Source organism: Anser anser (assembly GCF_964211835.1).
Source record: "Anser anser genome assembly, chromosome: 3".
NCBI lineage: Eukaryota > Metazoa > Chordata > Aves > Anseriformes > Anatidae > Anser > Anser anser.
This window is the reverse complement of record NC_139722.1, coordinates 88,871,969-88,992,691: the sequence shown is the minus strand read 5'-3', so window position 1 is coordinate 88,992,691 and position 120,723 is coordinate 88,871,969. Positions and strand designations below refer to the sequence as shown.

Sequence of the window (120,723 nt, the reverse complement as noted above, 5' to 3'; positions counted from 1 at the left end):
AGTGACAGCAGCCAGGGCCGGTGTGGGGACAGTGGCAGAGGGATCCTCATGGGCACAAAGTGCTTCAGGAGTGCCTGTGATGTACTGCATCCTGAGCAGGCAAAGATAACTGGTTGAAAGGTCTCTCGGCCTGCTGATCCCATTTCCCTCCAGTAGCTCTAAATCCATCACTTAAAAATTCAGTGTTCCTCTGCTGGAGAGCTGGGTGGCCCACAGGATGAATGGAGTCCTTCACCCCTGGGGCAGCAGGGAGACTCGAGCAAATAGGGCCAGAAAGGTGCTGCCATGTTAGCACGTAGCTGGGTTATAATTTACATGTACATGCCATATGCTGACTCCTATTAGCATCTCATCTTGGAAGGCGCCCAGTCTCCTTTCACTCCTGAAGGAAACAGCCTCATTAGAAAGCACTCTAAGGCCTACGTGGCCATATTTGCCTGCAAAACAGGGGCAGCTATGCAAAGACCAAAGACAACCTTGAACATTAGGTTCGTTCCCCTCTGATGGAGTTAGAAGGATGGCACTTCACATGGTGGGCAGTCTCAAGCTGGCCGGTTTCCCTGAGGGGATGCAGCAAACAAACTCATTCCTGCTGCAATTTCGGTGACCTCAGGTGGCGTGCAATAGGGGTGGTTTGGGTTTGCGTATTTAAAATAACACCTATGAGAGATTGCCCAAAGGTCCAGTAAAGATCAATTAGCTGGTAGAAGAGAAACCTTTAACTGCATGGCTAGTCAACATAAGATGGAACCTTGGGGCACTGAAAATGTGATTGAGTCCATGCCAAGTATGGCATGGCCTTGCTGTTGTCACTAGCATCATTCTCAGTGACTGTGACAAATACTGTCCCCTCCTGAACTCCTTTAGGTAAGGTGCAACCATTTCGGTAGCCCCAAAGAATCTGCAGAGGCAGGTGAGGCCTCCAATGGTCAAACCAGTGCCCCAAACTACACCGGAGGGCTTTGCCTTTGGGTGGAGTTGTCCCAAAGCAGCTTGCCCACACCTAATCCTCCACACTCCCAGGACTCTGGAAGGCCACAGCCTCGTCCTTTTCCACTGTGCTGCCATCACCTCCACTTAACGAGTGTCATAAAGCCCAGCGCAGAGCCCCAGATGGAAGTCCAGGGGGAGGAGGGGTGCTGAGTCTGTATATTCTTCCAAATCTCCCCCTACACACTCCTCCATGCAGAAATATCCCTGCTCCTATCAGCGGTTTTGGAGCTGACGTCCTTTGTGACGTGGGTGAGGTCCTGCAGGGGCCACCAGCAATGATCTCTCCCCACCAGGCTCCTGGATCTGGCCTGCCCCAGCTGGGGAGACCCCTGCATACCAGCATTCGGCCCGGTGCTGGTAGGATGCTGCCAGGTCCCGATGGCTCGCTGAAGGTCAAGGCCGGTGGCACAGGGGAGCAGCATTGATGTAGACCCACCCAGAGAGCTGCCCGTTGAAATGCTGCTGCATTTTCCCTCCTTTGGGCTGCTAAAGGCTGGTTTGATGAAAGTCTTTGCATGCCCTCTTGACCAGCATTTCCAAGAGCTGAAACCAGGTCTTCAAGTGCTGAAACCTCTGGAGCTTAATCCCACACTGCCTGACTGGCACCTCTGTCCTATTGTCACGAGGAGGACATACAGGAGTGATGGACTTTTTGCAGTTATTGATCCAGACAATGAGCAAGACTCTCACGGAACCACCTCAAAGGCACCCTCACTGTCCTGCCAGCATATATCTACTGTGGAAAGGTGTTTCCAGAGACCCCCTTCTCATTCCCTGTCCCAATTTGACTACATGGGAACCTTTAAAATGGAAAAAAAATGTGAGCAGGTACTGCAAGGGAGAAAGGGGCCAGGATGACAGAAGTTCAGCCAGTGAATGTCTTAAAGCAAGGTGCTGAAGTCTCTAATACTTTGGTGCATAGAGTCAGAGCTCTCTGACTAGGTGACAAGCTAAATTCCCTCTGCCCGCCCCAGCATCCCCCTTTCATTTGTCCCCAGAGCTCTTTCCTGTCTTGCATTAGTGCCTGACAGAGGGGACAAGCAGGGGATAGGACATGAGAGACAGCTTGGCTTATCTCTCCCAGGGGGAATTTCTCACCTCAGCTCTGTTCTGCTCAGCTGCCCAGGAGTCAGCCCTGTCGCCAGAGACAGTGTCTGGCCTGCTGTGTTGACAAAGTCACAAGAGATGTGGAGTGCACATGGAGATCAAGGCAGGGCTGACACAGGCTTTAAGCCCATTCCCACTGCTCCGCTCATCAGAGAAGGGAGGCAGGGTGGGGGTGGGAAGGGAGAAGAATTGTCTTCTGCACAGAAGAGCCTTGGCTCTTCAGTTCCCCCAGCTCTCACACTTCCCAGTGGCAAGCAGAGGCAGCACAGGGTTGACAGACGGGGGCATCACTCTGTGACCATCGCAGAGAGGACAGAAAAAAATCTTCCTCATAGCCAAGCAGCACTGTCAAACTCTGCTACAAGTTCCTGTATTAAAACACCAACTTGTGGCTGTGCTTTGCTCCCAGACTCAACAGCAAAGCAGACTCTTCTGGACAGGCATCCACCTCCACTGCTTTCTATCAGACAGCTCTTCATCTGAATGATTTCTCCTCATTCAGATGCTTATCTGCCAAGTTTGGCATCAGCCCTCAGATCTGAGCACTCTGCCCACAATCCTGCTGCACCCCCTTGTTTGCAAAGGATCTTGATGATGTGCACTGCAACTGCCTGAAAGAGAAAGGCAAGTTAGCATTTGCCTGGTCGTTTTCACACACACACCACTCAACGGATTGCAAGCGCTCATCCGTGCCTCCGTTCAGCACCAGATTTGCTTTGCCAGGAGGGGGTTGCCCATTTCAGGAGGGTGGGACCAGCACTATTACCGGCACCTCCAGCAGCCAGAGCACACTGCCCTGCTCCCCCTGCCGCCTCCCTGCGCCCTCCTGGACAGCCAGGGCACGGTGTCCTCCTCCCGCTGCTCCCACCGCCTGCCCCCTCCGTTCCCCAAATCTGCCCTTGCAGCTCACTTTGGCTAGGTGGGAAACAGGTGTAATTTCCCCTGCTCAGTACACCTCCTTCTTGCAGAGCTCTGGAGCACTTTGTGCACTGCTCTCCGGGTGTTGGGGCCTGATAGAGTTTGGGGGGCCTGGTGGTCCCCCAGAGCTGAGGACACATCCCCAGCCCTAAATGCCTGCACTGAGAGCAAGGCAGAATCAGGCCCGGGGTAGCTGCCCTTACAAAGCTCTTTCACTGGGCTCTGCAGAGGGGTGTTTTGGCAACACTGTTCAAGCTGCTTCAGCAGATGGGATGAGTTAGCAATCGTAGTTCAATGCTGGAGTAACAGTGGCTACACTTCCTAGTATAGAAATGTTGCTTAAAAAAACCATACCCCTACATGTCTCAATTCCACTGTGAGCCTGCCAGTAATAGAGGCCAGCTTAGCCTGAAATAGATGGGTTTTTAATGGTGCCCAGCTCCCACCGAGGACAATAGCAAACCCCATCCCCTGAAGAGCAGCAGCAGAAGTGCTGAAGAGCCAGCCGGCCGTGCTGCCAGCAGCCCATGCGCGCAGCGGTGCGGCTGCAGGACGCCTCGCCAGAAGGAAAGGGCTGGCAGGTCTTCCCCTTCGCTGACTCTCCGTCTCCACCTTTGTGTTGCAAAAACAAAGAGGTTTGGGTGTGATCCCGCCCCGCGCCCAGCGGCGGCTTCAGTGGTTGCGTGCACAACGTGCCCGCTCCTGGTGCTGCTCATGGAGGAGGAGGGTGCCTGTGCCCTGGGCATGCTCCTCAGGCCCCCAGGTGCCATGCTTCTCCCTCTCCAAAATACATACGCCCACACCGCCACCCTCTTGCCGGCAGTGGGGCGGTTGCTGGAGACTTTTCCATGCTGCAAGCCAGGCTGGGTGAGGAGGACTGAGCTTTTCCCAAGGTGCCCGCCCGCCTCCTGCTGTGAAATCACGGAGCGGATGGATGCAGATGAGCACGTAGGGTAGAGGGAGGGACGGTGTGTGCTGTCCCAGCCTGACTGAAAGAGCTTATAGTTTACAGCCAAACCTGGCTTGACCTCCTCCGGGATCACCCCAGGGAGCTGGGCTCTTCTTCTCCAGCTTTGCCTTTCTCATTTTATATTTCTGACCTTTACAGCAATATCCAAGAAAACCCCTCAGGCTAGAAATCAGGGGGCTGCAGTTTCCCTTGGTGGTCAGTGGAAGCCAAGAACAAGGAGAGACACGTACTAATTCACACCGCCGCATAAAGCAGCGCAGACAGGGCCCAGGATCCCACCACCAAAAACTAGGGGGAGGCTCAGCTCACATCTGCACAGTGCAGAGCATTAGGCGTTAGAAGGACAAATGGAGAAGAGGAGAAGAAGTGGTCTGACACAGCTACACACTCACATGTCCCCAGCTAAAAGCCACTAGCAGAGTAAACTGTGAAGACCCCAGGCCAGGAGGAACAGAGTTACAGTAGTGTCTCCATTCAAATTGGCTCCTGGGCTGAGAAGAGGAGCCTGTGGTAAGCAAGCTGGCAAAGCCTGCCAGAGCCAAGCTACACAGCAACGTTAGCTGTGAGAAGCAAAGCCTCTGGGCTATTCTGTCTAGGATTTTTTTAATTTTTTTTTATAAGTCTTACTCTGCTTTTTCCAAACTCCAGACTCTGGCAAGCGTTCTGGGCAGCCTGGTAACTGTGTGTTAAGTTTGGCCCGAAAGCATATAATCCTAATGAGAATAGAAAGACCTGCCTCTCTCTGGGAGCTCCTGCTCGGCTTCAAAGGATCCAGGACTTACCAAGCGGTTTTGAAACCCATCCATGACTTCTGGCCCACTTTCTGGTTGCTGCTGAGGAGGGACAGCTGCATGCACGCCTAGGAGGGGGCACGGGGCCGGGAGGGGAAGGCAGAGGAAGATGAAGGGGTGAAATTCATCGGTGACCAAGGGATAGGGCAGAGGAAGCAGAGCTGGGTGTCAAGGGAGGTGTCTGGATAGGAGGGGCTAGAAAAGCCAGTGTTAGGCTGCACGGGTGTCCCCTGCACGCCCAGGTTGGGGCTTGCATCTCTTCATCTGCCCACCTGGCATGAGACCCCTGGACCTTGTAATACTGAACACCTGCCCCAGAGGAAAGGGTTTTCTAAGGCTGGAGAGGCTCCAAGAGAGGAGGTGCTCTCTTCCCAGCCACTGTCCACCTTACATTGGTTTTGCTGCATGTCTCAGAGGGGAGCAAATACGTGCTTGTCTAGGCAGGGAGACTGCTCTGTGTGTAAACAAGTAGGGGATGAAAATGTCCACAGCCACTACCAACACAACACGGGAGCTCATGAAACTTTTGGAGGATTGCCTTCCACCACCACCCTCTTGGAGAAGAGAAATACCGTGTCCTTTAGCAGAGATATTTGAGGCTAAGGAGCACAGAGAGGCCACGGATGATGAAGAAATAACACTGCCATGCAGGTATTAGTGCTAGCTCAGGATATCACATGAACTGAGGCAAAGGGGAAACCAGAGAGTCGGGAATGCAAGTCTGATTAGCTACTGGAGAAAAACCAGCAGAGTACCTCTGTGTAACCCTCGTCTCCTGTCAGATCTAATATTGCCCGAGTCAGGGCTGCACATGGGTGTGCTGCTGCTGGAGCACCATGCGGCCAAAAGCCTGGTGCTGCGCCAAGCAGCATGGGTACCACATTGCTAATACAGAGCAGGGCTATCGCCCCCACAGGCACGACTCGCAGTTCAATGCCTGATCTTTCATGGTTTTATACACATCTGGCCATCCTGCTGCTGGAGTGCCCTATGTGCAAAGCCAACTGCAACGCGTTTCGCAGGCGGTGCGGAGATGCTCACCTGCATGCCAGCTGCTTCCTGCTGCTCTGCCCCCTTGCTTCAACACCCCCTCCTCTTGAACACCAGGCCTTTCTGACACAAGTCAGCAGCAGTCACAGCTGTTCCTTAACGGCTTGCTCCACAGGAGCTGCTTGCCCAGAAATACGGAGGCAATGGATTGCCCTCCCTGCTGTCCGTGAGTCCCAGGCTGCACTCAGCTCCCCACGGAGGACCCAGCCTCACTGCCTGCCCCCACCTCCTGGCAGCGGTGAGGTGGGTGGCAGCACCTCATCCCACACAAGCTCAGGGCTAGCAAGGCCAGGGTGTACCATCAGGCTATATACCCTGGCCCATAATGTGCCAGCCCTCTTAGCATCCCCAAGAATGCTCACACACAGCACTCGTGCTCTTAACTTGGTCCCAAGCAGAGCCTCCGATGCCAACGTGCTCTCAAGCCCGGCACTCATAGACAATGAAAATGGTCTCATTAAAAAAGCTGTAGACAGAGTGAATCACAGCCTCCTGCAGGACTAGTCTCTGGGCCCTTCCCAAGCAGATGAGGTTGGCGAAAAGCAACAAGCCCGGTGCCCACAGCTGCCTGCTAACTCTGTACGGCACCGGGAGGAAACACCCTGCTCGCCGCTCCAGGGACCAGGCTCACCCTGGGACAGGCAAAGCACTCTGCAAACGCCGAGGGATGCAGGCAAAGTTAATGCTGTAGCAGTGAGAGAAAACAGATCTCCACTGAGGAAGCCGCCCTGATGCTTTCCCCAGGATGCTTTGGTGATTGTGTCTTGCTTGAGAATGGTCTGCTCCATCCTAGAGAATGTAAGCACTAGCACCTATTGGACTCGTCTCTCCCAGCCCTGGTTTCAATTGCTTGTAACTTGCCACTTTCACCACTTGGGCTGACATTTTCCAGACCAGGCATCTGCCTTAGGCTGTTAAAAGAAAAAGAAAAAGAAAAAAAGAAAAACCCACACACATCTAGGGGTTTTGACTGTTTTTAGAATTGAAGGGGGGGGAAAAGAAGTTATTTTGTCCATGCTCGAAAAGCAGTGCTTACAACTGGGTTAACTGAGAGTTTCCAGTTTAAAGCAAGAGTTTGAAATTAAGCAAGGGAAGTGCCTAGCTGCCAAGAATATGTCTCTGCTGTCCCCAAGAAAAATATCCCTGAATTTTGATCCAGTTATGAGCTCGATGCTCACATAGAACAGATTTGGCAGAGTTGGCTGCTCCATGCTGCAAAGTTTCTGCCCGAAGTGAGTGCTCTGTTTGTCCACACGTAGCTCCCAAAGTGCAGAACCAGTCCTGCACTGCAACATCTGCATCTCTCCATGTCAGCGTGTCTGCGTTTGGGGCTGTTGATGGAAATTTTACCTTCTCTGCAAAATAAGCAGAGAAGTAAGCATTTGCCTTGTAAAATCTTGCTGAATCACCCCAATCCCAGTTGCCAAACATCAGCTGGAAACACTTGCCAGGCTTACCCTAACTTCATTAACTTCAAACATCTTTTGACTGCTGCCACAACCAAGACTGTGTCCCACAAACATCTCTGGTTTCCTACGTAGAGAAGCTGAATTCATATCCACCAATCCTGAGATCCATTCCAGTCAGAAAAAAAAATATATATATAAATATAATGTGATGGTATAAATATACTACCTGATCACCTTATGCATCCTAGGTGCACAGAAAACCTTAACTCCATCATTTTCTCATTCAGGAGCTTAGACAATATTTTTAACCTCTATTGCTATGTCGGCTCCTATAGCCCCTCCATCTCTCCAGTTTCTAAGCTGGCCCCTTTTATCTCGCCTCTGAGACTTGGGCCTCCAATTTTTTACCTTTCACTCAGGAGCAAAATGGGGGTGTTTTGAAGACTCTCATCTCAGGTGTTATTTTTTGGATAGATGTGGGAGAGCAGGGAGCACGGTCCAGAATTGGAATAGCCACATAAGAAAAATGATAACTCTGGGCTGTTGTCTTCCAGACATGCTGCACCCTCTGATTTTAGCCAAAACATTTGTGTTGAAGTCGTCTTTGTTCTGCTAAATATTTATTCACAGCAATACCTATCCACACTGATAGAGATGGATACAGCAAAGAGAGACACGGGAAGAAAATCATCATCCAGAGTGATGGGTGTTCCTGTTGTGAGAGACAGAGTGCGAAGTCTTTTCCTCTCCCACCTTCTTTATTAGCATGGCAGGGTTTGTAGGAAGCGCAGTGGAGTTTTCTAATTAGACCAAAGGATGTATCTGAGAAAAGACAGACAAGCTGTCAGGAACCTGAGCTAACTTCAGGTCTGAAAGAGACACATCAAACCTCAAGCTAAGCACAGACTGCAAACAAGCTGAACTTCAGTGTGTCAATCAGCTAGCTGTTCTGAAGGAAAGGGGGTTGTTAGTGCAGACACAGCAGCAGGAAACGCTAGCAGGGGAGAGGGGTAAGTGCTGTTAGCTTGCATGTAACAAGGAGAGGCAGAACTTCTTGCCAGGGGAACAGCAGGGGATTAGCGGAAAAGTGGGAAGCTGGGGAAAATTGTAAAGCACTATACAACCAGTATTGGTGCTGCATCCTTGGTTTTTAGCATGCATTAAAGTCACAGATTGTAATTCCTTACTCATCTTTTGAAGGTGTTTCCTGGGTTTGCCTTAAGGATCAGGAGCAGATCTATGACAGAGTGGCTGTTTTTGCTGGGAGCAGTGTTCTCCTGCCTGTATCAGCCTGTTTCTGTCAGGTACTGATGCCCCATGCTAGTGCATTAATGGCATGGTGGCAGTTTGGTCCCCCCACCAGCTTCCTTGAGGACACAGGGCATGCTGGAGGACATGTCACGTTCTGCACGCCACTGAGGTGGCTTAGGGACATCTTAGCAGTTTTATCCCCTGTTGCTCAAACAGTCTGACTGCAGGGTGACAATGCCTTGTTGTGCCATGCAAAATCCCCAGCTTGGACTGCTTCTTCATAGCCTGAGTTAATTCTAACACCACCCAAAGCTTCATCCCTGTCTTTCAACGACTTCTCTGCCTATGTCTTCCTCAGAGACCTGGCACAGGACTGGGAGCTCCCTGCGACACCAGCCTTGAGCTGTGCAGGCTGCCCACCCTCTCTGCAGGGGTTACAAATGCTTATCCTGATGCAGGCAGGACCATGCTCACCCCCAGCCTTCCCTCAGTGCTGGCGTCTGCCATCACAGCGACCACGTTTTGTTTCACTGGATGCTGTAAGCCTGGATGACTGTGTAGGAGGCATGGGGCAATTTCTGAGGATGAAAGAGGTGGGACCAGAAAAGCCTGCCCTCCAGCCTGGGGACAGGGTCTGGATAATACTCTTTGCTGAGTCCCCGCCACAGAATTTATTGCAGAGTAATTTCTTCCTGCTGCATCTTGCCCAGTTTCAGACATCTTTCTTTCTGACTCTCTCATCCCTTTCTCTCTGTTTCAATCTCTGCAGCTTGTTCTATGAAGCTATTCATCAGATAATTCCCACAGATGGCTCCCAGACATCAGTTCGCTCACGAACAGCTCTGTGTAAATCTGCCTGAAATACAAGCAGTGGACGTGCAGGTGCCACGGAATCCTTCTGTCCCTGCCGTCAGGGGGATCCTTTGAATGGTGCAGATGTGCTCAGCTGAAAACTGCAGAATGGTTTGCTGAGGCCACTTTCTCATGTCTGATGTTCATGTCCCTTTGGAGCACAGGGAACACTCAAGGCAGAAGCATCAGGTCCAAAAGCAGATTGCTAAATGAATACCTGAGGATCAGCTTACCCAGAGATGCAAATACAGGGTGGTAGTTTTGACAGTAAGGCTTTTGCAGAATTTCCGTGCCCTTCCTAACTTAAAGCAGCGAAGCAGTGGCTCTGTCTATACCTACTGTTTGGTGCATCCTTTTTCATGCTTTCCTCCATGAGCCCAAACCAAGCAGCTTTGCTTGGGCCTGTCCCCACCACCACAGCCGAGTTCGGCTCCAGCTGAGATCACGTTGGAAGGTATTTCTCAAGATGACGGGCCTGCTTTCCTCCAAAGAGGGACTTAAAACAAAACAACCACAGCCACTCAATTAGAGTTTGGGGCTTAGAAGGCCCTTTATCTCATGAAAAAGAGATTAAAGCCCTCTGATAATTTATAAAGCGCTTAAAAGTTTAAAGGGGAATAGGGCTTTTATCTGAACTATCAGATAACATGAGGCACGCAAAGGCCACGCACAAGGCAGCCCCAGGGTGCAGTGGCTTCGTTGCAGAGAGCTTTTGCTTCCAACCATGGGTCTGATCCCAGTGCCTGAAATTAATAGCCAGACTCCCAGGCTCTCAGGGACCAGTAGCCAGGCCAGTCTGACACGTCCCTGCGGCTCAGACGTGCAGTCACGTAACTCTCGCTTAGAAAGTCCTTGGGTGTCCTCACTTAGTGGTGGCTGACAGCTCCCGCGGTGAGATGGACCGGGTGTCCCGGGTGCCTCTGAGTGGCCATCCCAGGGCTGAGGGCTTCTACCACTACACTGGTGGCCAGTGTTTACTTAATGAAGGTGTGTGGTGTGCTCAGCATACCCTCAGCAGTGTACAGTTGGCCCAAGCGCTCTCAGAAGCTTGCCCAACCTGTTTTCATTTGAGTTGGTATTTCACACAGCCAGTTATTATTTGGGTGGTTGAGGCCATCATTCATTACTCTCCTGGTATACTTGTGCTGTCTTCCCAGCTCTCCCTCTGCTCATTATCCACTTTGGCCACTGCTGACAATGGTGTCCCGGCAGGCTGAGACCACCATCGAACAATGGAGGGAGGAACGTCTGTGGGACACAAAGCGTGCCCTGGAGCTGGCCCTGGATGCTGGAACGCGCTCCCGCAGGAGATGGGGACTCCCAGGCTTGCGGCAAAATGCCAGGCTCAGCTATTCCTCAGCACTGCCCACACATAAAGGAAATGAGATGCCCTTTGAACAACAGGGCTAACAAAGCCCAGGACTCCTCGAGAAGAGGGGGTGCCTGTCATCCCCAGACGTCTTCTCCTCACCCACTGCATTAACCCTCATCCCTCTACGTGTTAGAGACAGTAGTGGTGTGCATAATCTAGAGTTAAATACCTGCTGGCGGGCAGGCCATGTTCACACGTGGTGATGGTGTCGTCAGCTAATGGCTAGCAGAAGGTGCAACAGCTGGGTTCTCCCTCTCTTTCCTTCAGAAATCACCAGTTTGTGTCATTTTATCTACTCTGACAGCCACAAACTTAGTATTTCTGAAACTTCTACTGTTCTTTCAGATGTGGTTGAAACTGGCTGACATATCACTGCTACTTGAAGAGGGAAGGATGGACAGCCAAACAGGCATTGTTTCCTTTGGAAAATGGGCCTTAAAAATCCCCTATAAATATACCAGACTCTCTTCCTTTGTGCTGACCCCCAGTTAAAGCGTGTACTTCACCGAGCAGATGAAGTCCCAACCTCGGTCATCCTAGCATGCAGACAGAGCCATGTGGCCGGACTCATCCTCACTTGACCACACTCCTCACGAGTGAATGAATCAAACACTCCACCTTGCATCTGCTTTGCTGGCAGCCTGTGAGAGGATCAAAATGTTCCCAAACAAATGCATTATGCATATTGTTTGCCAAATACTTGCTTGTTTTGAAGGTCCTTTTTGCAGACTTTCAAGGCCAAGTTGAAAATGAAACTTACCTCAGGAGATTTTGGTGGATCACTCGGGGAGATGGGGCTTTGTCAAGTAGATAAAGCTCTGGTCTGAGAGTCAGCAGGCACGAGTCCCCTTCCCAGATCTCTCCAGGACCTTCTGCACGATCTCAAAGAAAAATTCTCTTCTGTATTTTCTCTCTCAGGGTTTGCCCATCCACTCCATGAGTAAATCAGCCACCGTGCCTGTGTGGTGTTGAGCGTGGGAGCCACTATGAGAAGGAGGTGTTCAAAACAATTCGGGAGTTGTGCTTTTTGTGCTGTGGTTTGTCCTTTGGTTTAGGACACTACCAGAACTGGCCAAGAATACTTTAGCGTGACAAAGTTTTCATTCGCATGGCCAGCATGCTAACATCCTCATTCTTACCTTGCATGTCTGTCAAGTGTAAGCAAAGTATCTATTAATTGTGTCTGACTGAATTTCAGCCAGTCTTTTAAAAGGTCATTGATATAAGTTTAGACAATAGGCTAAGAACAGGCTGAATCCCCGTGGAAAACATGCACAAGGCATTCTCCTGTGTCACTGACTTAATGAGGAAGAGTTGAATACACTCCTGTTTAGAAAGGCCCAAATGCTTTGAAGGTTTCTGCTTGAATGGAAATTGGAATTCACTTTGGCTCTGCTCTCACCCTCTGTGTGCTCACCTCCCTGCACTGCCCCAGCCAAGGACATTTGCTGCAGGGAACATCTGCGAAAATAGGAAGGGATGCCGCTAGCTTATGTGGGAAATCCTGTTTCCAGTGGGTACCTCCTTCCAAGCATGAGGCTCATCCTCCAAGACCAAGGGGTGATGTATGTGACTCAACATCCAAGACCATAAACAACATCCAAGACCATAAATGAGGTGATCAGCATGATCCAAGAAAATGAAGTAACTCTGATTTTGAAGTATTGGGAATTTCCAAGAAATTAACTGCTGAGAGTTCGTCAGGAGACAAGAGATGAATATGTTACTTGAGATGGTGAATAATCAATCATAAACTCACGGACTGCTCAGAAACACGACCAGCGTTGAAATACCCCAGATACATGACTGGAAGGCATGGTTGCAGGCATGACTCCTCAGGTCCACATGGTAACCAGAAACTCTGCCAAGATCTCACCAAGCTGGCCCTAGCTGCCAACTCCTAGGCCCCTTCGCTTAGTCAAGTCCTGTGTGCAATACATACTTCCTGCCCTCTTCCTTGCCAAAGTCCCACTCATCTGGAGCTCACCCCCCAGCAGCAGATGGAAACTATCCACAGCAAGAAGCAATGGGAAAAACCAGCTCCGGTTGGCTCCTCACCCCTCAGCACACTCCGAAATTGGTTAGCTGTGCTGGCTCCCCATCGCACGGAGTGCTGCCATCCCTCCCTTTCTATTTTAACTGCCTCGCATAAGGAGTGGAAAATTCTGCGAGGGAATTAAGTTGCAGGGAACGCTGGTAGGCACTGAGCTGTGAATAGCCTCCCACTGCCTGAGCCACAAAAAACGCGTTGCTGAGAGAAGGGCAGACCACTGCCATGATGGGACATGGGCATGGATACCCTGCTGTGCTTGCTCTGTGCCTCAGATGCCATAAAAAAACCAGCAGTCTGTGTATTACATTTATTATGTACCTTTACAAGAGCCCCTAGCAGTTCCAGACACAAAGTTCAACCAGGCACCATTGACTCCCTGGTAGAATATCTCACGGAGCAGTGTGCTAAAATTTTGTAAGCGCTGTTGTGTCCCCAGCACGTGAACATGAACAAACACCGCATGCCTGAGCACCCTAGTAGGGAGGCCGTGCATATTGCAACCGCAACAATCAGAGCTTCGTATCTCCAGCAGCGATAACAGACAGACAGTTTCTGTTATGCAAACAGCACCAGGTAGGGCAAAGCAACCCACAGCACGGCATCACTGACGCTCCAGGAATGGCATGACACCGCTGTGGCCAAAGTGCACCGCCTGCTGCACATCCCAGCATGGTGGCACTCGCACGGGGAGCTACAGCCACAGGGAAACATCCTCCTGCGGCAACATGGGGATGTTTCAAGGGATACCGTGAAGCCCTAATCCTGCTGGAGAAGGCTGGCAGCTGGGTAGACGTGGAGCAGCTCAGGCAAGACCCAGCACCACCCAGGGTGCCTGTTGCTTATATGAAACAGCTAATAAAGCTGGTTATCATCCAGGCAGTTCCTGCATTAGGTGTCAGTGACCATGTGGAGGACTCCCAAAAGCAAAAAAAAATACATGCTGTCCAAAATGAGAATGTAAAGTATGAACTCAGCAACTGGTTTTCTTGGTTCTTGAACACACACATCTAACAACAAACGCAGAGCAAACCTATAACCAAGAGGCACTTAAGCACGTGTGGATTAAAGTTAAACGTGTGTTTGAGTGCTGTCCTAAATCATACCCATTGCAAAATCAAGGCCTGTGCCTGTGGAGACTGTTGGGTAAAGGTGTCTTCTGGTACAAAACGCCACCTACGGCATTTCACTGATGTCTCCACACATCACGGCAGGACGTACTGAACCAATGTGCAGAGACAGCGAATTACCCCTGTAGGTGCAGAGGCTTCAAGCATTCTTGGTCACATTCATCACCAGAAAATACAAGCTTATACAACTGCATTGTGTTCCCAGATTTTAGTGAAAGTCCCTGGAAGGCACATGAAAGAGGAGGAGAGAGACACATGAAGACACATCCTTCCATTCCTCAGGGTGAGAATATACCACAGGGTATTTATTTGCAACCAAAAGCATGAGAGGTGGGTAGGCCTTGGTGAAAACTCATCTGAGGAAATTGTTAGCATACATTACAAGAACCAGGGGCATCAAAAGAAAGTGGCAAGCAAAGCAAGCAGTAGGAGGTGTCCGTTTACACAACAGGAGTTAAATGGTGGAAGTCCTTGCCGCAGGATGCTGTGGGTGCTAGAAGTTTACACCTTTTCAAAATACAGCAAGACGAATGTATGGAAAAATAAAAAAAAATAAAATAAAAAACTCAACAAAGATGGTAGGTCTGCCTCAGAAAGTCCCCAAAGCACAAATTGTTGGAGACTGGCATGCGTTTGGGAGACATATCACTATACATTTGCCTTCCAATTAGACTGTGTGCTGTGCATGCGCTATCAGCCATCATTGGAGACAGGATGCTGGGCTCCACGAAAACCCTTGGTCTGACACAGCACAGCTGTTCCTCCCTTATGCACATGCATGTTTTGCTTGGTGGGGGCAGAGAGGAGCAGTGGACTCGCAGCCAGAGGGAACACCCAAGCCTTGGAACAGGCTCCATCCCATGTCTGGTTTTGCATGATTGGGGTAGATATTTTGCTCAAAATGAGATTGGACAGAGACTTGAATCTGGGCACAAACTACCAGCATGCGCTCCTCGTATTCCAGCTGTGAAAACTGTAAGTTTCAATCTGAAAATCACATTTCACACACAAAAACTGGAAATTGGACACAACCCTCTTTCTGCCAGCATAGTTGAAATATCGTGGCTTTGTCCCAAAACAGACTGAGAGCTAATTAGGGAGCTTTGAAAGTCATTCCCAAACAAAACTGCTTTCCTCTGGTTATCTACTATGGCAGCCTGACTCCAGAAATACACGAATTTGTCAAAAAAAAAAAAAAAAAAGACAAGGATGTGTGTCAGCAATTTATAAACACTTCTGAAAAAGAACGGCACAGTCTATTTTACACAAAAAAAAAAAAAAAAAAAAAAAAAAAAGTAGGAGTATGGCTCTGACCACACACTGAAGCTCTGAAACACTACAATAGGAAATGCCAAAGGCCAACAGGACTTAAAGTGCTGGGGGGAAGCTGGTCTTGGGCTCCCCTCCCTGGGCTGGCAGCAGCAGAAGATATCACTGCTTAAAAGGTGCACCATAAAGAGAGTAAAGCACCAGTCTAACACAGTAATAGCAATCCCAGGCACCCAAGAGCACAAAACAGGACTCAAAAACTTCATGATCTTGGTTTAAAAATGAGAAATTAATATCCAACATGTTATGCTGAAGTTTTCATGTCTATCACGGAGTCTTCAAGTCCTCAGACTCCACGGTCCCAAGCTTTTCTTGATGACACTTGGGGCTGGAAACATGTTTAAAGAAAGACAACACATGTGAAAAATAAGCTGTGATTGGCACCAGATTTAGTTTTTGCCATGGCCATTTTGAAATCCTTGCTATTATGTGCAAAGCAGCTCCTCTCTCGGTAAGAATTTGGCCTCAATATTTATCCTGAAAAAGACTTTCAAAAATAGCAAGATCACAGAAGAATAGGGCCAAGGATCTATCTAGGACTATCAATGCTAGAGTAAAAGAAAATAAAATCTAAAAAAAAAAAAAATAGAAGAGAAACTTGCTATATAGCTGTTTAAAAGTAAATAATTAAATAAAAATCAGTAGTAACATGAAACAATGGGACTACATTTTCTGAATTAATTGGTGAGTAAATCCTCTCCAGTCAATTGGCTTATGAGCCGAATAGCCTGCAGCGTTAGGGAAAAAAAATGCTAGATGGTTTTGCAACACAGAAGAAGAAAAGAAAGAAAACTTGAAAGTAGCTGCTGTTCTTTGTGGATGGTTCCTGACATTGGAAGTCGTTACTGACTGATTAATTTACTAACTCATTAGGGGTTATTTACATTGTTTATGAGCATGTGACTAATTACACAATGAAGATACCAAAACATAATCACCTAATAACAGCGTGTGACCGTGGCAGAGATGAACTGGGTGACCAGGGCGATCCTGTCTAAGTGCAGCCAGCAAGCCCCAGCCCGCCCTGATGACGGGGCGCTCGGAGCGCTCCTTCGCCCTCTCCCCCCAGCTCCAAGTCCACAAAGAGGCACAAAAACTTCCAGGGACCCTTGCTCCGAAGGGGCCACGTCTGGAGGGAAGCCAGGAGGGCTGCACACACGTCCTTACAGGGAGACACGGCCGAGAGGCGCGGTGCAAAGCCTCAGTGCCAGTGCCACCGACTGGGAGGGAGTAATCGGGGCGAGTGGTATTTGGGAGCGGTTCTCACCCTGTCCAGAGGCAAATTCCAACCCAGGAGAATTTGCTCCTGATGAAAGGTGTCTGACAGGCAGCCTCAAGGACTGAAGGCTTCAAGATCTAAAGAAATGGCAACGTTGTTGGTGCAAATGGAGCAATCCCCTTTGTCCACGCTGGCCTCGCAGGGAGACTTATCTCCAAACACCCAGTGAGTGTCTTCTGCAGCAGTGGGTTTTCCTCTTGTAGAAACTCCTTCTCCTGCACCAATGCTGCATTTGCTGCAATGCACCACCACAGGGGCTTTGCATGTCCAGGGTTGCCATAAATATCTCCCAGAAATATGCTGTCACCAGTGAAGCTTCTCACAGGGGAAACAGCTTTTACATCCAGGCTACACTACTTTACTTACTGGGTAAATTATAGCTACGTTAACAAATAAATTAACTTCTTACAGTATCACGTCTCCCATTTCGGATAGGCTGCCACTAACCACTTTGCCGTTTATAAACAAAAAGGGTGACATTGACCTGACTTAACCAACACTGATGTCTCAGGGTAAAGGCTGTCCCCAAGAGGTTTCCCTGGTAGAAAAAAAAAAAATAATAATAATAAATTGAGGCTTTGAGGAACATCAACAGCTCACGGCGGTGTGAACTCTCCCAGCTCGGCCTGGCTGATCCCCCTGTGCACAGGAGGGTACCCTGGGCACCCAGCCCCAGGGTCTGGCTGGGGGTCTTGAGACATGTAACAAGGACACCACGGGAGTGCAAGGCTGGATTTTTAGCCAGTGACAGCCAAAAAATCCAGAGACCTCAGGGAGCTGTTTGATAACCTCAAGGGCAGCGACATCTTGGATGAGGTTCCTATAAAAGAAAGCGTTTTATGCACAATGACAAAACCAGCCAGGATTATGGCAATGTTTATGAATATTCGATGTCTCCAAGATGCCATCCTGTCTAATGCTATTGCAGCATCTGCACTTATCAGAAAGCTGCCTGGTGCTCCCCGCTGTGCCCTGCAGATCAGTGGCATCCTGCCATGGTGCCAGCACTGGGGTCCAAAGCTGAGACCCCTGATAGAGCAGGGAGAGCTGCCCAGCCCCCTATCAGATCTCCTGGCAAGGAAGGCTGGTTATGTCCCTGGGTAAATTCATTGGTTTTGCACTGCAGGCCCCAAGTGGAGCTTCCTGGGAGAGAACGGGGACTTTGCTGAACAGCACAGCGAGGCACAGCCCTGCTCTGAGGGACTGCAACCAAAGCAGGCAGGGCGACAAAATGCAGAGAGGACAAGCCGGGGGGTACCTAAGGCACAATGTCAGACCCCAGCTGTGGCTACCTGAAGACACCTGCAAGCAGCCCGGTTTGTTGCCAGACTAACACTCATTCCCAGCAGTGCTTTCTCTATTTTCCTTTCTCAAATGCCACCCTGATGGGGCAGAAGGGGAAAAAGGACACAGATTAAGTCCAGCACCAGTTTCTGTAGGCAAGCTGGTGGCAGCACCACTGTGAACTGCAGCTCCCTGTGCTGCATTTGGTCCAACCACCCCACCGTTAGCCATGAGCTGCCACGTGCCAACTCCTGCCAGCTCCATCACAAGCTTCTGCCTCCAAGGCTACCAGGGGCTTGCACCCTGAATCCTTGTGAACAGCCACAGCCCCTGCTCTTTTGCCATACATGCAAACTAAAGCTGCAGCAGGAACTGCTCCGCTTCTGAAAGAACCACGGAGAAACCCCAGCCCAGCTGTGAACCCACAAGGGAGAGGCAAAGGACCCAGATCTCAGTCACCCTCTCCTCTTTTCTCCCCTCCTGCCCTAAACAGGATGGTCAAGAGGGAACATGCTGATTTATTAAAGCAGCTCTTGTGCAGAAAAGAGGCCTGGGGTACAGGACTGCTGAGCTCAGCTGAAATCGGGCATCTCCCCCGAGCAGCGGGGCAGGGAAATTTGTGTCAGCTGAGGAGTGTCCCGGCTGCAGGACATCCAGCTGGTTCCCTTCCCAACAGGGTCCGAGACAGCGCGAGCCTTCCCGCCTGCCTCCCCCAAAAACCGACCGTCACATTTGTCACGGACTACGTTGGCCTAAATAGCTAGGTGTCACGTCGCCAACAGCCCGTACGGGAAGATCTTACATAACCCGGATAAATGGGACAAGGTCACCACCGAGCCCAACCTCCTCTTGCAGAAGACCCAGCACCCGTGGGTCCTGCCGGCCCCGCTGACCCAGCCCGCGGCCGGGAGCCCCGGCTGCTGCTCTGGTGGCAGGCGGATCGCAGTGCACAGCTGATACCTACAGGAAGAAATTCCTGGCAGGATTTGCCGGGCTGGAATTTGCCAGCGTCAGTCGGTAACCAGCGGTGCTGGATCAGGTGAGAGGGTTTAGTGAAACCGCAGGTGTGGCCCTTTGTCTGTGCCCAGTGCGTGTCGCGGCGGAAAAGTTTTACCCGGGTTACCTCATATCCCCTTCACCTGCTGATTCAGGCTCCTCTCTCTATTTTTAAATGAGGTGCTTGGTGTCACTTCGCTGAGGAAAATTACTCTGTGCCTCCAGAAATAGATGCTACGCCTCTATCCCAGGAGAGCCCCTTATACGCGATACCATTTCGCAGCCATCGGCGCCAAAGGGATGTCTGCAGCATCTGCTGTAAGACAACACAGAACCCGTGTTTGTGGGAAACCCCATGAGATAAGGAAAAAGAGCGGGCCGGGTTATAGGAGAGCACAGCATGGGAGATCAGGGAGCAGGACTTAATGGAAAAAAGGAGGGAGGATAGAAAGCAGGGGCTGGGGAGAGGAACCGGGGAGGCTGAATGCTGCTGGGGCCACGGTTTGGGAGCATTGGCCTCGGGAGCAGGGGCAGACACGGGCTGGGAGGACGGATCCACAGAGGGGCTGCAGCACGGAGAGAGGAGCGCGGGCAGGGCAGAGGCACCCGGGGCTGCCAGCCCTGAGATTTTTAGGATGGGTTTTGCAATGGCGTGGATTTTCCTTACAGCCCCTGCTTTTGCTGAGGGGAGAAAGCGTTCAGGGCTTGCCTAGAAATGCAAGGCAGTTTTTAGTCTTGGTGGTTTCAGAGGAACGCTCAGAGTTGTGTCCCAAGAGGAATTTTAAGGGTAAGCAGTTGGAAGTGGGGGAGGAGGGGAAGGGCTGTTAAATACGGATGCTTTTTTTTTTTTTTTTTTACTGTTATTTTTACTTACTCTACCAATTTGTTGCGCACTTCAGGCTGGCAGCATGGGGCCAGCGCAGGGTGGTGGCTGCTCTCTTGTCACCACAGCGGGGCTGCGGCACCGCTCCTGCTCCCCGGCCCGGGGTGCTCAGGGAGGCTCCGGCCTTGCCACAAGCTCAGCACCGCCGTCCCGTGTCCCTGTGTCCCTCTGGCTTTGGGGGTGCTGGGTGCTTTATGCAGGGCCCTCTTCGCACCCCTGTGCCTGGGCCTGACCCACCCGGGGCCCAGCTACAGGTGTCCGTCACCTGGAGGACGCAGCCGGCGAGCAATGTTTGTATCACGTGCAGGGGAAGGAAAACCACAGAGTCAGCCGGAGGCCAAAAACAACAGCCGGGAGAGGAGGAATTCATTAAGAGAAACGGCAAGGGAAGCAAAGCCTGTTTGTGTAAGGGCAGAGCCTGCGGCAAGCCGTCCCGCGACCCGCAGCCACAGAGGGTCGGGGATGGAGCCGTGCCCCCGGCCACCCCCACGGCAGCCATCTCCTCGGCCAGGCCATCCCGGCGAGCCGCAGCCGGGGACCCTCCTGCTGTGGCAGAGGGGCTTCCTCAAACGTGATGCTTTCACGCCCTCGGCAGCTTTATTTGTTGCTCTTTTTGGGGTGGGTGGTTTTTTGGAGCCTGTGGCCCCACGGGTGAGCACAGCCCCGCTCCTCGCAGCTCCCTGACTTAGCATTCCCTCTGGCACACAGGCCAGCGAGTTCCCAGCAAAAGAGTTGGAACCGACTTCAAAAGGATTTGCAGCGAGCAACCTTTCTATCTCTTGATCCTCTCAGCTGTATGCGGGATTAGGGGCTGGCTGAAGCCCGGAGCCCCCAGCCTGGGGCTCGCTCCCCTCACTCTCTGGGGACACACCGTGGACCTGCCTGTCCCCAGTCCCACGCACTCTTTCCTGTGCTGACCCAGGCGGCTGCTAGAGGGAGGCCCTGGTCCCATGTCAAACACCATTTCATGGACACTGGATAGCAGGGACAAAACGTGTGACCTTCCAAGGACAAGGGCTGGGTTTGCTCTGTACAGCATCACCTGGCAAAGCCCAGCGTGGCCACGGCATCTCCTCCACCTCAGGGTTCTGCTGCTAGGGTTGTCTCGGGCACAGCTCCGTGTCCAGGAGGAAAAGCCCAAACCATGACAGCTATCCCCACAAACCTCACATTTCCCCAAGGTTTAGCCGCTCTGGATTTTAACTGGGCTGCTTCTCCTCGGGAAAGATACTGGCTCCTTCCACAGCATTCCCATACAGTGGGGCCTATGCAGCTCCTCCTGCCCCAGGGAGGAGGGAAAGGTGCCAGCCTAACACCACGGGGACTCAGGGAAGTGTTGTGTCCCACCGAGAAGGGGAGCAGGGGCAAGGGGGGACAAAACGCTGGAGGAGCCTGTGACCATGATGAAAGGACTAAGCTTTCAAGACGGAAAATGAAAGGGAAAGCTGGGAGGTGGGGTTGTTTTTTATTTTTCCAACTGACAAAAGAGCTGGTCCAACTTTTTGAATCACGAAAACAAGAGAAGCTTTTGAAAAGGGAGAAAAATGACTCTGGCTCAGCTCAGGGTAGCAGAAGAGTGGTTTGAGCTCAACATTACTAACTTCCATTTGCTCTGCAGGATGGGTCAGTGTGATGTAAAGTTTGTCTTTGAGAGGGATGTCCAGACTTTTTCCAATAGGTGGGGATGGGAACAGAGGTGGAGTTACCTCATTAAGGAAATGAGGGTGGGAAACGGCTCAAGCAAAATATACACTGCAAAAGTGGAGATGTTTAGCCATCACTGGAAAAAAAATAAAATAAAAAATAGTAGCCAGCAGTGTGGATAGGGTTACTGCAGGGCAGGACACCAGGGCTCCCTCCGTAGTGAAGAAGGGCAGCAGAGCAAGGGTTGGGACACAGGGTCTGGAAGCAGCACTGCCGTGCTCAAAGTCTGCTTCTGCATAGCTTTGTGTGCATCTGTTTTGTGCCTCAGCTGGCCGATGCAAACCGCAGGGTGAATAAGTCAGGGCAAGGAATGCCCAAGAGGTGGTGGAGGAGTCAGCCACTACTGTTGTGTGCTTTGAGAGCTGCTGAGAAAGGGAGAGGACTCCAAGCCACCAGTAAAAGCGACGGAGCCATCAGGGTCTACTGGGATGAGCTTGTTCACTGAGCCATCAGCCCCCATCACACTCTCCTCACAGCCAGGCCAACCATCTGGCAGGGCCACCGCACTGGGATGCGCCAGGCACTCTCCGGACGGAGCCACCGCTGCTGCCGGTGCCGCTTCAGCTTGTTTGTTTTCCTTAATCCCAAGAGGCAGCATCTCTGACAGGGCAGCAGTGTGATTAAGATGATCCAGCGTGGCTGTCACAAGCATGTAATTACGGGTTTCCTGTGTCACTCCTGCTGGGAGGTCAGCGACTTGCCCTCCCTCGCTCCAGCAGCTCCTATCAGCCTCTTAACCTCCTGGCCAGCTCTGGCCTCCAGCTCCAGCCTCCACAGCCCTGGGGAGGGCAAGCTGTGGCACACAGCCAGGCTGGGGACGGACAGCAGGCAAGCCACAAACGTGAGAGGGGCCATGGAGAGTCAGAGCAAAGAGGAAGGGGATGGAGAGGACTGGAGAGGGATGGTATGAGGGCAACGCTGCCCATGGATGTAGAAAAGTGGATACGTTCCCCCTCCCATTACTCTTTTAAGACATAACATAATCCATCTAGGTCCATTCGGACTTCTCAAGTGGAGAGACCCAGGCACACTTTCCCATCCCCGACATCCAGGTATCTCTGCCTACACCAACATGAAGAGAGGAAGCCTTGCTGCAGACTGTCCCAGGTTCTCCCAAAAGGCACTGCAAGATCACTTCGGCAACCCCCAAGGGATCATCATGCTCTGCAGCTCCCATGTTTCCCTCACAGCTAGCAAGCTGGCCAGGGATGCACAGAGGGGCTGCTCTCACCAGATCGGTTTCTGAAGCTGTTGCACACAGGATTAGCTGCAAATCGCAGCAGAGAAGGACCCGCTGCCGGCCCGTCAGAACAAGACGAGGTTTTGTGCTGCATTTGCTCCTAGAGAAGGCAGGGTTTCCTCAAGCTCTGTTTGTTTAGTGACCCCCACATAAGGAAATCCATCACATAGCCTCCTTTATTAATACTGGCAATCATCTGCAGCCAGCTGTTGCTCAGCTGTCAGAGCTGGTATTGCACGGGAATCCCTGCACAGAGCACCACATCTCATCCTTACAGACCTAGCCTCCAAGAGGCACTTAGGGAAGAGCTTGCACGTCCCTGCAGAGCCCAATATCAATGCTCATCCTTGGTGGCAGCAAAGCATTTCTGTCTGTGAGGAACCGCCACTTGGTTGCAAGACAAAGCTCTTTCCGAAGCACCAAATGCCACTGCGTTTAGGTGCTGGCCAAGGCTGAGATTCAGATTTTGGGCCAAAACAGAGTGGCATCTCATGTGTAAAGCAAGCCATGAAACTGAAACTCAGTTCTTCACTTACCAATATCACTTATTTGCCAGGCATATCTTCCAAAAGGGCATCCAGTTGCAATCCAGAGACATCAAGAAACAGAGAAGCCACCATCACACACAATAGAGGGCTCCAGTGAAGCACTGGAAAAATGTCTTCACCACTGGAAAATGTCTGCCTTCTTCCTAGTTTGGATCTGCCTGGCATGAGCTGAGAAGCAGGCAACCCATACACGAGCTGTGTTTACACCTAACACAGTTACCAAGAGCTGCAGCCATGAAGTAATGACTACACAAACCTGGGAGCCAAGGGTGGTGAAGACTTTTTTTACAGGTTTCCTCTAGTCTACTTTGCATTAGAAAACAAGTGAGCTCCATCCATAAATGCATGCTGTAAGCAGGGGCATTATGTAGAAAACCCCCAGACAGGGTTTGCTAATTTATGCCAGCAGCTATGCCAGGCACATGCCGTTCCTCAAATAACCAAGCTTTTCTCTGAAACAGAAAAAAAAAGAGGAGCGCTGAGGTCCTTCGAGTGAAGGCTCCCAGGAACAGCCTCACGTCACAAAATCCTCCAGCTAATGCACTGTGTTGTTTAGATACAGAAAGCCTTCCTGAAGGGGTAGTGGAGACCTGGTTGTGGGAGTGCAGATGAGCTGGAGGAGGCACAAGGCAGCTGGGGGACTCCTGCCCACCACCCTTCCCACTTCTTCCACAGGGCACGAGGCAATGCTGCGGCACACTGGCACATGGTGAGGATCGCTGCGGAAATCCTCAGTGCACGCCCCAGGGGGCTGCTTTGCACCTCGATGCCTGCATTGGCACAGCCAGCCCCTGAAGCTCTCCTGTCCCTCTCGCGCACCCCCTGCTCACATGGCACAACATTTCGGTGTTCCTGAGCGTGCTCGGGGTGATTCACAGGCACGCACACAATGCCTGCTTTAGCACGAGGCCGGGGAGGAGCTCTGCCTGCCGCGACAGAGATAACTGCTGCTTTCTGAAACGTTTCCCAGGAGGAAAACCCCTTACCGTGCCAGCCCCGCATCGCCGTGCCGCTGCAAGGTTGGCAGCCCTGACACGTGCCGAATCCCCTCCCAGGATGTGGGAGCTAATCGCTTCCCATGACCTGCCGCAGCCCTGGGGCTGGGAAAGTGTCCCAAAGTGGAAGGGACCCAGGGTGCAAGGTCCAGGAGTGCCACTTCTAGAGGGGAACGGGGGGCTGCTCTGTGCTGAACCCGCGGAGGAAACGTCAGATCTGCACGCGATGCTGGTAACTTTGGAAGCAAAGCAAAAAGACATCCCTTACGTGTCAGGCAGGGGAGAGGCAGGCAGCTATTTGTCACCTACACGGCTATGGGACTGGGTAGGATCACTGAGGCCATCTGCCCCAGTCCCTGCAATTACAGGCCATGAGGATATTCACCCCCATCTCCTCCATCACCCATATCACAAAATGCCTCATCATTCCCCTCATCTCCTGGTGGCCCTGGGAAAGCAGAGCACACCACAAACTACACAAGGTTAAAAAATTGTTCCTGCCAATCTGATCAAAATACCTTCCTGACCCCAGATTTGGCATTTCCTTAGGGCTACAACACATATATTAGCCATGTCAAGCAGCCCTCGGAGGGATTTCTGTGTGCCGCTAACATCACCATGACACCCCTCCACATCTTGTCTCTAGCAGTAGCCAGCGTCCCATGCATCGGGACAAAAGAGGGGGAAATGCAAACAAGCCTTCTTTTCAGCCTCCTTTCTAAGTGAATTGGTAGGGAAGAAAGTTTGCTGGTGGGTTTATAGGCAACCTGAGAAAGGGATTCGGTTAGCAGAGTTGTGTGCATTAACTGGGATTAATTAGTGCACTGCAACAAACTGAAATCAGATCACTTTTCAGTCCCTCTTGGCAATACCACCAAATGGAACATCCAAAACTTAATATTGCGAGCTTTATTCTTCCAGTCCAGAACCCCGTTATCCTGTCATCTGATCCCCTCCATAAATTCAGCAGTCCTGCCAATGAATTATTCAGCTGTCCTAGGTCTTATGCATCAGCTGCTACACCCATGTAAGACCAAGATCACGATGAATGGGAAGAGGGACAAAAAATAAGACAGCCTGCTTTCTCTGTAGCTAGAGGACACCCTAAAGCACACCCCAGAAAAAGGGCTAAAGCTCCCCAAAATATGTGTGTTTTCCTGGCTAAGGTGCAGAACAGCCAAGAGGAGGAGATTTATAAACTTGATATGAATCTTGTATTAAAACTGTCTGTTGAACTTGTACCATTTAAAACTCATGGTCACTGAGATCATTTCTACAGAACACCATTTATTTTATTCCTTTTTTTTTCTTCTGTTTATCTAACCCACACATGTAACTGGTGCAGGAAGTGCTGACAGGACATGACTCAGAAATACATACAAGCATATCCCTCTACATTTACGCAAGTAAATTCCCAAGGATTTGCTGCTGAGGATGGCAGCATTGCACTGGATGTAACAGGTACTTGTACAAAACATCCTTGGGGCCCTCTGAGCTCATGTAAACGAGCCCTCCATGGACACCCTGGGGCCTTCTACCGTGATGGGAAACAGTCATCTTTTCTCAGGCATTGCCCTGTGACGGAGGACCCGACACCACAAGCCCTACCACTTACTGCTAACAAAAGGAAGGCACATGTTTTTGATGTTCCTTCTCCACCAAGGGATGCAAATCTCAAAGAAAACACCATCCTCCCACAAACAAAGCATCTTTTTCCTAGGAAGCTGAGTATACCATAGAGGACTGACGTTAGTCACCTCTCTTAACAAACTGATGGAGGTTGGTGCGTTTGGGGCATGGGATGAAAACATTACCATATGCTAGCTGACCCTGCATCAGCGAGCCAAGCCCGGCCCTGCCTGTGAAGGCTCTGCTGAACTTTATCTGCTATAGATGTGATGAATCTATTCAGCGTTAGGTCTGGTGGAGAACCTCCAAAAGCTGAGAGTTCAGCAAGGGGAAAGGAGAAGTGGATGAACTGCCAGAGAAGGGCCACCCCACAGCTCAGATAGAAGGGCACCAAGTCAGCGAGCTCTGCAGGAGAGCAGGGAAGAACTGAAAACTGGCCAAAGAAGAGCAAAGCTCCCTTATGCTCCTTTGGGACACTTCTTGGAGCTCATTATCAGCACCCTATGGCCGACTGCTGAAAGAGACAAATCCCAAATGACAACAAAAGAGAGAGATTCTGGGAGTTTTGAAACAAAGTCAATTAAGGACCCCAGCATAGAGCTGAAGCAGGAAAAATACCGCCACAAAGGTATAGAAGGGGGCGCTGAAGAAGCTGACCCTAGCACCAAGTTGTGCAGAGCAGCACCATCAACTCTTTAGACAACTCCCACATGTAAGTATCATTCCTTCTCGAGGTCTGGTTGCCAAGGTCAGAGGTTCGGAGAGAAAAGGAACTTCTGACAAGTAGGACATGAGGGTGGTAGAGCAAGCATGAAGCAAACATTTTCCTGCAATACGTAACACCTCAGTTAGGAATGCTGGAGAACTGCGATGTCCTTCATGACAAGAACTAGTTAAACTTTACGCTCTTGCAACAAAAGCATTCCCATCTCACTGACCGGGAAACTGGAGCACCGGCAGATTCCAACCGATGTTCCTGAATGTGGAAGCCTTAAATCAGATGTCTAAACAGCTTGCAGGCATGTTAGAAAGGGTCTTGGTCTTTCCAAGAGGCTGCGTATCCCCATCTGTTGCTGGCTGAACAATTGCCAGCTGACCTACCTCACAGTTCACGATCACTAGCCTCTCCACAAAGGCGTGGGATTATTATCATTATTACTGATAAGAGGGCCCAGCTCATTCACTCCATTATCCCAATTAATTCCAAGGCTTGCAATGCTGTTTCCGTCTGATAAGTCAGACGAGCAGGCTGTCATGACTGCTCAAGACTTCCCCAAGTCTTCAGAGTTACCTCTTGCACAGATTTTTTTCCAATCCCAAGGCAGCAGAGTCATGCATGACTATGTGGGGCCATTTGATCCTATCACTTTCAAACAAACACCCCCCTGGAAATCAGGTGTTAGCACGCCCAAGCAAGAAAAATCTGTGTTCCAGCACTGTGGATGACTGTAGCAGAGATCTGTATTAACATGTCTTTGCCAGGCCAGAAGAAAATTCACAGATTTTTTTTTTTTTGCTGTAAGCTAACTTTATCCAAACTTCTGTTTTGGATCATTGAATTGTGTGTTTGAACAAATCTTCCCCCCGCTCCTCTTACAGCATGAGAGCGAGGAGCTTATGTGACAGAGTTGATACTGTTTTGTTAGATAAAAGCACACAACTTTTTGGACATCAAAAAAGCGAGCCTTCATCACTTACAATGCATGTAGGAATTCCTGTCCATGAAAATACTAATCTTAACACTTTCCCAGTCTGTGTTAAATTAGTAGCATTCATATGCAGCACTTCAGGCCATTTACAAGGGGCACTTCCTGCAATCAAAAACATATGTCCCATAAATGGCCCAGTTCTGCCTAAGTTTGCTTTCCTAGAGCAGCTGGCCGCTCCTGAGAACACAAAGGAGAATATTTAAGCAAGTGTAGTGTTCGCTGATACCCGGGGCTGGCTGGGAAATAGAAATCCCTTCCAGCGAGAAAGAAAACAATAGTAACCGAGTTCCTTTTCAAGCAAAATACTAGACTGAAAAACCAAACCCGCTGTTTTCATTAGAGCTCCGCAAGAGCCAGGCTTCGCCAGGACCAAAAGGAAAACTGCCGGCTTCCTGGCTGCAGCGGATTGCAGGTGAGCTGTCGGGAGCTCCCGGGGCAGCTCCCAGCCCTCCGGTGCCTCTGGCTGCCTCTGGCTGCTCCGCTGCGCCCGGGATTTCTGGTCCCCAGGGGAAGGCTGGGTGGCTGGGAGCTGCGCGGGAAGGCAACCTCCGCGCGCCCGTCCGCAAGCGCTCTCGGCGATTTTGTTTGCTCCTCGCGGAAAAAGAGCCAAGGATCCTTCAGTTTGATCCTCCCCGTGGAAATCTGCAATTTTCTTACAGAAAGTGCTGAGCTAGTGAAAAGGACATTTTCCATCGGAGAATTATTCTGATGGAAAATTTCCCAACTAGCTTTATTAATACCCTTGACATCGTTTTGTCATTCCTCCTATTTGTGCATCAGTGTCTGGCCACTAAACCAAATTTCTAGCCAGGGCTTTCATAGTTATTATTCCCAGAGGCCATCATGTAATTCTTGGAGTACACTAGACCTGGGATTTATTACAGCAACCGCTCTGGTGCCACACGTTAGGCAACCTGGACATGTATTTCAGTACTCTCTTTCCAGCCAAGGAGGCTGGAAGAGGCTGTGTGCTAAGCCCATCTCCTCATCATATCATCGGATGCCTCAGCCAGGCCCGTCTGGCTCTCAGTTTCACGTTGCGTCAGGGTACCTGTCACTCCACGGGTGCTCGTGGTGCCAGCCACTGCATCTCCTACCACAGTACCAGAGCAGGGACTGCCCCAGAAAACCTTCTGGCTCTGTAACCAGGCTGCAACTGCTAAAACCGAAACCGGTGTTTGATGATTTGCAGCCAGAGTAAAGTTGTTTCCTCCTGAGATAAGCTGTGGCTCAACCGCTGACCTCCCAAGGCGATGCTTGGATCTCCTCGGGGGTGTGAGCACAGGGCTGCAGGTCGATGCCAGCCAGCCCTAAGCGCGGGTCTTTTCGGCGTCCTACCCCAACAGCTGGCTTTCTGCACCAGTGTTTCAGGCCCGTGGGGAAGTGCTGCAAGCTAATTTTACAGGCACCGTTTTGCTTGTTGATAATACAAAGCTCTTTGCTTCATCTGGAGCCTTGGTACATCATGTGGATCAACATTACTTCTGTCCTTTGTGCACTGGTCTATTTAGGGACTGTAATATTGTCTAGGTATTGGGCAAGACCCCTTGGTAATAACTGCCTATCCCCAGAAAGGAAGATAATTGTGACATATCTCGTGGTCAGAGTGCCTTGAGAATAACCCCAAGCATTACTGGTGATTTATGAAAATCATTTGCAAGTCCCACAGCACACAGCCGGGTCTTTGGAAAATTCACTTTTCCCTCATTTGCTCCACAACCGCTCTTGACAGCCTCACCAGCACCTCTGTAGACACCCCTCATTGTCACCTCCACTAACCCATACATTGTCTGCATAGCTCCAAACTAAACGTGCTTTGCAGTAGCTGCTCTGTGGCCTTCTACCAAAACAAGGGTGAGGAAGCTCTCCTCATGCTAGTCTGTTATACTGGAGTAAAACCCCATGTGCGTTATTCACAGGATGCTTCTTGTCACTATTCAGCATCCCCATCTGGCTGATGGGTTTTGCTTAGTCAGACCTAGGCAAAGGATGCCAGCCTTTTTTAGCTGTGAGCAGGGAAACACCACATCCTCTAAAGCCCCCTCTTCCCTCACCACAACCTCCCTCAGCAACCCAGGAGGTCATCCCAAGCCCTGTCCGTGTTGTAGCCCTGCCTTTCTTCAGGCTGTCATGCAGATGGGGCCTCAGGAGAACAGTGGAGTCAAAAACACCCTTCTCCCTCAAGCAAAGCTTAATTTCCTTTATGTTTTGGTTCTGATATTGTCCCGAAAGACTTTCAGCCAAAAGAGGTGACTGTCCCCCAAAGGGGAAAAAAAATAAACCCTTAATTTCAGGCTGTTTGATGTTGTTGCAACTCCCCATCACCAAGAGTAGCTGTATCCTTTGACACAGCAGTTCCTAGAGCACGTTTTAAGGGCAAATCAGCCTCAGTTAATAACCGTTTTTGGATTGCTTCATTTTGCATACCACATGCTAACCGCTCCCTTGACGCAGCATTTAAACTCTCTCCAAACTGGCAACACGCTAGTAATTTCCTTAGCCCCCCCACCTCCTTACCAACACATATTTAGAAATTGTTTCATTTTGCTGTTTTTTGTTTGTTTTTATTGCATTTTTCAGGAGCTCAAATGCATCACTATCACCACTGCCTTTATGGAGAGAGGGGCTGGGAAAATTTCCGCCATCTCGGCAAGCGTTCCACCAGCTAGTTTAACAGCAGCTACTAGCCTGTGGTTTCCTCCTCGGTTTTTCAGCAGTCACGGTATTCCTGGATTATAATCCCACCCTGGTCACCATTTCTTGTTTTGCTTTCCTTCTCAGACATAACACGAAGAGCCACACGGTCACGGATGAGCGCGTGCTGCATACACACAGCAGCTTCTCCCACTACAGCCTGGCCACGAGCGTGGAGCAAACTTTGCTTTCTCGTTTGGCACTTCAGCCTGTCTTCTTAACCATTTATTTGCTCCCTGCAGGCTGTGCAGCTCCAGGATGTAAAGATCTGGTTTGATTTAGAGTATCTGTGACCCGATTGCAGCACCGGTTGATCTCTGCATCAGCTGATGGTTTTGTGTTGTAAATCCTCTCTGGCTGGAGCTCGGGCACACAGGCTGTTGTGTGTAAGTGGTTGGAGGTGTTGCTGCAGCCCTGAAGGGCCATGCCATAACCCCCTTTACCACCAGCACAGTCTCTCCAGCCCCAGAGCACCGCTTTTGGAGGGTGGGATGGGGAACGGATAAAAAGGTACCTTTTGGGAAGGGAGATGGAAGGACAGTCCAGGCACCAGGCTGGGGAAAGGCATTTTTACCGTCTCCCAGCCCCACTCTGTGTTCTGGCAGAGCTGTGGAAATTCACCTGCAGTGTTACATCATGAGGGCCCGGCTCAGAAAGCTGAAAGGCTTCACCTCACCAGAGTCAGGCACTCGAGCACCAGCTGCGGGCGCAGCAGCATGGCTGGAAAGGTACTGAGGCCACGGTGACTCACAGGTAGGAGTCACGTCAGGAAGGGGATACCAGCTTGTATCGCCGTCCCCTCCCAGTTCGGTTTCAGTGGTTGCTGCTTGGCTCCTGCTGGTGGCATTTTCCATGCAAACTTGGCAGCGACAGCAGTGCCCAGGATTAGCTTCCTCTGCAGGGGGAAGGGAAAGGCAGGTGATACTTGGGGTCGTGCCAGGCTGATCCTCACACAGAAAGACAATCTGGCTCCCTCTGGGCTCCGATGCTTTCTCTTGCCTCGTCCCAGGAGGGCTTCCCAAAACCCAAGTACGTTGCTCCTGGTGGCAGCGTTGCAGCCTGGACTGGCGTTATGCTACGGCAGTGAGGGGCATGGCAGGACCACCCCACCACAGCTGTCATGACCGGCTTGTTTCTGGGGCTCATCATCCCTCCCTGGCGTGCCCCTGCTTCCCCTGCCTTGCTCGGGCACCACACACACACCAGACCTCCCAACAGCTGCAAACTCTCACTGCTTGTACAGAAAACAGCAGGCCAGCAACCGCCCTCTGTTTTCTTTTAGCTTAAATATGATAAATGTCAGAGAAAAGATGAGGAATTACTTTGGCCTGAGGTTCAGGACAGACAGCAGCAGATGTCAGGCCATGGGCAGATTTAGGGTGATGCCTTGCCTCATGCTATATTAAAGAGCTTTGGTGTCTTGCCCCAGGAAAGGGGTACTGCCGCCTTCCCCAAGGCACCAGGTTAAGCATCAGATCTGCAGAGCCTCAAGGCTGCCTAACACAGCACTGAGCTCAAAATCATGATTTAGCCTGGTGGAAGATGCCATGCAAGGAACATCTGGGGGTGAGGGGCTGCAAATGGAGACTGAGGTACCCCAGCTCCAGCAGGCTTCGGGAGCTGCGGGACACGAGTGAGGAAAGAGACTTCGGACAGGATTAGCTGCAGGTGGGAATGAAGAACATGGGCTGAGCTGCAGGGAGGACATTTCCACAGCTGCTGTTTGCAATGTGCCTGGCTCTTGCCTCTGCTCGTGGTCTACTCACCTCTCACGAGCCACAGTTGTTTGTTTGTTTGCAGTGATTTCAAACCCAAGAGCAAAGCCTGAGCTGCCTGGAGCAGTGCTGCTGTCCGCTCCCACCAGCTGACCTCACATGTGTGCATGCAGGAGGAGGTATGTACACCATACTGCAGCCATCCAGGACCTGCTGCTTTAAACTCCAGCCATAGGTGTTGCATCAGGTTATGTAAAGTTCAGTTGCATCACGCACTGTTGCACAATGCAGCCTGCTCCTGACAGCGTGCCAGGCCCCGGCTTCATTCATCGATCAGGTCTCGTCGGCCGGAGCAAGCTGGCCAGGAGAAAGGTGCCTGCTCCTTGGGGTACCCTGCTGTGGAAGCCACCTCTTCCAGCTCACGACACCCTCCCAAAATGCGGGGACAGAGCTGCCACCCAGGTCCGTGTTGCCATCATCACCAGCCATCATTATGACAGAACAATGTCACCAGGGCTCCATGAGAGTACAAGGCATGAGCTGCTCACCTGGCCACCCAGAGCAGGAACCATCTCTCCTCAGTGAGCTCCCCGCCACACATCCCCTGGCGTTGTGGGAGCCAGCACCATCCTGCCACAGTAAGTCATCAAAAATGTGCCATTTCAGAGCCATGTGCCCATCCCACTGTTGGTGTCCCCATATGGTACCTTGTGCAGGTGGTGCCGGGCAGCCTGGCATGGCATTGAGCCCGGCTGGTGCAGCCCCTCTGCCTCCATCCCCGCTGTATTTGTGTCCCTGTGGTCTGCAGAAACCATCAGGCATGGGCCAGGGCACTGCACCAGCTTGAGCAGTTCAAGCCCTAGGCTGATGGAAAAGACGGAGATGGGAATGGCCCATCCAAAGCAGCTGGATATAAGAGAACATCAGGAGCACATCTGAAACATGAAGGGGTTTAGAGGCAGCACCTAAACACCCAGGCCCATCTCCAGAGAGCTCCTGACCCCCACTGGGCTCCTGTGCATCTCCTCTCCCCGGACGTGCTGCGACACCCGTGGTGGCAGGCTTGGCGGTGTTGAGCTGCCAGTGGACTCATTGCTATTGTGTGAAATGCTCCCTTCTTGCCAAATGGCTCCCCTCCTCTGCTAGCAGCGCAATCCCGCGATGACCCACTCCAGGGTGCGGCAGTGCAAGCAGTGGCCCATCCACCGGGCTGAACTGGGTGGAAGCCCTGCGGCATGGGAGGGTCTCCTCTGGGAAGGGTGCGGGGGGACCTACCTGCGCAGCGAGGTGCTCTGTCCCCCTCCAGTGGCAGAGGCCTTCAGGAAGCAGCAGCCAGGCTTCGCTCTCCCAGTTCGCCAGGCCACAGCCATCTCTTGTGCTTTTGGCAGCAGAGCCTGGGCACTCAGGTCCTGCTGGTGGTGGCAATGCCATGTGTCGTAGCCGTGGTGGGCTCCAAAGCCACCAAGGCATCATGCCAAGGAAGTCCCATCCAGGAAGATGCCCCGGCAGGACATCCTGTCACCCGTAGGAGACCCCAGCCAGCCACGGCCTGGTTGTGTGCAGACCTTGATCTGCATGCAGAGCTGCGTGGCTGCAATATTTACTTAAGGAAGGTACAGGTTTTGCCTTTGGTTTCTTCCCTGACCAAGGTTCTATTGTTTGAAATGGTTGAAGGTAATTCACAGTATCTCTGTACAAAGAGCTACAAATTTTGTCAGGTGTATGCCATGCCTGCAGTTTCCTCATGGGGCTATAGCTGAGCAGGGGCACGGACCGGCTGAGAGGACGCCTACCAGTCCCTCCATGGGGAAATGTCCCAACTCTCCTGGAAGACCCCAAGAGAGCCCAGAACATCAGGAACCACCTCAATCATAGCATGAAGATGCTCAGGCGATTGTCCTAGAGCACTTGCTGGCCTGTGGACGACGCAGCACAGACAGGCACAAAGCCCCATCCCCTGCAGACCCAACCACCTTTGGGCGGTGGGAATGTCCTCCGGGCTGGGCATGAACTTGGAACAGGTTGGGTGAAGGTGAGAGGTCTGGGAAGATAAGGGAGCCCGACGAGCTGGCAGGTCTGGTGTTTTCCCTCTGTGGAATGACAGGAAGAAAACACATCCACACCCGCATGACAGATTTCACCTCCAAGATATACACTAGCTGCAGTGGGAGCACACGGTGGGGAAGGTAGGCACCACCAGGCCACAGCCCAGCTCGCCATCATCTGATTTCCCCATCCTAAATAGCACACGCCAGACACAGGCTGGCTTCATTGGGCTTGCTGAGGCCATTGAGTAGGAAGAGGGTATAATTCCAGTCAGTCAGAGCTGAACTGTTTAAGATGTGAGGGCAGACTGGGCTGGGAGGAGGGCATGGGGAATTTGTTGGACCTACTGTGACCTCTACTGGCTTGGTCTGAAATTGGTGTGCTGGTTGGCCTGGGCTCTCCAGAGCGTGGTGGGAGCTGGTTCCCTTGCTGCAGGGCCTCTTGGAGTTCCCATGCTGCAGGCCCTGGGGACCTCTGCCCCCAGCACAGGCTTTGCCCTCATTCCCACTGCAAATGTAACGCAGCCCTCCAAATCACTCATCTCCAGTGGTACTTTTTGGGCCAAGTTGGGGCACCCAGGCCCCACTACCCTACAGGCACTAAGCTATCTGCTGTGCTCTCCTCCTTTTTCCCCATGTCCCTTGCCAGACAGGTGCCTGCTGGGGTCTGCTATGGACAAGCCCCATTGATGTGAGCAGGACAGCTCCCCCCTTTCCAAGCTGCTACTGCAGGATCTGGATCTGGGTCTGTTTTCTCCAGAAACATCACTGGTTCAAGAGCTTCCTGGCTGCTGGTTCCTGAACCCGTGCAGCAATTTACCTCAGGGGCAGATAGATGACAATTTTTCTTCCATGGCAAAGCTGCTCCTGCTCCAGCCTCATGTTCCTGACCCCACACAGCAGCTTGTCCTTTCTCCTGCCCTGCCACCGGTGGTACCACTACATCACCATACATGACCACAGCACTGATCAGTGCCCTCCAAGACTCAGGCCCCCAGAAGAAGCTGTTGCATCACTTCTGTTTAGCTAAGGGTTTTGATCTTTTCTCTGCAGTCACAGAGCAGGAAGCTTTCTTTTTTAAAGGAAATCCGAGCTTTCAGTTTAATCCTGTGTCTTTAGGAATGCATGGATCTTAATCCAAGCCTGGAGTTTGGACTGTTTTAAATAGATGTTGTGTGACATTTCAGAGCTAGCTGCATTTAATTGGTGACCTAGAGTCTGTTGCCACAGCTTTGTATGAAGTTTTAGGTTATATTTTATGAAAAACACTAAAACACACTCGTCCACATACGCCTCTCCAGCCCCTACATATAAAGAGAAATATGGGGGGAAGAGAGAGAGGCAAAATCATTTGCAAGCCAGTAGGGTTCTGAACCTTACTTTGAAAATCAAAACCAGAGACTCCTCGGTGGTGACGTATTAGATTGTCACAAACTGTTCCCATGAAAGACATCACAGACCTAGTTTTGATCGAGTGTTTGTGTTTTTCCTACACGAGCTCCTGCCCCTACAGCAGCACAAATGCTTCTCGCAGCAGAACTTCTCCAGCTTTCATCTTCCCAGCACAGTCCCTCCTGCAGCACTAAACCAGACTGAGTGGCTCATACAGCTTCAATGGGGTTTGCACTCATTTGACCTCTCTTGTAATCCAAATACCCTTCATCCCAGTGAGCACACCTTCTTCTGGGCTGTTTGTTCCTGCTAAACATGGGACAGATTCTCACCAGTGCTGCAATATGTACTGAACAAACACTGTGTCGTGATTTAAGAACAAAATCTGGTGACATGAAAAACTGAGACATTTCCAGCCTCCTAGAAAAAATTCCTGGGTTACAGGGATGTCTTTAGAAAAGCTGAGACACATGGGCCCATGACACAACACGTCCTTATCAGCCAACCTTCGTCCTGACCCGTCAGACTGCTTCTCTCCCATATGACGTAGCATATTGATTGGTTGACGTGCTCTTATTGTGATGCTTTGGGGAGAGCCCAGCCTTTCTTTAGCAAAGGGGATTGTCTGCATAGACGAGGAGATGTGGTTGGTACACGTCCGTTCCCTCCGATAGCTGACAGTGCCCCAGCAGACATTAGTGATAGCAAGGAACAAATGATGGTGAAAAACACAAGGCAGGAAGCTAATTTTTAGCTTTACATTGCTTTTTTTGTTGCCAAACCACTCAAAAGATTCAAACTCTGACCTTTCACACCACTGTACTACATTGACATACATTTGTCAAGGACAGAGGTTTGCCCCAAGCAGCACATGGACCGAGACAGCCAGATGAATGAATGGTACAGGGGGCAAAAAATGGGAGAGGGCGTTCCTAAGTATGTGCCATGTCTCATTTGTGGGGCTGCTGAGTTATCCCAGGTGAGGCAATGTTTTCCCATTTGGTCTGAAAGAAAACTCGCACCGTTGAGAGAGTTACAATGATTGCAGCTGTGAGAAAAGCTGCCCTGAGGTATCAGTCTTGACCTTGCTGAAGCAAAGCCCTCTGAGTCTGTGAGGCAGGGTGGAGTGAAGCAAGATAACTGAATGAGAAAGAGACTCCAACGCTCTCAAAACAAGAGACTCAACAACAGGTTAGGAGTGACTGAACAGGAAGCCAGTTGTGGGCTCTGCAGTGGGCTGTAGGCTGAATCCCCAAAGCTGGAAAGTTCCTTTCAGTGTCCATATAAATATTTCTGTAAGTTATTTTTAAGCGTGTGTTTTGAAACTGAAATATATTTAGACTGGTTAAATGAAAATGTGGTTTACAGAAGGCTGCTTCTTTAGAAATTTCCCACGCTGGGGAGCATAGTCTGCCGTGCTCAGCCCGTGCCCGGGCTGCCCAGTCCTGTGGGCAGCACTGGGTCAGAGGCAGGGGCTCCTCTCTGCACCAGGCAGCTGGGACCAGCCCCAGAACCAGCACAGGAAGGCCGGGTGGTGTTTCCATACTGTTCTGTGGTCCCAGCCTGCGAGAGTGGGTTAAGATGTGGTGCAGCATGTGAGGAGGGCCTAGGAGGAAATCCTGGATCTGAAGAAAGCAAACCTTCTCCTTCCTGTGAGCTGCAGCCAAGAGACTTTCCCAGGGCGCAGCAGGGGTCACGATAGCCGTCTCTTCCCAACGCAACGCGGAGCTGGGGTCCTCGTCACGTGTGGCCGGATCCCACAGCACTTGCCGTGGAACCAGGATGTTGCTTTGGCCAAGGTCCAGGCTGGCCGGCACTGTTGTGTAGAAGCTGGGGATGGAAAAACGTTCACAAGGTGGATAGTGCAGCCCCTCTGCCCGGTGGGTGGGGATGCTGCCCACATTTCTTGTCAAGGACGGTGGCATGCCATGGTCTGCCTATCTCTTCCTTTGAAGTAGCTTTGATGGGTGGCAAACTTCTCCTTGCTTATCCCAAGCTGTTCTGCAGTGCTGCTGCCTACATGGAAACAGTTTTCTGTTCCAGCCCAGAGAGCACTGTTTTGCAGTGGACGGTGATGTCCTCATACCTGTGCTTAAGCCTGAAAGAGAAACAGTTATTTATGTCCTGGTTCATATAAAATAATGCTGGGAGTGGCACCATGTGTAAAAATGCCTTTTCTTCCATATCGCTTTCTTGCTTTTTGCATTATCCATCCATCTTGTGAGCAAAATTCTCAAAAGCTTTCCCAGTGGACTTCAACAGGCTGGGTTGATTTAGGAAAAACCTTTTGAAGCTTCTCTGCTCTAGCCTGCACAGTTGGATTGCTTTTGGGGGGGAGTTCTGGGAAGTGCACATCCAACAAAACCTCTTTCCAGGACTCTGATTTTCTTTTCCAGCTTTTATAGATAGTCCAGCTGGAACAGCAGAATCATGTATGCTATAGTTTAGAAATCTGACCTAGTTCCTTTAATCCGTGCTAACCACAGGAGCTCTCAGAGGGCTCAGCATCAGTGCACAGCCTCGCCAGGTCACTTGCAACACAGGCTTTAAAGAAACAGCTTCATGCAAGAGTAAAAACATCCTTTGATCGCTGTTAAATTGACCAAAAATAGGGGGCAGGGGGGCTTTGAGCTTAAACAACAGCAAACTTCAAATGAGTTTGGTTTCTTCTGCACATGAATGAAAGCTAAACTTCAGCGATGCAGCCTGCATCACCCATCAGACTAGGGGAATTCCAGAAAACTGAGTGAGAGATGTATCTGGTAAATACAAATAGAGGATTAACAGCAACTGACCCAATGGCAGGACCCCAATCAAGATGCTGAAATGAAATACAGAGCTTACAGTAAGTTCCAGATTCCCTCCCTGCTCCCCTGCATATCCCCAGTGCATCATTCCCCATTGCTATCTGTGGAAAGGCAGCCAAGGGGGTGGCAAGACAGTGAAAGTGTTATTAAATCCCAAAGCAAAGCAATGCTGCTACTTTTCCCAGCCGCATCACTGTCCTTTGAGGTCCAAAGCCATCTCTCTGAACACCATTTCCCCTCACAAAGTCATCAGCCAGGCACTTTCTTGCTTTTATTTTTCCATAATGCACAGGAGGGCTTCATTTTTTTCTTTTTTCTTTTTTTTTTTTTTTCCTGAGTGAGGGGCTACTGCCTGTAATAAAGGAAGGCTGAGAAAGCCCCTTCTAGGGCGTTCTTTTCTCAGGGTAAGCAGAGGTGTTTATAAACCATATTCACAGCCTGCTCGGAGCCTGGTCTCTTTGCAAGCTACTCGCGTCCAACGATGATAGGTGCCGCACAAAAAGTCAGAGGAGGAGCAGACCTGCTCTCCTTCTAGTTGAAGCCAACGACAACATTTCTTATCCTAAATCACCCTCATCTTTTCCCTCTCTCATTATAAAAGCGCTTTCCCATGCTCCCAGCCATTCTCAATAGCAGTGCCCCAGCCCCCTCTGTTTCTTTTTTACCAAGGCTGTAGACTATATTCCCTTCCCACGAGAAAATGCCATTATAATGCTTGCTACTTTTTTCCCCCCTTCCATCCCACTCCCATTTCTGTTTTCTTTTGACCCACGCTGGGAAGAGCTTTCGACCCAGCCGTGCCCACCGATACCGAGCCTCCTGGCCAAGCAGCTGTAGCTCATCTGAAACACAGTCCTGTGAAGGATTGGTTGGACTGGCTCCTTGTCATGCATCTTCCCCAAGCTTCAGTAATGCTGAGCTCTGGCCACCGTGAACACTCTTATCCACTCACCCATCTGTGCTGAGCCTTCCCAAAACTCCCCACAGCTCCTCTGTGGGCTTGGTTTTACTTCTCTGGACCTCGGAGGCCAGATGTTCCCACCGCCCTCTTCACTCCTCCATCACAGCAGAGATAACAGCTTGGGGAGGAAACCTCTGGGCCTCGTTGATGATGTTTAAAAATGGCCTCTTGCCTCATATGTTGGACGCAGCCTCCATCTTGCAAAGCATCCCAACAGCAGCCGCGTGCTTGTCTCACCGCTTTGATCAGGCCTGTCGAGGAGAACGCTAAAATGTACAAAAAGGACATTTGTTAAGATCAGCTATAAAAATTTAAGAGGTGGCCAGTGCCTGTCCTGTGCCAAAATTCCTCTTCATCCAGCTCTATTCTGTGCAGGGAAATATTGCAGGATATTTGGGGGGGAGGAGGGGGCGGTGTTTGTTTTGCTGGGTTTTAGGCAATGGGAATTTTGCTTTTGTTTCCCAGAATTCACGTGCAGCTGAAGGGGCTTTCCAGAACAAAGCCTATCCCGCATTATAGTGGGCCAAGTGGCACTCTGGCTACACAAAAGCAGAAATACAACAATAATAACAATAATCTGCATAACGAGATCATTCAAGATGGGACAGGTAGGCAGAAGGAAAGGCAGATGAGTTTCAGGCAGGCTTATAAACCCTCCTGTCTTTTAGTACCCGACACAAAGCTGGCTACAAGTGCCCACGCTGGTAGCTCCGTGCCACCCAGCTGCTGTGAGGGGCAGCCCCGACGGCCCCGTGCGCAGCCAGACCCCGCACCCGACTTCCTCCACCTCCCCCTTTTTCAAAGGGTCCTTTCTTGTCCCTCCCGCCACCTCCCCATTTCCACGCGTTGCCGGCATTCAAGGCAAATATTTCTCCCAGCCCCGGCCAGCTCTTCCCCCCGCCTTGCTTTTCGGAGGCCCCTTTATCAGGCAAGGCCACGGCGAGCCAGGCAAACATTACCTCAGGGGCACTGTGAATCGGGGCTGGGGGGTGTGAATAGGTCCCAGGCATTCCCTCCAGCCTCTTCCCTTTCCTATAGCAACCATGTCGGGAGCCGGCAGGTCACACAGCCCCTCCGTTGTGCGGCCAGGGGCCGGGGGGGCCGGGGTTTCGCCGGCCTGTCTGGGAGCAGGGGACGGGGCAAGCTACAGTGATACGGCCTCCACATGCTCTCTCTGCCTCCACGTGATGGTGGCTTGGGATTTTCTGGGCCAGAGGCTGTGTCTTCATATCTAACAGTCCTGGAGGGGCTTTTTCTTCATGAGTTCCTCCAGTCGTAGTTCAGGTTGTCAGCACCTGACACATCCCAGTGCTTCTCCAAGGGTTGTGTGAAGGACTAGGCCCCTTCTCTGCTTTTGTACGCTGTGACACTGCCTACCCCTGTTGCCTTAAATAAAGTGAAATAACACTAATTGGGTAATTTTCCTTCTTGGAAGCGTGGTGGGATGATCCTGTCTATCCAGGATACCAGAGCAGACCTTCTGACTCCAGGCTTCTGGCAGGACACTGGGTACCCCCCCACCATGACTGGTGACATGGGCAGGCGAGCTCGGTCCAATCTTTCTCTGTCACACCCAGGTGTGGCAGGGTTTGCTGCCTTGCCACTGCCAGAGCAGCCACTCCTGGAGCTGATACCGCACTGGACTGCCCTTGCAGATATTCCTGCAGTGTCCACCAGCATCACAGCAGCAGTGTTTGCACTTAGGCCATGGTTTTGGCCACCTTTACTTCACTCCCCTATTCCATCCTCTGCTCTAAGAGCCCTCCCCCAGGAGCCATTTCAGTCACTGGGACAACAAACCCCTGGCAGAGGATAGCCATGGGTGCAGTGCCCTCGTTGGGCTCAGCTGAGCCCATCAGGGAGCTCCGAGTCTAAAAACAGAGACAGTGAACAGGAATTTGTGTTCCAGGTTGGAAAGTAGGATGGATCATAGACAAGTAGACATGAAACGCACCCTGCTCAGGCATCAGCAGCACTACCTGGGAGATGTCAGTCTAAGCCCCTCTGAAAACATCACAGGAAAGAGCTCCCATTGCATCCTTAGTTTGCTTGCTCCATAGTTAGAAAGCTTTTCCTAATATCATACCTCAAATATTCATGGACGCTTACACGTGCTCAGCCTCATACCAACTGGAGCTTTTTCAGGACCTGTGGCTTTACTCCTAAGTATAGAGGGAAACTGCCCATTTGAATTCTTGTCTGTTTCCAAAATGAGTGTGTTGTGGTTATTTTATGGACAACTTTTTTATGTCACAGTAGTAGCCGCCAGGCACTGGGAATTGTACAGATGGAGAGGAAAGCGTGGTCTTCCCAAAACTCTACATGATTCATGGTGAATTAGGACACTGACAAAAGGTTGGTAGCAGGCAGCAGCACGCCAGGAAGGTGATAGTGATGGTGACTAATATCCTGACAGTCAGGAGCCATTTTGGCTCCTCTACCCACGCCGGAGACCCTCCATCACTCTTGTGGTTTCACAGTCATATATTCCACTTTCTAAAAAAGCCTCTGCTTTCCCCCAAAGGCTTGTGCAAGGCCCACCCAAACAACGGAAGAAACTCACTGACCAGAGGAAAACTGATTGCACCCAAAGTGCTGACACACGCACCGCACAACCCAACCCACAGCTGAGCCCCAGTGTTTTTCTCCACTCCTGGCTTCTCAGGAACTTCACAGCTCAGCAGCAGGATGGAAATAACTGAGATAGAAGCATGTTTTTAAGTCGATAGAGCCCTTTGAACAAGTTACTACCTCCTCTGCTGGTTGAGTGAGAGAGAAGAGGGTTTGTCATGAGATTATTTGGGATGACGATAAAATATCTGCCGCCTGCTTCCTTTTCAAGGATGGGGAAATCCCCCCTTGCTCTTTCGGTAGGGATGCACACAGCCCTCTGGGTCTATGCCCTGGCCTTTCTCCTGCTCTGTGACAAGGAGCCATCCTTCGCCCCACAGCCCAACGTCCATGGCCATTCCCACCACACAGCGAGGCTCCCACCTGCCAAGTGATGGAGAAAACCAGCTCTCTGGCCATGCAGCAAGTGCACTGCCAGCCATGTCACAGGGAGGAGACTGAAAGACAGCAGAGAGCAGGCTGTTGGTCAGAGGAACAGCTTGTGGAGCCCACAGCCTTCTCCCCATGGGCCTCTGAGGGCTTTGGGAAAGAGGGATGATGAGAAGGAATGGATCCAGTGCCAGATGATGTGGCCTGGCAGACCCCTGGCTGGGGACAGTCATCCCAGCTCCATGGGATGACGTGATGGGGTATGGCAGCCCCACATGCACAGTGAGCTACCAGATGTTATGGCAGGCTTTAAGATGCAAGTTCAACACAGAAATACCCTCTGGCCTCACCTTGACCAGCTCCAAAGCTAGGTACTGCCCCAACCCAGGGTCATCATCTGGGGCAGCCGAGCCAGGACCACCTGCATCCCTGGGGAAGGGTTTGTGCTGGCTCTCAACACCCAGCAAGGCCAGCCATCAGTGCCAAGATGGGCTGAGCACCGCTGCACCGATAGCCCTGGCATGCAAAACCACCCACATTCCTTCCCCTGACTCCAGGGCAGAAAACCAGGCACTGCCTGGCAGCTGGCTGTGCTATTTGTGGTTAGGATCCAGGCCAAACTGGCGGGTTTGGTGCTTTGGCCCCGCCACATTCACAGTGCAGCAAGGAGAACGTGCTGCTGATGGGTCCCCAGTCTTGGCCCCAGAGGCTGCTCACCGCTCCTTCCACCCAGAGACCTTGAAAAAGGAGCTTGGTGGAAAAGGCAGCTCCCAACCCCACAGCCAAGGGGGTCTGGTGGTGGGCTCTCTGCCTCCACCAAACCCAAAGGCTCGGCAAGGGAAATTATCAGGAGTCCTGAACTGGCAGATGATGCTGCATTTAAAAACAGAGGTGGCACCAGTCACAACATGTGCCCTAAGCCCCACAGAAACTTTACATGTCCCATACGTATTTGCCTCTTCACCAGGTATTCCATGGAGGAACAAACACGGATCTGAGGTTAAAGCACTGGGATCAGGACTCCCTGCTCTGCGTGCAGAAGGCACATCCCTCCTTGATTCAGTTTCCCCCTGGGAGCTGGGGCTGAATGCTCACTTTCCTGGAGTGGTAGGAAAAATACTTTTTCTGGGGCGGTAGGAAAAGAAAGCTGCTGATGGCTGTGTAGGCATCATCCTCCGTGCTTCCTGAAGGGGAGCAGGTTGACGCATAGCTCATAAGTCAAATTTGCAGCTTAATTAAAGTCAAAGACAGGCAGGAGAATGGCAGGGATGCACTGGCCAAAGGCCACTTATGCTGCCACCCCCATGCGTGCAGAGCCTCAGTTTGAGGCATCTGCGCCTCTCTGGGGACACATCTTCTGCTCCCAGACTGTGGGCAGAGCCCTCTCATTCCAGCTACCTCCTGCCCCCAGCCCTGCAATTGCCTGTGAATTAGGAGCTATTCTTGCTACCTCTATGGAAACCCAGAAGTTCCCAGAAAAGGCACTTCTGAAATATATATATATAAATCTCTGCTAACAGGAACCTTCGGCAATGCACCCACCTTTTTCTTCCTGCCCCACTGCCACCCACTCTAAGCAGAAAGAGCAGTGGGTGGCATTTACAGAAGATCTCCCTGCTGACAAGCAGAGGCAATAGGAAGATGGCCCAGCTACCAGAGTGGGAAATGCAGTGGTCTACAAGCACTTGGCTTCAAACTGAAGTGGTTTATTTCTGGTAACTCAGCCACAGCAGCTTCCAGTAACGCTCATAAAGCTCCTTTCCGCTCGGGTGATGCTGGCTTCCAAGGGCCATCGCAGCTAATGCTCCAGTCTGGCTTCCTTCAAAGCACATTGGTGGATGCCTGAAGTCAGTGAGGGAGCTGAGGCTGCCCAAGATCCCACACGGGGAACACCATAGATTTCCTAACAGAACCCGTGAGGCACTTTTACACTCTGAGTAGTGACGAGCCAACCTCAGATGGTCTGGCCAGCATCCACACGCTTGGAGAATTAGGGGACAGGGTGGCTAATGAAGACTGACTGTCCCTGTCCTTCCTAAGATCTGCCTTATCCGGACAGGGAATTCCAAAGCCCCGCTCTGAGCAGGCTGCTCACATCCCCTTGCTCCCACCAAGCCCAAGACAGGGCAGGCTCAGATGGGAACAGCTGCGGCTTTCCCTCATATCTGCTCTAGCCCTGATGAAGCCTCGCATCTGCACTGCCCCGTGGGGAAGTTGGGATGTTGCCTAAAACACTTCTCATCGGGAGCTGCAGGAACAAAACCACAGCACATCAAAGCCCAGCCTCGCCCAGAGCTGTTGTACAGCCAGATGCAGCAGCTCGGTGCTGTAAAAATGCCACCAGAGCCACACCAAGGTGGAGCAAGGGAGGCTGAAGAGGGCACGGTCCAGCCAGCTACCACTAGCCCTTCTCTCGCCGTGCCAGACCTGATCACCGGCTCCGAGCAGACTGCATGGGGTTTCTCCTGACCACAGGGGCCAGCTCCTCACCGCTGCACTCAGCCCAGACCCTGACCAAAGCCGCTGCAGATCCTGGCTCCGGTGGCTAACCAGCACCACCTGGGGCACTTGATGGAGCAATTGGCAAACGCTGCCCGTTGGTCATTAAAGATACGACATACGTCCTGCTCTTTAGTGTTCGGCCGGCTTCCAGGGTTGCACAACAACCCCTTTTATCTGCCTGGAGTTTGGCCCCTTGGCATTTCAGACTGTGCCCCCTTCTCCCGAGGCTGAAAGCCGCGACACATGGAAGCCTCTCTGGGTTTCCCTACACAATCCACTCCAGGACCACATCACCCCTTTCTTCCCCTCAAGCTATTGGCAAGGCCACAGAGTTCCCTTGCTTGAGGCTGCACGCTTTTCAAACGGCTCCCTGTTTTGCCTCCTTTCCTGTCATTTCAGAGCTCAGAGCTGGTCATGAGGCTCTTACAAGGGAGACAGCACAAGGACTGGGGAGGATGAAGCAGCGATGAAACCCAAAGCCCCTGCCCACACCGAGCACACCCCAACAGGCAGCTTCCAGCCCACGGTCTCCTGAGGCTGTAGCAAAGGGAGAAGGAAGTTCGGTCACAGCTGATGTGGAAACGATGGAGTTCAGCCCAGAGCACGTTACCCCCCCGCTCCCTCCGCCTCGGGGCTCTCCTTGGGGCAGTCATTTTGACGACTGAGCGTGTCTCTGAATTCCCTGCCAAGTTTCAGTCACGGGGATGGATAGAGAGAGAAATACATATAGTGGAGGGGAAAGGGGAGCGAGGCAAAGGGAGGGGGAGATACGTTATCTCCAGCTTGTCAGCTGCGGAGAGAAGGGCAAGAGAAGTGACCTGTATTGGCAGCGGATGGCTTCTCCTCGAAGCCAGCCAGGGACCAAAGCTGGGCAGGAAGGTGAGGTGCTGCAGCAAGAGAGACACACAGCCCACGGGCAAGAGCCCCCGTGGGGAAGCAGAGGAAGAGCACCCACTGCAACACACAGCTCCAGCACATGGCATTTTCCATTTCGAGGCACCTTCCCTTCCCACTTGTGCCTCTGCCTCGCTGCTCCATGTGTCCAAGGGAACACATCCTTTCCTTGGCCATCTCTTACCCCAGACTGGGATACCCCTATGCCTGCCTGGGCTAAGACCCCTTGGGGGGATCCCAGCGCCTCCCCCACTCATGCTTCTCCACCTCTGCCTTCCCTGGGGCTGCTGCCCGCTCCCCGCATCAGTGGGGGTTCCCCATGAACAAGCCTTGAACTCGCCACGTCCTCTGGCAGGGACCAGATTCCCCCTGGCTGTGCTGGAGGTGGCCTCCCTGGGTCGGGCATCTCTGTGCAGGAGCAGGGCAGCAAAAGCTTTTTTTTATTTTATTAAGGAGAGGAAAAACAAAATGCAGAAGCTGGTAGAAACAGAAGACTTAGTGGCATCTGCAGTGTCACCTCTCTGTGCAGAGCCCTTTGTGCCCTCAGTTCCATGAATAGCAGAAGATATTAGGCATTAATATTAATATCAGTGCTTTGATTATTGTTACTAATAACACAGTTGATAGCAATAAGCGATGCTGTTTGTGGCCTGGAGGAAAACCTCTCAGCACATCTAGAGGAGAAAGAAGTCAAGGAGAGGACAAGGAGCTCCCACCCCTCCCCGTACGACACACAAGGAAATTTACGTTCGCACTGTTCCCCCGATTTTACTTAACCCTACAGTGCAAGACCCCTTTCCAAACTGTGCCGAAGCGCCTCAATCCCTGCTCGCGGGGCCAAGCCCTGGCGGCAGCGCCAAGCTGGCCGGCGAGCCCTGCCAGCGGCCAGGGAGAGGAAATGAATCCCCAGGCCCTTCGGCCACAACGCCTTTAGAAGCTAATGGGGAAACTTTATTAAAAAATAATAACGGCGATAAAAAGGAGACAAGCAAGCCGCCTTGGAAGCCGTTCAACTGCGAGCGCTGCGAGCACGGGAGGCCCCTTTCGAAGGCAAACACCAGCCGGCCTCCCCCGGCCGCGCGGCGCGGCGGGTCGCAGCCATCGGCCCTGCTGAGATCCAGCACCGGACCGCTTCTGATGAAAACCAGCCCCCGCCGGCTCTGCTGGGAATGAAACGCATCCCCTCGCCGCCTTTTGCCAGCATCGGTTCCTGCCTGGCTGGCGATGAATGAAAGTGTTTCGCAGGAGCTGCCGGTGCCGCTCCCCAGCAGTTTTCCTCCCTTGCAGCCGGGGATTCTCCAGCGCCTGCCTGAGGCTTGCCCAGCAGTGGGATCGGGATCCTCCTAAAAGCCCTCTCCCACCCACCCCCTCTTTCTTCCCCTGGGACGTGCCAGACGAGGTGACACTGCAGCCCCTGGGGATGGAAACCACTGTGTGCATGCTGTGCTTCGCGCCAAGCCTGTCCATCCACCCATCCTCTGCTCCCCTGCACACGGGTGGCTCACCAAGCACCCACGCGAGATGGCAGCAGGAACAAGCCAGCCTCCAGGAGGCAAAGACACCTTCCAGCGAGGTGTTCCTGTCGGGACAGGAGCGGGCTCATCAGCCTGAGTCATGCCCGAGACGACCAGCCCCCAGCACACCTCGCTGCAAGCACAGCCAGTGCCGGGACAGAGCGTGCCAGCTCAGGTGCCTCACGCACGTAATCCCCTGCAAGCGGCCGAAAAAAAAAAAAAAAGAAAGGGAAACTATCAGATTAAAGAAACCACAAAACCTGTCCCTACATCTCCCCATCCCCGCCGTCTCTGGAGGGGACTGATAGGAAACCAAACATCCTGTGCACACACCGCGTATCGCGTGGCGGGGACGCGGCTTATCGCCTCTTTCCTCTCCCAGCCTGCTGCAGCTCCCCGGGCCCAGCTCCACGTAGGGAGGAGAGGTGCCAACAAGCCGCCAGCTCATGACGACCTGCTCACTCACCCCAGGAAGGATAGAGAGCTGCAGCCATGCTGCTGCGAGCCCAGATGCCCCCCAACACCTTGCCTGTCCTGGTGGAGATGCTACACCAAAGAAAAAAAAAAAAGTAAATCATCAGGATTTCCCTTCCCCGTGCAGCCTTGATCTGCCCTGCAGAAGGCCCAGGGCAGGGATGTTAAAGCAGCCCCCATTCCTGTGTGTAAGATCCTGCCTCAGGCAACCAAAAGCTCCTCCTGCCTCTCCCCCTGCTCCCCAAGCTCTGGGAGATTGCCATCAGCCATGGGTGACTCTGGATTAGCCCTCGCCACCCACCAGGCTCGAGCTCTCCCCATCCATTAGGAGCCTCTTCCCTCCCCAAGGGGGACCTGGCTTTCCGGACCCCCCTGCAAGTTTGCCAGGGATGCTGGGGCAGCACCAGGGGTGGTGGGACCCCCATCCGACAGCCCGTGACACACTAATCCCAGGATTAGCCAGAGTTCAGAGGTTAATTACAAAGGTGTGGAGAGGGAGAGAGGGGGAAGAGAAGAGGCCATGGGAAGACCCAGAACGACTCTTCCGTTTAAGAAGCAATCCTGGACGCAGGTTGGCTGCGTTTTCAGAAACACAGTGGGAAGAAGGCAATGCTCTGTGAGGACATGATCCCTCGCCTGGGGCCAGAGGGGCTGGTCACCCCAATTCCTGACCCGCCGCTGGTCCGCCACCAAGCATGCACCAGGACCCAGCCCGTAAAACTGGCACAGCCTTCCCACAGAGGTGCGAGGCAATTAAACCTGCTGGAGACCCCGCATGGCTCCAGCACAACCCAGGCCGCGCAGGAACATAAACTGGGGACATGCAGGGCAGATATCTCGGCAGGGGGGCGGCAGGATTTACGAGTCTTCCCACCCAGTCTGATTTCTCAGACATCCCCGCAGCACAGAGAGGCACCACGCAGGGAGACCTGAACGGGCTCCCAGGCTGCAAACCGCGTAAACGCTTCAACCTCAACTCATTATCAGCAAACATCACTAATTCGCTCCAGCACAGCCGTACTGAGTGTGGTTTTCTGGCTTCCAGGCCACAAAGCAGCTATCTCCACAGGACACAGCTCTGGATTAAGTAGCTGCATCCACCCGAAGAGAGATGCCCAGGTGCTCCGTGGGGCAGGAGCAGCCCCTGTGCGACCCACCGAGCCCTGCTGATCCCAAAAGGGGCATCGGGGGCCCCTCCGGGCAGGGGCTCCAGGCAGCAGCCCCCCGGGGAGCCGATGCTGTCGGCCCACCAACAGGTTCCTGGCGTGCCCCTCTCCCGCCCCGTCACCACCGCGTCCCCAGGGATTTCCTCGGAGATGTCATTAGTCAGAAACAGCGGCATGCGACCGCACATCTGGAAGGAGTTAGATGACGAGAGCCCCTGCCAGCTGTCTTCGTTTAGGTTTGTTCATACTTGGAAGCGCCGTGCAGCGTGATCTGTAAAATAAAAAGTTGCGCTGATTGACATGAGCCGAGGGTTTCCTCCGAGACGCTCCCTGCCCCCCTCGCCTCCGCCCGGGAAGCCAGCATTAGCACTTATTACATCCCGGACGCCGGCTGCATACAGCGGAGGAGGCCGTGCAAGAACCACGAGGGCGCTGCAGTTAACCACCGCCTTTCTTCTTGCCAGAGCACGACCGGCCCCAGCAGGGACAGGGGGTCCGTGGGCACGTCCCCCCGGCTGGCACCAGGACAGCCCTGGTGACACCGCCGAGCCTTGCCACCCAAAGGGGGCCCCGCTGGGAAGCCCAGAGCCGTCCCTGGGGGCTTCAACCCCCCGCTGGGTGCTGCAGCACAGAGGGACCTGGGGGGGTGTGCCTTTCCGTGACCACAGCTCAGGCAACCCTCACCCGTGAGTTTAGCAGGTACCCGCCACACCACCGAGCTCAGGAGGGGCTGCAGAGCTCGCTGAAGAAGCGCATGGAAAGCTCAGGGACCTCCCATTTCTATTCCTCGCACCAGTTTCCCACCTGAAGCTGTTTCTGCAGCTCTGCCTCTGGGCGCAGCAGAATCAGAGAGTGGTCTGGGTTGGAAGAGACCTTCAAGATCATCCAGTTCCAACCCCCAGAGATCTACAACCCCAAAATCTCGAACTCAGAGATCTGGCAATGTCCAAAGCCAGTCAAAAGAGGCTACCAGAAGAGCACTGTCAAAGCGTCACCAATTCTTAATGGGTTCGTCAACAGCCTTGGGATCAGCTGTTCCCAATCTGGTAATCCCAGTCCCACACACAGAGCCAGGGGCTGCCGGGAAAACAGCTGATCCATTTCAGGATCCCTGGGGTTGGATCCTCCCCGTGAAAAACGAAGCAGGAGCAGGATGGGAGCTACCAACCGCCGAGACGGAGCCCTACGCCCCAAACAAAGGGACGCTGCTGTGCCAGGATGCGGCAGGGCGGTGGGGAGGAGCGATGCTGGGAGCAGACGGACCCCCACGAGAGCGCTGTGTGTCCGCACAGCCGTGCACAGCCTCCCTCTGCTTCCGCAGGGCACGTGCGACCTGCCCAAAAGCAGCGAGGGGGGCTCGCAACGGAGCCCGGGCTATCGCCTCATCTGTGTGACACACGATCTCCCAGCAGAGCTGCCAATGCTGGGCCCCAGCCAAGGGCTCGCGTTCCTCAGGACATGTCTTCAATTAATGTCTTTTCTTCCCCATTTTTGTTTAAAATTGGGGTTGAGCTGCTTCTAAACAGATGTGTTGGGGCAGCCAAAATATTTGCCTTTCTGCTGGCTGCTTGTTTGGCATCCGTGCACGGCCGATGCCAAAATATTCCTTCCTCCCCCCCACCCGCAGCGAGTGAGACGCGGTTCAGGGGAAGGGGGTGGGGGGGGGCACCCTCCTTTCATGCACCCAGAGAGCCAAATTCAGCCAGTTCCCTGCTGCCCCCACGTCTTACCTGCAACCCAGGCATCTGCCACACTGGCTGGATGCTGCGGATGCGAGGCACCGCACGGAGGGCTCAGCAGCAGCTGGGGCATCTGTCCCTGTGCTCGCTGTGGGGACAGACCCCGCAAAATGCAGCCAAGCCCCCCAGGGACTCCCACCCACCCAGGGATGTTCCCAGAAGCACGGCTGCACCCCCAGCCCCCTGCTGCGGCCCCCCGGGGTGCTCCCAAGCCCGTAGCTGTGTTAACAGCCCTGCCAGCAGCCAAGGGTGGTGGTGGGGGGGAAAGATCAAAGCGACCCACGGTGACAGCAGGCACCGCTATTTACAGCATCAAAAGATTTCCAGGGGTCCGTGTAGCCCCATCGCCCATCCTGGGACTCCTGCCTGATCCCGAGCTGCGCCCTGGGGACTATTTCCAGCTGCGGGGAGGTTTGTCTGCACACAAACGCTGGGAAATCCCACCGCCGGGACCTGACCCCCATGACGCAGAGGACGGGGGGCCGGAGGGATGGTTTACGTGCAGGCTGGGACAAGGGCTCGCAGGCGCACCGCTCGCCGTGCGGGGCTGGGCTGCGTGGCACGCAGACACGCCGTGACTCAGAGCAGCGTCGCCGGCACGGCGCCCAGCCCCGGCTGCAGCTGGGGAGCCCGCCAGCATCGCCACGGGACACGGGGGAAGCCCCTGCCTGAACAGCACCGTCCCAGCCCCCCCTGCACAGACACAGAGCCCCCTTCGCACCGGCAGAAAGCTGCGGCCAGTTTTGGGGTTGGGAACGGGGCTGCCTCGCCAGGCATGCGGGTCGAGCTCCCTGGCACGCTCTTGCCACCTGGGGGGTTAAACTCAAGCGCCTGCCCACACGAGTGCTCTCACCGAGGCTCCCCGAGCCGACACGCCAGCTTGAGCCTGCAGCAAGCTGATCAGCAGTGGAGAGGGCGTTAAACCCTCTGCCACGCTCAGCAGCCAGATTCAGCCCCACTCCGTCACGCACCTGGGCGCCCATCCGCCACGCAGACAACCGTTGACGCCAAAGCTTTCAGGCTACAAACGCACCTGGCACATCCTCTGGCCCAAGCCTGAGAGGTCGTGGTGGCAGACAGATGTTCCAGCAGGCCCTTTTGCAAAGTGATAACAGAAACACTGCCATCGGTTCACCCCAACCCCAGACCGAGCCATCCTTGCCTCCTTCCACCTCTTTTTTTTTAATTCCTCTCTCTTCGCCCAGGGTCCTCTTCCCTCACTTGTCACTACCTGGGTCTGGATGCTGGGGGTGGACCCAGATCTCCTAATGCCAAAACACACCATTCAGGTCAATCCCTGGGCCCCACCATCAGCAGTTTGGGTCCCACTCAGGAGTTTGTTCTCCCTGGTGGCTTATACAGCCACAACACCCCCAGAAATCCACAGCTCAGAAAAGCAGGAGAGGCAGGAGCTGACCTGGGATATGTCTCTTGCTGTGCTCTCACATAGGTCTTTTGAGCTTAGGTGCCACAGTTTTGGACCCAGGAGCTTCAAAGCTTCCCTTGATCTCTGTAGGCTTCATTGTTCCTGCTACACAATTTGTCTGCCATCATTTCACTGCGGCAGGACCCAGGCTCAGCTCTTGTTCCCCAGCAGCAGACCTGAGCTGACAAGGTACCCCAGTGCTCAGAGAGAAGCAAGTTAGTTCCAGTAGCAGTATAGATGCCGTATGTCTCTGTGGCACTGACTTGCAGTGCCCCGCAGCTGGAGGTCCACTCTCGACCTGCTACTCAGGTTCTCAGACACCCTGGAGCTTTTTGGAGCTCCCACAGCTCCCAAACACTCAGTGTACGGGGACCTGTGTTGGCCAAGGAGAGAGGACAGAAATGTAGCAGCCTCAGCCACCGTATTACATCCCAGCAACACCCTGCAGCCTCCTAGCTACCCCACCTGAAAAATGGGTTTCCACCAGAGCTTGGAGGAACGTGGCTGGAATCCATCCAGCCACCAGGTAGAGGTTCTTCCTCTCCAGTCCCCCCATTGGACACATCAGGAGATCAGAGACATCCCCCTTGCTCTCTGGCCTTCAAGCAAAGTATGCAAGGGCAAAAGGGGTGAGGTATGAAGGCGAAAAGGACACCTCTGCTGACCCCACAGCCGGGCCACCACCCTTCTTTGGGTGGGCCCTTGATGAAAGGACACAGCAGAGAAGCATGCAGTTTCTTGTCTGCGCTTCAGATCATTGCGGGCCCTCTCTGGAGCCCACCAGCAAAGACGCGGGCATGTTGCAAGTGTGCCCCAGAGCAGCACATCTGTGACCCAGCTGTGCAGAGCTGGCAGCCCAGGCCACATCCCGAGCATCCCAAAAGGAAAGGAATTCCCCGGCCCATGCGTGCCGCACAGGCTACCCCTCCGGCTCCGAGCGAGGACCTGGTGCTTCCCTCCCAGCCTTTGAGGTGGGAGGTGGCTGGTCCCCTGCGGAGCATCCCAAGGCCCCCCAGCAGGGCTTTGTGCCCAGATGCCACCCCACGGGAGTATCTGGTGAGGAGGGAGATGGTGGCAAGGCCTTGCCTGTTCACTGGTCACCAGCAGCTCACCGCTGCCTTGTCATGGTGCCCCAGACAGACTGACCTCTGATGAGAGCTCCCCCCGCAACATCCACCAGGATGAATTCCTTCCCTCTTAGAAGAAATGTCTCACTAGGCAACAAGATTTCCCGTTTCCTCAGTACCTGGGGTTCAGGACTTCGATTGCCCAATGCTTGTCTGATGGGCTTGAAAGGAGGGGGAGGGAGGCTGAGCCAGTATCCTCAGAGCTGATGATTATCATCCCAAAACGACCTCAAAGATGTCATGAAGGCCTGCTACCCGAGTCACCCCCTGTTCAGCTCAACGTAGTCATACCATAAACATCCCAACCATCAATGCAGCAACATCGCCCGCCGAATATCCCAATTGGTTGCTCACATACGCGACTCAAGTATTACTAGGGAGAATTTACATCTTCATCACATCATCAGAGTGGGATTGTATTTTTCCAGTCTCTTGTGAGTCAGTGGTGAGCAAGTGGGACATGTGGCCGGTGTCCGGTGGTGGTGCTCTGTGCATACGCATGTCTGGGGGATTAATCAGCTGCACGGCCACAATCTAACCTCAGCCTTCCTCTGCGGTCCCACACTCAACCTGGAAGCCAGAGACACAGGGCAGAGCCCGGCTTCGCTGACCCCAGGTGGAGGAGAGCTCTGGTTTGAAGGCAGCGCTGGGGAGAGGGACCCTGACGCACAACACGTGCCTTAGAGAGAGGGCGAATGATGGTGAGATGATGGGAGAGTGGGAAGGGTGCTGTTCCCAAGGCCCAGCACGGCAGAAAGAACATCCACAAAAATTTCTGCTTTGTTTGTACAAGACCTTGTCTCTTTCCTTTACCTTTCCATACCCCCGTCTCTATCTCTCTCTCCCTCTCTGACAGCACTCCGACCTGTACTCCCAAGAAGGAGGCTACGATAACAGCGGAGCTGGATAATATCACTGCTCCGATGCTCAGAAAGCCTTTGGCATGTTTGCTAAGAGCTGTCTTGGCACAGCCGCAGCCCAGGCTCAGTCAGGCTGAGACACGGGGGAGGTTTCCTGCCTCCCAGAGCTCCGACACGGAGGACTGGGATCCTCCAGCCTCCGCGAGGTGTGAGCATCTCGCCCTCCGCAGATAACCTCCAGGGGCGAGACAGGGTGCAGTGCCCAAACCTGTAAACAGCCCACATCCATTTGAAAAAAAATCCCCTAATGAATCCTCCCTAACAGCATGCGTCGAGGATATCTGTGCTTCCATATTAACGCTAAGGCCTCTTGGCAAAGCCAGGCTGGGCTGGCAAAACTTGCTTGGTTATTATGGCTATGATTAGGGACCTCTGGTTTGAGGGTTTCACACTGTTGCCTTGTCTTTCAGCGGCTCCTTATGACACAAACATAAAAGCAGACAGCAGCTCAACCTCTGCTCTCTGCAGAGGAGCCAGGAGCGAGTGTTTGCAGGCTGCTTTTCGAGAAGAGGAGTCTCCTACAGCCCTCCCCTTCGCTCATAGCCAAGGAAAGTGCTTGCTGGCCCCAGCTGTCTTTCCACCCCAGCTATCTCGCCAGATGTTGGCCATTAGCAGGACCGTCACGAACCGGGGCCGGCCTCTGGGAGCAGCCTCCGTGCGCTGTCAGTGGGACGTGGTCGTGAGCAAGGGTGTGCGTGTGCAAGCCAGCATGCGTGCTTGCAAGTGTGTCCCCGAGGGCCGCCGTAACACAGCCGCTCCTTTGGCCCCACGCCAGAGGTGAAACGTCTCTCTCACACACGCACGCTCTCGGCTTTTTGCTCACCCTTTCCCCCTCGGTGCTTCGCAAAGCCCCCGGCTCAGCTGACTCAACAGCTGAGCTCTCTGGAAGCACGGGGCTGGAGGTCTCCCTCCTCCTCCTCACGTCGAGCGCACGCCACCTTCCCGGAACGTGGGGGCTCCGGCTCCCGACTCCGCTTCCTCACGTCTGCCGTCCTGATTCAGCTCACTTTCTCTTGTCAGCCTCAAAGGCACGGGAAGTCCAGCTCTCTGATTCATCTGCCGTGGGTCCTGAGGAAAATGAATCCTCAGCTTTCCTTTTCTGAGGATGGAGTGGGATCTGTTTACTCAGGGATGTAATGAAGTCATTTTTTTTCCCATTTATGCCAAAAGCGGAAAACCGTTTCAAAGGGAAAGGAGTGGGTTCAGATTTGGCCTCAGACAAAAGCTGAATGAGCTCAGATCAGAATCAAAGTCAAACAAAGCTTCTGGGTGGTTTGTCCAGAAGACTGATAAGTCCTGACCCATGTCCTCTGCCACCACAATCAGAAAAAGACTCTGTTATGGACAGGGCTACAGCCCTATCTTCTCAACTTCTCAACTCCTCTACTGGCCACCCAACCTCACCCCTTCCCCTGCTAGGACAAGATTTCAGCAGTCCCAGGGCCTGCTTTATCCATTAGGTCAATTCCTCTCCCGGAGCTGGGAGAGGAGCCCTGGAGTCCTGCTCCAGTCCTTTGGCATCACCCTTTGGAAGAGCTCTTGTCCCACCCAGCGGGGACTGTGGAGGTGCCTAGGGACAAAGCAAAAAGCAGGATGAGCCTCATTCACATACATTGTCTCCTAAAAGCAAGGGCACAGGATCATGCCCAGCTAAATGCCAAGTGGGTCTGAGGCCAGGTACATCTCAGAAGGATGCCTTCGACCAAAACTGAATCTACAGTAAGATTGCCTCTAATGTGTGTGGTTCTGTGTTGGTGGTTGTTGTTGTTGAGTTTTGGTTGGTTGTTTTTTTTCCTCAGAGCTTTGTCTGCTCTCAGGTTTTCACCATTTGGCACCAAGATATTGCAGCACAGCTCCCCAGCAGATGCAGCCAGAGGGCATCAGGCACTGTGTGACTGCTTGGAAGAAGAGTTCTCCTTGCTCCTTGCCTGCCCTACCACAGCGCCCACAGCGACTGCAGTTCCCACTGCCCAGTTGTGAGGAGCAGCATCTGGGAGGCAGCAGGTAAAGACCGGTGGCTGATACCTTCAGCATTTCAATAAGTGTCTTGGCCACAGAGGGTCAGTGGTCCTAGGGGTGGCCCCAGCTCCCACACGGGGCTCTGCTTGAAAAAGAAAAATATTTAAATTTAAAAACAGGAGAGAGTGCAGAGCCGTGGATATTGTATTTATGAAAACCTATGTTGCTAAGCAGACGTGCTGCTGGGATTCACACCAGTTGAAGTCTCCTTCAGTCCCCCTTGGCTCTGGTCCCAGATATAATGACTTGTACTCAAGAAGCTGAAAGTCATGACTGCAAGGGTCTGGCTGCCAGATCCACGTCCAACAGAACTGGAGGGGGGGGCAATCCATGGTCGTGTAACCCCCCAGGACTGGAAATGTCATAATTGACTTCATTGGGTGCATTTCACTGCTCTCCAGAACCCCATAGAGCGACTCACTGACATCATTCCTACGGCCGGGCTTGGCAGAGGTGATGGGGATGAGGCCCACAACGGCCAGCAGGCCGGGGATGGTCTGCATGGTTTCCATATGTTAGTTCTTTCACAGGACTCGGTCTTTGCTGCCTAAAAGCCTCAAGTGCCCTCTTTAGCTCACCGGTGCAACAACCATGACTGCTGCTGTGCACGCAATTTCGACAGATCTGCAACAAGACACCCTGGCTAACGGGGGCAAACACCTGGAAATCCTTTAGCAGCTTCTGCTAAAGGCAGACAAATTAAATGAGTCCCCCACCTACAGCCCTTTCTTTTTTTTTGATTTGGCTATTAAATGTAAGGTTTTCCCTGCTGCTGGAAGACTTTCAATGAGCCACAGCAGGATTTTAGACTGGAGACACATCTGTGCTTCTCCAAAGGTGCCAGGACAGTGAGCAAGGGGGACGTCCAGGCACACGCCACGAGATGGGCAGAGGGGAAGGGGAGAGGAGGAGGGACAACTGGAGAAGCACCACAGCAGAAGGCCACTCCAAAAACAATTGGCAGAGAAAGAATAAAGGTTGTCTTTGCTAATTAACATAATTACACCCTAGTTGTTGCAGTCCATAGAATCTATAAAGCAGACTGTGTGTCACCAGAAGCATCTTCCCAGTAACACTTCCTTTCTAAAGGAAAGTTAGAAGAGCACAGATTTGACCTTATCTGGAGCAAAATGCAAACAACTCTGTTCTCCACAAAATGAGACTGAGTCTGCATCTCAGCACTGCAAAGGCAGAGAAAAACAAAGGCTGTAAGTAATGCAACATGAAGAATAAACATAACTTGTTCTAATGAGCTAGAGAACTAGCTCCTCAGATAGACTAATGAATTAATGTATGTGCACACTGTCACACAGCAAGATGACTTTGAAAAGAAGGGAGATTTCACTGCCATTTTGAAAATGGAACGGTGAAGTCTTCTGCACACCGTCTTGGTCACGAGCCTATGATCAGGGTTTTATTTCTCATGAAAAATACTGCTGGACCGCTCAATGATGAAGGGAAAGATCCCAGTTCTGTTATCTCAGATGGAAGACAGGACTTCCTACAGCCGAGTTTCTCCTGGCAATAACGTGCCATTGGGTTCAGCAAGGGAAAGTGCCAAACCTCGAATCATCAGGACTTTCTGCTTCACCCTGCAGTGACTCAGAAGATATCATTCTAACATCTATTACCTTCTTCACCTTATTTTTCTTATTAGTTATGGTTAGTCAGGCAGAGATTGTTACATGGTCTGATTTCTGTTACCTGGTGTGTCAAACTAAGACTCTCTTCCGACTTTTCACTTGCACATACTGGTAGACAAAATGCTTACTGATTACTTTGTGGTGGTGCATTTTCTGTCTCTGAGATTCAGCTGATGCAAGATGATTTTTAGTGCAGATTTTGTTCTGGGAAGAAGACTGACATGTCTGTACTAGATCTGATCTGATCTGGTAGTAAGTAAAAAAAAGTAAGCTTTTTGCCCCTGATTGAAAAAAAAAATCAATTTACTAGAAGTGAACCTTTCTGTGGGAAATTACCAATGCTATCAGATCACAGAGATCAAAGTTAGGTACTCAAGAGAGATGTGGGAGACCCAGATTCAAAGTCTACATCAAATGCAGACCGGTTCGTTACATTGCCATGGTTCTTCTGACAGGACGAGACCTGTGTTCAGATCCCTCTCCTAAAGCCTAATGAATCACTCACAAAACATGAAATAGGTCTCCTGGGCAGAGGGAGAGCAACTCCATATAGAAACATGCAGGATGGGGAAAATGTCCAGGATGCCAGAGACTGAGCCCTTGGTCCCTGCTACAGGCCAAGCAAATATTTGAACTCTCGCTTACAGCACCATCAAAATGCTCTGTGCCATGTTACCCACAGTGGCTCTGGGCAGCCACTGTGCTCAGTATTGCTGCAGCTCTCCTTGCCTGGCACATCTGACCTGAGGCACCGCTTGCACTCGGGAGGATCAGTGAGGACAGCTGGACTTCTCCCAGAGCACAAATCCAGTTGTTGAAGAGCTGAAGCAAAGCTCTGGATGCCTGCAGTGACCAGCCCAGTGCCATTACGAGGGTAGTTAAGTCCGATCTCAGGAGATGTTGGCTAGGCAGCTGATGAGCCACCTCACTGATAAGAAAACAGCAGGACCTAAATCTCCAAAGTTCCCACTGGCACCCCTAAAAAATAGGTGAGATTTCAGGTGTTTCAGGCTGCTGGAAGCACTAGTATGAGTGGTTTAGGCCCATCTAAGTGCAAGCAACTGTCAGACGAGAGGGATCTCACCTCTCCCTTCCCTCAGTCGTGGCCATGAGTTTCCAGCACCTCCATCCATCCAACACTCGTGACCAACACCGGCCTCCCCATCCAGCTGCCAGCACATCTGTGGTTGTTTGCACGGTCATTTATCACCCAGATCCACGAGCATCCCAACCCACTAAGGGCAGCACCATTGCTGCTGCCAAAACAAGGGAAGGGTCAAGGTCACCACTGGGGTGAGGGGTGAGCAAAGGCTTCGCCTGCCCATTTCGTGGCTGTCCACAGTCAGATCTGCTTCCCACAAGCTTAGGCCAGCTTTCTCCACACGCTAGGAATGTTCTCCTCGACAGCCTCTGTAAACAGCACCCAAGATGTGTCATCTGGTGGGCCCAGGCAAGTATTTACCTCTTCCTCCCTCAATGCCCCGTCGCCTAAGCATAGCCCTAAAAAAACGGCACATCCAGGAAGACTGCAAAATAAGACAGACTGAAACAAATAAAAGCCACGCTCCACACCCACTCCTCCTCAGCGGGATGTACGTGGTCCACAAGCCACATCCTGGCCGTTCAGCCCTCAGCTCTCCTTATCAGAAGCACAGTCCCACTGCAAACCAGACTCCGCCACCGCCAATAGCTCTGACTCCCAGCCAGCAACAACAGCCCTACGGGCCAGGAACTGCATAACCTCTGGGTTTCCAGGGAGCCCAGACCTCGTGTCCCGATTTTCTCCCGAGCCGCGCCTGGTGGGGCCCTCTCCTCCAACGTGTAAGGGGCTGCCTTTGGAGCTGGGCACCACCTGTGGGGTCATTTTGCAAGGGTGTACCTCACTCAAAGTCATGCATTAGCCATCCTGTGGGAAACCTGGCTCCCAGGAGAGCTTTGCAAACTACTCCCAGGTGCTTTCTGGAGGAAGCGATTCCCAGTTGCTAGCTTGTTGCCCCAGGCTAAGGAGGGCACACCTTCCCAGTGCTCCTCCTGCTCTTCCCCCCTGTTCCCAGGTGCTGGCCGTTGGCCAGCCGAGGAGCGAGAGAAGGTGCCCGCAACTCTCGCTGCCCTGCTTGGAGGCAGCAACTCCAGCACTGCAGGACGAAGCCGTCCTGACTGCAGAAAGGCTCTGCCGAGGCTGCTGCCCTGGTCTCTGCCCTCCCAGCTGGCCCCATCCCGCTCCAAAAGCCCTGCTGGCAGAGTGCCTCCTGGCTCCTGAGAAAGCGTCCCCTCAGGGGCTGCTCCTAATTGGTGGTTTCCTCCTCTCTCTCTCATGTTGCTGCGTTTTGCTCCCTTGCTCATATTTTATAAGGCTGGTTTATAATACCAGCCGCGGAGGCTGCCAGATCCCGTTCTACCTTCAGACTTCCACCACAGGGGGAAGAAGTCCCATCTGCAAACCAGGGAATAGCTGGGGCTGTGTGCCTGGCTGCAGGCAGGGCCAGCGGGCCCATCCAGAGGACTGTAAAGACTCCCAGCTTTCAGGCTTCAGATCTTCAACATTTTGGAAAGTACCTAAATTACTTCACGATCTTAGAGGTCTTTTCCAACCTAAATGATTTTTTATTCTAAATATCGCAATGATGGGCACAGTATCCCAAAGAAGACAACCAGGGAATGGTTTCCAATGTGCACTCCTGAGCTCTGCTAAGCCATGGCACAGCATATGTGTCGAGCAGGCAAGGTCTCCGCAGACTGTAAGCAAGCTGAATATTACCCTCCCATGACCAGTACATCCTCCTGCTGCTGGGGCTTACCTGCTGAGACAACCTGAAAACACCAGTGCCTGAAATGCAGTTTTGTTGCTGTACGCCCCAGCTGCTGAGGAAGGAGTGACTGGACACAAGTAATTTGCCAGGACATGGCAAATGCACAGGAGAAGCCTTCTGCCTCCTTCACAGGGCCAGGCACAGAAAGCAGGGGCCGGGAGCCGATGCACCTTGCTCCCCTCACGCATCCATTTGCGTGTCACACTGGCAATCTGCACCAGGAATCACCTTTCTCCTCGCCCTGACGGCGAGCTCTGACTCTGGCAGGGCTGTAAGCGCAGCAGAGCTCGTGCACACCCCCGCTTGTCCGAACAGGCAGACCCTGTGCCCAGGGAGCAGGCCACGATAGAGGCACATGGCCTTGGCTGATCAAAGCCACAAGCAATCCTCCGGGAGGAAGCCCTGGCTGAACTCTGCGGCGGCAGCTGCAGTCCCCATCCCCGCAGGCAGACTGTGGCGAGGAGGAAGCCGAAAAGGCCCCGTGTAAGCACAGACAAAACCTTCCTCCCTCCTTCCAAAAGACTGGCCCGGCTCCTCACCTCCAAACCCCCACCAGCCCCTGGGCCTGAGCAAATCGGCGAGTTACCAAACCTCACCCGTCCCTGCGCTCGGGCCCGAAGTGGGGAGCCATCCCTCCTCCCCGCTCCCACCCTCGCCCTCGCCACAGGCCCATGGCTGCTTGGAGAGGTTTCTGCTCTCCGAGGAGCCCACACACGCTGTGACTACTGAACCCCACACGTGGCTGGCAAGCCATGCGGGGCTGTTTGTGCTCCCGCTCCACTTTGCAGAACTGGCCAACATACCGTGAATTACAAGTGTCAGATATCACAGGCAAATCTCCAGCTGGGTTTTCCATTCAGTGGGGAGCTATTGGTTCAACAAACAGCAGCAAGTGCCTCCCGAGTGTAAGAAAGAGGGGTGACTGTCAGAGAAGGGTCAGGGCTTGATCCCCTGCATCCATCCCTCCTCCTCGCTCGCTTGTGAGCTGAGGATGGGTTGCTCTGAAGTGCACCGCCTGCATATTCAGGCGGTCTATCTCGCATCTCTGATCCTTTGATCCTATTTGCATACAAATGTCCTCGGAGATAAGGAGCAAAGGAGGGAGACAGAGGCAGGATTGTTTCTAGAGAGAATGGTGTGCTCTCTGCTTTCCCATGAAGAATCGGGAGGGCCGCGTCCCTTCCAAGCCACCGGCCTCACTGTGCTCTGGGGCCAAGCCCCACCACCAAGCCCGGGCACCGGGGCACCACAGCTCCCAGTTCACAGGGAACCTCCGACCCCATTGTGAGGAGGTTCACAACACTGTGAGCTGCAGAGCATTAGAGCTGCCAAGAGGGGTGAGGGTATATTTCAGTGTGTATTATTACGAATCGCTGTACGCATTGCAGCAGAGCATAGAGGTTCCGGTTGAATTCACAGTTTGCAGGCACAACACACACACTCAGCTTGTAGTCTAGAGGGGCAGATGCTGCTGCAAAAGGTCACAGCAAGGAACAGACCAGAGGCTGTCTCAGTCCCAGCTGAGTGCCTCAGCTATCAGGTAACACAGTTGATTACACACAGGGAGGGAAAAACACTGGAGAGAAGTGGGGTCTGTACAAGAAAGCAGGTAAAGTACATGGGAGCCTCAAGCAAGGAGTTTCATCTGCACAAATCCCCAGCAACACACATTACTATAACCAGAAGGCAACCTGATGCAGGCACGCAAAATATCCATAGAAGGAAAGACAACTGGTTGTTGCTGTTGCCCTTGAACACACAAGGATAAACAGATATTCAATAAGATGAAGAAGCAACCAGTTTAAACTTCATCAAAGTAAATAATTTCCTTCACATCACATGCAATTGGACTAAGCCACCCTTAACACAAGAAGCTGGGGAGGCCAAGCCTTACGGAAAAAAACTGTAGAATGATGTGGATGTGAAGGAAAAAAATAATAATAACAATAGCTAACAGTACTTTTGGAAAAGAAGTTCAGTTTTGTATTCCTGGTCCCAATCCCATCTCTAATGGGTAGGAACCAGAAAGCGATCTCAAGTGTGCGGAACAGATTATGTTACATCTGCCTACTGCAAAGTTCTTGCACCTTCCCCTGAAGCATCTGGCAAAGGCATCAGAGACAGCATCAGAGCATCAGCACACCAGAGACAGGTTCCTGGAATAAATGGATTTTGGGGCTCATCCAGTTTGGCCATTCCAAGGCTCCAGAGTTTCCAGGGTCAAGATTGCAATCTCCGAATTTGTGTATACAAAGTCTTGTCAGACACCAGTGAAGTGAAGCCATTTGAAGTAGCACTGTGCTTGTGATGGGTTGTGGATCTCATTATACTGTTGCTGTTTTTCCTTAAAGCTCCAGATCCTGATGACAGATGATTAGGTGAAAACACGTTTTCTACATAAGACAAGTTTCTAGCCCTCTTCATTGTGGGGAAAACTAAAAAACGTGATTCAAAGGCAACTTTAAGACTCAGAAACCAAGAGGCAAGGAGAGAAAATGCAACGTATGTTCTTTTATAAAAGCTTATAATTTTAAAGTTAACATAAATTTTCATGGTCCAGCTTGAGATATCTGAAACCCTGGGGCTTAGAATACTGAATTTAAGGCAATATGAACTTCTCTGAGCTGCCTCATATCTCAGTTCTTGCTAGCTTCTCTCAGTCACAGGGTTTCTGCTCGGCAGCTCCTCAGAAACCCTTTTCTGTGGGGTCTGTTTTCCCCCATGGTGCTGGCTTTCTGGATTTCATCAGACATCTCATTCAAGTCACTGTTTTTTTCTAAAGCTCTGGCTTTCCGACTCACGCAATTATGCGAAAACATGCATCTTATAAGGGAAAGTTCCTACTCTTCAGAGCTGCCAGAAAAAGCTAGCAATGGAGCATGAATGTAACCCCAAAGCCCAGTATTCCAGGCCTGAGGAAAACACCGCTATCTTGTTCTATCTTCTTACGCTATTGAGGCATTTATGATTCGATAGATTTGGTTATTGGGTCATGCACCTGAACTCCTGAGGGCAACATTGCCCTCCACACCCCTTCATTTTGAGCAGGTCTCCCTTGACTCCAGCTTGCTCCTATGCCTTCCCAGCTTTTCACCGCTTCCTTTCTGACGGCTAAGAAGGATTCTGCAATAGTCTGGATCCCGGATTGAAACAAAAAGGCTTTGATGTTCAGTTCCTGCCCTCAAAAACTGGAGCTTTGGCAGAGTTGTCTCCAGCTCAGACACTAATGGCATGTCCTCAGCATGGCCTGGGCTTTGGCCCAGCAAATGTCACCATGGTTCTTGGTTTCCCTCCTCCCTCAGCTTGGCCCTGCTGCCCTTCTCCTAAGGCACAGTAGGGACAGAAAGCAGTTCCCTTCTTCCTCCTCCGCTCCATTCCTGACTCCCAAATCAGATGGATGTGGGTGACTAGGAGGTGACTCCTAGTCAACCTGGCAAAGGTGATGATCGGTTTCCTAGTGGTGTGGGATTTTGCCTCTTGTTTCTACAGCACAACACCCCGTTGAGCCTTTCGGAGTGCCAAAGGCTTCCCAACTGAAGTCGGAAGGATTTGGACCCGAAGGTGAGGGTGTTAACAGTTTGCATGGGAAGAAAGTCAGTGCTCAAACCCAGGCTCAGACCCAGCTTTAGCATACAACGTGAACATATCCACATACATCATATTTATTGTTCTGTGGCCAACGTCTGATGGCAGCATCCAGAAGGTGAACATATGTATCTCCTAACTCTGTGTAAGCTGCCTGGCGAGGGGTTTGCAGCATGCCCCTCACCCTGGTGCACAGGTGTGTGAGATTTGCATCTGTGCCTGCTGCACACAGGCAGAGATTTCCAGGGGAGGTGTGCTTTCCAGTTCTTTCCTGTGCCAGTATTGCCGCCACCTGGAGATGAGCGGAATGAAGGGCTCCCGACCATTTCCCTACCTTCATCCCCCTGCCTTTCCTCAGACACACAGCACCCTCCTCTACTGCAGCGGGACGGGGCAAGCTGGCAGCCCCCCAGCTCCTGTGGTTACCCCACTGAGAGCCAGGGCCCTTCTGCTCTTGGTAAAAACACTGCTCCCGGCCACTACGGGCGGCTTTGGCTGAGGAACACAACCCCACTCAGTGCTGCACCTTCAGGGAGGAGGCAACTTGCCCTGGGCTTTCCTGTCCTCGTTAGTTCGGAATTTAAGCTGCAGATCCGTGCGAATGAATACACGCTTGTGTGTTTGGCAGAGCTGTGCATGCGAAGGAGAAGGGGTTTTCTGCACGTATTTTATGGCACTGTCTGGGTAGGGAGATGGGAGAGTGAGGGAGTTTCTGCACTGCATGTGCACGTGCACGTTTTCATGTTGTTTGCACGTGTGTGCATGCGTATGTGCATTTCCATATTGTGTCTAATAGGCTCTTTGTTTCTCCAGAGAAGAAGGAAAAGGAAATCCGCATGTAATGAATCCATTTATTTTATGGAGCTCCCCTGGAGAGGGGCAGGGGAGCACAATTTATGCAAAAAAACAGGCAGCTGCTGTTGGGAGGGGGACACCAATCTGGTTTTGATTTTCGTTCATAAGTGGAGGTGGCCACACAAGCCAAGGCCTCGTAAACTCCCTGTAGAGGAGAGTGGCCCGTTGGTGTGAGGCTGTCAGAGCCTATCTGGCTGTTAGTACCGAGCCCCTCTCCTCTGCATCTGACTAATTCCCGCCCCGTTGTTCTGCCTTCCCAGGACGTGTTTCCCCGTGCTGAGGCCTCCCATCAGAAGACAGCGGCAGAGCTGTGCTGGGGCGCAGGCTGAAATCTTTGTGTGGAAGGGCAAAATGCCCTTCACAGAGCGCTTGCAGTTCATGTCACAGAGCACGCTGTATACTACAAAAACAACAACAACAGCATGACTTGTAAGCTACAGCCCAGCTCCTCTCTGCCATTTATAAAAAACACAGGGAGGGAGATGGGATGGAAAAATTCCTGGGCTGAAGGAAATGGCCTGGAGACTACACGCCACTTCTCTGTCTTTTTTCCACCCCTGCCATTTTGCAAAACTCAATGCATGTCATCTGGACTGCGGGTGCAAAGCGGAGAGTTTCCCAGTGAGAAAAATGTCTCAACAGGGGCAGAGCTCTCAGCAGAATTCTGTTTTATTATCTGATTCTTCATCAGAATGAGAGCCTGTGGAGTTTATCCATCAGTAGCATGAGAACAAACTGCCCTCAGCGTACTCTAACCCACACTATGACTGCCCCATATGACAAGGAAACTACATGTGGCTTCCTGGTGACCTCCCCCAGATGCCTGTGCCAGACCAGAGATCATATGCCAAGAATAATCTAGCTCAAAATCTCACTCAGGGTCTGTATTCTTCTCCATCACCTTGTGCGTGCCCAGTAAAGGTAGGCAGGTAAGTGGACAGACAGATCTATCAATTCAGAAAACAGAGAATGAAAAGCAGTCTTTTCCGAAAACTGTCCTCACACAATACCAGCAACTGATTACTGGACAAGATTAATAAATTTTGTATTTTTGTTACTCTCTGTAACTCTGATTCCGACAGAGGACCCAGATTCTCAGTTTATAAGACAACCATGTTAAAACATGCTCCCAGCAATACAATCCCTGGCATCATGTTGCTCTTCCATTACCAGACAGTTCCGAGCCTCTTATCCCCTAGCACCTGAAAGGAATAATAATAATAATAATAATAATAATAATAATAATAATAATAAAATACCTGCTTTGAAAGTATAAAGGCCAAGTATGCACTGATGTGAAATGCTGACCTTAAAGTAGCTGCCACAATGAATGTTGGTTTCTGATACCAGTGGGATCAGAGCCTCTTCCTGAAGCCAAAAGTGGTAGGTCAACTGCCCCATGAGTTTTTAGGCCAAGAGGAGGAACTGCTTTTACAGGTCAGGCTGGAAAAAGCTCCTATCATAGAGCCTGATGTGTGGAGCACTAGATCAGGTCACAGAGCTTCTCCCAGCAGAAGCTTTCAAGGACCCATCCAAAAACAATTTTGTTTTGAAATTGATACAGTCACACACTAACTCTCAGAACTACTGTCCTTAAAAGGCCTCAAATGTACCATCATCTGCACTTGCACCTTGAGAATCCTCAGTTCAATGATTTTACTCCATTTGAGAGACAAGACTGAGAACCAATGACCAAAACACTGTCCAAGTCAAGTGAGGAGCAAAGTAAACAGATCACCTTAATGCTCTCATGTTTTACATTTTCTTTCCTTGTATATAAACATGGGTATCTTTAGAAGCATAGCAAAGGATACCTAGAATTCATGAAATGTTGAACTGATTTGCATCTCCATCTCATGCATGTGTTCACCTCCATTTATCAAGTGAATATTTCAATTCATACATTGGGGACTGAACACCTTATGAAATCTTGGTTGAATGGTGCTGCATCTATTAGAGTTTGCCACAGATCCCTTCAGCTACAGCTCATGCAATTCTTAATTTTAATGTGTTCATCTTCATACAGACCTACAGGGAAGAGAGGCACAATTACACCCCAGTTACGGGTAAGTCCCTGAAGCACTCAAAGACTAAGGTTTGTCCCACATTGGAAAGCTCATCCAGCCACAGAGGGCTGCTGATGTACCTGTGCCAGCAAAAACCCTCATGCAGATGCATTTAAACTGATGCAACACTATAATGTCCTCATGATTTTCACTGGGTAAAAAGAAGAGACCAAGGCTGGGAAGAGAGCAGGCAGAAAACAGTGCCCAATCCAGCAAAGACTTCTAGTCATGCAGACCATATTCCCACTAGGTGGCTCTGCCAATGTAGCAATGCTCTTGATCATTTGGTAATTACTCTAAGCTATTATTTCTCAGGTACAACCACACAGACCACATGCAGGTACTCCGTACTTCAAGAGCAGTCAGCATGCAAAAGCTTATTCTTGCTATTCTGTTAGAGATTGACTTTTGCTTCTAAAAATGTGTAATTTGATCAGTCACAAGAAAAGCATGTTGGAAAAAGCACTTCATGGCTTACCAAGGTCATGCAAGAAGTCTGGGGCAAAGTACAAAATTGAACCCAGGTGTCCTGCATCCTCAGCTAGGCACCTAAAAACATGGATCAGATGCTGCATTAGAAGCAGGACAGCCTGGAAGCATCCCAAGAAAATCCATGCAATCATGAAGATGTAACAACTCAGAAAGGAGGAAGCAAAATAATCCTGGGAGAAAAGGTGAGCTGCTCTGACGGATGCACACATAGCAGGGGATGCTCACCTACGCTACTACATGGCTACATGGCGTGCTGAATATGCCACAACACAGAACTACATACATTAGCACGTCGTGCTATGATATGACTCTTCTACAAATACACAGCTCTGAGGCCAAGGAGAGGAAATAGTTTTCTGGCATATATCTGAAGATCAAAAGAAGCCTTCATACAACTGGGGTGAGGGCTGCACAGTGGACTTAGACAGCAACCATGAGCACAGAAGGTTCCAGCCTGGCCTAGGGGCACCCACAAAGGGCACAGTAAACTTTGCTACTCCTTATGCAAAAGCTACAGGTCCATTGCTGCTTGTTTGGAAACGGTCTCAGTGTACAATGATGAAAGTTGTGAAGAACTTCAAGAGCCTTGTCCAGTTCAACTGGTCAAGAACAAAGTCCCTTATAGCAGCAAATAACTCAGCATGGCTCCTACTCCTTCATCCAGGAGGTGATTTCCATCCAAAGCTGCTCCCCAGGAATTACACCTTTTCAGCCAGCTCTCTATATTTCCTACTGACTTGGCCTAATGAAAGTGACTCCTAATCAAGACTGGCTCAGTAAAGTTCCTACTGGATCAGAACTGACCTCAGCTGGCTTCTGTCATTTCCAAATCGCTCCTGCTGTTTTGGCTGACTGTCCAAGCTCCAGGAAAACTGCACGTAAGCCCTGCACTGGCAGAGTGTTTCCAGCAAGCAGAGGAGACGAGAATAGCCAACAGGAATGAACACGGTGAGTTTGCCTGAAGGAAAATGGTTGCAGCAATCCCTGCTCTAGGACTACTGACCCCAAAGAGGACACCAAGACAGACATCCCGGGCCGACTGACTTCCCAGACCTCGGTGACACAAACTTCCCCAGCCCCTTGACCACCTTCTTTCTAGCTCTTCTTGACTGCTGCAGCTCTGGACAACAGCAAAACTTCACATTGCAGCCACTTGCAGAGAGAATTGTCCCTATGAAGAGCTATTTCTCTTGCAAGGGGCCAATAATACTGTTCCAAAGAGGACACTCACAAGCACCCTGTACTTTGGAGATGAGCCCAGCAGCCCATACAGAATCACACGCATTTTCCTCTCCCCTCTCAAGCTCTTGGCAGAACAGGGATTTGAAGCGATCGCTTTGATTAAATGTTTACGGCCACTTAAGCATCTGACTGCCATGCAGGGCCCACCTGGCAAGGCAGGCACACCTCCCCCATACCCACACTGGGGCCACAACGCTTGCAGGCTGTGTGGGCTGCTCTGCTTCGGGGCCGACGAGCCCGCCGCATTCCCCTCCAGCTGCCTTGTCGGCAGCGTCATGCTGACAGGTTCAAGCCGTGCAGAGAGGGTTGTTTTTATAACCTGCTCTCTTTTAACAAAACTTTCCCAAGCTTATTCCTCTCCACTACAGGCAAGATCACCTGCTGCTCAGGGGGATTCGGATTCTTAAAGGGAAATTGCAGAAAAACAGATTGACGCATAGTGGCATCCAAGGAAGAAGGAAACACCTTAGCAATAACCAGTTGCTCCAAATACTGGGCTCTGCCAACATCCCTCATTCCTGACTGGCAGCTACCCTCCTTTCTCCATTGTTCCTGGTTCCACTATAACAAGCTCTGGAGATGCTCCTCATACTGACCTGTATTCCGGCCCTGGGAGCACAACATATTGACCAGCAGCTGACTTTGAGCTCTGATCGATAACCTACAATGCCATGCTGGTCTACCCGTAAGTTAACCACAGCTCAGCTCTGTGATTCTCAGTACTACTGGTAAGCACACACATAGGATGGCTGAGATTGGAAAGGACCTCTGGAGGTCATCTGGTCCAATCCCCCTGCTCAGGAAGGACCACCTAGAGCCAGTTACCCAGGGCTGTCCAATGGCTTCTGAATATCTCCAAGGAGGAAGAGTCCACTCCTCTCTGGACAACCGGTGTTGGTGTTCCACCACACTCAGAGTAGAAAAGTGTTTCCTGATTTTCAGAGGGAACCTCCTATGTTTCTTTTTGTACCCATTGCCTCTTGTCCTGGCACTGGGCACCACTGAAAAGAGGCTGGCTACTTCTTCTTCACACCCTCCCTTCAGGTATTTATATACATTGATGAGATTCCCCCCTGAGCCTTCTCTTCTCTGGGCGGAACAGTCCCAGCTGTCTCAGCCTTTCCCCATATGAGACATGCTCCAGACCCTCCACCATCTTCACGCGAAGGACTCTCTCCAGTATGTCCATGTCTCCCTTGCAAAAAAAAAAAATCTCTGGAGTTTTTAACTGAGCTGTCAGCAGTAATGCTCAGCTCTTTTCTTAAAGTGAAAGAATTAAATTAGAGCACTTTAAGATGACTGAGCAAATGATTTTTCTCCCAAGCACGCACTATCTTTTAGCATTCTACAGGGAACTTCATTTGCAATTGAGCTGCCTTTTCAGTAAGCTTAGCTGGGTCTCTCTGAACTTCCTAACAGTCCTCTCTAGTCTTGACCAACCTAAATTTGGCCAGTGCTCACATGCTAATATTTAAAGCCCCTGCAGTGCAAATGAAAAAAACATGCTATAACAGGATTCTAAACAATGCCATTTGGTTTTGGTCTTAAAATTTTTGTATTGAATTTCATGCTCTTCAATCCACACCCCTGGAGACCAAAGCCCCTTTCTTACCCAAAAGGAACTGAACAGGCAAGATGAGAACAAGTTTCTTCACAGTATGTTGGAGGATCAGGTTCTACGTTCCCTAGCAAGTTTAGACTCTGTGGAATATTTAGTCCATAACTTCTTTGATTAAACTATCAATGAGAGCAATGAAAGTCCAATGCCTTTTTGAGGCAGGGCTACCCTCGCCCGCTAGGAGCTGGACTACAAAAAAACAACTTATTTCACACATGTGCTGCCAAAGAGCTGTCAAATGGGAACAGCTTATTGTGAAATGTTTTTGTCATGAGAATGAATATTCACTCAAGAACAAAACAAAACCTATCAACCTCTCTGACTTTAAAAACAAAAAGCCCTCTGGCCAAGAGTTTCAAAGTTGTTCACCACCCTCAGCTGGCTTGTGATCCAGGATCCAGCACAGTTCAAGAGCCGCTGCCCAGTAGGGCAGGGAATGAGATCCCAAACAGGTGTGGACCAGGTGTGAAAAAGTAGAAGGTTAACACACCCCATCCATCACCGGACAGCACATCTGTAAAAACGGAAATAAATATTAACTCAAGTCAAAATCTTGTCTGGAGATGAGCAGAACTCTCCCCAGTGGCAAGTAAAGAATATCATGTGGTGAGGACTGCAGCTGAGCTGATTTACTGCTAAACTGTGCTTGTATGACTGCAAGAGGCTCTCGTTCCCTCGCTGCTGAATTGCTTCTCCTCAATACAAGAGACAAAGAGTCCTAGTGCTCTTCTGAATATCTCTCTGGTTCATTTTTCCAGTTGCAAAGCAAATGGTTTGAAGTTTCATTGTCTTGCCAGACTCATAAAAAGAAACTATCAAATGCTAGCCAAATTGTGAAGAACAGCATGTTTTATGAAAACCCAATTAAACTCTGGCCATCAGTATCTCACTTTCATCTCTGCCGAGCACTGTCTCAGCTTTCTTGTAGTATGCCAAGCTCATATTCTTCTCTGATTCACTCTGTGAGATTACAGTTAACAGTTTCATTCTGTTTGCTTGTTTGGGGGGGGAAAAAGAAGGCAGAGTCCTTCTTGTTTATATATTAGATCTGCAGGGTACCAGAAACAAGTATCTTTGGGGTCAGGAGAGGAGTTTGCTTCCATGCCTCAGATATCAAAATGGGAATTGTTTGTCGTTATTACTCATACACACACTGAATGCCATTCCCAGAAAGAACTGACAGAAATAAAATGAAAACACAATGAAAAGAGAAGTGCTGCCTTGTGATGCACTTTGGAAATCCTCCTCAGCGGAACAGCTCTTTGAGCTGCACAACATGGCAGAGGCCTGGAGTCCCTATAGTCCCAAGTACCAGGAGAAGTGGAAAATGTCACAGAAGTATTCCCATCCCCTTCTTTCTCCAAGACAAATTCCTTTTTCTTTGTCTCTAAACAGATAGGTATCTGTCTGACTTGGATTCATTTCAGGAAGCCATAATAAATGCTAGAGTATATCGTGTTTTCACCTGACTGGCAAAGAGGCCAATTTTCATTTTCCACCAGCCTCCAAGCCACTTCCAGGCCACTGATTAATGAAAGTAAAGAATTCCCTGGATACTGTTTGACGTAAGGGTCACTGAACAAAAAATGCAACACAATGCAAAGCAAAAGTCACGTACAATTAGGGATGAAGTAAAACTGTTTTTAATAGATCGTCAACTATCACCTGAAACTCCACTTCAGCCCATCTGATTTTTTTTTCCAACATACCAGTCCAGGAAACAAGCTTGCTGATGATTTAAACAAAACAAACAAGTGATGTCCTACTGTCTTCTGTCATTATCACCCTTCTGTTGTCCTTTTCTGTCTTCTATTTAGAAGACTCCGTAATAAGACTGTCTCCTATTGTCTGCTACTTACTGTAGCCTTGGTACAAGTTATAAAAATGCAGTGAAAAGGGCAGTCCCTACTTTTATTTGTCATGATATTTGAGGCTTTCAGTGCTGAACAATATCAGAAAAAAAAAGAAAAGAAAAAAAAAAGAGAGAGAGAGAGAGAGCAAAATACATTCTCTCCAGGTTTGCAAAATGCAAAGATAGATCGAGGTTCAGATAACAGGGTTCTGTTGATACAACCAATCTGTCAGGACTCAGAGTAGCAGCAAATATAGGTATATAGGTGTGTATAAGAAGCACCACGTTCTGAACTTTTTACCAGCTGGAAAACAGCAGCATCACAAATAAATACCAGTCTGGGAGCTACATCAACAGCAGAGTTGCCTAAGTGAGCGCTATTCTCAGAAATACTCAGAGGAGTTAGATGACTGAAAGCCTCCAGAAGTGAAGGGCTTTGAGGCAAATCCAGCTGATATATTTGTTATATGGTGCCAGCATAATTTCCCCTAATGGCTAGAGAAAAGGGGAAGCATGAAAAGGGTCAGTTGGGAACGTATGTGCATGTGGGGGAGGGGGGCAAAGAAAAGGCAAAACTAGCTGAGAACAGGCTCCATCTAAATTGCATACAGACCTCACACAAAGCACAGAGAATTGGTCAGTAGATTGAAGCCATCTGGCTGGAGGAGCCATAAGAGGAAAACCCTGCTGGAGATCTCTCCATCACGTCCCATCATGGTCCAACATCAGAGCACAACACGGGCTTCCCCCACTCCAAACTCACGGAGCTGAAAACAGGGAGAAGAGCAAGAAGAAGACTGCAAAGTTTGTCATTCTGACAGAGCCTCTACTCTCCTCTCAAAGTATAGATCCAGCTGGCACTCTCCCCTGCAAACAATTTCAGTTTTGACTCTACGCCTCGTTACAAAACTCCCATTTCGATGCAAGCCTAGGTGTTTGGCTCCTGGCTGGAATGGTCTGCAGAGCCTGCCCTGCACCCTGGTAGCTCTGTGTCAATCTTGACCAGAGCGATCTGAGCCTGAGCTTCTGGATCCTCCTATGCTCAGAGACTGGGAACATGAAGCTTTCAGATGAATGCACTAAATACTCAACAAAGCAGCTTCTACAGTGATACAACAGTTTGACAGATGGAAGGTTTGGGCACCACTGGCTTTGCCTACACAGCCTCAAGGCCTCTCTGGTAAGCTTCAGGCTTTGGTGGCAGTAAGAGAGAAATGAGTTGAGGTTATACGTGCTGCAGCCAACAGCACAAAACGCTGATTCAGACAGCTGGCTTCAGGTTTTCGTGACTCCCCAGTGGAAGACCACCCCAGGGCTGTCTTCATGCAAATGAACCAGAGAAATCCTAGTCTCCTCCTGCTCATCTTCACCATTTAGAAGCACGTCTGTTGTTGAAGTCAAACTGAGCGTTTTGTTACAATTCAGCCTCGAAATGTCTGAAAACACAGCCGCTGTTTTATGGCCCAGATACACCTTCTGACTTCATTTAATGCAAATTAACATTGTTGTGTTTCAGCACACTGGTATCTGAGCATTCAATGTTGCAGTGGTCTTAATGTCAACCATGGCTTACAAAGTCAATGTTTTCCACTGTCTGTTTTTCTGAAGTTCCTCCTTCACCTGGCTTGAGAAAAATAAAAAAAGACACAACAGCTGGAAAAACTAAATCTTTGGATATTTGCCGGTCTGATTGCCATGGTGTTGTTGCAGAGCTTTTCTTCCTTATGATTCTCCCATGCAGATTAATTGCCAATCCATATTAATTGCCAGAGATCAAATCTCAGTGCAAGGGGTTCAGTTGTTTTCCGTCATTTTGACTTGCCCATATGGAACATTCCCAAAATGTCAAAAGCTATTCATATTTTTTTAAACACTGAAAATCTTAGAACTTATCATTTCTGTATCAAAAGTGAATTTCAGTGAACCTAATTTTTTTCCTCTAATAAATGTCATCACTGAGGTATTTCAGCTGGTGTCAGCAATGTCACATGAGAACAGTAGCATCTAAAATACATAAGGAGAGAGGCAGGGGAAGGAAAAACAGAACTGAAGCATTATTGAAAAAGGAAGTTGGATTATTTTTCCCACTGGATTTTTCTTGTTTACACTTTACTGGAAATCTTGGAAGGAAAAGTAATGAAATTATTACTTCGTTATTTTACTTTGAAAAATAACCATATCCACCGGGAAGAGAAGAAAACCTCAAAAATACAAACAAGTTATTTCCAAGTGAGTTGCTCGTTCTCCTGCCAGTGCCATCTCCTTGCCCTGTACCCCTGCTCTCCTTGCAGTTTTTCCTTCTTACCATCTCCAGTCACCCTTTCATCCCCCTCCACACTTCAAATTATTAAATTCTGTCCTGAGATCATTCTCTCCCACCTTCTCAAGTCCGTTTCAGAAGGCGGTTGTCACTACATTGAGAAGGGCGTTCGGGGTTAGCTGTTGTTTTGTGGAATGGGCAGGCCTGTCTTGCTAACAAGGATTTGGCTACCCTCAACCAGGACAATCGATTCACATAAATGAGATGAACCCTGCCACAGTCCCTGAGCCCTAACAGGCTCGTGACGCTGGACAATCTTCAGGTAGGTCTCTGTATCGCAGTGGCTCTGAATGGTTGAGTATGATGAATTGCACTTTCGGTGCAAAGTGTTAGCTATTCCCTTCTTTTATTCACGATTAAGGGGGTTTTGTCACTTCTGTTGGTGGTGGTGGTTTTGCTTGTTTGTTTTACAATCAGTAGTTTTATTTCAATTATTTTTTATCTGACTATAAAATGTTACTGTAATGCATTCTTTCTAAATATGGACCACCAGACAGGACAAACCTGCGAATCTTTCTCCTTACAACAGAGTGGCTCCAGAGCAGTTCTGAGGATTTGTAGCACTGGCTAAACATACATAGGTAACAAGTCATTTTGAAGAGCTCACTGAACTTCCTTATATAAAATCCTGGATGATCCATTGTTGGACTTGAACACATCTCTTCTGCTTTTGATCACCCAACATCAAATCACATGCTATAATAAAAATTCTAGACATTTTGCAACGTATTCATCACCAGATTCAGAAGGTTTCCTAATTTTTCAAGAAGGAGGAAGGGAGGCGGGCTGTTGGATGCAAAGTGAACGCTGACCTGCAGTGACCCCTTCTGGAAAGCACCAAAAACGTACCATTGGAAACCTGTACTGCTCTGGGGGGTGCGTGTGGGAACTACATGACCTAATAGCTTTTTCCATCTCGATTTCTATGATTTTTAATCATATTGCCTTGGAACAGCCTCAGCCTTCACAAGATGTTTGCACGGGTAAAGCTCTGGAGCAGATATACATGTCATCTATTAGCATCCAACGGACCAAAAAATGCCCAACGGACCAGAAAAGTTTCTTTGTTGTTGGAAACAGAAAGAAGTAATATGTTATATTAAATAAGAAAAATGGCAAAACATATTCTGTTTTTTCAAACAAGACCAAAGAGCAGAACAAAAATTAGTATGAAAAGAAAAATGGTGCCTTACAGAAAATCTACAACATCTAATCCAAAAGCAGTTCAAACAAGGGAATACCATTTCTTTGAGAACAGTGCCATAAAATCTTTGGAGGCCATAAGCAATTAGGACATAAGTTTCTCATCCAAAATATGGTATTTCTTTGCTTCTGACCAGCTCCACACTTGTGCACACAGGTTTAATTTTAATTCAAAAGGAAAATCATTCATTCTTCAATGGTCAGTGACATCCCATTCTATTCCTCGGAAATGTCCACTTCTATCTAAACTCAACCACCTTCTGTAGTGTCGACAAAATACAGACCATGGCTGAAATGACTTACGGAAAGAACGCCACTTTTCTCTTGCGTATGCAGACATAACATTCACAACTCTTTTTCTTTTACCCCAAAATACAAGGGCTTGATGAAAAAAAACACGTTTAAAATTATCTGTAGGAAATTAGAAATATGTCAAATTTCCAAACTTGGAAAGAGATGATGGGCTTCAACCCAAGTTGGCACAAACTTTGTTTATCTCCTTGGAACTCAATGGTCTGCATTGCTGATAGCTGTAGAAAATACTCTGAAGGCAAAGAAAATGTCCTGGGGAAAGAGAGGATCCACTCTACCCAGAGACTCCAATTCTTTACGAAAGCAACTAATTTCCTTCTTTGCGTCAAATCATGTGTCACTAATTCATTTAGAGACAGCCTTTGTTTGAGGGTGAGACGAGCTAGAGGAGTTCTTACTGTTATCTGACCTATCACCATGTAGGTAGCCTCTGTCAGAACAGAAACCAAAATACTGCTTAAACGTCAATATTGAAAAGTCAAATGACATGGAGAAACTCTTGAACAGCACCCAACCTTGCCTGTCTCTTTATCTTTACCATACTGAATCAGCACTGTGCTTACTGTCAGTTCTATCCCATTGAAATGGTCAGCCCTTTAGTCTTCCCCATCACGTGAGACAAGCAGAGGAAATTGGGTTTAATTTAAACCCTTGAATAAACTCTCCTGCCAGGTTGTTGCAACCAAGCTCCTTCCACTAGGATAAAATTCTCTATATAAAGAAAAAAAAATCACAAAAATGTGACATTGCTACATCACTGTGTCTAGCAATGTTCCTTTTCCTCATAAGGAAGCTATTCCCAGACTGGATGGCAGTAAATATTTTGTTTGGCTCTTATTTCTAAACTTTTGGACAAGCTGAAGATCACCCTGCTTCTAGGGATCATTATATAGCATAATCCAACAAGAGACGAAGAGTTTTCTTCCGGCTAGCGTTCTTACTCAATTTGTTCTCTGAATAACTGGGATGGCCCTGTTTTCATTGCTTGGCATAGAGCACATGAGTCTGGACAGAAGCCCTGCCTTCATTCCCACTTCTTCGGAAAAGTCTGAGTTGAATGTTTAGGACTGCCATAGAAAGATTTGCATTAATTTTCTGGTCTGGTCTCCCACTCTACAATCTAATGGGACGATATCACCTGGAGAACCTGCCCAGTTTTATCAAGGACTACAAAAAAAAAAAAAGCATAGTCCCACTGCCCCAGATGGGCATACGTTTTCAAACTGGACTGTAACAAGAAGCAAGCGTAACAAGAGGAAGGAGGTAGGAGAGAGAAGAAACCTCTGGAGATAGTAAAATCACGTTTTATTTTACATTATGTTAAATGTTATCTTTGTCACAATTTATATTTTTTACATGACAGTTTAGCTAGAAACTCAGAAAAATGTAGAGTATCTTGCTTGAACACTGTTGACCACTGATAAAAGCATATGCATGAATAACCACCAATGCGCGACTCCCAAATGATTGTCTCTCATTCTATTAGTTTAGCTTTTTGAGAGAGAGACTTGAAAACTAACTAGCATTTGGGAAAAAAACATGAATGACCTTTGCTGTTGGTTACAGATCATCTCAACCTCAACTACACCAGCAGGCTCTTCAGGAAGACACAGTGTTACCATGAAAAATGAATGTTAACTTTGCTACCTGAAGTCACAACTATTTCATGCACCCCCTCAACAGGCACCAAGGGGCTACCTTCCATCAAAGGAAGGTGGAAGAAGCTAAGAGATGGACATATGCTAAGAAAGATGATGGTAAAGTACTTCCTCAGCAGGCTACAAGCTGCCCAAGATCTGCCAAATGCAAGTGATACTCATCTAAAAATAGAAAGCATCTAAACTGGGCTACTTGCAGCACAAGTAAGTTTGCAGCCTGCCAACATGGTGCTTCAAACCTTCACCTGAGATACAAACACCAGTGCAAGAATATGCACTGACCTGGCAGATACAGATGGGAAATAGATAGATTTGACACAAGCCCCTTCTTCACACCTTGTAGCTTGCCTGAAGCACCCCTGAAGCCTGAGCCACCCTTGGGCCTATCACACAATTAAGCTAAACCAGCCCTTGTCCTTCCTCTCACTGGAGAGCCAGGAGAGACTCAGGAGCTTCGGCAGGAGCATAGCTCAGGCCTCTGTAACACAGTATCAACACTACCTCTACGTTCACCTCCACCTCGAGGTGGAAAAAGCTCTAAAAAAGGGGAAAAAAAAAAAGGGGGGGGGGGGGGAACCACCCCAAGGAGAATATGCTGGGCACGGTAACAGCAATCTCCCTCCCTCCCCTCAGGTGACAGGGGCGGGACCAGCCGCGCCTCAAAATGGCGCCGCGGAGCCCGCCTTCCCCCCGGCGGAAGCGGGAGTGACGGCACCCAGGGCGACGACAAGATGGCGGCCCCCAGCCTGCTGCGCGGGGGGCTGAGGCGGCTGTTTGCCGGGCTCTGGGGACGCGGCTGGGCCTCGCCGCCGGCCCGAGCCCTCCGGGAGGGTGAGTCTGGCACCGGGGGGACCGCGGAGAGGCTCCCGGGCTGTCCGTCGCCCTGTTGCCTTACTGCGGCTGGGGGAAACGGTAGCGTTCGCTCTGTTTCACCACCCTTCCTCTCCCCCAGGAAAAGTTATTTTTTGCTGAATTAGTCTCGCACTATTATTTTGTTTTCCTGATTTTTTTTTCATGTTTTTGTCTGTGCAGTCGTGGAGGTGACTGAAGGCAATACGACCACAGTAAGTCTCTGTCCCCATGTTTTGCTCAACTAGCAGTCCGTGCTGTTGTGTCTCCCCTTTTCAGAGGGAAATAAAGTCTCCTGGTGGCTCCCAAAAGGGACGGTGAAAGGGTTGGTTTTCTGCCCAAAAGGCATCACAGGGTATGAAGGCAAAACAAAGGTAGGAGTGTGTTACAAGCGTGGGTATGTCAGGTGGATGGTTTGGCCAGAGAAGGTCAGGGTCTCATTGCCCTGGTGCCGGTGAGGGGATGAAGTGCTCCAGTCAGTGTCACCCATGAACAACAAATCTGTGGTGTCATCACATCCCTGGTAAAATTGGAAGCCCAGAGTACAGGTGTTGAGTAGGTGAGATGCAAAAGACAATTTTTCTGCTTCATTTTTTTTTTTTTAAGTGACACTTGACATCATCTCAGCCCCATGATTAGTGTGAGTAGACACAAAGGAAGTTTACCCGATGTGCAAGCACAGGGTTGTTATGTGCCATGCATGTTGCTTGGCTTTGACGTGCTTCGTGTTTGATAATCAAAGCGTGTGCCTTAGTGACTGTTGGTGATGCAAAGGTTGCATTTCATAACATATTCAGTAATAAAAAAAATGGTGGAGGTATTGTCAAAATACTAAAAGAATACTGGTTCTGAAAAGAAAACCTCGGTTTTGAGTTTTCGGATGAAGAACAGCATTTTTCTCAGCTACGCTGTAAAACAGAAAGGAAAAGACCAAAGCAATAGAATTGGAATTTGCTTGATTAACACCATCTGATCTGTTGCGTGTCATCAAGAGAAGTATTCTTTTGAAGAAGAGGCACAGAAATTACTGGAGGGGGTGGAAAAATGTTATTGTTCTGCTCACAGTATGTGTGCTAGTAGCTATCTATCTAGAGGCAGGCAGTACGGATATTTTGAAGTGTTTAAATACCATTGGAAGAGTAGAGCAGGAATCATTTGGGAATAACTAGAAAACAAAGCACTAAGCCCTAACCTATTTTAAAATAAATACTAGGGAGGGAAGAGATTTTTTATGCCTTTGAAAGTGAGTTTCCTTCTTGTCATATTTGGGTTTGAAACTTGAATGGAGCAGGTTACTTATATTTTAGATGTATAATTTTACATTATTTTTCTAGATGGTTTCTCTGGTAGCATAATTCTCAAGTTCCTATCCAATGTAGAAATATAAGGAATACTTGGATATTTAAATCGTATAATATTCTAGCATCAACCTAGGATCCATCCATACTCATAAATGATATTCAGCCCTTTAGTTGGTCAACCTATACCATTTGTTACATTTCTCAGTATATCCCCTGGTCATTTCATTTATCCTACCAAATCAATGTCAGACTTTTCTGAATCCATCTCTCTGTGCTCATCTTTTTATGTATTCTTCTCTTTTATCAATATTGAAGAAAGTGTTCGACATGAATCAGATGGATGGATCTTAAAAAAAAAAAACTGGGTTTCATCAGCATATTGAGAACATCAAGCATCTATATTAACTCTTAGTTCTCTAACAGAAAAATAACTGGGTGGTTTAACAATGTGAGAATCCTTAGTAGTTGGGGAGTAATTACCAAAACCTGTACGCCAAAATTTATTTCAAGAAAAATTGATACTGATACAGTATTCTGGTTCTTCACTCGTTTTGAAAATGAAATTGGAGTCAAAGACTGGCAGGAATCAGGACTCTGAGGAAACCAGATAGACTGGCTTCCCTAAAAATAATTTTACCAATGAGTGGAAGAGTAGATACTGGCCTGTATTTTATATTCATAATTACTTTTTTTTTTGTAAAACTGGCTGTCCTACTTGTGGAGGAAGGGATCTTAAAAACTGACAGCATTCCCTCTCTTTGAGGTACAGAGGTTCAAGTACAGCTCACTTATGTTTGCCATCACTAGGCAAGAAAGACACATGGTATGAGCTGTTTCTGACATTTCAGTTGGATGTCAGTGTCCCATACAAACTTAGAGAAAACGTCATGCTGTTTTCTTCCCAGGTTTTCAGCTTTTTATTAAAAATAACATTGCATTCCTTCACAGTGTTGGAGAATTTAATTAGATACCCAGGATTTCTTCATAAACTCTCTGGTGTTTGAACTATTTGAGCCTAACGGTTGGTGTTCCAAATGGTTTTAATCTTAATTTGACCAGACAAAACTTCCAAAATGTTTTTGAAGAAAAACTGGCTTAGTTTTATTGTCTTTACATCTCCATTCAGCTGCAAGTTGAGAGAGGTCTTGCTTCTATTCGTAAGTCCTCAAAAAAGACAAGCGCACACTTATATAGACTTCATATTCCTAAAATACCTATGCTTCGAAAACAAATTTCTCAGGTTCCTCCCACACACGCCTTCTAGACTTCTTTGCATGTTACTTTTGAGAAAAGTCGAGTGTTAGATGTCACCACTTTGTAGTGATAGAGGAAAGATTGTAAAATGATCTCCCAAAGGGATTGTTCAGGGAATTAAACTAGAAAAAAAAAATTGGTGTATTTTAAATATATATATGTACACACACACAACAGACATCTTCTAACAGGCCTTTCTTAGGTCTGACTTATGCTCAGAATTTTCCTTGGTGTTGGCTTATAGTCTAGTAAACATCTGCATACTTTGGCCCACAGCATGCATCTGCTTTTCTGTGACATTCTCATATTCCCAGCAAAAATGTGTTTTAAGGCTTTTTGGCTAAAGGATCACTGCAATTGCAAGGCACAGTAGTTCAAAGGAATATTGCAATGAATGGAATTCAGGCAAATATGAGAATTTCACATTAACTAAGAACTAGTTTAGATTTAAATAAAATATTTACAAGAATTTATCAAATGGTTTTCTTTGCTCCTTGGATTACTTATTTTCCCCATAATCTGTGTATATCCGAAGTGCTTGATTTATTGATCTATAAAAGAGTGAGTTGTATAATGCTGGTCCGGTCCCCCTTATATATGTGCAGTAATTGTCAACATGTTGTGGTCTTAGTGATAGATTTTTCTCAAATCACAGGTGAAGGTAGAGGTATAGATTATGAAATTTTTGCTCGACCATTGTATCCTCTGAATTTTTTCCTAGATTGAAGGGAAAATTATAGAGGATGCTGCAGCACCAACTCCTCCTAACCCCTCTGGCCAGTGTCCCATCTGTCGCTGGAACCTGAAGCATAAGTATGATTACGTGGTAAGTTTAATGAAGGAGCATTACACCGTCCTCATAGATAAATACTGCTCTCGTGTCTAGCCTACTGCACAACCTGATCCTTTCTTCTTTTGCCAGGTATAGTAAAGATAGGTAACTCCATCTCTGCTTCTATGTGATTTTTTTGCCTTGGTTGATAGTATTTCTTGGGAAAAGAAGGATTTGTTCATATCAAATATGAGGTTTGGAATTATGCACATGCCCGTTATTGCTGGCCATCCGATCTGAGAAGGCCATATCTCTCTAATGTGCCTAGCTGCCCTTCAACATTGTGCTTCTAAGAGAACGGAACTGAAATGCAATATTTAATCAACAGATTCAGGCCTGCTGTAACTCTAGAGAAGCCAAAAGTCTTGACTAGATCTTGACTAGACTTGCATCTTTAAGAGCTGCTGTTTTTTTGCAGGTCATTGTTCACTGAAGTAGTAACTGTTCTGCATACCTTTTGAAGCTCTTGATGGATATGACAGAGAGCATACATGCTCTCTTCCTTTCCCCTTAGCAACAGGAAAAAATAGTTGATTGAAGCCTTTTGCAGGAAATGCTAATGAGGTGTTTATTAACTAACGAGAGTATGATTGACACTAAATGTGGAAGATGGCAGGGAAATTATGTAATGCTTTAAAATAAAAGCACAACAGTCAAAAACATCTTAGAATAAAGAGTATGAGGTAGAGGTTACAGAATGTAGCTTCACAAGAAAAGGTCACTCAAACAGTTTATAAAAGACCGAAGTGCCCCTGTGCAAGCTAAAATCCCAATGCTGGAATTAGAAAAGAGGAAAACCAGACAGCAACATGCTGTTACTAAGGTAAGGCAACAGAGAAGTCAGAATAAGTTAATGCTGTTAGGATTAGGGTGACAGAGATAAAAATAAATTTGGAGGAAAATAAATGCTTGTAAGAAAGACACAGGGAACTTTAAGAACGAAGTCAGAGGAACTGAAATTGATGTTGGTTGCAGGATGGCCAAGCGTGCAGTCCTAATGTGTGAGCACATGCACACAAAAGAAAAATTGTTTGAATATCTAGGTACTAGTTGCAGTCTTGCAAATGACTGCTGTAAAGCAATGGGAGAAAACAGGTACAGACTTAAGCACTGAATTAGGTACAGAGCAGCAGGCCTGGATTGCGTGTAGTGCCAAGATCTTAGCGGAATTAACTAACAAATAACTTGACTTTTGCAGGGTTTTTTTTAAGTGTGGAAAAAATCTTAAGGAATCACCAAATGCTTTGAAAATAACATGTAAAATAGTAGACAACAGAGAGGAAAGAGAATGATGCTGATGGTTACTACTTGGTAAATGAAATGCTGCAAATACCAAGTAGAATGGTATCAATTAAGAGTAAAACTTAATAAGTGATTAGGACAGGACCAGTTATGACTCATGAGTTTTGAAGAACATGAGCACAGAAACAGTGCCAGATAAAATACAATTACTTCAGGCAGGTGAAACATGTGAGATATAAATGAAATGGCAGATTAGCATCTGTCAGTCGTGTTTCAGGAATGATGTTGTCTAGGATCTGAGTGTTGTTAATGATTCCAAATCGGGCCAGATGCAGTATTAAACAGTGAAATAAATGTCAGGGCAAAGTGTTTTGTGTTCTCTGGTATGGTTTCACAACAATCCGGGCAAGCTAAAATATTCTGAATTAGCAGGTGAGAATAAGTAAGGAGAAATGGCAAATATCATTAAGGTATGGAAAGTACTACAAAAGCAGATCAGACTCGTTCATGTTTGAATGCAGGGATTTCTTGCAAGACTCACTTCTTCATAGTTGCTGAACTCCACTGTATTCAAAGTAAACCAATTACACTGGAAAATAGTTTTCTAAGGTTAATTTAGAGTCACACAACTTCTAAATGCATGGAGTCAACAGCATCATTAAACTGCCTCGCTCTACAGATTTTCAGAAAGCATTCCATGAGTCACCCACTAGGAACTTCATAGAAACTATAAACTGATACTCAGGGATGAGATGAGTCATCTTGAAAATTAATAAGATTTATTTTCTGCTGCTGTCTGTGGTAGAGGACTCGGTTGCACAAAGAGATAACTGGGCCAATGAGAAACGAAGTGCTTTTAGATAATGTGGTGCTGTAGGGCCAGAGTTCCAGGATTAGAAGTAGGACAATGTGAAGCTTGAGTGTTAAATATGTTTGTACTGTGAACTAAGATTACACATTTTCTTCCATGTTGAAGCTGTTTGATTCTTAGATTCTGATTTCTAGTGGTCAGTATGGAGGCAGGAGAAAACCAAATGCGAGGAGAGATCCTGCAGCCAGAGTCTTGAGAATCATTGCTGAGATTGTTCCTAACGATTTAGGAAGCCTTGGCACATGTCCACCCTGGCTGTTGCGTAGTTTTTGAATGCAAGTGTATCTGGGAGTATGCATCCAGTATGCGTGCTGCAGAGCAGAGGAGAGTCTGGACAGAAAGCTAAAGAGAGCAGTGTGAACCAGCGTATCAGAGTTGTAGGAGGTTCCTGCCTCAGCATTTAGAACTATTCCTCCATGGGGTTGATGAGAGCTAGGAGAAATTTCAGCTCTGGAGCAGATCACCTCTTCTGCTTGAATAAGTCCATTATACATTTTAATGCCAGTTGTGGATTTATAGGCTTTTAAATGTTAAGGGGAATAAAATCCCTCTTTTCTGCACAAAAGCTCTCAGCTGTTTTTCTTTGCTGCAGCAGTGATGACTAGCGGGATCTTGAAATGCTCAAATAATAAAATGCAGGCATTTAACTGTGTGGATAATTAAACGGTTTATTAAACTGTTTAATTAGACAATTTACTCATTGGTGGCTGAATTGTCCTAAAAGACTGTAAATCAAGACCAGCTATTTTAAAGATACAGGCTAGTTCATACAGCATAACCTATAACCCGTGCTTAGTAAGAGATCAGAATAGGTGGATCACAGCGGTTTCTTTGAGATTGATAAGCTGAGATCAGTCGGTTGCACAGAAGGGAAAGTGTGAGCTTTTTTGCTTGGGACGCTTGTAATTGGACTGAATAAGGCACTATGAAAAGGGAAGTGTTGAATTAGCCCCTGAGGGAGCTGAGTAATATGACCTCATAGGACTTTTCTTTTGTCATGGGCAACTAGCACAGTCTAAAGTAGTAGCATAATGAGTTACTTTAGCTGTCAGAGAACTGGGGGACCAATGTCTCCAAAGTTATTAATCAACCAAACAGGCATTGTGAACACTCACGGGTCATGATTCCAACCTGCCTCAGTTGCGGTGTGGAGGGCTGCAGCCGTCATTGCCAGTTCAGTCCTTAGTCTCCACTGAGGCTCAGGATAAAGGAGCCTGAGGTACAAATGCCCGCTGTTTGTCGTCTGGGTATGTCTGTTCACTGAATCCCAGACCTCACTTGATTTTTCATAGCCGTCAGAGATTTTAAAAAAAAATTGATTTTCATCATTGTCAGGAGGCAACTGGGTTGGAACCTGCAATCCTCTTACAAAATGCCTAGAGAATGGCGTACAGCTCCCAGGAGTAAGGGTTAAAGGAGGAAATACGTTCTTGTGTAACTGGAAATAATGACAGGCAGGCTTGTCTACAGCCCTGTAGTAATTTGGCTACACAGACAGAACTCGTGTTGTGATAAATGAAGGTTTTAATGAATTGCATGTAACCAGTCAAGGATTTTGCTTTCCAAATTGTCTGCGGATACTGAAATGCAGAGATGCCTCTGTGTTTCAGCTGCCATCCATTCACAAGAACGTGTTATACATAGTGTTTTGTTCAGCAAGTTTATCCAGACCTTTTAAAGGTGAAGGCTAAACTTGTTTTTCCTTCTCCCCCTTATCCACTTCAAACATCATTAGTCTGAGTAGGCAGTAAATATGTCGTCTTGCTTTGGCTGCAATTAGGGGAAACCAAACTGCAATCTTTGCCTGTTAGCCCTAGATTAATTCAATCCAAGTTGTTTTCATCAAATGCTGCAGATTACAGGGGTGGGAATCTGGGTCCAGCCTCATGGGAGCTGTCCAGTGATTAAAGCAAATCTGTAGTTACAGGCTTGGCTGTCCACTAGCACAGAATGTGAATTTCATGGAACATGACGGCACCATGAGAACTTGCCAGACGTATTTTTTTTCTTTGATTTTTCTACATGCTTGTTCACTTCCCTCCGCAGCTGCCCCATAAAGTTGGCTGTACCTGTCTGCTTTCTCCCTGTAGTAAGATGCATCTGCACAAGTACGCTGGGAGAGGCACCTGGCCTGCTAACTGCGGGGATCTTCAGAAATGGACAAATCTTCTGTTGAGTGTGCAGCATTTTGAGCCAAATGGCGTGAGCGTAGTTTGGAACGGCAGCGGCAGGGACATAGATGATTTCACTTGAGATACGACTGTCACACAAGGAAGTTGGTCAGCTGGAGACACGCTGTTGGTCAAAGATGATAACAGAGAATGGATTTTTTCCCTGTTTTTTTTTCCAGAGGGAGAAAAAGACTGTCTCCTTTTGCTTCCCACCTCCCACCTTTGCATGGAAACACTTGATAACAGCCCTGTGACTCCGTGAGGCGTGGTGGTAATATGAGAAAGCGCTTGGACCACACACACCCTTCAGGAGAGCCTATGGGCTACTCAGGCTTTCACGGCTGCAACGACTGGAACAGCCTCAAACTTGCCATCAGCTCCCTTCTCCTTCTTCCCCACAGAGTAGTACAGCAGGCTAGTAGAAGAGTGTAGGAAGCTTTTCTCTTTCGAGGCACTTGGAGCTGAACAGCCATTTCTCATTTAGGGAAGTGATATGTTTGTGCTAAACAGCAAGTGGAGGTGTAGGTGATCTGGAGAACTGGATGGCTACAGAAGATGGAAAAAACGGGATGGAGGCTTGCTTAGGCTTCCTGGAGCCAATCCAGTGCATTTCAGGAGTGGCCGAAAGTCAGTGCCCTTGGACTGTTTGGCTGGCCTCTGTCCAGTTTCCACCAACGCAGCTGGCACCAAATGGTCCCTTGGTTACTGTTCTCATTGGCAAGGTCATATGCTAGCTGGGCTGAGGACACTTCACTTCCTTTTTACCCACAGATGGCCTCTTGGGAGCTTCCTGCTAGTTACTCAACTGTGCTATTCTTGTTCTTTGGATACAACATCACTGTATGGTGGTTGTAAGTCATTCTTCATTAGCATGGAGTTACCTAACCTGCTGTTATTTCAAAGAGACGAATCTGAAAATAAGCCTGAATGCATTAACTGGTAGAAAGGAAGCCAGATAAGGGAAGAGGGAAACTTTGTTTTTCATGATCATAGTAGTGAGGGTGGGATTGGAGAGGAAAAAAAACTCTATATTTTGACCGCAGCACTTGTATGGCAGCATCTGTCAGAGCTGGTCATTACCAGAAAGCCATGCTGAATTCCAGCAGCCCACTTCAGAGCTGAGCTGGTCTCCTGCAGTGGGGATGGATTTATAAATCCTAGATAGCTATGTATTCTGAATGTCAGTCCACTTGATTGTTTGTCTTTGCAAGGGCAGTAAATGAAGCTAGGAGTGCTCCAGGGAGCTCTTTGTGGAATTCTTTATGGAAAATGGAATAGATATGGGGTAGGAGGAGGTCTGTGATCAACAGGCAATCAGGGGTCACCCATCACGAAAAGCAACAAGTGCTCTTTGGTCTTGCCTGTTGCCCTAGACAGGGGGGAATAAAGTGCTGACATACCTGATTTGAATTCCCTTTCTGTCGGGGTGCCTGCTGGCACGTCCCTTCCAGCCTGAGAGCAGCCTCTGCACGCTCCAGCTACCTCAACTATGAAAATGTTTACAACAGCAGTGGAGAAGTAAACTCTCAACCAGCAACAAGTCTGTCAACAGACGGGGGAGGAAACCAGCACAGAGGCCCCAAAAACCCTTTGGGCCAACTTACACAGACGTCAGTGTGTCAAGACGTGCCTATGTTGGCTTGAGGGTGCTCTGGCAGTGGGTGTGTGTGGAAATGGAGAGCTGTATCTGAGTACAGGGCTGTTTTACTATGTGCAGTTAATGGGACACTTGTGCTGTGTTTAATAATTTGTCATGGTAGACTTATGATACTATCTGATTCTACAGTTCCCTTTAATTTTGTTTTTATTAAAAGCGCTTTATATTTCTAGAGCACTTAATTGGAAAGGTCAACAGCAGTGTAATCTAAATGATCCTTGAATCCCAGCCGAACCCTCAGCGTGCTCTGAGCGCTCCTTCCATCCAGCATGGCTTTAACAGCCCTGCCTAACGCACGCACAGTCGAAAGGCTGAAAGCAGTGATTTATTCTGTTAGGTCTTTCCTATCGGCGCACGCTCTTTTCTCACAACAAGCTGCTTCGTGCAAGGTCTTGGAATGCTGCCCTGCTCTCCGCCGTTCCAGAGAGACAAGAGGGAAGTTCCACCATGGGAAACCAGATGAAAGTTGGAGGAATAGGTAGCAGAGAACAGCCCTGCTCTGAGGGAACAATGAAAGGGCCAGGGGTGATCTAACATATCTGACCTTTAGGATAGCAGCTGTGATGGAATCTCAAGTTGTGTAAACACTGTCCATCTGTAGGTCTTGTGTAACTGTGCCTCAGTACCTAGGACACATTGTCTTAGCTAGAATCTTGGAGCAAGTGACAGCGAAGGAGCAAGGATTGGAGCTGACATCATGTGTTTACACTAGTGAAGTCAGGAGAAAAGTTAGGCCATCTAAGTGACCTAACTGAGCTAAGCTGGCAGGCAGTGATGGCAAGCAAAAGTCACTTGCTGTCAAGCTGCAGCCAAACGTGTAGGAAGTGATCCTTGTTCTGCTTTGTACCGAGTTCTGTGCGCAGCGTGAGGACCAGCACAACACCTCAGAATGACAGCAGTTAAAGTAGCTGCAGCACTGATGGTCCTGCCCTCTTTTGCTCCCTCAGGATGTCCTGCTGTTGAGCCAGTTTATCCGTTCTGACGGAGGGATGCTGCCACGGCGGACCACAGGCCTCTGTTTGGAGGAGCACAAGAAGATTGCGGTCTGCGTGCAGATGGCTCACCGTGCAGGTACCTGGCCGCCTCCTCAGACAAACCCATCATGAGAGGGGTGTCCCACCCTATTGGTATAACTCTGGAAGGTTTCATTGTCCAGTCACCCAGCAAAGCCGTTGTGCACCAAGTACTGGGACAGGATGATGGACCAGAAACCACGTGTTCTGCTTTCTGTGCATCTTGCTCCTGCCTTAGCAGTCGACATTTATCGCTGTAGATGAGTCTGCCATTGTAGAAGGATGTGGGAAGCAGCACAGACATGTAACTGTGCTGCTAATGATTAAATACCCACTTCTGAAGTGACTTGTTTTAGTGTAAGCTTGACCCTGACCCCATTAATGCACCTGTCGACCATCTGCATTGTGAAGATCTCTATTTTGACCTGGAAGTGGGTCCCAGGTTGACACAGTCTGTGTATTGTGCTGGTCTTTGTCTGGTACATGAGATGTATCCAAGTTAAATGGACTGAGAATTTTAATAGATTTTTCACCCTGGAGATGGAATCTGATTGGGCACCCCTGTCCTATGTCCTCTCCAAAAGCCTCTGGTGAGCCCAAGTGGCTGGGTCTTATGTGTGTGTTTCCTCTCAAAGAGTGTATCCAGCAGAACCTCCTCATTTCTCTCTGGCCAGGGTGCAGGTTAAGCAATGGCTAAAGGAAGAACAAATACCCTTTGTGCTTTAGTTGTGTCTTAGCAGTAGGGATCTGGGTTGCCTGGCTTACGAGGTGTAATGTAACTTCTGGATGATACAGAGGCAAGGAGGGACTGCAAAATATTCTCACACCTTTCTTTTTCTATCTCAGGTTTGTTGCCAAACCACAGGCCTCGACTTCCTGAAGGGCATACTCCCAAGAAACCCAAGCTCAACAGGTGAATAGTCTTATCTTTCTGTGTCTTTTTTTTATTTATTTAAGGAATAGATTGGAAGAGGAAAAGCAGTTTCTTATAACTGGGTAGAACATGCCTCAGGCAACAGGTTTCATAAAAAGTACTTACAGCATTTCAGGGAAACGGTATCTGTCACAACTCTTGTTAGTCTTTAAGGGCAAACTGCATCTCATTCAGACCATCTATCCCCACAGGATGAAAACTGCCATGTGTGTTAGTCTGCTCGCCCTTTCCCAGCTGCACTGGCCTCCTGTTCAGTAACATTCAGTAGGGCAGTCATGGAAGGATGCCACAGAACTGGAGTCACAGTATCACAGAGTAGTTGAGGTTGGAAGGTCCTCTGGAGACTGTCTAGTCCACACCTCCTGCTAAAGCGGGGTCACCGAGAGCAGGTTACCTAGGACCGTGTCCAGTCAGATTTTGAATATCCCCAAGGATGAACCTTTTACAGTTTCTCTGGGCAGCTTGTTCCAGAGTTCAACCACTCTAACACTAAGAAGGTGCTTTCTTGCATTCAAACAAAATTTATGTTCCAACTTGTGCCTGTTGCCTCTTGTCCTGTCACTGGGTACCACTGAGAAGAGTCTGGCTTTGTCTTCTTTACACCTTCCCTTCAAGTATTTATAAGCATTGATAAGACCTGTGCTGAGCCCCCTCATCTCCAAAACAAACAGCCCCTTCTCTCTCAGCCTTTCAGTGTCTGGCCCCCAGCTGCAATTAGGACAGAAAGGTGTGCTCAGGATGGGTACCAGCAGTGAGATGAGGGCTGAGCAGCTAGCAAGGGCCTGTCGCAAAACTGTTCTACTCTTCCCCATCCCCATTTGCCCTTTCTGACTGCAGGCAATGATTCGCCCTCAGCCTGCCCTTCCTGTGTAACACGCTCTCTTCCCCCTCCCAGGACTGAATGGCCTCTGCCCTTTGGTGGACAAACTGAAAGGCTGCTGTCGCCTTCTGCGCTTTGCTCAGCGTTAGGAGGTGCTAATCCCCTGTTTATGGCCTCACACTCTGTTTCCATGGGGATGTCAGAGCGGTTTATGAACTTTGCATTAGCAAGCCATGGGGTTACCAGAGGCCATGGGGCTGTTGCTGGGAGAGCTTGGGCTGCAGGGCTTGGGGCAGCTGGAGACTCCTGCATTTCGGATCTGACGTTCTGCAGTGGAGACTTGAGGTAGGCCCTTGGAAAAGTCCCTGAGAGATGCTGGCCCGCTGTGCAATGGGTAACAGCAAGAACTAAATTAGAGGAGTACGTTTGGTGCAGCCCTGTAGCCATCAAATACTTCAATTCTGAAAGCTTTGTTATTCCTGTATCTGAAGTCTTTGAGATTCTTTAGCTGCTGCGTCTATCTAGCAGCTGTGGGGTGGAGCACGTTATCTAGCTAGCATTCACATAGCAACCCTGCACAGCAGGTTGAGATGGGAAATGGTAAATCCTCTGTCATGCTGGAATCACACCAGGACTCCAGACCCAATGCCTTGACTCTGATAAATTGTTCCATAAGCTTTTAGTGAGAACAAAGGATACCTCCAGATATGTTCTATGTTTAATCTCTAAAATTAAGAGATCTTAATTAGTGATTAGGATCCAAGCCCTCCCTGTTACATTGCTAGTCCCTCTCTACACCACCGATGTTTTCCTCCTCCCACCAAGGAGACGTAACAAGTGGGGTGGAGACAGTTGAGGAAAAGAGAACAGAGCTGTTGAGGAGATGGAACAGCATTGAAATGTCCAGAGCACTGACGTCTCAGCGTGCTGGAAGGGGAAAGCTTTCTGTCTCCTTGCAGAATCTTATCCACTGTGGTTCTGTGAGAGTTTTGATTCTTCCTGCCCCGCTACCTGTGCTTTCTATGTTGCTCTGTGGAACTAACTGTAGCTGGCACCACTTACAGTGGGAGCCATTAATTGCTTCCATTCCCCAACCTGATGGGGCCGGGTGGCCCTGCGAGGACTAAACATATTTGAAGACACCTAACCAGTAGTTATTTGGGGAATGAAGCCAGAATTCTTATCACAAGTTTCCCACATAAATGAGTTGTCCAGGCTTACGTTCTCTTTACCTCTGTAATTGTTTCTAAAGCCTTCTGTAAGTCCATGGTAACTGGGGAAGTGCTCAACCTGTGGTGCTGCCCCAAGGCAGGGGAAGGCAGAGGTAGAATCGAGCTGGGACTTCCAAGTGGAACAAGCTGCCTTGTTCAATGCCATGAGGACTTGACCAGGACATCCTCTAATCCTGTCTGGTGTAATATCAGGACTGCCCACCTAACTGAGCCTTTCTTCACTGCATTTGGACCTGCTGAAGTTTTAGGTATCAGTCCTTGAAGAGATCAACAGGGTCTGCAGGGAGCCTATCATAGCAGGCACTATACTGCACAACTAGATGATGTCTCTTCCAAATCCTTAAATTTCAGCTTTGCTTGAGATCACTGTACTGACTGTTGTGGCCTTCCTTACCTCTGTTTAGAGGGGTAACAGTGACTTTCTTTTTTTTTTCCTCACTGCTGCTGTAGGCCTGGGAACACCAGTGAGGAGAAACTGAGGTGTCCCATGATATGCAGTTGCATAAGATCACACTTTGGGCTACTCGTTAAAGCTCTTCCAAGACAGGAACACAGCTAATGTACATCCCTTAACATCAGGGTTAACCAGCCTGTGTGCTCTCCAGATCTGCCTGCCTTCATGGCTTTTTCCTTACACCACCAGTGGGTCTGCTGTGTGTGTAGTGTTGAAATATACTCTTCTGTTCCCTGTCCCCTCCAAAAAAAACCCTGACTAGCCAAAATTTTAGGAGCGTACCTGCCCTTGCAGCTTGCCAATTGCTGGTACTGATGCTTGCATAAATGAAAGAGGTATGTCACTTGCTGGGCTCTGTAGATTGTCCCTCCTTGGTCAAAGGAAAGTAATCATGAGGAAACAGAACAGAACTTGAGACAAATTTGTATCATGGCTGCAAACTGAGATGGGTACTTCTCACAGGTGGCTAGTAATATCCAGTATACTGAGAATTTCATCCATTCCCAATCACATCCTCTGTTCCTGCTGTCTATCTCCCTCATTCATTTGCCGTTATTCTCCTGCCATCGGGGACTTGCATTGCACATGGAAGAAAACTCTGCATACAGAAGACACTTAGTTCCTGCTGTGCTCCTAAAACAGGAGGTCTGCTGCAAGGTGAAAAGAATGGGCAGAGCTGAGCACTGTACAGGGATGTAGTCTGTCTCTGACCATGACAGTAAGAGCTTTGCCCTTCTGAAGGACACCATTGCTCTTTGAAATGAGTGAAGTGACAGGATCAAGACAAAAGGCTAAGGTAACCTTAAGGACAGATTCCGCTCACTCACACCACCTGCGATTGAAGGAGATTTAATGTTGGGAATGCAGCGTGACTCAGGAGTCAGCCCAGCACCTCTACTACACTACAGACCTGAGCATCCAGTTTCTGGATGTAGACTCTGGATGCTTTTCAGACTCAGAGCAGCAACCCCTACCTGGATGGAGTCTGGCAGATTACTTCATATGGATAAGCAATTCCTTTTGTTTCTTTCCAGTCCTGCAAAGTCATGGTTGATGCTCCATTTGGCCAGGTTTATTCCAAGTTGTGTTGGTACTGCTGAGATCTGCTGCTGAAGGAGGAAAAAACCAGACAGATGAAACACTTCTGCTTTGTCTCTGACCTGAAGTGAGGTGCTTTGCCAGCTTGAGACTATTTTCATAGCACAGCAGTCAGCAGTACAAATTATCCAGCAGGTTTGTTCTTGAGGAATCTGCTCTTTGCTCCTCAGATGATGTTCAAACCAGCTGCATAGGAGGAGCCCTGTGGCTCCTGGGCAGAGGTGCTAAGGAGGTGCATAAAGAAGGGCTGAGGAGCTGTATTAATGTATACCTTTGAGAGTACCTCAGCTGTGCTTCTGGCTATCTTGGCCAGAATGTTTGGCCCACGTCACATTCACCCTGTCTAAGAGAGCCTGCTTCAAATACAAAGTGCCTGGCATGCACTGGCTATCACCTAGCTGAGATTAAAAAGTACCACGCCACCATATGGAACTATCAGCAAATTGCCTTGTTTTACCAAGGGTCAGGGGTGCTGTTCTGCAGTTGATATAACGATGTGAAGTTTGGATTTATCACCCAGAACCCCTCTGCCTTCTCTGCTCCTCCTGAATGCATTTTTTCTGGTGCTTACAACCAGAAATATCCTGTTCTATTTTCTGCAGAGGTTTTACTGTTTCCATTGTACAAACTTCTTTCCTATGTGCCCTCAATTTCTCTGCACAATGGTAAGAATTTGCTTTGCACCCATCCTGGATATGATATAACAGAGGAGAGGATTGAATGAAGGTATAACATGAAGGTGAAATGCTAGTTTGAGCCAAGTTGTGGTCATCAGAGTGGTAGGAGACGAGTGAGAACAGCCTGTGGTCAGAACTCACCTGGGGAGCACTCCACAGCTTTCTGTTCTACCCCTTGCAGTTCGGACACCGTCCAGGTGAGACTAACCATGGTATTCCTCATTTCTTGGACTTTAGTTCTTTGTCTTTTCACTTTCTGCCTGATTTGTTTTTGACAGCAATATCTCATGAACGTTATTGCTTAACTGCTTTACTTGTTATGGGCTCTTCTGCAGAAGTATGGCCATCAGAGTACCCACATCATCCATAAATTCTTGAGTCCTCCTCCTCTCTTTCATAACGTTTGTCTGCAGCACTTGGACATAAAAAAACCAATGAAGTTTACCCTATCACTGCAGAATTGCTCCCTACAATTCACTTTCTCATATTTGGCCCAGTCCGTGGCTTTCACTGTTTCCAAGGGATGACTCCACAAGCAAATCTGTTTTGTAGCCAAGGATTGTTCTTTCAACCCCAGCCTAAGTTCTCCCTTTCATAACTTCCTGTTGTTACTTTCTTATTTCTGAGTCCATTTGTGCTCTAGCCTGGCGTGTTCCAGTTAAGTGCTGTAGCAACGAAGTATTTTCACTAGCCCATGAGGCTGAGTAAGTTCTCAGGGATTTCACCAGCGCTGTGTGGAGCAATAGGCCATTTCCAGATTCCAGAGTCATGTGTGCAGGCCACCAACACACCAAAACCATTTGGGGAGGTGTCAAGCACTGTTGCAGGTCAGACTTCTTGCTTTCAGGAGTGGAAACCTGAGCAGCTCAGCAGTTTACAGCATGGAGATTGCTACGTGGATAGTGTGGACTAACTATCCAGAAGAGTTGCTGAGTTCAGGCCAGCATCTAGATGCTCCCTTAATATAGTGCTCATTTTCTTTTGGCAGGTCCAAATTGTTGGTTAAAGGACAACACTGTGTAGTTGTTACCTTCCCAAAAGGACTGAAGGATGTCACGGGTTCCCGGGTCACCCTTGCTCTGTCAGCAACAGGTTTTGTAGATACGGAGTACATGGTCCTGAGTGCTCAGCTGCCACTCCATTTTCAGCTTCCTACTGGAAGAACAGAAATTGGCACGGGTAACATCCAAGTCAACCTCTCCTCCATCACCTGAACTGAAGAATTTGCTATGCGTTAGGGAACAGGCAGGTTCCATATGAACTCCTCATGAATTACGAAGTTCTCAGGCTCTGTGGACACCTTTCATCCCTTGGAGCAGAATCTGGTTTCACTGCTATCAGTGTTTCACGCCAGCAGCATGTGGTTTCTCTCATCTGCATGGAAACTGTGCTGTGCATACCACGTGAATTCAAAAGCAAAGAGCCAGAGCTGCTGCAGGTGAGCAAAACCAAGAGGTGTCAAGGGAAGGGATGTGGCAGGGAGGAGGCAGTCTTTGCCAGCACTTTGATCGAGTGCTTCCTGCATAGTCTGTAGCCCTCTGCCTTCTGCTCTTAATCCAAACAAGAGCCAGATTGAAAAAGCTCACTGAGGGTTCAGAAGTTCAGCCTTGAACTCCACCGGCGTGCTTGAGCTGCATGCAGGGCTGCAATTGCCCCATGTGTAGGTAATTTCTCCTAGCACGTGGAAGTCCTGTGCCCCTTCCTAGCTGTTAAGCAGCAGCCTCTGGGCGAGAAGGCTTTGTGGCCTTCCTGCTCACAGAATAAAATTCATGCAAAGTGATTGCCATGTGCCACAGAGATTTTAGGTGACTGCAATGACACTACCTACAGCGGTTTCCATGCTTTTTATATCTTGCCGTTTCCCATCAGGGAAATTCCACCAGGATTCTCATCACACTTTATCCAAACTAGTCCTTTGTGCAGCTGGAGTCTGGGAATTCTGGTTCCTGGGATCCTATCATACTCAAGGGGGTAAGCAGAGCCCTGGGGTGGGTTGCCACTCTCTGAGATTGGCAGTTCTGTCCCCCTTTAGCAGAGTGAGAGCTCCGTGTACTGAGGTAACAGGTTAGGAGACTGCACACCAGCTGCATTTGGCAACCACATGGAGGCTCTGTCTTGACAACCCTCAGCTGGTTGAGAAAATTCAGACCATCTGCCAGTGTATAGCTGTAGGTTATTGTAAAAGCTCCCCAGGACAGACCAAGTGGCTGGATATAATGGAAAGTTGGGTGACTTGACTAAAAAAGGGGGTACAATTTCACGAAACACCAGATGACATGGACAGCAGAATTCACAGGAAAGTCCTGTGTTGTGGGTTTTGAAGCCCTCATGTGAGTTTTGTGGATTGTTTCTACTCTCAGGAAAAGAAAATCTGTTTTGTGAAACAGTAGGAACTGGTGTTAGTCAAAACGGAAAAGGAACTTGGTAGACCAAGTGCTCCCAGGCATCAGGCTTTTGCCACTGCTGAATCAAGGTAAAAAAAAAAAAAAAAAAGGCAGCAAACAAAATAGGACAAGTTTGAGTTTGGGACAAAGCAAGTATTAAAAGTGCTAAAAGCAAATGTGCTCCAGGAAGGGAAAGCGTCCAAATGTCTGTTTCAGCTAACAATGAAAAGCCCCAGCCTGCAGTCCCTAAAGGAAGCCAAAAGCCTGGACCAGAGGGCTGGATTAGACCTGCTCAAAAGAGAAATAACAAAAGCTTTCAAATCAGGCCATTACTAAATCCTCCTTCCTATGCAGAATTGGGGTGTGCACTTCCAGCCCCCACACAGAAACAGAGGGATTTCTTAAAAAGCCACTGTCTGTCTAAACCTGCACACAGCATTGATGCGTATCTCACATTCACACATTCACTTCTCACAGTGAGATCATTTATTATCACGGGAGCACTTTCCCGTAAGCGTGCGGACACGTGATCAGAACTGCACTTGGCACACTGGTGGATTAAAACTATTTTGTATTTTTTTCCTCCTTCACTGTAACTGCAGCCTTGCGATATCAAAACTTGTGCTACAGACCTCCCCCTACAGTAAGGGAAATTTGAGAAGGACTTAGCCCTATGTGTCTGTCAAATACCCTTACAAGTTCTCCCAAAAAAAGCTGCCTTATGTTGGTTCTCCGCCAGATTCCCAAGTAGGGACCTGTGTTTGGTCTCTCTGAACTCCCCTTGCATTTGAAATTAGAGACAGGAGTCTCTCTGACTTCCTGTCCTCGTGGTGTTATGTAAGGGATTCCACTAATGCACTAGCATAACATTAAAGGTCAAAAGGGACTAATTTAACGCATGCGTGTGAGAAAAAGTGACTGAGTCTTGTTCCATGCCATCTCCTGAATCCCTCCTGCTGCTTCTAGGTCTTTTAACTATCATAAACTCCTCAAAGCAAATACAAACATTTTGGAAGTGACTCCATTTCAGTGGCAGGGACCTCCAAATATGATCCATTTTTCTATGTTTGTTATTCAGGATTGCTAAGGAAGGAAAGCCCTAGGAAAACATGCTGCTGTTAAATAGTTTGTAGCTGCCTGGCATAGCAAGCTTTCTTTGTAGTTCTCAGGAATCTGCCAAATGCCTTCAAATGCATTACGTGGTCTCTGTCCAAAGTTCTTAATATCTCAAAATTGCACGATACAAATAGAAGGTAACAAAGCTGTTTGGGGAGAGGATGACTGAGGTTCCATTAAGACCATGGGATTACTCAACACAGGCATGCAAACATCGCTGGACAAAGTTTATCAGTCTGTTCCAAATTCTAATTTGTTGGAGCATTGTTTGTGCAGATTACGCTGGGGTTTTACTTTGGATCTTTATTGTCTGAAAAGACTCCTCTTTCTCTAAGGACCTCTGTTCCCTCTCTACTGGTAGCAAAAGATTTAAAGCCTAACAAAACTGCAGGCCACCCAGCCACAGGGTAAGATTTCCAGTAACTGATTCTGGATCTGAAATCCCCTGCCTGTTTGCAAAGCCAAGTCTAAAACTTCAAATGGTAAAAAGCAGAGGATATTTGCCAGACATTGCTCTTCACAGAGATTTGTAGTCGTGATAATTCTATTCTAGTACCTCTTAATTTCAGGTTCTGGCTTCCTGCAGCAGCAAGCTGGAATAGTATTGTACAGAGAATACTAAAGTAAATTTGGGCCTATGAAAATGCAAGGCTAGGCCAGAAGCCCATCCTGTGCAGAAGAAATAACCATTTATCCACTGAAAGTAAACAAGTCCCTTTTTAGAGACTATTTTACACTGTTAGGCTAATTACTTTGTAATCAGTATACCTTATTGAGGCAAGCTGTTGAAGCGACACCTCCCCTAGGGGACCGATGGATTCAGTCTTGGACTTCATTGCAATGAAGGCACTCCAGTTTTAGCTACTAGTGGACAACTTACCAGCAGCCTGGAGATTACACCTGATTTGTTTTGTGAGACTGGAAGTCAAGCAGGTGCTAATGGGTGCAGTACAGAGGTACAGCAGTGCTCAAACGTACGGTCTTTTCCAGTGGCCCATTCTGAATTGAGGGTGCTGTGCTCATTTGTAATTGCCTTCTTGAAGAGGCACTTGGGGAGGCAAAGGCAGACGAAGGAGTGTGTGCTCCTGCTTCACCCAAAACCTTTTATCAGTGATCAGTCTCAAACTGAAATGTATCTGTGTTGTTTTGACAGGTATCTGACCCGCTGGTCCGTCAGATCTGCAAAGCCCATCTGGAAGAGAGGCCCTAAGTGGTGCAAAGTTCCCATGCCAGTTGGACACCCCTTGCTGAAGGATAATGTCAAATATACACACAAGTTTCTTAATTTCAACCACTAGGGTCCAGAACTGGCATAGGCAATGAGTACAGCTGTTTTACACTGTTGTTTTTTTTTTTTTTACAAATTCATAAGTATCTCTAATTTCCAAATTCAAAAACTGTCATTAGTGTTCTGTACTGTCTCCAGTGAATGAGCTTCAGTCTGCTTCTCTAGGAGAAGACACAAGGTTCAGCAAAGCAGAGTTCAGTGTTCAGAATGATTTGGAGAAAGCAGGGGGCGAAGACTTTTCCTCAAAGCCAGAAAGGATCCGAAGGTTTCTGTTTCGTTACAGTCTACTACTGGATTTGGAAAAGGTTGTTTCCTTCTTTTCCCAGAAATGAATAGTAATTCCCATTGTGTTTCAACTCAGATTTGCCTTACTTGGGCTCCTATATCTGTGACACTGATGGAAGAAAAAGCCTCCTGCAGCACTGTTTCCTCAGCAGTAATGGAAATTACATTAATGATTACTGAAGTGAAATATTTTTATAATTGTACTATTCATAATTTGCAGCAGTAACACCTGTGGAGTGTCAGGCAGGCATGTGTATGTCTTACGTGACGTCTTCAGGATTCCTAGCCCGTGCATCCCTCCTGGATCTAGCAAATACAGAATGCTGACGTTCTTGACAACTTGGCCTCTTTTTTTCTCCTTGCAAATACATTTACCACAAGTCTTCCTTTTCAGTGATGGGGCTGCTTCCTGGGAAAGTTTTGGGCTGAGAGATGTGCACAGTTTTCCATCCTATAACTAAAAGGCGGCACCATTTCTCTCCCTGTACAATACATGTGTGCGTCTTCCACTGACAACTTCTGCTTAAGAGTGCTAGTTAAGGACCTCATATGAAAAGCTTATTAAATTTATCAGGGTCATCATTGGCTCCATTTCCTTGATACTTATCTGAGCTACAAATCAACACTGAATGTACTGCTTTCATCAGAATCATCAGTTAATGCTTGTCAGCATTGACAGGAACAAAGGATGAGGATAAACCCATATTACCCAGGAAATGAAATTAGTTTAAAATGGTTCTTTTTAGTCTCACTTTGTTTAAATGGAAGCCCTAGATTCAGCCTCCTAAGCTGGCCAAGATTTTTTGGCTTTGAGAGACAGAACGAACACTTCATTCTATCCTGAGATAAAATCTCTGTCTGACCATCCTTGTTTTATGAAGCTTTGAAACCCGCAGCCCTTCAGAAACAAAAATATTTTTCTTTCTTCTGCTGCGTACAGAAGTTAATAATGTCTTCTAGCCCAGGTAGCTCTGCTCAGTGAGTTCTACAAATGGAAAAGTCACTGGATAAAGCCATTGCCTTGAGGTGAACCCAAATGAGAAAGTTTTGCAAACAACTAGGTGATGCCTACAGTTAATTTTTTTCCTAAAGTTTTGTGCCATGAGCTGGAAAGACATCTCTAATTTTGGTGAAGCCTAACACCTGAAAAACAAAACACTCAGCCCTGTCTTCAATAGGCCTTTCTCTAATTCAGGGTTTAGTAAGGATCCCTTAGAGTATGCACCAGCTGTCTACTTTGACTCCAGAAGCAGGCACAAACTCTGTTTGGCATTCATGGGTGACAGCAGGCATTCATTTGTGTTGCCTCCGGATGAGTTGTGGTGTCTGTACACAAAAAGATCGTGTAGGTTTGATTTCCAACCTAAGGCTTTGCCCTTCATGGAAGAAAATATGTTTTGTTACTGGCTGAAGAATATGTAGTGACACATTACAGGGAATTCAGCCTGGAGTTGAGGGAGGATTGCACACAAGTCCTAGGACAAGAATCGAGGCCAGAGTCCAGGCACAAAAGAATACTGCTCAAAGTACAGAGGTTTTACACATTTATAGAATAAGCAATAAACAAAATCTCCGAAGTGTAAAATCTAAATATTCTTGAGTCCTCATCCCAGAGAAGCGTGTCACAGCATGAAAGGCAGATCTAAGTTCTTCTCACCAGTGCCAAAGTAGACGTAGCCATATTGCTTAGTCATTGGGACATGGTAGGACGTCAGTCCCGGCCAGAGCAGACTCCTCAACACCACCACAGTGCCGCCTTTCTCTGGCTGGACAGTCCAGGAGCCTGTAGGAGAATATGTGCTGATGAGTCACTACTGCAAATCAGAAGGGCGGTGTTCCTGCAGCAAGGGAGAAGGATCGTGGTGGGGTCTGCCTCACGAATTAATAGTGCACAAGAATGCATCAGTACGTTGGAGTTCCTGACACCTGAAAAGAGGGAAGTCAGACCAGAAACCTCAATGCTGTTTCTTCTTCTGGCAGTTCAGCATTATTGGCTGCCTTCATTTCCAGGTGTTTGCGTCTAGTTTCACACAAGCACATTCCTACAGCCATAACAGTAATGACGTGCATCACAGGAAGGGTCCCCTGGAGAAGCTGCAGCTATTCTTGGCTGCTTCTAAATCGGCAGCAGTTACTCTAACAAGCTCTGCTACCTATTTGGTCTAGTTACTAGCTATATGGCAATCCTGGACAAGTGTGCACAGGTATGAAATTTCTCCTCAAAACACTTGTAGCATTAATAGAGAGAAGGTGGCACTCTTCCTGCTTCAGGGGAGACTGTTTTCCCTAATGCAGCAACTGGGAAAGAGGAAGAAAAGAAAGCTAAAAGCAGGATATTTCCCATCTCAGAGAAACTTACAGAAAAGGTTAATTCTCTTCAGTCTTTTTTGGCTCCACCATTGACGAGGATGTGCGTGGTAGGGGCAAAGGGATTAGTTTCAGCATTAATTTTGCTTTGGCTCTGCAGAGGAAGTCCAGAGCCAGTGTGAAAATGCAATTTCTCCTGGATGCAAGGAGCTCTGAGCCACTGAGTATTTGTTTTGAGTTTGACACAACAGCCTGGGAACAATGCCGGAGGGGAGGGGGCTGGAGCATCAACTTGGATTCAATGCTAGGGGCAAGGAGCTGCCAAGAAGAAGAAAATAAGAGCTTCAGCACCAAATAAGTAATGCCTAGAGGATGCAATGTAGGGAAGAAGGTTCTTGCTGAATCTCCATCTAAAAGCAAAAGCAGCAGACCCAAATCAAAAGAAAAAAAAATACCACCCACAGTCGGAGCTATCTGGCTATTGCTGGCCTAGAGTCAAGTGGTAAACCTACATGTACTCAAAGCCAAAAAACTGCCAATTCCAGAGTAAGCAGAAAGCCCATAATGTGTTGGGCCAGTTAGCCTGTATTCATCCTTGTAGATAATTTTAGGTTCATCAATTTGTACTGTGACTCATGCTTACTCATGTCGTGGTTAGCCTGAGGAAGGGCTTCTGTGATTGCTGTCAGCTGCCAGTCCTCCCCCTCGCAGGAACTTCTGGTTCTTGGCCAATTTTAGTCACGTCTGATGAAGGGCTTCAACACCCCAAGTTCCTACAACAGATCTCCACAGGACAGGGTCCAGGGGTTGACCGCAACTCCTGAAGCTAAGTGTTTGGCTTGCCAGCAGCTGCACAAAGCATAGGCTGTTAGGCTTGCCTGGCAGCCAAAAGGCAACAGCTAGCTTGGGCAACTGGTGTTTGCATGGCTTTTGTACCCTCGCAGTACATGTAGTCTCTTACCCAGCTGATGGCCAACTACAATAGTTAATTTCTTGAGGGAGGAGGGAGGTGATGTTGAAAGGAAACATATGTATGGTGGCCGCAGAATGACAAGGGAATAACACGATTCAAGGTCCTGTAAAACCAGGTGTCACAAGTGCTGCCACTCAGCTGTTTTCTGTCTGTTCTCTGTATTTCTGTTCTTTTCAAAACTTTGTTGGTCGTGATTGTTTCTCCTGTCTTTCAGTAGCAAGTTGCATGGGTGGGTTATATTATAATACGCACAACATAATTCCTGTGCCATCTTTGTTCTGTTACCTTTTAAAGTACCCTCTTTGATTACATGCAGACATGGAACTAAATGAACCACAAGAACCCCTTCGCCTTCTGGGACAGCCACTGAACTTTCTGACAAACTGACCCTGGCTGCAGTATGGAAGTACAAAGAGGATATTCACAGTCTTCAAAGACTGAGGAGATTTCTGCAATGAAGGGCTTGCTTCTGACTCACTCAGCTCTGTGTTTACACTACAGACAAACAGCTGGAAATGACAGTAAAGCAAAACACTGACTAATACAGAGCAGGATCAGTACAGGTATGCCATCTCTGCACCTTCCTTGCATTGTGCAGGGACTCTTGTGCAGGTCCTAGTTAAAACATGAGCTAGTGTCTCCGTAAGCAGTGGTTTCCCATACAAGGCAATCTCAAGTCTCCCACGCAGCCTCTCCAGTGCCACACATAGGCAAACAAACGGCTGGATCTTTGTCATAGCTGGGGTAAACACACACATCATGGTTCAGGCAGAGATTACAAATTCTGACTGAATGAATCTCCTACAAAATCCACATGTTCTTGAAAAACTACTTGGATAGCATGGGAGCCTAGCTGAGGAACACTCCACTACAAGGCAAATCATCCAGTGACTGAGGCAAAAGTCACGAGTTTTCAAATCGCTTCGTGAACTTTGCTTCTAAAGTTTTCAGCATTTGCTAGTGGTAGTAGCTAGTCTATGCATGAAGGTGTTGGGCAACAAGTGGCAAGCAAATACGTCTGACTGCAATCGTGACAAGTAACTTCCATTTCGACACTGAACACTGAACTGACTTTTCTTTTGGTTCAGGGTTTTTGCAGCTTCAAGCTGCAGAAATGATCTGCAAGCCTTTCATCTACAGACTGTTGGGCTTTGCTGCAGCTTTACACATGGATTTGCAGGCAGGATTGTAAACTTTTGGAAGAGTTTGTCTGACAAGAAAATAATGGAATGAAGAACTCCCATTGTCTGATTTTGGACCAGTCCTCTGAAAAGCAAGTCTGTCAAGGATAGGATTGTGTCTTGCCTTGCTGGGTGGTGAAAGCCCTTAGGGATTATCTAGTTTGCTAATGCCTCCCAACATACTGGAAGCATCCAGCACCTTGTGTATATGTGATAGCTTGTATGTGTGTATATAAATATGCATACATTCATGTTCATGTACACAGATGAACTCTCTGCCCCAAACTATCTGTAGTCAAAAAACAAATGCCTGGAGCACGTTAAGTGGGAAAGGTGCGAGGGAAAACAGGGAAGCTAATGCTCTCGGGTCCTATGTTTGTATTAAGACTTTTTTGTTGGACAAATTCACAGAGAAGGTAGAGTAAATCAAGTTCTGCTTGATTAAATCAACATATCTTTGTTCTGGGACAATGCAGTACATGGATCCATGGTCTCCTCAGAACATTTACCCAGTGTCACACAGGCTTATCAATCTCTGTAGAGTATGCATCAACAGTTAACTCTACTGATCAAAGGAGCTTCCCATACACTTTCAGACCTGGCAGAAATGGACAGATGTAACTGAAGACTTTTATGCTAGATCTCTGAGGGTTGTGATGGGCAACAGCTTCATTTTCCTACCGTCAGTCCAAGCTGCAAACTCGCTACGGGCTCAAACATGTCATTTCATAAATGCAAGACCTTTGAGGAATATTATGTTATTATACTTCCCAGCTCTTCTCTGATCCTTGACTCTGCATCTACTTCTATGCAAATGGGAACAATAAAGTTTTGCTGATGCTGCGTAAGAGTACTTGTGAAACAAGGACCTGAACAAAACAAGCAGGGCACTTAAGGGCAATCTCAGCTGGACCATCACAACATACGTAGGTTTGAGAACAGGACGAATTATAAGTAACTGCCTGAAACCCTAATGCCATCTTCACTCAGGTCCTGTTTTCAGCCATGACAGTGACCAGTCATAGAACTACTATTTACTGTGCAGAACCAAAGGGCAGCAGCAGCGCCATCTTTCATCATTTACTAACCAAATCACTGGGAAGATTTCTCTAATCATCTTTGATAGCTGAATTCATTCAGTATACTTTTCCAGACTGCACTCCTGCAATGCACAAAACCCATTCAGAAACTGCATTTGATATACAATGCTGGTGTCTGCCTTCTAAGAAGACATCACAATCAAGTTCTGGAACTTGCCTGCTTACTTTGGTCTTTTTTGTTAAAGGTTAATTGGAGTCCAGTATCTCAGTACTGATTTTTTCCATACCTTACCATGTTAGCTACATTCAAGGAAACAAAGTTAGTATTTGAATTTAAGAGACATGGAGTTGTTCTCCTTGAAAGATCCAAGACAACTGCATCGTCTTCCATCACAGCTCAAATCTCACAATCTTCAAACAACATGATGTTTTTTTCAGCCCCACCTTTCTTGCAGGAACTCTAAATAACGTCATAAATCACTCAAACTATTTTAATCAGTAGCAAATGAACAGCATAAAATAATAGCTTAAAATGAACGTTTCTTCTTTCTCCTTCAAGAGAAAGCTTTAGAAATGCATTTAATAAAGCAATATAAAAAGGGATCAGGAGAATTATGAAAATTAGTTGCTGCGTTTATATTTTTTAATAAATAAACTTCCCTTTATTATAAATGGTTCTCAGAGTAAAATCACTGCATGGGTAGGTGTGGGTCTGTATTAATACAAAAATATTGAAGCAGGATGCAGGGTTCAAATCCCTTCTAACACTGGCTCATCATTACCCCTGTGCTCATCATTACCCCTCTGTCAGGCGAGGTGTCTCTTAATGTGTGACTGGGAAGCTCAGAACATCAGTCTGTAAGGTACACCGAGAATCCTGAATAGAAGTAGTCAGGAAAACACACACACACACACACATATATTATTTTTTGCATTGGAGGGAATACAACTCTAACTAGGAGATGGCAAGTAAGAACTAGCTTTCCTAGAGTTAAACACTGCTTTTAAGTTGCACCTGAGCATGAGGTGCAGCCTGTATTGTCCCTAAATCAAGCAGCAGTTAACTCGCTCATCATGCAACACTTGATGAGGTGCAGGGAAATGGAGGTCATAACTCTCACGCTAGAGATTTTTCATGGCAACACTGCTGTGGTAAGGTTTCTGTTCTTCAAAATACATATTTTTAAACGAGCAAGATAGTTCTTAAGCTGCACCCAGCAAACCTAAGGAAGCCAAGCACTGCCTGTTACTGCTCCAGAAGGGAAGGGAGGGAGCTGCTGTGTGGGAGGAAAGAGCATGGGAAAAATATCCGCTGGATGAAGATCTGGAGCTTCCTATTCCCCCTTCGGAGCAGGCTGCAGCCTCCACCCCTCCAAACCCAGGCAGGAATTCTGAGGAGTTCCTTACAACTTTCCAAACAAGAAAGCACTTTGAAGATCCTGATGCTCACCCAGTGTTAAACCGCTGCCTTTTTTATGGCCCTTCAACAGCTGCCAGGACACCAGGGCTGAATTTCAAAAGTCAACCTCCTTCTCAGCTTCTTCTTCCTTTGCAGTCGCCAATAGAAATCCCTGTCTCATCCCCTGCGTCTGTCTCGGCTATGGGCTGAATCTTGTAATTCAGAGAGTGCATGAAACATTAGCTTTTAAACAAAAGCCTTTTAAGAGGGCTGTTTGCAGGAGAAGTTTCCTGCCTTAACTGGTCCACTTTCAGTATGACCTCTCATAACATTGCTGCTTTGGAGGTGATTCAGCAATGCCTAATTTCAGAGCAAGCTTGAGAAGAAACAGCTTTAAAAGCTAGACAGCCTGACACAGAGACTCCATGTCGCAAAAGCTCACACAGGGTCATAAAAGTGGCATTATCAATTCCTCTTCAAAGAAGGAAACGCCTCAAGGGAAAAGCAGCTACGCCGTGGTTGCACTTACCAATAACACAATATGCTGCTGCACGAGCAGGTTGTAATGTGTCTTTCTGCAGTCAATCCAGAGTGAGAGTAAAGTACTGAGTTACAGGACAAATATTAACACCTAGAGAAGGCGAACATAACCATTTCCCTTTGCAAAAGCAGCTGCTGCTTGGCTGTGTGACCCCAGGCACTTAGTTCTGACAGCGCTCCACTACACCCGTGGGATTTAACTTCCGTTTCCCTCCAACAGAAAATCCTACGCTGGGGAGAGCTTCCTACTTCTAACTCACTGTCTGTAGGGAACAAAGACCAATTGCAAAGCAGAGCAGCTGTAAGGAAAGGTCACTATGCTCTGGCTCTCAACAAATTTCACCACACAGACGTTTCACACACAGCCTAACAGCCATAAGTACACATCCAAACACTATGTGGGGCTCAAACTCCTTCATGCCACTTACTGGCTGCAAACTAAATTTCTTTCACTTGCTTGACACACCACCTGCACCCCATATGTTAACACTGCTGTCAATATTTCCAATTCCCCATGTAACTATTTAATAACAATTAAATAGAAACACAGACTGGTTGCAGGTTCACTACTATTTTAAAAAGCCACCAGAGCCAGGAAAGTGGAGCTTACAAACAGTCAGATGCTGCCAGGAGGCTCCTGCATGGTCCTAATGCCTGCCACATCTTTGACACACAAATAAAACCATGCCCAAAGCTCAAAGTAAACCAGTCCTACTTCAGAGGCTTCCTGCTTACAAGGAAGATTCCGGGGTTGCAGCTTTGTCGCACATTCACAATATTCAGGTGAAATTCAGGCCATACCTAGACATCTGACATCAGTGCTCTTTAATTCAGTTGAAGCAGCCTCTGCCCTCAAACCTTTATTCCCGCCTTCATCACTCCTCCATCATAAAGACTGCAAAAGTGTTTTATTTACTGCTCAGTGAACGAGGTCAGGGAAATGATCTGGTTGAAAAATAGTCTAGTCAAAAATAAAGTTATTTTTCCAGCTGGAATCTGGCTGCACAGCCAGCAATGTTGATACAAAAGAAGGGACAATACACAGACATAAATGAGCAGCAGAGGATGGGAAGCACTGAAAGAGCTAGCACAGGAATAACGCACATCTAATTACAGCCTCCCTTTTAGCCCAGTTACGTTGCCCGTTATTCCTAAATCCACGTGATAATTAGAATAGCACTAGAATCCTTTCTCCCACCAGCTAATTTTTTATTTTTTTGTCGTTGCTGTTTTGTTATGAAAGAGATGCAGTCTTGGCACAGAAAGCATCCAGAACAAGGATTTGGAATGGTGCTGTGCACTAGAGGAAACAAGACAATATACAATCAAAACTTCTAAGTAGCGGGAAAAACTAATTCAAATCCCTTCTGTTTGGATAATGACAACAAAAATATGGACCATTGTATCTTGGGTCCTCGGTAGTAAATTTAGAAATCTCTCAGAGCAGCAAAACACCCTCCTTCCAAAGCACAGGTTTATGCTGGATCCCGTCACACTCCATATTTCTTGTTCAGCTGGTCGCTGTGGAAACGTTTTTGGAGCGTGCCAGGAGTCACGTAGCATCTACCTGGGGAGCCCCTGCATTAATCCGTCACCTTCGTGGACTTCTGTGAGCCCATTGGTTAGAAGGAAGAAAAAGAAGGAGTCTCTCGCTCCTCCCCGCTCTGAATGAAAGACGCTTCCTCTAAATCTTGCTACAGGATTTCAGGCTCAATTCAGCTTCTTTGGGGCTTTTGTCACCAAACAAATGTGATGTCTTTGAAAGAAAGATTAACAGTTTGATGAAAGGATGCAATGGACAGCTTTGTTCTAGCCATCTTCCCCCTAGAGCTTTCGGTCACTGTCACTTTCTTACCCGAGGGAGAATATCTGTCTGACTCTCAGAGGAGATTATGGCCACCTTGTAAGATTTTGCCTCTCCTGATAACAAAGCACTGGTCACTTTGAGGAGGTGATAATGATGAACAGGGGCTGGATTACGAGCAAAGAACCTCACATTGATCTCTGAATTCTGAGAGAGCACAAAGCAGTCAGTGCTGGGATTCAAAACCCACTGAATGCTTAGAGCACATCCAATTCACTCTCCTGCAGGAGGGGCAAGGCTACGAACGCTGTCAGTCCCCAAGGTGTACTTCTCACCTCCTCATCAAGTTAGCATGACTAGTTAAAAGGACTTAGGATGAAGAACAGATGGCACGGCACAGATCATGAACACTGGATGTTTTCATACTAGGCTAGATACAAATTCTGGCCCAAATTACCTGAAGAGTTTACCAGTTGCGGAGAATACTGTCACTCAGAGCATGCCCACACAGCCCAGTACAGCTGTGGTGATATTAAACCTAATTCCAAACACTAAAGATGGCTAAGCATCTTCTAGTACCTGGAATAGCCTGGAAACCTATGCACACCACAACTGCTGTACAAATATACCCATAGATCAACTGTCCCTGGACCTTTTCCCTCTACGCACAGCCACACACCCCTTCAGCACGCAGAATTTTAATCCATGCAGTATTTGTGTACAGCAAAACCAGACAATGCCTGTTAACTCCCTCTCTGCAAAAGTTCTACAGCGAAAGGAGCAGCAAACAGCAGAGGAAAGCCATGTGCAAAGAGCTGGCACCAACGCCAGCTGCTGCACAGGCAGGAACCGCCGCTCCTTACGTGGGGTCCCTTCAGAAATAGATCGCTCCGAGCAAAAGCTGACCTGCTTAGGGCTCATTCTGACTTCCAGTAACAGACAGACTGCCCTGGGATTTCCTCTTCGAGTAATTTTTCATCATTCCCTAGAAAAAGGGTTTAGTTCAAGGCTGACACTGATAAAACTACAATTTCTGGTTCCGAGGCTATACCAGCATTTCCCCATCAGTTCAGCAAGAAGTTCATCTCCATTTCACATCCAGTGAACCAGGAACTGAAATAGAAACAGGGTGGGCAATGTTTTCCTTTACTGAGGAGGAACAAATCTTAAATACAATCCCTGGAAAGCTGCTGTGAAGACTGTGCTTCTGTCCTCATTATTTCACTGCAGCAGTCAGGAGGGTGAAAGATCCCACCACAACTCTGTTGATGGGCAGCCCTGATCCAGTATAAACTCACCCAAGGCCTCTGACTAAACAAGACCCCTGAGGTGATATAGACCTAGGACCCAAAAGTAGTGAATGCACTCTTTTATTACCCACAGACACAAAGCCAAAGGAAAACAGACTCCCTTCCAGAAATCAAGGCAGATCATGGACAGCCAGTCAAAAGTTGGCTCTCCAGCTGGCTCTGGAGTCCTCCTGCTGTGCTGCCACAGAGGAGGTTTCAGTCCGACACTGAACTCCTAAGCTAGCAGCACCACACCTGTAGGAGGGACAGTATCTTGTATTGTTCCCAGGGAACTTTCTTGGGCCACTCTGAGAGTGGCCTCTAAAGGCCTCTGAAAGCTAACCTCTAAAGCCTCTGGCCTCTAAAGGCTCCCTAGTCCAACATCACGAGCAACAATGAAGAGTGTCTCTACCTTTGAAGGAGGCAGGAAACATGCTTATGTGTTTGCATACGTCCATTGCATGCCTCTGGTCACTAAGGATGCTGAAAAAGCTTTTTAAAAGTCCAGTGACCATTCCAGAAATTGTCTAAGCCTCGAAGGGACTGGATCTCTTCCTCTCCTTACCTACTGTTCAGGATTTCAATACACCACACACAGCCTGGGAACCCAGGCTTTACCTTCTCCTCAATCTGATCTTGGTGCTTTTCTTTCTCATTTTACTTTTCTGTAGTTTCCTTTTCTGTGCTCAACGCTGACAATGCTGGCACCATAGTGCACTCTGCTGGAAGGCAGCAGCTACAGCCACGCTAGAATTATTTCTAGGGATAGCTAACTTCAGTTTTAACAGAGAAACTCAGGTACCAGATAAAAACAAAACAAACAAACAAACAAAAAAACTAATAACCCACTAAGCCAACTGTTCGGTTCAATTCCCACATCCGAAAGCCACCAGCTGTTCTGATCCACAGACATCTGTTGTACTCCCCCTGTGCCACCGTGCTATAAAGCTTGGTTGCTGAAACCACTTGTTTAAATGTCAGGTAACTCCAAGGGATACCATTGCTCAGTTTCACAGATTCACTGAGTCTAAGGATTACCTCTCCTAAACAGGAATGAGGATAGCTATGAGCCACAAGAGGTATTTTGGTTTACATTTTGGCTACCTCTTTTTTTTTTTCCTTGCTAACATGCAGCACTGCCCTCTCATTCATTATGGGTCTTTTAGTTTGGATTTCAGTGAGACAGCTTAAAAAGCCTTGTCCCCGTGTGGCTCTTGGCAGGCTAAGAAGTAAAGTGCTCTTGCTCTCAGCTTTCACAGAGCTGGGGAGGTGCTGCTTATTGTTAAGCAATGAAAGGGGAGGGCTCAGGTCACATCTGTGAAATGTTAGCGGAGAAGGGAGGCTGGGTGAAAGTAGGTGGCCAGCACAGCATAGCACTTCGCTGGATTTTGCAAGGCCACTGGGGAGATAGGCAGCCATTTGTCTTAGAGCCCTGATAACAGCCCGACTTGCTCTCTGCTGCCTAGCTGGGGTTGTAAATACCTCTGCAGACACAGACTCTTCGAATGGCTGGAGACTGGAGGCTGATAGGGGATTAATCGCCTTGGGGGGGGGGGGGGAGCAGTCCGAAAGGGAGTTAATTAGCTGCGTTAATGCATGGAGATAAAGCAGGTTCATGTCTCCTGGCCCCCTTCCTCCCAGCACCTGGGCTTTTGGGGCAGCCGAGATGAGGCTACCAAAATGGCCCTTGAGAGTGGCCAAAGGAAACTCTCTCTCTAGCTTAAAAATGCAACCTCTCCATCTTCAAGGCCCCATTAAGCACAAGGTTTTGCAAAACTGATAAAGAGTGTGCTAATGAAGCTCAGAGGACAGGAGGTTAGCGTTCTAACCCAGGCTACTGTTCAGGAAGTTTAAAGAAAGGCTAGTGCCCACAGTCAAGGAAATAGCCACAAACCCCTGTCTGTAACGCTGTATAAGGAACGCTCCCAAAACACTGCACTTTTGGGTGACGAGATAAAATAATCTTCTGTCTAGACAGTTCTGCGCCTCCTCTAACTGAATCTTGACGCAGCATGTGGACATGGCTCACCATTATCCCCCCTCTGTATACCCATTTAGATCAATGCTATAAAATCTCTCCTTGTGTTAGTCAGCAACTGCATCTAAGGAAATCTCAGCTCTTCGGATCACACTCCATGATGAAGAGTGATAAGTCAGGAGTCTCTTCAATGCTCTTTTAAGCCCTTATGTGTTATAGCTCAGGAAGTAAAGCCAGCTGTATTGAGAGTCCTGCGCTTGGAGTCACTGTCTCAGGAACCCGCTGTCACCTTTGTGTCATCGTCACGGGCAATGAAGAAGCCAAACATCATCATCCTAGCTGTCACCAAATTTACCAAGGTGTACCAGGAAGTCATCTGTTCTGGACTCTTACATACCACTGGCTATTAAATTGAACTCAATTACTCACGTCTAGGACTCGCAGTTTGTGCTTCCATTTGGCTAGGACACATCCCCCAGAATGACATCCAGCATGACGCTAAGATACCAAGGAATGCACTCACCCATTGCCCTTGCTAGCAGGTAATCATTTCACTCTTAAGATTTCTACCTGATTTTTCCTTTCGGTTTTTCCAGCTATAATTTCCAGCTGCTGGTTCCTGTTATGGTTTTCTCTGCTATACTAAATAGACCTTCAGTACCCAATACTTAAACTCCATGGAGTATTTACACAGCGTAATACAGTCATTCTCGTGTTCTTTTCTGCAAGATAAACAGATTGAACTGTTTATGTCTCTCACCAGCCCTTGAATCATTCTGTGGCTCTTTTCTGCAACTTCTCTAGTTTTGCAATGTGCAGTAATACAGCCCTGATCGCACCAGTAGTATAGCAAAAGTAAAGTCACCTCCCAGTTCCTATTTGCTACGCCCTTGTTTATACATCTACAGATCATATTAGCCTTTTTAAGTCTCAACATCAGACTGAGAGCTTGTGTTTAGTGGGTTGTGCCTGGATTTCCTCTCAGAGCCACAGCTTCCAGAATACAGTTCTCAGTCTTGCTCATGCTCCCTGTTCTTGTATACTTGATTTTGCACTTACACCAAAACGTACTTTATTTAAGTAAGCCTGGTTTACCAGATCTCTGTAGGTGTCGCCTTTGTCATTATCTGTCTCTCCACCAATCCTGCATTTCTACATAATTTATAAATACACTGAAGAATATCAGCGCTGGCACCAGTCCCAGCTGAAACCCCTTCTGACCCCTTCCAGGAACACACCCATTCAGTGATTTCTGAATCACAACTACTAATCAAGATTAGTTTAGGGGAGTATCTCTGCAATGCTGGGATTTATTAAAGGTTAGCATCATAAGTATGCCACAAGTCTTCTGAGATAATGCACTCAGGAGCAACTTACTGGCTCTGCCATTTTCATTTTTTGGCCCACAGTAAAGGTTGTCTAATCCTTCTCTCACTTAGCTCACTTAGTCTGAAAACCGCCTGAAAGAGTATTTTATTGTCTTCATTTGATGCAAGTCCATATTCTTATTTTCGTTCCAAATACAAACCAGAAAAAAAAATCTTGAGCATTTCTGTCCTTCCACGTTCTTATTTTACCATCGCCATTTAGTGACAGATTCCAATACCCTTACTATGCTTTCTTTTCCTGTCAATATACCTGAAAAATTCCTTCTTACAGTTGTCAAACAAGCCAGCAATGGATTACCCCAGGTTATTCTGTCTTCCTTTGTCATTTTTTATTCATTATAAATTTCAATTTATGTTGATCATTAATTGTACCCGACTTTCTGCATTTCCTTTTATATTGATTTTTAATTCTGATTCTTGCTCTTATGACATCAACAAACTGCGGTAGGCTTTGAGCCAAAAGTTGCTGTTTCTTGACTGGGAGCCATGACTTTTGACTAAACTCTTCTCATGGAAATCCTGTTTCTACTCATATCTTTTCCTATCTACAATTTTCTTTCCCTTTGCCTCTGACAAACTTCCCCTTCTGCATCGGTTTTTAACAGCGCCCTGTTGGTGTCCCTTATCTCCATATCAAAGTGATCTGAGTCAGTAATCTGTAACAAACCTTCAAAGTCAACTTATTGCTTTTCTGAAGTGTAGTTTGAAAGTGCCTAAGAACTGAATTCTCCATCTACTGTTTTAGTTCTTCCCAAGCTTTCCATTCTACACTAGTACCCTAGGCTTTCTCCCATCCTTTTCCTTCATCCTTGCAGAATGTAGCACTGCCTAAACTGGTACTATGGTCACAGTAAAATCATCCTTCCCTCTCCATTTTCACTTTCCCCGTCGTGTCAGTGCGTGACAAGTGACTATTGTTTCATATCTACACAACATTAGGTCAAGTGAAAACACTATAGGCATGCTAGGAATTACTGCTATTTGCTTTGCTGTTTTATTATCTACAAGCACATGTAAAACTGCCACAACTCTAGTTCCTGAAGTGTTATTGCCCATGGTGCCGAACTCCATGCAACAGAAAGGACGACACTGGCAATCTGCCAGCAGCTCAAAGGCTACATCTAATTGTGCATAAATTTGAGCAGATTGTCTGCTTAGACTAGAGCAAACAAGCTTATCTTTAATGCAGACATATGGCCAGCAAAACCTACAGATCCCAGCACGCAACGTTTTGGCCAGCTGGCCATTTGGATCAGAAAGAAGCATTGCATGATCTGATACTGCGGTGACAAGAAGATCAGTATCACAACGCATCCATGTTCAAAAATCATGAGTCAAGCCACTCAAATTCATGAGTTTTGCTCAGAGCTGGAGATCTTACAGGGGGTAAGCAAACTGAATTTGTTTATGAGACGGTAGTGTTCACATTCTCCCACTTTTCTCTCCAATCATTAAAAAAAAAATGTTGTTGTGTTTTGTTTTTTTATAAAAAGTCACACAATCACTTGCCTCTGGGAGCTGAGATCCCAAGAAAAAGCAGACAGACTCACAGTGTGATCAGGGGAGGAGCACCAACATATTCTGAACTCTTGAAGTATACAGATAACCACAAAGACAGACACACAAGCAGAATCTGGAACCTGCAATCACCACAGATATCACTGGTAAAGATAAGGGTGGCAGACAGTTTTGTTATAAAACTCCAGGTGTTGTAGTCTTGCACTAAACTCTCTGCATTTACCATTGCATCCTTTATTCAACCTGGTTTTAGCTTCCTTTCTTCCCACCTCTCAGCTGTCAAATAAAATCTCTCTGCCTCCAGCTTTCCATTCTGTAAGACACCTCTGTTCTCCTATAATGACATGCCACTTTCTGACAGTTACCCTCTTGATAACCATCACAGATGCTCGGTCTCCAGTTAATAAAGAAAACTATTCCAACAGAGTTGTTACATTTAGGCAGGAGAAAAAAAAAAAAAAAAAAAAGCAGCCTTTCCTCCCTCAGTCCTGTTCTTTAGGTCTTTTAAGATACTAGGGAAATTCTAGCCAATTCTGGCTGTGAGCATCACTGAGATGTTGCTCACCCACTGGTCCACTTTTTATTTATTTGCTGAGGGCAAAAACAATTCTCTGCTTCAGTCACAATCTATTCTGAATATAATAGGTTTGGAAATTCCTGCTTCGGCTCTGATAAAAACTGTTCAAGAAAGGAGCTAGCCAGGAAAGACAGGAAAAGCTTCAGGTCAAAATGTGGGGATTTGCCAGAACTGTGAACAACATGTAAAGAAATAGAAAAAGCATTGTCTGCTCTCAATCAGGACTAACATGTACTGGCAGAGTTGAAAGAAAGTGATCCAAGAACCAGAGTTCAAAAGCTTTGCAACCAAGAATAGGAGACTTCGGCAGAGCCACGCTGATAAAATCAGCGCAAAGTTTGTGTCTGTCCCCTCTTCCTTTTTTTTTCCCACATTTTCCCAAGCAACCAGTACGTTAGACAACCTGAACACTTGCTAAAGAGGTGGGTTGATCTTTCTTTAATGTCAGAGCTCCTATCTGCATGTGATAGAGTGCAATTAGAGAGGGTGCATGCTTTGCTGATCCTTTAATCAGTTCCTGTCTTACTTCCTTAGCCTGACAAGCTCATCTCATCAATCCCCAGGTTCAGTCCAAGAAAGAGCAGGACAATATAGCCACAGCTGCACAGGCACCATGATGAATCTTCTACTCTTCCATTAAGAAGCACTCAGCTACACTTGAACTCAGGTAGTCTTTAATAGGTAACTTTTTTGAGGAGACTGAGAACTGCATTAAGAGCAACAGCCTCCTGGAAAGAGGGCAAAGGTTCACGCTTATACAAACCTCAGGTTGCCACAGGAAGACAAACATGATGGTGACCTGTCTGAGTCCCACTTCCTACCTGCCACTGGGTAAAATAGAGCTACAAGTCACATTTGATTTAAAGACTTCCACAAAACCTCCACCTTCGTGTCTAATATACAGCACAACCTGCCAGTTGCCTGAACCCTTGAACTAGATGGGAAACTGCAGGACGGGGTCTCTAATCTTTAGAAACTGCCGTTCCCCGTCACACTGAAGCTGGCTAAAACCACAAAACTCACAAAACTAAACTCACAAAACTCACAAAACTAAACTCACAAAACTAAACTCACAAAACTAAACTCACAAAACTAAACTCACAAAACTAAAGACTCTCCCTATCAGGAACCCTAGAAAAAGAGAGGGGAAAAAAAAAATCTAAGTAGCAGCAATGCCTTAACTGCCATACAAAATTGCAACTAAGATTTTCTTAGGAAACATCTAGGAGCTAACCCCACTTGCAATATTCCTTTTTGAGTCTAAATGAGCAATTCAATGAGCCAGTGTACGTAAAAACACGCAGTGTGTCCAGACTACATTTCTGAAAAATGACTGCAGCAAGGATACTACCAGTAAGTTGGACAGTTTTGATTTTAGTGCTGTTTATGCTCTGAAGAGTCAAGAATTTTCAGAATTCAGGACAGAGCTCACTAGTTTCATTCTCCATTCCCTTTTGGCAGAGGAAAGATTGGGCAAATATATATATATATTCCAGTTCTTACAGCCAATTCTATCTGGCACAGGACAGCTACTATCCGATCCTCCTACTCCAGAACAGAAATAAAATAGCAAACGTAAAGTCTGATTGTGACTCAAAAATTTTTCTAGACAGCAGGATGTGGAAATGTTTGGCCCAACCCAAAAACGCACTGTATCAGCAAAAAGCAGTGTTTTTTAGAAAAAAAAAAAAAAAAAAGTCATTCCCAGTTTACAGACGTAAAGCAGTTCTGTAGAATTCTATGTACTTCAAAATGTAGCACAGTAACGAGGAATGCAGCTGCAGACCAGGTGGTAGATATAATGATTTACTCTCTCTGAATGAGAAACTAAATCCCTGTTCAAAGCTCCAGAAGCAAAACAGCAACATAAATCCAAACTGGTAACATCTCTTTAGAGAAATACCTCACCAGAGGAATCCCTGGATGAGGTTCAATGTATTTATATTTAACAGTTGCCCAGAAGAACAGTAGAGATGTGAACTGAAGATACATTCCAGTATGCACATCATCCTTTCTCCTTCTGCAGTGTATAATCCTGCTAGAGGAAAGATTATTCCATACTACAGTATTTCTAACACAGTTTATCAAAATAAAGATTCAACACAGCCTCTCAAGGATATCAGCTTAGTGTTAATGAGAGCCCATTTAGGCAAAGAAAAGCAATACTGGGTGGGATGGAAGGTGTGAAATACTTCAAACCATGTAACTCCGCCAATGACAGGGAATTTATCTCCCCCTATAGGGTCACCAGCTGTCACAGGCTTTACAGAAGTCAGGAGGGAATACAGCACTGAGGCCGAGAGGGGGGAAGTGGTGTTGTGGTCAGGAGACCTTTTGTAAGGATGCAACAGCCCTGGTACACTTACCATTTTAAGTGTTTATAATTGCTTAAAAAAAAATGAATTAAGTACAACGTTTAGTAAAGAATAATGTTTATAGGTTAGCAGGGGGTTCCCCTAAGCATACCAACTCCACTGTAACCCATGCCTTGTCTCCTCAGCATTTTCCAGGCTATGCAGACTGCCTTCCCTTTCATTGCATCTCTTGACTCTGCTGTTTTTACCTTGTGGGATATCATGCTCCAGAGAGTCCAGAAAGTCAGTGGATGGGTCCCAGTTAGCCTTTTCCAGCAGGGTTTTATTCTTCAGATTAACAGGCTCCGTAAAATGGAAATAGGAACTTAGTTTTTTTGCCTCCGTCAAAGAAAGACCTGCAAACAGCCATTCCTGACCATTAATACAGTGAGTTGGGCTAATGTACATAGTATCACAGACAGTTATGTTCTTTCTCTAGTGCCTACAGGACAGAATCACAGTCTTTCTCCAGTGGACTCCACGGAAGTCCACAGACTTGCCACAAGTGGGTGGCAGTACTCCCCGATGCATTGTGGACCATGCTAACTGCAGTCCCAGATATGCAGTGGGCACTGAGGCAGGACCAACTCTCTGCCCATTTGGTTACATACTATATGCAGATGATGAATTCACTGCAGCTGTAATGGCTAAACACTGGCATAAACCACACACAGACAAATGAAACTACAGGTTTAATGACTCAGAGGTTCTCCTCCCATCTCCCAGAGTTGAATCTGCAGAGTTGCACCTGAACATTAGTGATTATATTCACAGCTCTGTGGTGTGAATCAGAATGGCAGGAGTGGCACTGGATTGTCTCCTCCCTGTTCATCTTACCCAGGTCAAAAATACACCTGAAATCAAAGCATCAGCTGGAGAGAGAAAGTCATCTTCATTTACTGCCTTTATGATCAAAGTACAGTTGATTCTGATAAAGACAATGAGAATTTACCTTCAAAGTTTCTGTTTTCATGCACAGACCCAAGAGGAGTCTTCACAAACGCACCTCGGGGGATGATACCAACTGCTCTGTCTATCTGGTCTATCGTAGCTATGAGGCGGTCCTCCTCCTTGATCACAGGCTTTTAAAAAAGAGGCAAATTTTAAAGGCAGGGCTTTGCTTCTTGTTGTTTCTGAAAATAAACTCAGTGTGACAATAGAAACCACAACCAACTCGTCTTGGTGCCCAGTGGCTATCCAAAGATGATCACAAATCAGCCGTTCTTCTCATAAGATATGACAGGAAACATGGCTAGGAGCAGAGAGTCTAGATGCCCAAGAGAATTACCTGTCCCTCCCTTCATTCAACCATTTCCTCCCTCTCAATTAAGCTACTTGTGACTATTCAGTTAGAAAGAGTGATACCTGCAGTTCCTGCCTAGAGCTTCAGACGCTGCAGTGAGGATCTGTACCAATTGCACATAATAAAACATGAAGGAGAAATGATATTTCTGAGCCATATCTAAGTCCAGGAATAATTGAAGTAAGAGTTCAATCAAGAAGCTGTTGCTACACAATGACAGAGAACAGGAAGGCGGGTATATTCCACCTGCTGTGAACAGGGAGATTCTTGAAGGCATGCATTTTGGAAGGAGCATTACCTATGCCTAATACTCCAAGAACTAGAGAACAAACCACAGAAACAGCCTTTCTAAACAGATGTAAAATAGGAGATATGGAGTCCTACTTGTCTCCCATTCTTGCTTCCATAACTTTTCAGGCATCAGTCAGTGGTGTCCAGGTAAAAGTGTGCTGGTTCTGAAGAAAGAAGTGCCCCCAGGTGGGAAGTTTTGCCTGGAGCAGCTGGGACACATGCCAATTATCAGAACTATTATGAATATTCCAATTATACGAGGACAGGCTGAGGGAGTTGGGGTTGTTCAGCCCGGCGAAGGGAAGGCTCCAGGGAGACCTTACAGCGGCCTTCCAGTACCTAAAGGGGGCCTACAGGAAAGCTGGGGAGGGACTCTTTGTCAGGGACTGTAGTGATAGGACAAGGGATAAGGGCTTTAATCTAAAAGAGGGCAGATTTAAATTGGATGTTTGAGTAGAATACTTGGATAGAAATTCTTTATACAGAGGGTGGTGAGGCACTGGCACAGGCTGCCCAGAGAAGCTGTGGATGCCCCATCCCTGGAGGTGTTCAAGGCCAGGCTGGATGGGGCTTTGGGCAACCTGGTCTGGTGGGAGGTGTCCCTGCCCATGGCAGGGGGGTGGAACCAGGTGATCTTTAAGGGCCCTTCCAACCCAAACCATTCTGTGATTAAACGACTAGGAACCAGGCTGTTCCTGTGACCCGTCAGCTGCCCATTACAAACAAGGCAAAGTCTATTCGGTGTGAGGGGTACAACCGTAGCGAAACGAGTTTGAAAGTGTTTTGTTGTATTTACCTCCTTACCGTCTTCAAGCAACCTTTCGGCATCTTCCGCGTTTACCTCGGCGTACTCGTACTGGAAAGACGGATCCCCCTGGAAACGGCCCTTCAGCTTCTCAGCCTGCGCCTCCACCTCCTTGGTCAGCGGCGTCAGCAGGCTCCACTCCACACAGTCCAAGCTGTCGGCGACAACGGGGCTTGGCGCTCTCATCCCTCGGGGCGCTCTCCAGAGCCCTGAGCCCCCCTCTTCCCCCCACACCGTTTGTTGGGGTGGGGACGCCCGTCCCGCTCCCTCTCCCCGTCCCCCGGGCACCTGTAGAGGCGGCTGCGGGGCGCGGCGCGGTCTGTCCCCAGCCCCTGGGCGATGTAGTAGGCGCCGCGCACGCCCCGGACGCAGCCCCAGAACCAGACCGCCTCGAAGCGGTAGTCGCGCCGCAGCAGCGGCAGCGAAGCCCCCAGCGCCGCCCGCTTCTCCGGGCTCAGCCCCGCGCCGCCGCCGGCCGCCAGCTCCAGCGCGGCGGGCAGCCCCGCCGCCTCCATGGCCGCCGCGTCGCCGTCGCCGGGCAACCGGCGCTCGGGCCGCCCGCCGCGCCGCCGTGCCGCCGGGGGAACGGCCCCGAACGGGCGGCAATGGCGGCGCCTCGGCAACGGCTGCCATGGCAACGGCGCGGCGGCCCCGGGAGGAAAATGGCGGCCGGCCCCGCTGGGCTGAGGGAGGGCGTCGCACGGGCAGGGCTGGGTGTGTCAGGCCCGTGTAACCCTAACCCGTTAACTGAGCCCCGGGGGCGCTGGCAAGCAGCGTGTTAAGCTTGCGGTCAGGGGCGGGCGTCCCTCGGTGTTCCTCAGAGGGCTAAAGCCAAAGGTGTCCCTAAAAATCTGCAGGACACCTTGGCTGGGATACCACCAACAGCTCCATTTTCCTCATGTCTTACACAGCCAGCAGCAAAAATTACCTCAGAATCCCACTGCACGGTGTCATTTTA

The 120,723-nt window shown here is 48.5% G+C and overlaps 2 protein-coding genes and 1 long non-coding RNA gene across 12 annotated transcripts; 1 reads left to right on the top strand and 2 right to left on the bottom strand.

Annotated features, from left to right (window-relative positions):
* Positions 1-541: 541 nt before the first annotated feature.
* LOC310897292 lies at positions 542-25,838 on the bottom strand. Its single transcript, XR_014582202.1, has 3 exons — positions 23,145-25,838; positions 11,474-11,671; positions 542-8,060 (listed from the first exon to the last, which is right to left on the bottom strand). It is a non-coding gene; the product is annotated as an uncharacterized lncRNA (long non-coding RNA).
* Positions 25,839-30,016: 4,178 nt separating this feature from the next.
* On the bottom strand, positions 30,017-120,371 carry RSPH9 (radial spoke head component 9). Of its 6 annotated transcripts, none has more exons than XM_083830369.1 (5): positions 120,054-120,371; positions 119,757-119,919; positions 118,319-118,448; positions 117,576-117,722; positions 30,017-39,369 (listed from the first exon to the last, which is right to left on the bottom strand). In XM_083830369.1, the coding sequence occupies exons 1-5, from the start codon at positions 120,278-120,280 to the stop codon at positions 39,149-39,151; spliced, it is 888 nt and encodes a 295-aa protein (XP_083686495.1). In that variant the 5' UTR covers positions 120,281-120,371; the 3' UTR covers positions 30,017-39,148. The 6 variants fall into 6 exon arrangements, with proteins under 6 accessions (XP_083686495.1, XP_083686499.1, XP_083686496.1 ...); XM_083830373.1 differs by lacking the exon at positions 30,017-39,369 and adding an exon at positions 81,777-86,184 and having other exon boundaries at positions 120,054-120,360; XM_083830370.1 differs by lacking the exon at positions 30,017-39,369 and adding an exon at positions 100,552-100,944 and having other exon boundaries at positions 120,054-120,364.
* On the top strand, positions 78,198-102,751 carry MRPS18A (mitochondrial ribosomal protein S18A). 5 transcript variants are annotated; one of them, XM_083830375.1, is made up of 7 exons: positions 78,198-78,371; positions 78,573-78,604; positions 81,666-81,770; positions 88,665-88,788; positions 89,577-89,643; positions 90,560-90,829; positions 92,167-94,529. In XM_083830375.1, exons 1-7 carry the CDS (start codon positions 78,272-78,274, stop codon positions 92,273-92,275), a joined length of 807 nt encoding a protein of 268 aa, XP_083686501.1. In that variant the 5' UTR covers positions 78,198-78,271; the 3' UTR covers positions 92,276-94,529. The 5 variants fall into 5 exon arrangements, with proteins under 5 accessions (XP_083686501.1, XP_083686502.1, XP_083686504.1 ...); XM_083830376.1 differs by lacking the exons at positions 90,560-90,829; positions 92,167-94,529 and adding an exon at positions 94,934-96,815 and having other exon boundaries at positions 78,205-78,371; XM_083830378.1 differs by lacking the exons at positions 90,560-90,829; positions 92,167-94,529 and adding an exon at positions 89,856-90,209 and having other exon boundaries at positions 78,213-78,371.
* Positions 120,372-120,723: the final 352 nt, after the last annotated feature.

Excerpts from the sequence above, each read along its gene's own strand:
- MRPS18A (XM_083830375.1), top strand. The coding sequence starts at position 78,272 with ATGGCGGCCCCCAGCCTGCTGCGCGGGGGGCTGAGGCGGCTGTTTGCC. Across the intron at positions 78,605-81,665 it reads CTGAAGGCAATACGACCACA|ATTGAAGGGAAAATTATAGA; the intron begins GTAAGTCTCTGT and ends ATTTTTTCCTAG. Across the intron at positions 89,644-90,559 it reads AAGAAACCCAAGCTCAACAG|GACTGAATGGCCTCTGCCCT; the intron begins GTGAATAGTCTT and ends TCCCCCTCCCAG.
- RSPH9 (XM_083830369.1), bottom strand. The coding sequence starts at position 120,280 with ATGGAGGCGGCGGGGCTGCCCGCCGCGCTGGAGCTGGCGGCCGGCGGC. Across the intron at positions 118,449-119,756 it reads TGCTTGAAGACGGTAAGGAG|CCTGTGATCAAGGAGGAGGA; the intron begins GTAAATACAACA and ends CTTTTTTAAAAG. Across the intron at positions 39,370-117,575 it reads GGAGCATGATATCCCACAAG|CGTTCTCCTCGACAGGCCTG; the intron begins GTAAAAACAGCA and ends TGTACATTTTAG.